This window comes from Oncorhynchus mykiss, chromosome 12 (genome assembly GCF_013265735.2).
Source record: "Oncorhynchus mykiss isolate Arlee chromosome 12, USDA_OmykA_1.1, whole genome shotgun sequence".
NCBI classification, from domain to species: Eukaryota; Metazoa; Chordata; class Actinopteri; order Salmoniformes; family Salmonidae; genus Oncorhynchus; species Oncorhynchus mykiss.
The window spans coordinates 3360267-3504445 of record NC_048576.1 but is presented as its reverse complement, the minus strand read 5'-3'; the positions used below and the strand labels follow the sequence as shown (position 1 = coordinate 3504445).

The 144179-nt window shown below is 46.1% G+C and overlaps 1 protein-coding gene across 1 annotated transcript; it reads left to right on the top strand.

Moving 5' to 3' along the window:
* Nucleotides 1-51947: 51947 nt before the first annotated feature.
* LOC110536854 (lysophosphatidic acid receptor 1) lies at nucleotides 51948-136377 on the top strand. Its single transcript, XM_021622527.2, has 3 exons — nucleotides 51948-52269; nucleotides 96332-97091; nucleotides 135935-136377. Exons 2-3 carry the CDS (start codon nucleotides 96353-96355, stop codon nucleotides 136240-136242), a joined length of 1047 nt encoding a protein of 348 aa, XP_021478202.1. The 5' UTR covers nucleotides 51948-52269; nucleotides 96332-96352; the 3' UTR covers nucleotides 136243-136377.
* Nucleotides 136378-144179: the final 7802 nt, after the last annotated feature.

The following is a 144179-nucleotide window of genomic DNA, read 5'->3' as shown; positions in this document are numbered from 1 at the left end:
TCACTGTAAGGTCTACTACACCTGTTGTATTCAGCATTTCACTGTAAGGTCTACTACACCTGTTGTATTCAGCATTTCACTGTAAGGTCTACTACACCTGTTGTATTCAGCATTTCACTGTAAGGTCTACTACACCTGTTGTATTCAGCATTTCACTGTAAGGTCTACTACACCTGTTGTATTCAGCATTTCACTGTAAGGTCTACTACACCTGTTGTATTCAGCATTTCACTGTAAGGTCTACTACACCTGTTGTATTCAGCATTTCACTGTAAGGTCTACTACACCTGTTGTATTCAGCATTTCACTGTAAGGTCTACTACACCTGTTGTATTCAGCATTTCACTGTGAGGTCTACTACACCTGTTGTATTCAGCATTTCACTGTAAGATCTACTACACCTGTTGTATTCAGCATTTCACTGTAAGGTCTACTACACCTGTTGTATTCAGCATTTCACTGTAAGGTCTACTACACCTGTTGTATTCAGCATTTCACTGTAAGGTCTACTACACCTGTTGTATTCAGCATTTCACTGTAAGGTCTACTACACCTGTTGTATTCAGCATTTCACTGTGAGGTCTACTACACCTGTTGTATTCAGCACGTGACAACTACACTTTGATTTGATGTTGCAAAATTAAGTGTGCTCGCAGGTAGCCTAGTGGTTAGGAGTGTTGGGCTTGTAACCAAAAAATTGCTGGTTCAAATCCCCAAGCTGACTGAGTAAGGCACTTAACCCTAATTGCTCCTCTAAGTGTACTAAATGTGTGCTACTGCAAGTGGCTGTTAATCAGTCCTAAATATTTCCAAAAGTGTTGTATTGTGTAAAGTGTTGTACTTCATCGTATAATGTGTAAATTGGGTTTAGTCAATGTTGAGGTGACTGAAATGCTTGGAGTAACACTAGATTGTCAACTGTCATGGTCAAAACATGTTGATACAACAGTAGCTAAGATGGGGAGAAGTCTGTCCATAATAAAGAGCCGCTCTGCCTTCTTAACAACACTATCAACAAGGCAGGTCCTAGTTTCTACCTTCTTAACAACACTACCAACAAGGCAGGTCGTACAGGTCCTAGTTTCTACCTTCTTAACAACACTATCAACAAGGCAGGTCCTACAGGCCCTAGTTTCTACCTCTTAACAACACTATCAACAAGGCAGGTCCTACAGGCCCTGGTTTCTACCTTCTTAACAACACTACCAACAAGGCAGGTCCTACAGGTCCTAGTTTCTACCTTCTTAACAACACTATCAACAAGGCAGGTCCTACAGGCCCTAGTTTCTACCTTCTAGACAACACTATCAACAAGGCAGGTCCTACAGGCTCTAGTTTCTACCTTCTTAACAACACTATCAACAAGGCAGGTCCTACAGGCCCTAGTTTCTACCTTCTTAACAACACTATCAACAAGGCAGGTCCTACAGGCCCTAGTTTCTACCTTCTTAACAGCACTATCAACAATGCAGGTCCTAGTTTCTACATTCTTATCAACAAGGCAGGTCCTACAGGCTCTAGTTTCTACCTTCTTAACAACACTATCAACAAGGCAGGTCCTACAGGCCCTAGTTTCTACGTTCTTAACAGCAGTATGAACAAGGCAGGTCCTAGTTTCTACATTCTTATCAACAAGGCAGGTCCTACAGGCTCTAGTTTCTACCTTCTTAACAACACTATCAACAAGGCAGGTCCTACAGGCTCTAGTTTCTACCTTCTTAACAACACTACCAACAAGGCAGGACCTAGTTTCTACCTTCTTAACAACACTACTAACAAGGCAGGTCCTACAGGCCCTAGTTTCTACCTTCTTAACAACACTATCAACAAGGCATGACCTAGTTTCTACCTTCTTAACAACACTACCAACAAGGCAGGACCTAGTTTCTACCTTCTTAACAACACTATCAACAAGGCAGGTCCTACAGGCCCTAGTTTCTACCTTCTTAACAACACTATCAACAAGGCAGGTCCTACAGGCCCTAGTTTCTACCTTCTCAACAACACTATCAACAAGGCAGGTCCTACAGGCCCTAGTTTCTACCTTCTTAACAACACTATCAACAAGTCAGGTCCTACAGGCCATAGTTTCTAACTTCTTAACAAGGCAGGTCCTACAGGCCCTAGTTTCTACCTTCTTTGCAACACTATCAACAAGGCAGGTCCTACAGGCCCTAGTTTCTAACTTCTTAACAACACTATCAACAAGGCAGGTCCTACAGGCCCTAGTTTCTACCCTCTTAACAACACTATCAACAAGGCAGGTCCTACAGGCCCTAGTTTTGTCACACCTGGACTACTGTTCAGTTGTGTGGTCAGGTGCCATGAAGAGGGACTTGGGAAAATTGCAGTTGGCTCAGAACAGGGCAGCACGGCTGGCCCTGAAAAGTACACGGAGAGCTAACATTAATTATATGCATGTCAATCTCTCATGGCTCAAAGTGGAGGAGAGATTGACTCATCATTACTTGTTTTTGTAAGAAGTGTTGACAAGCTGAAGGTACCAAACTGTCTGTTTAAAATACTAGCACACAGCTCGGACACCCATGCATACCCCACAACATATGCCATCAGAGGTCTCTTCATAGACCCCAAGTCCAGAACACACTATGGGAGGCACACAGTACTACAAAGAGCCATGACTACATGGAACTCTATTCCACAGTACTACATAGAGCCATGACTACATGGAACTCTATTCCACAGTACTACATAGAGCCATGACTACATGGAACTCTATTCCACAGTACTACATAGAGCCATGACTACATGGAACTCTATTCCACAGTACTACATAGAGCCATGACTACATGGAACTCTATTCCACAGTACTACATAGAGCCACGACTACATGGAACTCTATTCCACAGTACTACATAGAGCCATGACTACATGGAACTCTATTCCACAGTACTACATAGAGCCATGACTACATGGAACTCTATTCCACATCAGGTAACTCATGCAGCAGTAGAATCAGATTTAAAAAGCAGGTAAAAACACACCTTAGGGAACAGCAGGGACTGTGAAGAGACACAAACAAAAACACAGACATATGCATACACACACATGATAACATAGGTACTATACACACACACACACACACACATGGATGTGCATATGTTTGTGTTACTTCACAGTCCTGTTCCTTAAGGTGTATGTTTTACTTAATATTAAAATGCTTTGGCAGCAGCTAATGGGGATCCATTAAAAAACAAATACAAACCTCTTGTGAATGATGTGCAATAAGGCAACTTTTTCAAATCTTTGTCGCACACCTCATGTATCCTAGTCCATAGTCCTATATGTTTCAATAAGGTTAGTATCACACCTCATGTAGCCTAGTCCATAGCCCTATAAGGTTAGTATCACACCTCATGTAGTCTAGTCCATAGCCCTATAAGGTTAGTATCACACCTCATGTAGCCTAGTCCATAGTCCTATAAGGTTAGTATCACACCTCATGTAGTCTAGTCCATAGCCCTATAAGGTTAGTATCACACCTCATGTAGTCTAGTCCATAGTCCTATAAGGTTAGTATCACACCTCATGTAGCCTAGCCCATAGTCCTATAAGGTTAGTATCACACCTCATGTAGCCTAGCCCATAGTCCTATAAGGTTAGTATCACACCTCATGTAGCCTAGTCCATAGTCCTATAAGGTTAGTATCACACCTCATGTAGTCTAGTCCATAGCCCTATAAGGTTAGTATCACACCTCATGTAGTCTAGTCCATAGTCCTATAAGGTTAGTATCACACCTCATGTAGTCTAGTCCATAGTCCTATAAGGTTAGTATCACACCTCATGTAGTCTAGCCCATAGTCCTATATGTTTTAATAGGGTTAGTATCACACCTCATGTAGTCTAGTCCATAGTCCTATAAGGTTAGTATCACACCTCATGTAGTCTAGTCCATAGTCCTATAAGGTTAGTATCACACCTCATGTAGTCTAGTCCATAGTCCTATAAGGTTAGTATCACACCTCATGTAGTCTAGTCCATAGTCCTATAAGGTTAGTATCACACCTCATGTAGTCTAGTCCATAGTCCTATACGGTTAGTATCACACCTCATGTAGTCTAGCCCATAGTCCTATAAGGTTAGTATCACACCTCATGTAGTCTAGTCCATAGTCCTATAAGGTTAGTATCACACCTCATGTAGTCTAGTCCATAGTCCTATAAGGTTAGTATCACACCTCATGTAGTCTAGCCCATAGTCCTATATGTTTTAATAGGGTTAGTATCACACCTCATGTAGTCTAGTCCATAGTCCTATAAGGTTAGTATCACACCTCATGTAGTCTAGTCCATAGTCCTATAAGGTTAGTATCACACCTCATGTAGTCTAGTCCATAGTCCTATAAGGTTAGTATCACACCTCATGTATCCTAGTCCATAGACCTATAAGGTTAGTATCACACCTCATGTAGTCTAGTCCATAGTCCTATAAGGTTAGTATCGCACCTCATGTAGTCTAGTCCATAGACCTATATGTTTTAATAAGGTTTGTATCACAACTAAAGCGGCCAAGTAACTCCAAACAAGCCTATAGGCCTAGAACCCTAGAACACGGTTAGAGAGCACATAGCCTACAGAGCCTAGAAGCCTGGAACACGGTTAGAGAGCACATAGCCTATAGGCCTAGAACCCTGGAACACGGTTAGAGAGCACATAGCCTATAGGCCTAGAACCCTGGAACACGGTTAGAGAGCACATAGCCTATAGGCCTAGAACCCTAGAACACGGTTAGAGAGCACATAGCCTACAGAGCCTAGAAGCCTGGAACACGGTTAGAGAGCACATAGCCTATAGGCCTAGAACCCTGGAACACGGTTAGAGAGCACATAGCCTACAGAGCCTAGAAGCCTGGAACACGGTTAGAGAGCACATAGCCTACAGAGCCCAGAAGCCTGGACCACGGTTAGAGAGCACATAGCCTATAGGCCTAGAACCCTGGAACACGGTTAGAGAGCACATAGCCTATAGGCCTAGAACCCTGGAACACGGTTAGAGAGCACATAGCCTACAGAGCCTAGAAGCCTGGAACACGGTTAGAGAGCACATAGCCTATAGGCCTAGAACCCTGGAACACGGTTAGAGAGCACATAGCCTATAGGCCTAGAAGCCTGGAACACGGTTAGAGAGCACATAGCGTATAGGCCTAGAAGCCTGGAACACGGTTAGAGAGCACATAGCCTATAGGCCTAGAACCCTGGAACACGGTTAGAGAGCACATAGCCTATAGGCCTAGAACCCTGGAACACGGTTAGAGAGCACATAGCCTATAGGCCTAGAAGCCTGGAACACGGTTAGAGAGCACATAGCCTATAGGCCTAGAACCCTGGAACACGGTTAGAGAGCACATAGCCTATAGGCCTAGAACCCTGGAACACGGTTAGAGAGCACATAGCCTATAGGCCTAGAACCCTGGAACACGGTTAGAGAGCACATAGCATACAGAGCCTAGAAGCCTGGAACACGGTTAGAGAGCACATAGCATACAGAGCCTAGAACCCTGGAACATGGTTAGAGAGCACATAGCATACAGAGCTTAGTGAAATATGTCATCGACCAATCGCATTTGAAAACAGAGTTTTGACTGGCCACTTCTGAGCTAGAGGACAAGTACATTAGAGTGTCTAGTTTGAGAAACAGACGCCTCACAAGTCCTCAACTGGCAGCTTTATTAAATAGTTCCCGCAAAACAACAGTGTCAACGTCAACAGTGAAGAGGAGACTGCAAGATGCTGGACTTCTAGGCAGATTTACAAAGAAAAAGTAATATCTCAGACTGGCCAATAAAAAGAAAAGATTAAGATCGGCAAAAGAACACAGACACTGGACAGAGGAAGATTGGAAAAATGTGTTTTGGACAGACGAATGTGTTTGGATCACAAAGAACATTCGTGAGACGCAGAAAAAATGAAAAGATGCTGGAGGAGTGATTGACACCAACTGTCTGGTGGAGGCAATGTGATGGTCTGGGGGTGCTTTGGTGGAGGCAATGTGATGGTCTGGGGATGCTTTGGTGATGGTAAAGTGGGAGATTAGTTCAGGGTAAAAGGGATCAAGAAGAAGGAAGGCTATCACCCCATTTTGCAACGCCATGTCATACCCTGTGGCCGGCACTTAATTGGAGCCAATTTCCTCCTACAACAGGACAATGACCCAAAGCACAGCTCCAAACTATGGAAGAACTATTTAGGGAAGAAGCAGTCAGCTGGTATTCTGTTTATAATGGAGTGACCAGCACAGTCACTGGATCTCAACCCCATTGAGCTGTTGTGGGAGCAACTTGCCCAGAAGTGCCCATCAAGCCAATCCAACTTGTGGGAGGTGCATCAGGAAGCATGGGGTGAAATCTCTTCAGATTACCTCAACAAATTAACAACTAGAATGCCAAAGGTCTGCAAGGCTGTAAAGGCTGCAAATTGAGGATTCTTTGACGAGAGCAAAGTTTGAAGTACGGAATATTATTATTTCAATTAAAAATCATTCTTTCTAACCTTGTCAATGTCTTGACTATATTTCCTATTAATTTTGCAACTCATGGAAAACAAGGACATTTCTAAGTCACCCCAAACCTTTGAATGGTATAGTATATATATTTCTCAGGTGAATACTGTACATAAAAGTGCAATTTTAGTAGCATGTAATATGTTTATGTAAAGTGTATGTTTATTTTTTTACAAAAAGCTGTAAAAGGATTTTCTCAGAGAAAGACTTGAGCTCCTTGATAAGAGAGAAGTTAGAATCTGAGATAGACTTCAGGTACACTGCTGCTACTCGCTGTTTATTATCTATGCATTGTCACTTCACCCCCACCTACATGTACAAATGATCTCAATTAACCTGTAATTAACACTGACTCGGCACCGGTGCCCCCTGTATATAGCCTCGTTATTCTTATTCTTGTTCTGTTACTTTTTATGATGAATTATTATTTTAGCCTAAAAAAACTATTCTTGAACTGCACTGTTGGTTAATGAGGAAGCATTTCACTGTGAAGTCTACACTTGTTGTATTCGGCGCAAGTGACAAATAAAGTTTCATTTGATTTGATAGTGTTTGAGTTTTAGCTTATAGGAAGGGAGGAAGGGATAGGAAGGGAGGAGCGAAATGGAGTCTTGGTCAGATTTGCCGAAAGGAGGGCGGGGGAGGGCCTTGTATGCATCGCGGAAGTTAGAGTAGCAGTGATCCAGTGTTTTTCCAGGTTGAGTGCTACAGTCAATATGCTGATAGAATTTAGGTAGCCTTGTTCTCAAATGCTTGCTTTGATAAAATCCCCAGCTAATGCATCCTCAGGATATATGATTTCCAGTTTGCATAAACTCCAGTGAAGTTCCTTGAGGGCCGTCGTGGTTTCGGCTTGAGGGGGTCAGATGGAGAATTCCCTTGTTTCCAAAGTTTCCTAAGGACTAGAAGATAATACGGTCAGCATTTGATTGATTGTGAGGCATTCTAGGTCAGGTGACCTAGGTCAGGTGACCTAGAATGAAACATACACCCCCACCCTTCTTCTTCCCGGAGAGATGGCTTTTTTAATTTTAATTTTTTTTGGTTGAATTTACCCCCTCTTTCTCCCCAATTTCCAATCGTTTTTTAGTAGCTACTATCTTGTCTCATCGCTACAACTCCCGTACGGGCTCGGGAGAGACGAAGGTTGAAAGTCATGCGTCCTCCAATACACAACCCAACCAAGACACACTGCTTCTTAACACAGGGCGGGGGAGGGCATCCAACCCGGAAGCCAGCCGCACCAATGTGTCAGAGGAAACACCATGCACCTGTCAGCCTTGGTTAGCGCGCACTGTGCCCGGCCCGCCACAGGAGTCGCTGGTGCGCGATGAGACAAGGATATCCCTACCGGCCAAACCCTCCCTAACCCGGACAACGCTAGGCCAATTGTGCATCGCCCCACGGACCTCCCGGTCGCAGCCGGTTACGACAGAGCCTGGGCGCGAACACAGAGTCTCTGGTGGCACAGCTGGCGCTGCAGCACAGTGCCCTTAACCACTGCGCCAGCCGAGATGTTTATTGTTGTCGGAGCGATGCACAAAGAGTCCAGGTGGCTGTATCGACTACGACAGCATATACAGAGAGAGCCATGTTTCCGTGAAACAGAGTATGTTAAAATCCCTGAAGTCTCTCTGGAAAGCAATCCTTTCCCTAATTTAGTCTACCTTGTTATCTAGAGACTGTACATTAGTGAGTAATATACTCGGAAGCGGCGGGTGATGTGAACGCCTCTGAAGTCTGACCAGAAGACTGCTCCATCTACTCCTTCTCCGGCGGTGTTGTTTTGGGTCAGCCTCTGGAATCAGTTCAAATGCCCTGGGTGGTTCAGACAAAGGATCCGTTTCGGGAAAGTCGTATTCCTGGTCATAGTATTGATGATAATTTGGAGTAGTTCTGATATCCAATGGTTCTTTGAGGCTATATGTAATAATACAATATTTTCTGGGCAAAAAATGAAAGAAATACTACATAAAACAACAAAATACTGCAAAGTTTCCTAAGGACTAGAAATGAGGCATCCGTCGCTGTCAGCGCCATCTTACCAAGATGCCTCTTGGCGAACTGCAAGTGGGCTGTCGTGTGCGTTTTCTGAGGAGTGGCTTCTGTTTGGCCACTCTACCATAAAGGCCCGATTGATTGAATGCTGCAGAGATGGTTGTATTTCTGGAAGGTTCAATGTATGACCATATTAGAGACACATATTTCCCTCAGATTACACAGATCCACAAAGAATTCAATTCACAACTCCCATATCTACTGGGTGAAATACCACAGTGTTCCATCACAGCAGCAATATTTGTGACCTGTTGCCACAAGAAAAGGGCAACCAGTGAAGAACAAACACCATTGTAAATACAACCCATATGTATGTATAAATATGTTTTTACAATTTGCACATCGTTACAACACTGTATTTTGACAAAATATGACAATTGAAATGTCTATATTCTTTTTTTAATGTGTAATGTTTACTGTTCATTTTTATTATCTATTTCACTTGCTTTGGCAATGCAAACATGTTTCCCATGCCAATAAAGAGAGAGGGAGACAATCATTAGATCACTCTTTCCAGAGGAAATCAGAGGGAAACAGAGTCTCCAACCCTCCAAATCCTGCTTTTCCACCCGGAACAAACCCGTACTGCCTCCCTATTCTCTATATAGTGCACTACTTTAGACCAGAGCCCTATGGAACCCTATTCCCTATATATAGTGCACTACTTTAGACCAAAGCCCTATAGAACCCTATTCCCTATATATAGTGCACTACTTTAGACCAGAGCCCTATGGAACCCTATTCCCTATATAGTGCACTACTTTAGACCAGAGCCCTATGGAACCCTATTCCCTATGTAGTGCACTACTTTAGACCAGAGCTCTATGGAACCCTATTCCCTATATATAGTGCACTACTTTAGACCAAAGCCCTATAGAACCCTATTCCCTATATAGTGCACTACTTTAGACCAGAGCCCTATGGAACCCTATTCCCTATGTAGTGCACTACTTTAGACCAGAGCCCTATGGAACCCTATTCCCTATATATAGTGCACTACTTTAGACCAAAGCCCTATAGAACCCTATTCCCTATATATAGTGCACTACTTTAGACCAGAGCCCTATGGAACCCTATTCCCTATATAGTGCACTACTTTAGACCAGAGCCCTATGGAACCCTATTCCCTATGTAGTGCACTACTTTAGACCAGAGCTCTATGGAACCCTATTCCCTATATATAGTGCACTACTTTAGACCAAAGCCCTATAGAACCCTATTCCCTATATAGTGCACTACTTTAGACCAGAGCCCTATGGAACCCTATTCCCTATGTAGTGCACTACTTTAGACCAGAGCCCTATGGAACCCTATTCCCTATATATAGTGCACTACTTTAGACCAAAGCCCTATAGAACCCTATTCCCTATATATAGTGCACTACTTTAGACCAGAGCCCTATGGAACCCTATTCCCTATATAGTGCACTACTTTAGACCAGAGCCCTATGGAACCCTATTCCCTATGTAGTGCACTACTTTAGAAATGCAAAATTTGGACCCTTCTCAAAATCAGTGCATATTCAGTAAATGGAAAAGGGCTCCATATGGGATGCAAACATTATCCTTTTAGCGACCACCATACTCTCCCACAGCTCCATTTACTACCTGTTACTGCTGTGTGATTTAAATCAACTGACTGTTACTGCTGTACCTCTCTAGGGTACGTGGGATGCATTTAAATTAACAGGTGTCCCTTGTTAACCTCTCTAGGGTACGTGGGACGCATTTCAATTAACAGGTGTCCCTTGTTAACCTCTCTAGGGTACGTAGGACGCTAGCGTCCATCTGGCCAACATCCAGTGAGGTCGCAGAGCACCAAATTCAATTACAGAAATGCTCATTATAAAAATTCTGAAAACAAAACATATTTTACATAGGTTTAAAGATGAACTTCTTGTTAAACCAACCACAGTGTCATATTTACAAAATGCTTTTCGGCGAAAGAATACCTAGCCCAGACCATTTCTTCAGTAATCCACAGGCTCAAACTCAGTCAAAACAATCAGAAAAAAAATCCAAATTGTATCCGTAAAGTTCATGGAAACATGTCAAACGATGTTTATATTCAATCCTCAGGTTGTTTTTTAGCCTAAATGATCTATAATATTTCAACCAGACAATAACGTCGTCAATATAAAAGGTAAACAAGAAATGCCCATGCGCCTGAAAAAACTCTGCATCATGTTAGGGTCCACTCGTTCAGACTGGTCTTACTCCCTCATTTATAAGAATACAAGCCTGAAACAATTTTAAAGACTGTTAACATCTAGTGGAAGGCATAGGAACTGCAAATGGAGTCCTAAGTCAATGGATACTGTAATGGCATTGAATAGAAAACTACAAAAGCGAGAGAAAAAACTACTTCCGGAATGGATTTTCCTCAGGTTTTCGCCTGCTAAATCAGTTATGTTATACTCACAGACACTATGTTAACAGTTTTGGAAACTTTAGAGTGTTTTCTATCAAAATCTACCAGTTATATGCATATCATATCTTCTGGGCCCGAGTAACAGGCCATTTCATTTGGGCATGCTTTCAATCCAAAATTCCGAATGCTGCCCCCTACCCTAGAGAGGGTAAGCAAACCAGACGGCACAATTTTCATGTTTATTTTTTTAATGGCTAGCCAGGAGCACGCTCCAACACTCAGACATAATTTACATGTAGCCAGGAGCACACATTGGGGAAAGGTTCCCGCGGGGGTTGCCATGGAAGCCAAGAAAGGGAGTGAGGTGTGTGTGTGTGTGTGTGTGTGTGTGTGTGTGTGTGTGTGTGTGTGTGTGTGTGTGTGTGTGTGTGTGTGTGTGTGTGTGTGTGTGTGTGTGTGTGTGTGTGTGTGTGTGTGTGTGTGTGTGTGTGTGTGTGTGTGTGTGTGTGTGTGTGTGTGTGTGCTCAAACAGACATGCATGTGGGGGTCTGGGAGAGGAAGTATGTCCATCTGATGAATAGGAATGTGCCTGAACTCAATTTTATACACTAGTGGTAATCTCACCCATTCATTCATCATGACTGGTCATTTTTGACTGGGAACAACACAGGTGTACAAAAGTTAAATAAAACACCCCACATTTTATGAAAATCATCAAAACATTTTTTTTGTGTGTTCAGATGCCCTGTGTGGATAAAGTCATGTAAATCGGTCCAATTAGATCGGAAGAGGAGGGTTAAAAAGTTGTACCACCGGATGGGCCCCAGCCATCCGTCCGTAAGTCTCTGCTCTTTTAATCTGTGGTGTTGTTTTGTTCTATCTGGTATCCAGTAGTTGCCAACTGTGACTAGGCTAAGAGCTAGTTGGCTAAATAGCAAACGTTAGCTGGCTGACTTAGATAGTATTATATATATATATCCAAAATGTTGGTTTACTTTAATGTAACTGTATCTAGGTGTTGATAGCAATTGGCTGACTCATGCTAACAGTAGCTAATTGGCTAGCAGTAGCTGATTACCAAGTTTTGTCTTCTGCCGAAGTCGGTTCCTCGCGGTCGGCGTCGCCGGTCTTCAAGACATCATCAATCCACTTTTCATTTTCCATTTGTTTTGTCTCGTCTTCTCACACACCTGGTGTCTTTGTGCAGTAGTGTTTATTGTAAGTGCACGTTTTCTCTGGTGCGCGACAGGTTTTGTACCTTTTTGTTTGTGGTTCTGGTTACCGGTGATTTTATGAATAAAACTGCTCCGTTGATTACCAAGTTTTGCTGCGCCTGACTTCCCTGCCGCCAGTTACGCCAGTCCTTCACACAACCGAGGATTTGTAAAAAATACGTTCAGAAAAAATCAGCTTGTAGGTTGGCTGAAGTCAAATGATTTGGTTTAACTTGAAGTTGTACATTTTAAATTATTTTTGGCTGGAGTTATAAGGAACAGGCCCTCTATACTACATCACACCAATCTGATCAGGTTTATGTAACTCAAAGAAAAATACAAATGTGGTGTAACTTTGCGTTGAGACTTTTGATGCGTATACTAATGCAAATCCATATGTTACATGTGGTTAAGGTTATGCTACCTAGCTTTTAAATTTGCTGATGACACGATGATGGTAGGACTGATCACAGAGGACGTTTAGACAGCCTATAGGGAGTGTCAGTGGCCTCAACTTCAACAAGACAAAGTTGCTGATCATGGACCAAAGAAAATGGAGGGCTGAGCACCCCCCCATCCGCATCATTTCGAGAGCTTCAAGTTGCTTCTTCACCGCTTGGTGTGGTAACTGCTTGGCATCCGACCGCATGGCACTATAGAGGGTAAGTGTGTTACTGTGGCCGAACTCCCTGCCGTCCAGGACCTCTATACCAGAGGGAGTCAGTTCTCTTAGCTACAAGCGGTACCGATGCACCAAGTCTGGAACCAACAGAACTCTGAACAGCTCCTCCCCCAAGCTAGAAGACTGCTAAACAAGACTGCTAAATAGTTAAATCAAATCAAATTTATTTATAAAGCCCTTCGTACATCAGCTGATATCTCCAAGTGCTGTACAGAAACCCAGCCTAAAACCCCAAACAGCAAGCAATGCAGGTGTAGAAGCACAGTGGCTAGGAAAAACTCCCTAGAAAGGCCAAAACCTAGGAAGAAACCTAGAGAGGAACCAGGCTATGTGGGGTGGCCAGTCCTCTTCTGGCTGTGCCAGGTGGAGATTATAACAGAACATGGCCAAGATGTTCAAATGTTCATAGATGACCAGCAGGGACCGAATAATAATAATCACAGTAGTTGTCAAGGGTGCAACAGGTCAGCATCTCAGGAGTAAATGTCAGTTGACCTTTCATGGCCGATAATTCAGAGTATCTCTACCGCTCCTGCTGTCTCTAGAGAGTTGAAAACAGCAGGTCTGGGACAAGTAGCACGTCCAGTGAACAGGTCAGGGTTCCATAGCCACAGACAGAACAGTTGAAACTGGAGCAGCAGCACGGCCAGGTGGACTGGGGACAGCAAGGAGTCATCAGGCCAGGTAGTCCTGAGGCATTGTCCTAGGGCTCAGGTCCTCCGAGAGAGAGAGAAAAAAAGAAAGAGAGAAAGAAAGAGAGAAAGAAAGAGAGAAAGAAAGAATTAGAGAGAGCATACTTAAATTCACACAGGACACCGGATAAGACAGGAGAAATACTCCAGATATAACAGACTGACCCTAGCTCCCCGACACATAAACTACTGCAGCATAAATACTGGAGCCTGAGACAAGTGGGGTCTGAAGACACTGTGGCCCCATCCGAGGACACCCCCGGACAGGGCCAAACAGGCAGGATATAACCCCACACACTTTGCCAAAGCACAGCCCCCACACCACTAGAGGGATATCTTCGACCACCAACTTACCATCCTGAGACAAGGCCGAGTATAGCCCACAAAGATCTCTCTGTGATGGTTGCTGATAATGGGCTTCTTACATGAACAAAAAACCTGCCGTTTCCTGCCGTTTGTAAACGTGAAGGTAATATATAATATATAAATCCCTGGCAATAGATTGTTCTTTTTTCTATATGGCGTTTGTGCATCAGCATACATTTCCAGAATTTCCTTGAATGTTGAAGTGAACTAGGCTTCAATCTGACTCTGTTGAGCAACACAAGGGCTGCTTTTACCAACATGGCTGGGCCCACTTTCTTCTCTCCTTCCCCCACACACACTCTATCCCTCCCTCTCGCTCTATCTCCCGCGGTCTTCTCCCTCCCTCTCTCTCTCTATGTCTCTCTCTGCTGTATGAACTAAAGAGAGTGTGCCCAAACCAAAGGTCCTGCAGTTGCTCACAACTTCAAAAGCTGAAACTCGAGTCCCTCTGCAACTTCACAATAAACCAAATAAAGAAGCTGGGAGGCTGGAACAGAAGCGGAGGAAAACATGCCCAACAGAGAGAGAGAGCAGCTTGAACACTGAGAGGGTGGTGGTGGGGGGTGACCATTTGGGGAGCAGCATGACCACTTAGTGAAATAAAAGCAGAAAGAAATAATATACAGATGAAACAACTGCAACAGTGATGAATGTCATTGGGTGGGAGGATTACAAGCAGCAGGAGAAAGAATGTCCTTAGTGGGAGTAGCAGAGTTTTTACCATGATGCTCCTGTACTGCGTCTGAGGGATTGAAGTGGGGAGAACAGGCCTTGGTGGCAGGGGGGTCTTTACTGTATTATTCACTGTAGTGTTTTTTACGGATATAACAGTATAGTATATTAACCTAGGAAGAAACCTAGAGAGGAACTACGCTCTGAGAGGTGGCCAGTGCTCTTTTGGCTGTGCCCAGGGGAGATTATACGAGTACATGGCCATTAAGGCCAGATCTTCCTTCAAGATGTTTAAACGGTCATAGATGACCATCAGGGTCAAATAATAATCGCAGTGGTTGTCGAGGGTGCAACAGGTCAGTACCTCAGGAGTAAATGTCAGTTGGCTTTTCATAGCCAAGAATTCAGAGGTCGAGATAGCAGGTGTGGTTAATAGGGATGGATGGATGGAGAGAGAGAGAGAGAGAGAGAGAGAGAGAGAGAGAGAGAGAGAGAGAGAGAGAGGGAGAGAGAGAGAGAGAGAGAGAGAGAGAGAGAGAGCAAACAAAAAACGATGCATTCCTCAGCCTAATCAGCACCACAGGTAACTTCCACAAAGCTGCAAACAATCTGAGACAAGGCAAGAAGGGCCTTCTATGCCATCAAAAGGAACATAAAATTTGACATACCAATTAGAATCTGTCTAAAATACTTGAATCAGTTATAGAACACATTGCCCTTCATGGTTGTGAGTTCTAGAGTCCGCTCACCAACCAAGAATTCACAAAATGGGGCAAACACCAAATCGAGATTCTGCATGCAGAAGTCTGCAAAAATATGCTCCGTGTACAACGTAAAACACCAAATAATGCAGAGCAGAATTAGGCCAATACCTGCTAATGATCAAAATCTTGAAAAGAGATGTAAAAGGAAACAATTCCCAAACCTTCTATTACATAGCCATCACCTACAGAGAGATGAACCTGGAGAAGAGTCCCCTAAGCAAGCTGGTCCTGGGGCTCTCTTCACAAACACCAGGACAGCAGCACAATTAGACCCAACCAAATCATGAGAAAACAAATAGATAATTACTTGACACATTGGAAAGAATTAACAAAAAAATTTTTGCAAACTAGAATGCTATTTGGCCCTAAACAGAGAGTAAACAGTGGCAGAATACCTGACCACTGTGACTGACCCAAACTTCAGGAAAGCTTTACAGAGCTTCAGAGAGAGAGAGAGCTAATAGAGAGTTAAGAGAGAGATGAGAGAGCTAAGAGAGAGCTAAGAGACCACTAAGAGAGAGTTAAGAGAGAGTTAAGAGAGAGCTTAAAGAGCACTAAGAGAGAGTTAAGAGAGCACTAAGAAAGAGCTAAGAGAGCACTAAGAGAGAGAGCTAAAAGAGCACTAAGAGGGCACTAAGAGACAGCTAAGAGAGAGTTGAGAGAGCTAAGAGACCACTAAGAGAGAGTTAAGAGAGAGTTAAGAGAGCACTAAGAGAGTTAAGAGAGAGCTAAGAGAGCACTAAGAGAGAGAGCTAAGAGAGAGCTAAGAGAGCACTAAGAGAGAGCTAAGAGAGTTAAGAGAGCGCTAAGAGAGCGCTAAGAAAGCACTAAAAGAGCACTAAAAGAGCACTAAGAGAGAGCTAAGAGAGCACTAAGAGAGCACTAAGAGACAGAGAGATGAGACTATCCCTCCATCCCCCACATAACAGAGCTTTGCTCTTGCCCAAGTTTACATTAGCTGACAAAGCTCCCTCGAACACACCCATACGTGTCCTGCAGTCTCCGGCGTAGGAGGCCCAGACAATAATCAATGGCTAGTGTATATGACATCCCCGCTGGGGGGCAACCTTGTCTAATGCCGCGTCTCACCCAGACTGGCCTACTGAGCCCCCCTCCCACCTTGACCATACATGACGCCCCAGCATACAACATCTTCACACAGGCCAAAAAAACTTTCCCCAAACCCAAGCATAGACATTACATTAATCTATAATAAGCCTTCTCTTGGTCTACAGAGACCAGTTCAAAGTTCACATTAGAAACTATTGACAAGTCCAACGTATCCCTGTTGAAGAACAAGTTGTCCATGATTGAGCGTCCTGGTACACAATATGTCTGGTCCTTGAGGACTATAGAGTCCAGACGGAACTTCAGTCTGTTAGCGAGGACCTTGGCAAATGTCTTGTAGTCTGCACAGAGCAATGCCACAGGCCTCCAGTTCTCAAGTTCACACAAGTCCCCTTTTTTGGGAAGGAGAGTCAGAGCCGCCCGACAGCAGCTCATCGGCAACTCTCCAACCCTGACACATTCACGTAACACGCAAAAGAAGTCCTGTCCAATTATTCCCCAGAATTTTTTATAAAACTCCACTGGGAGTCCATCGACCTCCAGTGCACGACCGGGGGACATCTGGGTTACAGCCTCGTTCATGGGACAACAGGGGAATGTCAATTTCATCCCTGTGTGCCATAGAGGGTTTAGGGAGTTCTGCAAACAAAATCTGAGCACACAGGATCACACAGTTCTGCCCTATACAATAAAACTCCACAGTCCGCTCCCGCATCTCCCCCACCACAGAGGTCACCTGACAGCCACAGACCTTGGCTTCACCACTCTGTCTTTCCAAACAAAAGAAGAAAGAACTGGTAGCTTTTACAAGCTTTTACTTTTTGCTCCCTTTGTTTTAACCTGGAAAAAACTCCCCAGTTTGCCCCACAAGCTCTTCCTCCACTTCAATGATATGACGCTCGAGACGCTCTAGCCTCTGAGGATGAGAGCACTGTATACTGTTGACAGAAATGCCGAATTTGGACTTTTCCAACATCCCACAATTGACTCAGAGACTCATACTCCTCTCTTTGCGGCCCCCACCTTTCCCAAAAAGTCTGTAAACCTGAGCAAAAAGAGATATCTTTACATTAAACTTCCAATAGGATGCCTGCCGAGGCCCTGGTGAAATATACAGCCGAGCCATGGTTAAGTGGTGATCTGAAAAACCCACCTGGAGAATGTTAGCACCCAACAGCCTATTTCAATGATTCCTGGAGATGTAAAAACCGATGGGGTCGGGCTGCACTCAAGCCCCAAAGACCTTCACCCATGTCTACTGTCTTGTGTTGGGATATCTAGCTCTGCAAACATCTACTAGGTCAACCTGCTTAATGATGTCTCTTAACACCCCCACCTAGTCTGAATGAGGTTCCTCCCCATTTCCATCTATAACATGACTAGACCCAGCCTCATCTACATCACCATCTATAACCTGACTAGACCCAGCCTCATCTACACCTCCATCTATAACCTGACTAGACCCAGCCTCATCTACACCCCTATCTATAACCTGACTAGACCCAGCCTCATCTACACCCCCATCTATAACCTGACTTGGCCCAGCCTCTGCCTGCATCTCATTGCCCCCTCACGTTGACCTTGATTTCCCCGTCTGGTGCTTGTACCCTCACCTTGTCTGTGGCCGTTATGTGGGCACACAAAACTCTTATGCCCCAAATCCCCAAGCTCAAAACACCACAGACTATCTGTGCTGGCAAACCCTGTGTAGAGCCCCTCCCCAGGCCTTACTTTAAAATGCACATTTAACTGTTGCTCATTGTTATTTAGAAACATAAACTCTTGCCTCCGGAATGAAACAACGTGCTTATTGGCATCTGCCTGAAAACCTGCCGACATTACCCAAAAACTGCAAGCAAAGTTATCAAAACGACTCAGCTTTTTCCTGATTTGATCATCTGTAATAAATGGAGGCAGATTCACAACTACCACCCTGATCGAAGGAGTTGAAAGAGATGAAATCGGCACCAAACATCCCTAACAAATATTCCAGTAGCGATCAGCCAACCAAATTCACTCTTTCATGAACACAACCACAGCTTTGTTCATTCTAGAAGCAGAATGTATAAATTCAGCTCCTACCTGTTCACCGACTGTAAGCAGAACCTCCTCTACTTTAACTCCATTCTCAGGAACACACCTGAATCCATGCCGTAATGACAGCGTCTCCTCCGCGCTAGGCTGCAAAGCCATCACGCACACCACACAAACTCTAACATTGTAAAACAATAACAGTGGGTACTGCTAAATTTACAGTGTGTTAACCCTCCACCATAGAAACGAAAAAGTAAGGAGTTAGCCCTCTACACGGCCTCTCTACTACAAAATACTCCCAGCATGCACAGAGAGAGAGAAAGAGAGAGAGGCAGGGAGAGATATAGAGAGATAGATGCCCACACCCCATTTAGGCCCCCTCAGATAAGACCTATCCCCCTCCTGCCCACCCCATGCCCCCCACTCCCGCAAAGAAGGCCTCAACGTGAAATTCACACACACGCACAGGCCGCGAGCAGGCAAACAGGCCCATCCCCCACTCTTACTCTAGCCCAAGCCAATGGCATGTACCAGATGCTCAGCAGACTCTGCTCACACTAACTTGTCAGTAAACACTAAACAAAAAACAACACAAAGAGTTATCTTTCCAAAACAGAGATATATGGGTAAACCACTTCTCCAATATGTTTGGCTCTACAACAAAGACAAAAATAGCAAAAACATATACGTACACTATACATTATCAAATACAAATCTTAGAATCAACTATTAAAGACGACCAGAAACCACTGGATTCTCCAATTACATTGAATGAACTACAGGACAAAATACAAACCCTCCAACCCAAAAAGGCCTGTGGTATTGATGGTATATCCTTAACGGAATAATAAAATATACAGACCACAAATTCCAATTGGCTATACTTAAACTCTTTAACATCATCCTTAGCTCTGGCATCTTCCCCAATATTTGGAACCAAGGGATGATCACCCCAATCCACAAAACTGGACACAAATTTGACCCCAATAACTACCGTGGAATATGCGTCAACAGCAACCTTAGGGAAATCCTGTGCATTATCATTAACAGCAGACTTGTGAATTTCCTCAGTGAAAACAATGTACTGAGAAAATATCAAATTGGCTTTTTACCAAATTACCGTACGACAGACCACGTATTCACCTTGCACACCCTAATTGACAACCAAACAAACCAAAACAAAGGCAAAGTCTTCTCATGCTTTGTTGATTTCAAAAAAAGCTTTTGACTCAATTTGGGATGAAGGTCTGTTATACAAATTGATGAAAAGTGGTGTTGGGGGAAATACATACAACATTATCAAATCCATGTACACATACAACATGTGTGTGGTTAAAATAGGCAAAAAACACACACATTTCTTCCCACAGGGCTGTGGGGTGAGACAGGGATGCAGCTTAAGCCCCACCCTCTTCGACATATATATCCAAGAATTGGCGAGGGCACTAGAACAGTCTGCAGCACCTGGACTGACCCTACTAGAATCTGAAGTCAAATGTCTACTGTTTGCTGATGGTCTTGTTTCTGTCCCCAACAAAGGAGGGCCAACAGCAGCACCTAGATCTGGGCCCTGGGCCCTGACAGTAAATCTCAGTAAGACAAAAATAATGGTGTTCCAAAAAAGGTCTAGTCGTCAGGACCACAAATACAAATTCCGACTAGACACCATTGCCCTAGAGCACACAAAAAACTATACATACCTTGGCCTAAACATCAGCGCCACAGGTAACTTCCACAAAGCTGTGAACGAGCTGAGAGACTTGGCAAGAAGGGCCTTCTGTGCCATCAAAAGGAACATTCAATTTGACATACCAATTAGGATCTGGCTAAAAATACTTGAATCAGTTATAGAACACATTGCCCTTTCTGGTTGTGAGGTCTGGAGTCCGCTCACCAACCAAGAATTCACAAAATGGGGCAAACACCAAATTGAGACTGCGCAGGCAGAATTCTGCCCCATAATATTTTGTGTACAACGTAAAACACCAAATAATGCATGCAGAGCAGAATTAGGCCGATACCCGCTAATTATCAAAATCTTGAAAAGAGCCGTTAAATTCTACAACCACCTGAAAGGAAACGATTCCAAAACCTTCCATAACAAAGTCATCACCTACAGAGAGATTAACCTGGTCCCCTAAGCAAGCTGGTCCTGGGGCTCTGTTCACAAACACAAACACACCCCACAGAGCCCCAGGACAACAGCACAATTAGACCCAACCAAATCAGGAGAAAAACTGATAATTACTTGACACATTGGAAAGAATTAACAAAAAAATGTAGCAAACTAGAATGCTATTTGGACCTAAACAGAGAGTACACAGTGGCAGAATACCTGACCACTGTGACTGAGTCAACTTTGACTATGTACAGACTCAGTGAGCATAGCCTTGCTATTGACAAAGGCCACCGTAGGCAGACATGGCTCTAAAAAGAAGACAGGCTATGTGCACACTGCCCACAAAATGAGGTTGAAAATGAGCTGCACTTCCTAACCTGCACTTCCTAACCTCCTGCCCAATGTATGACTCAGATTACACAGTTCCACAAAGAATTCGAAAACAAACCCAATTTTGAGAAACCCCCATATATACTGGGTGAAATACCACAGTGTGACATCACAGCAGCAAGATTTGTGACCTGTCGACACAAGAAAAGGGCAACCAGTGAAGAACAAACACCATTGTAAACACAACCCGTATTGATGTTTATTTATTTTTGTACATTTAACTATTTGCACATCGTTACAACACTGTATATGGACATACACATATTATGCCGTTTGAAATGTCTTTATTCTTTTGGAACTTCTGTGAGTGACTATGTACAGACTCAGTGAGCATAGCCTTGCTATTGAGAAAGGCCGCCGTACTGTGAGTGTAACGTTTACTTCTTTCACTTTTGTTTATTATCTTCTTCACTTGCTTTGGCGATGTTAATTTAGGTGTCCAATGCCAAAAAAGCCCTTCAATTGAAATTTTATATATACAGTGCCTTGCGAAAGTATTCGGCCCCCTTGAACTTTGCGACCTTTTGCCACATTTCAGGCTTCAAACATAAAGATATAAAACTGTATTTTTTTTGTGAAGGATCAACAACAAGTGGGACACAATCATGAAGTGGAACGACATTTATTGGATATTTCAAACTTTTTTAACAAATCAAAAACTGAAAAATTGGGCGTGCAAAATTATTCAGCCCCTTTACTTTCAGTGCAGCAAACTCTCTCCAGAAGTTCAGTGAGGATCTCTGAATGATCCAATGTTGACCTAAATGACTAATGATGATGAATTCAATCCACCTGTGTGTAATCCAGTCTCCGTATAAATGCACCTGCACTGTGATAGTCTCAGAGGTCCGTTAAAAGCGCAGAGAGCATCATGAAGAACAAGGAACACACCATGCAGGTCCGAGATACTGTTGTGAAGAAGTTTAAAGCCGGATTTGGATACAAAAAGATTTCCCAAGCTTTAAACATCCCAAGGAGCACTGTGCAAGCGATAATATTGAAATGGAAGGAGTATCAGACCACTGCAAATCTACCAAGACCTGGCCGTCCCTCTAAACTTTCAGCTCATACAAGGAGAAGACTGATCAGAGATGCAGCCAAGAGGCCCATGATCACTCTGGATGAACTGCAGAGATCTACAGCTGAGGTGGGAGACTCTCTCTAAGACAACAATCAGTTGTATATTACACAAATCTGTCCTTTATGGAAGAGTGGCAAGAAGAAAGCCATTTCTTAAAGATATCCATAAAAAGTGTCATTTAAAGTTTGCCACAAGCCACCTGGGAGACACACCAAACATGTGGAAGAAGGTGCTCTGGTCAGATGAAACCAAAATGTAACTTTTTGGCAACAATGCAAAACGTTATGTTTGGCGTAAAAGCAACACAGCTGAACACACCATCCCCACTGTCAAACATGGTGGTGGCAGCATCATGGTTTGGGCCTGCTTTTTTTCAGCAGGGACAGGGAAGATGGTTAAAATTGATGGGAAGATGGATGGAGCCAAATACAGGACCATTCTGGAAGAAAACCTGATGGAGTCTGCAAAAGACCTGAGACTGGGACGGAGATTTGTCTTCCAACAAGACAATGATCCAAAACATAAAGCAAAATCTACAATGGAATGGTTCAAAAATAAACATATCCAGGTGTTAGAAAGGCCAAGTCAAAGTCCAGACCTGAATCCAATCGAGAATCTGTGGAAAGAACTGAAAACTGCTGTTCACAAATGCTCTCCATCCAACCTCACTGAGCTCGAGCTGTTTTGCAAGGAGGAATGAGAAAAAAATTCAGTCTCTCGATGTGCAAAACTGATAGAGACATACCCCAAGCGACTTACAGCTGTAATCGCAGCAAAAGGTGGTGCTACAAAGTATTAACTTAAGGGAGCTGAATAATTTTGCACGCCCAATTTTTCAGTTTTTGATTGTTAAAAAAGTTTGAAATATCCAATAAATGTCGTTGCACTTCATGATTGTGTCCCACTTGTTGTTGATTCTTCACAAAAAAATACAGTTTTATATCTTTATGTTTGAAGCCTGAAATGTGGCAAAAGGTCGCAAAGTTCAAGGGGGCCGAATACTTTCGCAAGGCACTGTATATATATATATATATATATATATATATATATATAGAGAGAGAGAGAGAGAGAGAGAGAGAGAGAAGTGGGTGAGGTAGGGAACAAAAGGAGGCAGAGGTGGGAGGGTGGGAATGGGAGGAAGGAGGAGCAAGAGGGAGGAGGGGTGCAGGAGGAGAGGGAGGAGGAGAGAGAGGGAGAGGTGTGGGAGAGGGTGGAGGGGAAAGAGGGGAGAGGAAGGCAGACTCCTTAAAAGAGAAGTGGGGAATGTTGAAAATGTTCCCTTAGTTTCCACAACTATGCCGAAAGGAGGAGAAAGGAGAAGAGTTGAGGTACATATTCTGACATTGTGTTGCAGAGTGATTTAAGTTATTAACAGGTCTGTATGAGAACACAGAGTGGACCCAGTATAGAGTTACAAACCTATGTGCTTGATAGTGGTGTTTATTTTCAAGAACTTAATAATATTGTAGTCTATAATACTTGTTCGTTGTACTATATAATACATGTTGTACTCTATAATACATGTTGTACTCTATAATACATGTTGTACTGTATAATACATGGTGTACTCTATAATACATGGTGTACTATATAATACATGTTGTACTCTATAATACATGGTGTACGCTATAATACATGGTGTACTCTATAATACATGGTGTACTATATAATACAATGTACTGTATAATACATGTTGTACTCTATAATACATGTTGTACTATATAATATATGTTGTACTGTTGTTGTACTGTATAATACATGTTCGTTGTAATCTATAATACATGTTGTACTGTATAATACATGTTGTACTCTATAATACATGTTGTACTGTATAATATATGTTGTACTCTATAATACATGGTGTACTATATAATACATGTTGTACTCTATAATACATGTTGTACTGTATAATACATGTTCGTTGTACTCTATAATACATGTTGTACTGTATAATACATGTTGTACTGTATAATACATGTTGTACTATATAATATATGTTGTACTGTTGTTGTACTGTATAATACATGTTCGTTGTAATCTATAATACATGTTGTACTGTATAATACATGTTGTACTCTATAATACATGGTGTACTATATAATACATGTTGTACTCTATAATACATGTTGTACTGTATAATACATGTCCGTTGTACTCTATAATACATGTTGTACTGTATAATACATGGTGTACTATATAATACATGTTGTACTCTATAATACATGTTGTACTGTATAATACATGTTCGTTGTACTCTATAATACATGGTATACTCTATAATACATGGTGTACTATATAATACATGTTGTACTGTATAATACATGTTGTACTGTATAATACATGGTGTACTCTATAATACATGTTGTACTGTATAATACATGTTTGTTGTACTCTATAATACATGTTGTGCTCTATAATACTTGGTGTACTCTATAATACATGGTGTACTATATAATACATGGTGTACTCTATAATACATGGTGTACTATATAATACATGTTGTACTGTATAATACATGTTGTACTGTATAATACATGTTGTACTGTATAACACATGTTGTACTGTTGTTGTACTGTATAATACATGTTCGTTGTAATCTATAATACATGTTGTACTGTATAATACATGTTGTACTCTATAATACATGTTGTACTGTATAATACATGTTGTACTCTATAATACATGGTGTACTATATAATACATGTTGTACTCTATAATACATGTTGTACTGTATAATACATGTTCGTTGTACTCTATAATACATGTTGTACTGTATAATACATGTTGTACTGTATAATACATGTTGTACTATATAATATATGTTGTACTGTTGTTGTACTGTATAATACATGTTCGTTGTAATCTATAATACATGTTGTACTCTATAATACATGGTGTACTCTATAATACATGTTCGTTGTACTCTATAATACATATTGTACTCTATAATACATGTTGTACTGTATAATACATGTTCGTTGTACTCTATAATACATGTTGCACTCTACAATACATGTTGTACTGTATAATACATGTTCGTTGTACTCTATAATTGTAACGGTTTTCTATATGAGAAGGAGAGTCGGACCAAAATGCGGCGTGTCTATTGCAATCCATGTTTAATGAAGTAACACACTAAACACAAACACTATCAAAACAATAAACTTAACGAAAAACCGAAACAGCCTATACTTGTGTAACCTAACACAGAACAATGACATCAGGACACTAAGGACACTAAGGACAATCACCCACGACAAACTCAAAGAATATGGCTGCCTAAATATGGTTCCCAATCAGAGACAACGATAAACACCTGCCTCTGATTGAGAACCACTTCAGACAGCCATAGACTTAGCTAGAACACCCCACTAGCTACAATCCCCATACATACACACCACATACAAAAACCCATGCCACACCCTGGCCTGACCAAATAAATAAAGATAAACACAAAATACTTTGACCAGGGTGTGACAGAACCCCCCCCCTAAGGTGCGGACTCCCGAACGCACCTCAAAACAATAGGGAGGGTCCGGGTGGGCGTCTGTCCATGGTGGCGGCTCCGGCGCGGGACGTGGACCCCACTCAATCAATGTCTTAGTCCCTTCTCCTCGCGTCCCTGGATAGTCCACCCTCGCCGCCGACCATGGCCTAGTAGTCCTCACCCAGAACCCCACTGGACTGAGGAGCAGATCGGGACTGAGGGGCAGCTCGGGACTGAGGCAGCTCGGGACTGAGGGGAAGCTCAGGAGTGAGAGGAAGCTCAGGAGTGAGAGGAAGCTCAGGCAGGTTGAAGAATCTACCAGATCCAGGCTGGCTGGCAGATCTGGAAGAGTCTGGTCGACTGGCAGATCTGGAAGAGTCTGGTCGACTGGCAGATCTGGAAGAGTCTGGTCGACTGGCAGATCTGGAAGAGTCTGGTCGACTGGCAGATCTGGAAGAGTCTGGTCGACTGGCAGATCTGGAAGAGTCTGGTCGACTGGCAGATCTGGAAGAGTCTGGTCGACTGGCAGATCTGGAAGAGTCTGGTCGACTGGCAGATCTGGAAGAGTCTGGTCGACTGGCAGATCTGGAAGAGTCTGGTCGACTGGCAGATCTGGAAGAGTCTGGTCGACTGGCAGATCTGGAAGAGTCTGGTCGACTGGCAGATCTGGAAGAGTCTGGTCGACTGGCAGATCTGGAAGAGTCTGGTCGACTGGCAGATCTGGAAGAGTCTGGTCGACTGGCAGATCTGGGAGAGTCTGGTCGACTGGCAGATCTGGGAGAGTCTGGTCGACTGGCAGATCTGGGAGAGTCTGGTCGACTGGCAGATCTGGGAGAGTCTGGTCGACTGGCAGATCCATGCTGACTGGCTGCTCCATGCTGACTGGTGGCCCTGGCTGCTCCATGCTGACTGGCGGCCCTGGCTGCTCCATGCTGACTGGCGGCCCTGGCTGCTCCATGCTGACTGGCGGCCCTGGCTGCTCCATGCTGACTGGCGGCCCTGGCTGCTCCATGCTAACTGGCAGCTCTGGCGGCTCCTTGCAGACTGGCAGCTCTGGCGGCTCCTTGCAGGCTGGCAGCTTTGGCGGCATCCTGCAGACAGGCAGCTCTGGCGGCTCCTTGCAGACTGGCAGCTCCTTGCAGACTGGCAGCTCTATGCAGACTGGCAGCTCTATGCAGACTGGCAGCTCTATGCTAACTGGCAGCTCTATGCTAACTGGCAGCTCTATGCTAACTGGCAGTTCTGAACAGGCGGGAGACTCCGGCAGCGCTGTAGAGAAGGAAGGCTCTAACAGCGCTAAACAGGCGGGAGACTCCGACAGCGCTGGAGAGGAGGAGGGCTCCGACAGCGCTGGACAGGCGAGGCGCACTGTAGGCCTGATGCGTGGTGCTGGCACTGGTGGTACTGGGCCGAGGACACGCACAGGAAGCCTGGTGCGGGGAGCTGCTACCGGAGGGCTGGGGTGTGGAGGTGGCACAGGATGGGTTAGACCGTGAAGGCGTACTGGAGATCTTGAGAGCGGTGCTGGCACAGGACGTGCAAGGCTAGGGAGGTGCACAGGAGGCCTGGTACGTGAGACTGGCACCATCTTCACCAGCCGACTAACACGCACCTCAGGACGAGTATGGAGCGCTGACCCAGGTGCCATCAAATCCCCGACACGCTCCGTCGGGCGAATTCCATGTTTAAAACACCAACACAGCAACTCCCTCATTTCTCTCTCCTCCAATTTCCCCATTAACTCCTTCACAGTCTCTGTTTCGCTCACCTCCAACACCGGCTCTGGTTCTGGTCTCCTCCTTGGCTCCTCACGATAAACAGGGAGAGTTGGCTCAGGTCTGGCTCCTGACTCTGCCACACTCTCCCTGAGCCCCCCCCCAATAAATTTTTGGGGCTGACTATGGGGCCTCCGTCCGCGCCGCCTTGCTTGCTTCGCAAACTCCATTCTCCTATATCCTTCCGCGCACTGCTCCATCGAATCCCAGGCGGGCTCCGGCACTCTCCCTGGGTCGACCGCCCACCTGTCTATCTCCTCCCAAGAAGTATAGTCCATACTGTACTCCACTTTGGGCTGTTCTTGCCTGTTGACACGCTGCTTGGTCCCTTTGTGGTGGGTGATTCTGTAACGGTTTTCTATATGAGAAGGAGAGTCGGACCAAAATGCGGCGTGTCTATTGCAATCCATGTTTAATGAAGTAACACACTAAACACAAACACTATCAAAACAATAAACTTAACGAAAAACCGAAACAGCCTATACTTGTGTAACCTAACACAGAACAATGACATCAGGACACTAAGGACAATCACCCACGACAAACTCAAAGAATATGGCTGCCTAAATATGGTTCCCAATCAGAGACAACGATAAACACCTGCCTCTGATTGAGAACCACTTCAGACAGCCATAGACTTAGCTAGAACACCCCACTAGCTACAATCCCCATACATACACACCACATACAAAAACCCATGCCACACCCTGGCCTGACCAAATAAATAAAGATAAACACAAAATACTTTGACCAGGGTGTGACAATAATACATGTTGTACTCTATAATACATGGTGTACTGTATAATACATGTTGTACTATATAATACATGGTGTAATCTATAATATATGGTGTACTATATAATATATGTTGTACTGTTGTTGTACTGTATAACACATGTTGCCTCAAAGTGAAGGGCAGTAGTACACTAACTCTGGTGGAGAGGAGAGGAGAGGAGAGGAGAGGAGAGGAGAGGAGAGGAGAGGAGAGGAGAGGAGAGGAGAGGAAAAGAGAAGCCTCAGACACCACAGACACCACAGACACCACCAACATCCCAGACACCTCAGACACCACAGACACTTCAGACACCACAGACACCTCAGACACCACATACACCTCAGGCACCACATACACCACATACACCACAGACACCACAGGCACCTCAGGCACCACAGACACTTCAGACACTGCCAACACCACAGACACCTCAGACACCACAGACACCTCACACACCGCAGACACCACAGACACCACTCTGGGTGAGGAGCCCTGACTTGGGTTGCATGGAGTGGTTACTTGGGCTAGTCCAAAATGGCACACTTTTCCCTGTATTGAACACTGTTTCTGACCAGATCCCTCTCTGCCCTAGCTCCCTATATAGATCACTGTTTCTGACCAGATCCCTATCTGCCCTAGTTCCCTATATAGATCACTGTTTCTGACCAGATCCTTATCTGCCCTAGTTCCCTATATAGATCACTGTTTCTGACCAGATCCTTATCTGCCCTAGTTCCCTATATAGATCACTGTTTCTGACCAGATCCCTCTCTGCCCTAGTTCCCTATATAGATCACTGTTTCTGACCAGATCCTTATCTGCCCTAGTTCCCTATATAGATCACTGTTTCTGACCAGATCCCTCTCTGCCCTAGTTCCCTATATAGATCACTGTTTCTGACCAGATTCCTCTCTGCCCTAGTTCCCTATATAGATCACTGTTTCTGACCAGATCCTTATCTGCCCTAGTTCCCTATATAGATCACTGTTTCTGACCAGATTCCTCTCTGCCCTAGTTCCCTATATAGATCACTGTTTCTGACCAGATTCCTCTCTGCCCTAGTTCCCTATATAGATCACTGTTTCTGACCAGATTCCTCTCTGCCCTAGTTCCCTATATAGATCACTGTTTCTGACCAGATTCCTCTCTGCCCTAGTTCCCTATATAGATCACTGTTTCTGACCAGATCCTTATCTGCCCTAGTTCCCTATATAGATCACTGTTTCTGACCAGATCCCTCTCTGCCCTAGTTCCCTATATAGATCACTGTTTCTGACCAGATTCCTCTCTGCCCTAGTTCCCTATATAGATCACTGTTTCTGACCAGATTCCTCTCTGCCCTAGCTCCCTATATAGATCACTGTTTCTGACCAGATCCCTATCTGCCCTAGTTCCCTATATAGATCACTGTTTCTGACCAGATCCCTCTCTGCCCTAGTTCCCTATATAGATCACTGTTTCTGACCAGATCCTTATCTGCCCTAGTCAAGAATGACTGAACAATGTTAAATGTGTCTTGCCGATGTTGTGGCTAGACTACCTCATCAGGAGAGTTTCATTACTGCTTGTTCATCTCTAAATGTGGAAATGTATTAAATTTCCTGAAAAGTTTCTGTTCCAGGAATAAGAGGTGTCAGTCAGACAGCGACATAGTTTCCTACAATCACTTTCACTCATTGACTTCCTGAAAACCATTAACTCAGTGGAAAAAGCTGCCGCTACACTTGGAGGACGTCGCTCCTCTTGGCCTAACAATGTTGGGCTGATTTAAAACTAGTCGCTATTTGTAAAGCAGAATATGTCTGGTAACAGGCACAGTTAAAGAGCCCATAAAGTTATGTTTCAGGGCAGGCCTGCTTTTAAAATCAGGGCATATGTCTGCATGCATGTGTGTGTGTGTGTGTGTGTGTGTGTGTGTGTGTGTGTGTGTGTGTGTGTGTGTGTGTGTGTGTGTGTGTGTGTGTGTGTGTGTGTGTGTGTGTGTGTGTGTGTGTTACTGCATATGTGTGTGTGTGTGTGATAATGTCTGAGAGCATAATCGTATTATGTCAGACATGAGCCAGGGAGGGGTGTGTCCTTTTGGAGTCAGAGAGTGTAGTGTGTCAGCAGTTTGGGGTTGGAAGTCCACAAGACGTACGCACTGGGTGAAACTAGGGGGACATGGAGTTGAAATGAAGTTCAAATCTACTTTCCCACTGTCTTTTCCATGTTGGAGTTGATGCTCATATTTAGAGAGTCGTTTATTCAGGCTGTATGTGTGGAGTTGGGGCTGTGTGTATGGAGTTGGGGCTGTATGGAGTTGGGGCTGTGTGGAGTTGAGGCTGTATGGAGTTGGGGCTGTATGGAGTTGGGGCTGTATGGAGTTGGGGCTGTGTGGAGTTGGGGCTGTATGTATGGAGTTGGGGCTGTGTGGAGTTGGGTCTGTATGTGTAGAGTTGGGGCTGTGTGGAGTTGGGGCTGTGTGGAGTTGGGGCTGTATGGAGTTGGGGCTGTATGTATGGAGTTGGGGCTGTGTGGAGTTGGGGCTGTATGTATGGAGTTGGGGCTGTGTGGAGTTGGGGCTGTATGTGTAGAGTTGGGGCTGTGTGGAGTTGGGGCTGTATGGAGTTGGGGCTGTATGTATGGAGTTGGGGCTGTGTGGAGTTGGGGCTGTATGTGTAGAGTTGGGGCTGTGTGGAGTTGGGGCTGTGTGGAGTTGGGGCTGTATGGAGTTGGGGCTGTATGTATGGAGTTGGGGCTGTATGTATGGAGTTGGGGCTGTATGTATGGAGTTGGGGCTGTGTGGAGTTGGGGCTGTGTGGAGTTGGGGCTGTGTGGAGTTGGGGCTGTGTGGAGTTGGGGCTGTGTGGAGTTGGGGCTGTGTGGAGTTGGGGCTGTTTGGAGTTGTGGCTGTATGGAGTTGGGGCTGTGTGGAGTTGGGGCTGTGTGGAGTTGGGGCTGTGTGGAGTTGGGGCTGTATGTATGGAGTTGGGGCTGTGTGGAGTTGGGGCTGTGTGGAGTTGGGGCTGTATGTATGGAGTTGGGGCTGTGTGGAGTTGGGGCTGTGTGTGTGGAGTTGGGGCTGTGTGGAGTTGGGGCTGTGTGGAGTTGGGGCTGTGTGGAGTTGGGGCTGTGTGGAGTTGGGGCTGTATGGAGTTGGGGCTGTATGTGTGGAGTTGGGGCTGTGTGGAGTTGGGGCTGCATGGAGTTGGGGCTGTGTGGAGTTGTGGCTGTATGGAGTTGGGGATGGATGGAGTTGGGCCTGTATGTTTGGAGTTGGGGCTTTGTGGAGTTGGGGCTGCATGGAGTTGGGGCTGTGTGGAGTTAGGGCTGCATGGAGTTGGGGCTTTGTGGAGTTGGGGCTGTATGGAGTTGGGGCTGTGTGTTTGGAGTTGGGGCTTTGTGGAGTTGGGGCTGTGTGGAATTGGGGCTGTCTGGAGTTGGGGCTGTGTGGAATTGGGGCTGTATGTTTTGAGTTGGGGCTGTATGTGTGGAGTTGGGACTGTGTGTGTGGAGTTGGGGATGTGTGGAGTTGTAGCTGTATGTATGGAGTTGGGGCTGTATGGAGTTGTGGCTGTATGGAGTTGGGGCTGTATGGAGTTGGGGCTGTGTGTGTGGAGTTGGGGCTGTATGGAGTTGAGGTTGTATGTATGGAGTTTGGACTGTATGTTTGGAGTTGGGGCTGTGTGTTTGGAGTTGGGGCTTTGTGGAGTTGGGGCTGTGTGGAATTGGGGCTGTCTGGAGTTGGGGCTGTGTGGAATTGGGGCTGTATGTTTTGAGTTGGGGCTGTATGTTTGGAGTTGGGACTGTGTGTGTGGAGTTGGGGATGTGTGGAGTTGTAGCTGTATGTATGGAGTTGGGGCTGTATGGAGTTGTGGCTGTATGGAGTTGGGGCTGTATGGAGTTGGGGCTGTGTGTGTGGAGTTGGGGCTGGTTGGAGTTGTGGCTGTATGGAGTTGTGGCTGTATGGAGTTGGGGCTGTATGGAGTTGTGGCTGTATGGAGTTGGGGCTGTATGGAGTTGGGGCTGTATGGAGTTGGGGCTGGTTGGAGTTGGGGCTGGTTGGAGTTGGGGCTGTATGGAGATGGGCTGGTTGGAGTTGGGGCTGTATGGAGTTGGGGCTGGTTGGAGTTGGGGCTGTATGGAGTTGGGGCTGGTTGGAGTTGGGGCTGGTTGGAGTTGTGGCTGTATGGAGTTGAGGCTGGTTGGAGTTGGGGCTGTATGGGGTTGGGGCTGGTTGGAGTTGGGGCTGGTTGGAGTTGGGGCTGTTTGGAGTTGGGGCTGTATGGGGTTGGGGCTGGTTGGAGTTGTGTCTGTATGGGGTTGGGGCTGGTTGGAGTTGGGGCTGGTTGGAGTTTGGGCTGTTTGGAGTTGGGGCTGTTTGGAGTTGGGGCTGTATGGGGTTGGGGCTGGTTGGAGTTGTGTCTGTATGGGGTTGGGGCTGGTTGGAGTTGGGGCTGGTTGGAGTTGGGGCTGGTTGGAGTTTGGGCTGTTTGGAGTTGGGGCTGTTTGGAGTTGGGGCTGTATGGGGTTGGGGCTGGTTGGAGTTGTGTCTGTATGGGGTTGGGGCTGGTTGGAGTTGGGGCTGGTTGGAGTTTGGGCTGTTTGGAGTTGGGGCTGTTTTGAGTTGGGGCTGTATGGGTTTGGGGCTGGTTGGAGTTGTGTCTGTATGGGGTTGGGGCTGGTTGGAGTTGGGGCTGGTTGGAGTTGGGGCTGGTTGGAGTTTGGGCTGTTTGGAGTTGGGGCTTTAGCTGGTGTTCCAGACTGGAGACCAGTTCGACCTCTGGATGTGGTTCTGGGAAGTCAGTCTTCTGAATACCTCTCCTATTTCTGCTGCTCAATGCATTGGGGGTATTCTCCCTCTTCCTGGGGTGGCTGGGGATGGTGGGGAGAGGGAGAGAGGTGGGGGTATTCTCCCTCTTCCTGGGGTGGCTGGGGATGGTGGGGAGAGGAAGAGGGAGAGAGGTGGGGATATTCTCCCTCTTCCTGGGGTGGCTGGGGGTGGTGGGGAGAGTGAGAGAGGTGGGGGTACTCTCCCTCTTTCTGGGGTGGCTGGGGGTGGTGGGAGAAGGAGAGAGTTTTAGGGGAGATGGAGAGAGGTGAAGTGGGGGGAGGGAGAGAGGTGGTGGGGAGAGGGAGAGAGTAGTGAGGAGAGGGAGAGAGGTGAAGTGGGGGGAGAGATGGGAGAGAGGTGAAGTGGGGGAGAGAGAGAGGTGGGGGGAGAGATGGGAGAGAGGTGAAGTGGGGGGAGGAAGAGAGGTGGGGGGAGAGATGGGAGAGAGGTGGGGAGAGAGAATGGAGAGAGGTGGGGGGAGAGATGGGAGAGAGGTGGGGGGAGAGATGGGAGAGGGGTGGGGGGAGAGATGGGAGAGAGGTGGGGGGAGAGATGGGAGAGAGGTGGGGAGAGAGATGGGAGAGAGGTGGGGGGAGAGATGGGAGAGAGGTGAAGTGGGGGGAGGGAGAGAGGTGGGGGGAGAGATGGGAGAGAGGTGGGGAGAGAGAATGGAGAGAGGTGGGGGGAGAGATGGGAGAGAGGTGGAGGGAGAGATAGGAGAGAGGTGAAGTGGGGGGAGGGAGAGAGATGGGGGAGAGATGGGAGAGAGGTGAAGTGGGGAGAGGGAGAGAGGTGGTGGGGAGATGCAGAGAGGTGAAGTGGGGGGAGGGAGAGAGGTGGAGGGAGAGATGGGAGAGAGGTGAAGTGGGGGAGGGAGAGAGGTGGGGGGAGAGATGGGAGAGAGGGGAAGTTGGGGAGGGAGATAGGTGGGGGGAGAGAGGTGGAGTGACAGAGGTGGTGGGGAGAGGGAGAGAGGTCAAGTGGGGGAGGGAGAGAGGTGGAGGGAGAGATGGGAGAGAGGTGAAGTAGGGGGAGGGAGAGAGGTGAAGTGGGGAGAGGGAGAAAGGTGAAGTGGGGGAGGGAGAGAGGTGGAGGGAGAGATGGGAGAGAGGTGAAGTGGGGAGAGGGAGAGAGGTGGAGGGAGAGATGGGAGAGAGGTGAAGTGGGGGAGGGAGAGAGGTGGGGGGAGAGATGGGAGAAAGGGGAAGTTGGGGAGGGAGAGAGGTGGGGGGAGAGAGGTGGAGTGACAGAGGTGGAGGGGAGAGGGAGAGAGGTCAAGTGGGGGAGGGAGAGAGGTGGAGGGAGAGATGGGAGAGAGGTGAAGTAGGGGGAGGGAGAGAGGTGAAGTGGGGAGAGGGAGAAAGGTGAAGTGGGGGAGGGAGAGAGGTGGAGGGAGAGATGGGAGAGAGGTAAAGTGGGGAGAGGGAGAGAGGTGGAGGGAGAGATGGGAGAGAGGTGATTGGGGAGAGGGAGAGAGGTGAAGTGGGGAGAGGGAGAAAGGTGAAGTGGGGAGAGGGAGAGAGGTGGAGGGAGAGATGGGAGAGAGGTGAAGTGGGGAGAGGGAGAGGGGTGGAGGGAGAGATGGGAGAGAGGTGAAGTGGGGAGAGGGAGAGGGGTGGAGGGAGAGATGGGAGAGAGGTGAAGTGGGGAGAGGGAGAGGGGTGGAGGGAGAGATGGGAGAGAGGTGAAGTGGGGAGAGGGAGAGGGGTGGAGGGAGAGATGGGAGATAGGTGGAGGGAGAGATGGGAGAGAGGTGGAGGGAGAGATGGGAGAGAGGTGAAGTGGGGAGAGGGAGAGAGGTGGAGGGAGAGATGGGAGAGAGGTGAAGTGGGGAGAGGGAGAGGGGTGGAGGGAGAGATGGGAGAGAGGTGGAGGGAGAGATGGGAGAGAGTTGGAGGGAGAGATGGGAGAGAGGTGAAGTGGGGAGAGGGAGAGAGGTGGAGGGAGAGATGGGAAAGAGGTGAAGTGGGGGGAGGGAGAGGGGTGGAGGGAGAGATGGGAGAGGTGAAGTGGGGAGAGGGAGCGGGGGGGAGGGAGAGATGGGAGAGAGGTGAAGTGGGGGGAGGGAGAGAGATGGGAGAGAGGTGAAGTGGGGGGAGGGAGAGAGATGGGAGAGAGGTGAAGTGGGGGGAGGGAGAGAGATGGGAGAGAGGTGAAGTGGGGGGAGGGAGAGAGATGGGAGAGAGGTGACGTGGGGGGAGGGAGAGAGGTGGGACAGGGAGAGAAGTACAGAAAGGAGAGGCGGGGAGAGAGGAGAGACTTTGGTAGAGGTAGGATATGGGGTGGGGGTTTAAACCCAGTCTGCATGGAAAGCACGGTAATTGTTTCCTGATGTCAAGCTGTTTCGGGTCTGTGCTTCTCTAAATAAAGAGCCCTCCTGTTCCAAATAATGGCTTTCCATTATCCTGCTCTGATCTGTGAGAGGTTGGAATACAGTGTAGCAGTGTGTGTGATCCACCAGATCACAGCCCCACCCACCAGATCACACCCCCACCCACCACATCACACCCCCACCCACCACATCACATCCCCACCCACCACATCACACCCCCACCCACCACATCACACCCCCACCCACCAGATCACACCCCCACCCACCACATCACACCCCCACCCACCACATCAAACCCCCACCCACCAGATCACACCCCCACCCACCACATCACATCCCCACCCACCACATCACACCCCCACCCACCACATCACACCCCCACCCACCAGATCACACCCCCACCCACCACATCACACCCCCACCCACCACATCACACCCCCACCCACCACATCACACCCCCACCCACCAGATCACACCCCCACCCACCACATCACACCCCCACCCACCACATCACACCCCCACCCACCACATCACACCCCCACCCACCAGATCACACCCCCACCCACCACATCACACCCCACCCACCCACCACATCACACCCCCACCCACCACATCACACCCCCACCCACCAGATCACACCCCCACCCACCAGATCGCACCCCCACCCACCACATCACACCCCAACCCAACGTCACACCCCCACCCACCTACCACATCACACAACCTGCCAATGTCACACCCCCACCCACCACATCACATCCCCACCCACCACATCACACACACACCACATCACACCCCCACCCACGAGATCGCACCCCCACCCACCACATCACACCCCAACCCAACATCACACCCCCACCCACCTACCACATCACACCACCAGCAAACGTCACACCCCCACCCACCACATTACACCCATCACCACATCACAACCCCACCCACCACATCACACACCCACCACATCACACACCCACCACCGCATCACACACCCACCACATCACACACCCACCACATCACACACCCACCACATCACACCCCCACCCACCACATCACACCCATCACCACATCACAACCCCACCCACCACATCACACACCCACCACCGCATCACACACCCACCACATCCCACACCCACCACATCACACACCCACCACATCACACACCCACCACATCACACACCTCCCCCCCACAACCCCACCCACCACATCACACACCCACCACCGCATCACACCGACCACCACATCACACACCTCCCCCCCCACAACCCCACCCACCACATCACACACCCACCACCGCATCACACACCCACCACATCACACACCCACCACATCACACCCCCACCCACCACATCCCCACCCACCACATCACCCACCCACCACATCACACCCGCACCCACCACCGCATCACATCCATCACCACATCACACCCACCACATCCCCACCCAACACATCACCCACCCACCACATCACCCACCTACCACATCACCCACACACCACATCACACACCCACCACATCCCCACCCACCACATCACCCACCCACCACATCACACCCCCACCCACCACCACATCACACCCACCACCACATCACACCCCCACCCATCACCACATCACATCCCCACCCACCACATCTCACCCCCACCCAACGTCACACCCCCACACACCACATCACACCCCCACCCACCTACCACATCACACCACCAGCCAATGTCACACCACCACCCACCACATCACACCCCCACCCACCACATCTCACCCCCACCCAACGTCACACCCCCACACACCACATCACACCCCCACCCACCTACCACATCACACCACCAGCCAATGTCACACCACCACCCACCACATCACACCCCCACCCACCACATCACAACCACCACCACATCACATCACACCCACACCCACCACCACATCACACCCACCACATCACACCCACCACCACACCCACCACCAAACCCCCCACCACACCCCCCACCACATCACACACCCACCACATCACACCCACCACCACATCACATCACACCCACCACCACACCCACCACCAAACCCCCCACCACACCCCCCACCACATCACACCCACCACCCACCACCACCACACCCACCACCACATCAAACCCACCACCACATCTCACCCCCACCCAACGTCACAACCCCACACACCACATCACACCCCCACCCACCTACCACATCACACCACCAGCCAACGTCACACCCCCACCCACCACATCACACCCACCACCACATCACACCCATCACCACATCACATCCACCACCACATCACACCCCCACCCATCACCCAACCACAACCCCACCCACCACATCTCACCCCCACTCAACATCACACCCCCAAAAACCACATCACACCCCCACCCACCTACCACATCACACCACCAGCCAATGTCACCCCACCACCCACCACATCACAACCCCACCCGCCACATCACATCACACACCCACCACATCACACCCACCACCCACCACCACACCCACCCACCCCCACCCACCACCACCCACCACCACACCCACCACCACATCACACCCCCACCCACCACATCACACACCCACCACATCACACCCACCACCACATCACATCACACCCACACCCACCACCACATCACACCCACCACCACACCCACCACCAAACCCCCCACCACACCCCCCACCACATCACACACCCACCACATCACACCCACCACCACATCACATCACACCCACCACCACACCCACCACCACACCCACCACCAAACCCCCCACCACACCCCCACCACATCACACCCACCACCCACCACCACCACACCCACCACCACATCAAACCCACCACCACATCACACCCACCACATCACACCCCCACCCACCACATCACACACCCACCACATCACACCCACCACCACATCACACCCCCACCCATCACATCACACACCCACCACATCACACCCCCACCCATCACATCACACACCCACCACATCACACCCACCACCACATCACACCCCCACCCATCACATCACACACCCACCACATCACACCCACCACCACATCACACCCCCACCTATCACATCACACACCCACCATATCACACCCACCACCACATCACACCCACACCCACCACCACACCCACCACCACATCACACCCCCACCCATCACATCACACACCCACCACATCACACCCCCACCCACCACATCACACACCCACCACATCACACCCACCACCACATCACACCCCCACCCATCACATCACACACCCACCACATCACACCACCACCCATCACAACACACACCCACCACATCACACCAACCACCACATCACACCCCCACCCACCACATCACACCCACCACCACATCACACCCCCACCCATCACATCACACACCCACCATATCACACCCACCACCACATCACACCCACACCCACCACCACATCACACCCACCACCACACCCACCACCACACCCACCACCACATCACACCCCCACCCATCACATCACACACCCACCATATCACACCCACCACCACATCACACCCACACCCACCACCACACCCACCACCACACCCACCACCACACCCACCACCACATCACACCCACCACCACATCACATCACACCCACACCCACCACCACATCACACCCACACCCACACCCACCACCACATCACACCCACCACCACACCCACCACCAAACCACCCACCACACCCCCCACCACATCACACACCCACCACATCACACCCACCACCACATCACATCACACCCACCACCACACCCACCACCACACCCACCACCAAACCCCCCACCACACCCCCACCACATCACACCCACCACCCACCACCACCACACCCACCACCACATCAAACCCACCACCACATCACACCCACCACATCACACCCCCACCCACCACATCACACACCCACCACATCACACCCACCACCACATCACACCCACACCCATCACATCACACCCCCACCACATCACACCCCCACCCATCACATCACACACCCACCACATCACACCCACCACCACATCACACCCCCACCCATCACATCACACACCCACCACATCACACCCACCACCACATCACACCCCCACCCATCACATCACACACCCACCATATCACACCCACCACCACATCACACCCACACCCACCACCACATCACACCCACCACCACACCCACCACCACATCACACCCCCACCCATCACATCACACACCCACCACATCACACCCCCACCCACCACATCACACCCCCACCCATCACATCACACACCCACCACATCACACCCCCACCCATCACATCACACACCCACCACATCACACCCACCACCACATCACACCCCCACCCACCACATCACACCCACCACCACATCACACCCCCACCCATCACATCACACACCCACCATATCACACCCACCACCACATCACACCCACACCCACCACCACACCCACCACCACACCCACCACCACATCACACCCACCACCACATCACATCACACCCACACCCACCACCACATCACACCCACCACCACACCCACCACCACACCCACCACCACATCACACCCCCACCCATCACATCACACACCCACCATATCACACCCACCACCACATCACACCCACACCCACCACCACACCCACCACCACACCCACCACCACATCACACCCACCACCACATCACATCACACCCACACCCACCACCACATCACACCCACACCCACCACCACACCCCCCACCACACCCACCACCACATCCCCACCCACCATCACCCTCCACCCACTAACAGTGACAGGCACCTACTGCTAAAGGAGCCCTTTTAATAGAAATGTAGTCAAAAGGTCTGATGCACTGGGTTGAAACACTCCCTTTCATTTCAATGAATACTGGTGGAAAGCTGCAGGGCTGCATGAGAAGCTTCTATTTTCAAGAATTCGATGCACAGCACTCATGCAAATGTAGTCAACCTTCCATATCAGTCAACCTTACACATTTAGTCAACCTTCCATATCAGTCAACCTTACACATTTAGTCAACCTTCCATATCAGTCAACCTTACACATTTAGTCAACCTTGCATATTAGTCAACCTTCCATATCAGTCAACCTTACACATTTAGTCAACCTTCCATATTAGTCAACCTTCCATATCAGTCAACCTTACACATTTAGTCAACCTTCCATATTAGTCAACCTTCCATATCAGTCAACTTTCCATATTAGTCAACCTTCCATATCAGTCAACCTTCCACATTTAGTCAACCTTCCATATCAGTCAATCTTCCATATTAGTCAACCTTCCATATCAGTCAACTTTCCATATTAGTCAACCTTCCATATCAGTCAACCTTCCACATTTAGTCAACCTTCCATATCAGTCAACCCTTTCATATTAGTCAACCTTCAATTTCAGTCAACCTTCCATATTAGTCAACCTTCCATATCAGTCAACCTTCCAGAGAGAGAGAGAAGGGGGAGGGAGGGAGAGAGAGATAGAGAGAGAGAGAGGGGGGGAGGGAGAGAGTGAGAGAGAGAGAGACGGGGGGGGGGGGAGAGAGATAGAGAGAGAGAGAGATAGAGAGAGAGAGAGGCGGGGAGGGAGAGAGAGAGAGAGAGGGGAGAGGGAGGGAGAGAGAGAGAGAGAGAGAGCGAGAGAGAGAGAGAGAGTGGGGGAGGGAGGGAGGGAGAGAGAGAGAGAGAGAGAGAGAGAGAGAGAGAGAGAGAGAGAGAGAGGGGGAGGGAGGGAGGGAGGGGGAGAGAGACAGAGAGAGAGAGAGAGAGAGACAGCGAGACAGAGAGACAGAGAGAGAGAGAGAGAGAGAGAGAGAGAGGGGGGAGGGAGAGAGAGAGAGAGACAGAGAGAGACAGAGAGAGAGAGGGGGGGAGGGAGGGAGAGAGAGAGAGAGATAGAGGAGGGAGAGAGACAGAGAGAGAGAGAGAGAGACAGCGAGACAGAGAGCTGTAAGTGTTTATCAACCGTCTCTGGTCTATGTGGGCAGCAGCTCATTTATATAGTACTTAGTATCAGTTACATGGTATTTTGTATCTGTTGCCAGATGCTGTCAGCTGATAATATACTGGGTGTTATAGTGCCTATCATTCATCAGATGGTCTACCTCTCAACTTCCAGCTCCCAGAGTGACTCCCTCCCCTGAGCCTGGTCAGTCTACTCTCCCTCCCCTGAGCCTGGTCTGTCTACTCTGGACTGTCTAGTCTGGTCTGTCTACTCTGGTCTGTCTGGTCTGGTCTGTCTACTCTGGTCTGTCTACTCTGGTCTGTCTACTCTCCCTCCCCTGAGCCAGGCCTGTCTACTCTGGTCTGTCTAGTCTGGTCTGTCAACTCTGGTCTGTCCACTCTCCCTCCACTGAGCCTGGTCTGTCTACTCTGGTCTGTCTAGTCTGGTCTGTCTACTCTGGTCTGTCCAGTCTGGTCTGTCTACACTGGTCTGTCTACACTGGTCTGTCTACTCTGGTCTGTCCAGTCTGGTCTGTCTACTATGTTCTGTCTACTCTGGTCTGTCCAGTCTGGTCTGTCTACTATGGTCTGTCTACTCTGTTCTGTCTGGTCTGGTCTGTCTACTCTGGTCTGTCTACTCTGGTCTGTCTGGTCTGGTCTGTCTACTCTGGTCTGTCTACTCTGGTCTGTCTGGTCTGGTCTGTCTAATCTGGTCTGTCTACTCTGGTCTGTCTGGTCTGGTCTGTCTACTCTGGACTGTCTACTCTGGTCTGTCTACTCTGGTCTGTCTGGTCTGGTCTGTCTACTCTGGTCTGTCTACTCTGGTCTGTCTACTCTGGTCTGTCCATTCTCCCTCCCCTGAACCTGGTCTGTCTACTATGGTCTGTCTACTCTGGTCTGGTCTGTTCCGTCTGGTCTGTCTACTCTGGTCTGTCTTCTCTGGTCTGTCTTCTCTGGTCTGTCTACTCTGGTCTGTCTACTCTGGTCTGTCTTCTCTGGTCTGTCTTCTCTGGTCGGTCTACTCTGGTCTGTCTACTCTGGTCTGTCTACTCTGCCTCCTCTGAGCCTGGCTTCGTACCTCCCCCAAAGACCTGAGTTCAAATACTTTCTAGAATCATTTCAAATAGTTTATCTGTGCTCGATTGAGCTTGTTTGATTAAAACATGCTTTAATAGTCTCAAAACTGTGCAGACCTGTCACTCTAAACAGGCCAAAGCAAACGATTGGCCCTGAGCTGAGACTGGCTCCCTGAGCTGAGACTGGCTCCCTGAGCTGAGACTGGCCCCGGCAAGTCCCTAGTTCTGCCCCTGAGCTGAGACTGGCTCCCTGAGCTGAGACTGGCCCCAGCAAGTCCCTAGTTCTGCCCCTGAGCTGAGACTGGCTCCCTGAGCTGAGACTGGCCCCAGCAAGTCCCTAGTTCTGCCCCTGAGGTGAGACTGGCTCCCTGAGCTGAGACTGGCCCCAGCAAGTCCCCAGTTCTGCCCCTGAGCTGAGACTGGCTCCCTGAGGTGAGACTGGCTCCCTGAGTTGAGACTGGCCCCAGCAAGTCCCTAGTTCTGCCCCTGAGGTGAGACTGGCTCCCTGAGCTGAGACTGGCTCCCTGAGCTGAGACTGGCTCCCTGAGGTGAGACTGGCCCCAGCAAGTCCCCAGTTCTGCCCCTAAGCTGAGACTGGCCCCAGCAAGTCCCCAGTTCTGCCCCTGAGCTGAGACTGGCTCCCTGAGGTGAGACTGGCCCCAGCAAGTCCCCAGTTCTGCCCCTGAGCTGAGACTGGCCCCAGCAAGTCCCCAGTTCTGCCCCTGAGGTGAGACTGGCTCCCTGAGCTGAGACTGGCTCCCTGAGGTTAGACTGGCCCCAGCAAGTCCCCAGTTCTGCCCCTGAGCTGAGACTGGCCCCAGCAAGTCCCCAGTTCTGCCCCTGAGGTGAGACTGGCTCCCTGAGCTGAGACTGGCTCCCTGAGGTTAGACTGGCCCCAGCAAGTCCCCAGTTCTGCCCCTGAGCTGAGACTGGCCCCAGCAAGTCCCCAGTTCTGCCCCTGAGGTGAGACTGGCTCCCTGAGCTGAGACTTTTTCCAGCCAGTCCATTTAGATACCTATGTTATCAGCATCCACACGGTCTGGTCTGTTCCACTGTAAACAGCAGTAAAACTGAAAGGCGCAACAATATAAGAGATCTGGGTCTGCAGAGAAAAGCAGAGTTCCGTCCCAAATGGCACACTACTCCAATGTAGTGCACTTCTTTTGACAGCAGCCCTTTCAAAAGCAGGGAACAGGCTGCCGTTCAGGACACGGCCTGGGTCTTTAGCAGAGTGAGGCTTGGCGGTGTAGTTCCCAGCACTAGTGTCATTATGGCTGTCTAATGGACCAGGAAGGTTGTAAATGTTCATCTACACTCCATTATGATGCCATTATAGCACTGTTTCACTGCTGTCACACACACGCACGCACGCACACACACACACACACACACACATACACACACACACACACACACACACACACACACACACACACACACACACACACACACACACACACACACACACACACACACACACACACACACACACACACACACACACACACACACACACATTATAAAAAAGTGGTCAGATTAAGCAGATACAGGACTGATTTGCAGCACAGACTGGAATACGTTCTGGGATTCCTCCAATGCCATTGAGGAGTACATCACATCTGTTATTGGCTTCATCAACAAGTGCCTCGATGACGTCATCCCCACAGTGACCGTACGTGCATACCCCAATCAGAAGCCATGGATTACAGGCAGCATCTGCACTGAGCTAAAAGCTAGAGCTGCCACTTTCAAGGAAACTTATAAGAAATCCCGCTATTCCCTCAGACAACCAACAAACAGGCAAAGCGTCAATACAGGACTAAGATCGAGTCGTACTATACCGGCACTGACGCTCTCGGATGTGGCAGGGCCTGCAAACCATTACAGACTACAAAGGGAAGCACAGCCGAGAGCTGCTCAGTGACACGAGCCTACCAGACGAGCTAAACTACTTCTACACTCGCTTTGATGCAAATAACACTAAAACATGCATGAGAGCACTAGCTGTTCCGGACGACTGTGTGATCACGCTCTCTGCAGCCGATGTGATTAAGACCTTTAAACAGGTCAACATTCACAAGGTCGCAGGACCAGATGGAATTCCAGGACGTGTACTGCGAGCATGCTCTGACCAACTGGCAAGTGTTTTCACTGACATTTTCAACCTCTCCCTGTCCGAGTCTGTAATACAAACATGTTTTAGCAGACCACCATAATCCCTGTGCCCAAGAACACTAAGGTAATCTGCCTAAATGACTATCGACCCATAGCACTCACGTCTGTAGCCATGAAGTGCTTTGAATGGCAAATCATAGCTCACATCAACACCATCATCCCAGAAACACTAAGACCCATTCCAATTTGCATACCGCCCCTACAGATCCACAGATGATGCCGTCTATATTGCAATCCACACTGCCCTTTCCCACCTGGACAGATGGAACACCTATGTGAGAATACTATTCAATGACTACAGCTCAGTTTTCAGCACCATAGTGCCTTCAAAGCTCATCAAGAAGCCAAGGACCCTGGGACTAAAAATCTCCCTCTGCAACTGTATCCTGGACTTTCTGACGAGTCGTCCCCAGGTGGTGAGGGTAAGTAACAACACATCCGCCATGCTGATCCTCAACACAGAGGCCCTTCAGGGGTGCGTGTTCAGACCCCTCCTGTATTCATGCTCGGCCAGGCACGACTCCAACACCATCAATACATTTGACGATGACACAACAATGTCTATAGGGAGGAGGAGGTCAGAGACCTGGCCGTGTGGTGCAAGGACAACAACCTCTCCCTCAACAAGATCAAGACAAAGGAAATGATTGTGGACTACAGGAAAAAGAGGACCCGAGCACGCCCCCATTCTCATCGACGGGGCTGCAGTGGAGCATGTTGAGAGCTTCAAGTTCCTTGTTGTCCACATCACCAACAAACTAACATGGTCCAAGCACATCAAGACGGTCATGAAGAGGGCACAACAAAACATGGGTCTTCTGATCCTGGTATGTTCGGCCTCCGACCTCAAGGCACTACAGAGGGTAGTGTGAACGGCACTGTAAGGCTGTAACAACTGTTGTATTCGGTGTATGGGACTAATACAATTTGATTTGATCACTGTTTCACTGCTGTCACACACACACACACACGCACGCACGCGCACGAACGCATGCACACATTATATCATTGTGTCACTGCTGTCCTCCATCCATAGATAGACCATTATGCCAGATCAGTGTGTCACCAAGGGTGCATCCAAAATGGCTCCTTTTGACCCATAGGGTTCTGGTCAAAAGCAGTGCACTAAATAAGGAACTTGGAACACAGGCCAAAGTCCCTGTCCTCAACCTCCCATCGTCATGACAACATCTTCTGGCTGAGAGGAGGGAGAGTGGTTGGACCAGGCCAGAGTGTGAAGAAGAGGCTACCCTATACTACCTAAATAGGCAGGCAGCCAGGCAGGCAGGCAGGCAGGCAGGCAGACAGACAGTCACACAGACAGACAAATAGGCAGGCAGCCAGGCAGGCAGGCAGGCAGGCAGGCAGGCAGACGGACAGACGGACAGACGGACAGACGGACAGACGGACAGACGGACAGACGGACAGACGGACAGACGGACAGACGGACAGACAGACAGGCAGGCAGGCAGTCTGTCTGTCTGTTCCACTGAACTATTGACCAGCAGCTGGAGCAGTACTCTTTTCTCTGAAGTCTTCAACATAAAGCCTCTCTTCAACCTTAGACAGCATGTCGTATAGGTCAGGCTCTCCTCGTCCCCGTAGACACCAAATAAAAGACATCAATGGTGTTTTAATCACTATACCTGTCCTTGTAGACACCAGATTAAACCCATCACTGTGGTTGTCCCTGTAGACACCAGATTAAACACATCACTGTGGTTGTCCCTGTAGACACCAGATTAAACACATCACTGTGGTTGTCCCTGTAGACACCAGATTAAACACACCACTGTGGTTGTCCCTGTAGACACCAGATTAAACACATCACTGTGGTTGTCCCTGTAGACACCAGATTAAACACATCACTGTGGTTGTCCGTCCAGACACCAGATTAAACACATCACTGTGGTTGTCCCTGTAGACACCAGATTAAACCCATCACTGTGTTAAAATATTGGACTCTTTTTTTAAAATGTTTGCCTAAAATGACGTACACAAATCTAACTGCCTGTAGTTTTTTTAGCGTCTTTGAAATGTAAGATAAAGGCCATAATGTAATTTTGCAGTTCAGGTGCAATTTAGATTTTGGCCACTAGATGGCAGCAGTGTGTGTGCAGATTGATCCAATTAAGCATTGCAATACTGGACAATATTTTGGATGAAGTCTGCCCAAATGTGCCGAACTGGTCAACTGATACATTTTCAAGTGCATAACTATAGAGAACATAGAAAAAGTATATGGTAATACAACATTTAAGTTTACATGATACCAGGGAAGTCTTACATGATGGATCATTTGCTTTCACACATCTAGATGGCTAGGCAGGGTGGGTGCGGAGCCAGAGACAGTAGGGGTTCAAACTGTAGAACCCAGTTACTACATTTGAATATAGAAATGGATTTTATCAAACAAAACTATGCTACAGTTTATCTCTGGGACCTTCAGGATGAGAAGTGCATTATTTACCTTCAGAGGTGAATGTATCAAACCAGTTGCCGTGAAGTTTTCTCCTCAAACAATAGCATGGTATTTTTTCACTATAATAGCTACTGTAAATTGGAAATTGCAGTTAGATTAACAATCATTTTATATTTCTGCCCATATAAGACATGTCTATGTCCTGGAAAGTTTGCTGTTACTTACAACGTCATTCTACGTTATGCTAATCACATTAGCGCACGTTAGCTCAACCATCCCATTGTTGGGACAGCAATCCCGTACCTCTACGGGATCAGTGTCCCTCCACCAGGACAGCTGAGCTAATGTGCGCTAATGTGATTAGCATAACGTTGTAAGTAACAAGAACATTTCCCAGGACATAGACAGACAGACACATTATGGGGTATTGCGTGTAGATTGATGAGAAAATGTTTTTCTTTAATCCATTTTAGAATAAATCTAACATGTGGAGAAGGATCTGAATCTGGGGAAGTGTAGCAAAACAGTATTGATGGGAAAGTGTAGCAAAGTAGTATTGAAGGTCCCAAGAATACAGTGGCCTCCGTCATTCTTAAATGGAAGAAGTTTGGAACCACCAAGACTCTTCCTAGAGCTGGTCTCTAGACCAAATTGAGCAATCGGGGAGGAACCTGATGGTCACTCTGAAAGAGCTCCAGAATTCCTCTGTGGAGATGGGAGAACCTTCCAGAAGGACAACCACCTCTGCAGCACTCCACCAATCAGGCCTTTATGGCCAGGCAGAAGCCACTCCTCAGTAAAAGGCGCATGAAAGTCCGCTTGGAGTTTGCCAAAATGCACCTAGGGACTCTCAGACCATGAGAAACAAGATTATCTGGTCTGATGGAACTGAAATTGAACTCTTTGGCCTGAATGCCAAGCGTCATGTTATGAGGAAACTTGTCACCATCCCTAAGGTGAAGCATGATGGTGGCAGCATCACGCAGTGGGGATGTTTTTCAGCGGCAGGGACTGGGAGACTAGTCAGGATCAAGGGAAAGATGAACGGAGCAAAGTACAGCGAGATCCTTGATGAAAACCTGCTCCAGAGTGCTCAGGACTTCAGACTGGGGAGAAGGTTCACCTTCCAACAGGACAAAGACCCTAAGAACACAGCCAAGACAATGAAGTAGAGTGGCTGTGTGGTCCCAAGTCTAAGATTAAGGGTGTCTTTTCCTAGGTTAAAATGATAAACATTTAACATTGGCTGTAAATGAAGCATGATTTGTGCCACTCTCAAAAAAACTGTTAATCACAAAGACAACTACTGTATGTCCAGTATTATTCCTTCTCTTTATAAGAAACTCTGTTATTAGGACACTCTTTTATCATCGTTATGATGTCTCCAGATTGACTTTAGAAGCAGTATAACTTTAGCGAACTAGCTAAGATTGAGGGGAGAGCAACAACATTTTAGCTAGCTAACGTTATTTTAGCAATGTCACCATATGTCATAGTATTTCCAGGTCACTTTAGTGTATATTTTACTAAACAGTCATTAGTTCAGATAAACTTGGCATTAAATGTCAGTCAGACATCGATTTGCTGCAGCATTTGTAAAACCTTGATAACAATGTGTAACGAAGCGATTGACGGAGGTGCTACCCTTGAATTGTTGGTTTTGAATTTACGCCTTCTCTCTCTAGATTGTGTGGCTAATGGTATGCTCCAAGATGACAAACTATAAATACAAAAAAAATAAAAATAAAAATAGCTTAGAGCAGGTATACCTAGTGTTGGGAAACCTTTTCTCAGTTAGATGTTGTATAACAAGATGGCGTAGCAGTCTTTGTCTTGTCCCGTCCTGTCCCATGTATATATCGTTTTCTTCATATATATTTAGAATATATTTAATCTCACTTTCCATCCACGGACTGAATATACTCTCCTACAACCTGCCTCACCCAATGTGGTACGGATCTACTATTTTTATACTTTATTACCGGAACCCCCATCAGAAGCTAGCCAGCTAACTAGCTATAACATTTTCCACCAAGATAGAACTGCCAAAGGGTGCGGTGCTGCAATCTACTGCAGAGATCTGTCTTACTATCCAGGTCTGTACCCACACAATTCGAATTTCTACTTTTAAAAAGTCTCTTACTGTTGCCGCTTGCTATAGACCACCCTTTGCCCCCAGCTGTGCCCTGGACACCATATTTTAATTGATTGCCGCCCAGCTATCTTCAGAGCTCGTGCTGCTAGGTGACCTAAACTGTGAAATGCTTAACAGGATTCAGACACGGCTAGAACATCCGGGTCGGCAGAGTGTGCTAAAGCAGTGAATAAAATAAACTTAGGGAGGAGGCTTCTGATGTTAACATGCATGAAACCAAGGCTATTACGGTTACAGAAGTCATCAAAAGAGAGCGCCTAGGGAATGGGAGTGGAGCTAGGCACTCCAGTGCTTGGATTCACCTCTACATCGCCAGAGGAACAGAGGAGGAGTAGGATGAGGGTACGGCTAAAGGCTATCAGGACTGGTCGCTTAGTGCGTTCAGAGCAGAGAGTGAAAGGAGCAGGTTTCTGGGCGTGAGAATAGATTCAAGGCATAATGTACAGACAAAGGTAAGGTAGGAAGAGAGTCCATTGGAGGTAAACCTAGGCATTGAGTAATGATGAGAGAGATCTTGTCTCTAGAGACGTTTAAACCAGGTGATATCACCACATATGTGGTAGTCAGAACTAAATGGTAGGTTAAGGCATATTGAGCAGGGCTGGAGGCTCTACAGTGAATTAAGACAATAATCACTAACCAGGACAGTAATGGACAAGGCATATTGATATTAGGGAGAGGCATGTGTAGCTGGGTGATCATAGGGGTCCAGTGAGTAATTAAGCTGGCTGGAGACACAGCGATTCAGACAGCTAGCAGGCCGGGGCAAGCAAGCTTGCAGAAGGGCCTTAGAGGGATGTCTCGATGGAGGAATCTCTGTTTTGGCCTCCGCGTGTGGTGACGTCGATAGACCAGTCGTGATGGATTAGTAGGGTTCTGAGTAGCAGAGGGGTCCAAGTCCAATTGGCAAAATAGGTATAGTGGCCCAAGAGATTGGCCGATGGATCTATACAGCTAACAGTCCAATATGCTCTAGCCAGCTAGCAGCTAGAGGGCCGCGTCAAGCAGATGGGCATTCAGGGGACGGCGCGATGTAGAGGCCAGTTGAGTATCCCCTCAAGCAGATTACGTCGTAGTCCAGTCGTGAAGGATCGGCGAGGTTCCGTGTCCCGTACCAGCAGTAGAAGGGGTCCGGGTATTGTAGCCAAGGAGTGGCTGATGGGCCTCTTTAGGTAGCCGGGAGAAAGGGCTTGCTCCGGGACTGTACTGTTAGCCAGTACTCGGATAGCAGCTAGCTAGCTGTGAAGATCCAGGTGAGAATATCCAGAGCTTGCAGTAGGAATCCGGGGATATTGAGAGAAAATAGGTCCGGCATGCTCTGGTTTGAGTCACGTTGTACAAACTGGCGAGAGCTTTCCGAGCTAAAGGTTTGCTGATGACCTCTAGCAGTGGTTAGCTGACTACTAGCTAGTAGCGAGTGAGCTGGCTAGCTTCTGTTGGGGGATTTCAGATTCGATGTGAATAATACTTTAGAAAAAAACAGATCCGCACCACATTGGGTGATGCGGGTTGCAGGAGAGTGTTTTGACGTTTAGAGAAATATAAAAAAGAGATTCGAAGAGATATAAAAAGATATATACACGGGACAGGACAAGACGAGGACAAAAGATGTCTGACTGCTACGTCATCTTGGATAACATAAGCATTATATATTACTGAACTGTTGGAGCTAGAAACACAAGCATTTCGCTGCAGCTGCGATTACATCTGGAAAAGATGTGTACTCCCCCAATAGAAATGTCATTGATTTGATGCACTGATCTCACAAATCAGGCCATTTCGGAAATATTAAACTTTGTGGTAACCTGCTTACTTAAAGGGAAAATATGGCAATGTATTAAATAAAGTGTCCTACATGTACAACAGTTCTGCCAGAGCAAAACAAAAATACACGGAACAAAAATATGAAAGCAACATGCAAAGTGTTGGTCTCATGTTTCAGCTGAAAAAAAACATCCAAGAAATGTTTCATATGCACAAAGAAAAAGTATTTTTCTAAAATGTTTTGCACAAATTTGTTTACATCCCGGAAGATAATCCATCCACCTGACAGGTGTGGCATTGCAAGAAGCTGATTAAACAGCATGATCATTACACAGGTGCACCTTGTGCTGGGGGACAATAAAAGGCCTCTCTAAAATGTGAAATTTTGACTACAGGAATGTCCAGCAGAGCTGTTGCCAGATAATTGAATGTTCATTTTTCTACCTAAAGCCGTCTCCAACGTAGTTTTAGAGAATTTAGCAGTAAGTCCAACCTGCCTCACAACCACAGTGTGTGGGTGAGCAGTTTGCTGATGTCAATGTTGTGAACAGAGTGCCCCATGGCATAAGCTACGGACCATGAACATAAATGCATTTTATCAATGCACAGAGATGCCGTGACGAGATCCTGAGGCCCATTGTCATTCCATTCATCTGCTGCCATCACCTCATGTTTCAGCATGATAATGCATGTCCTCTTGTCGCAAGGATTTGTACCAATTCTTCCATGGCCTGCATACTCACCAGACACGTCACCCATTGAGCATGTTTGGGCTGCTCTGGATCGACGTGTACGGCAACGTGTTCCAGTTCAGGCCAATATCCAGCAACTTCCCACAGCCATTGAAGAGGAGTGGGACAACATTCCACAGGCTACGATCAACAGCCTGATCAACTCTGATACTGACTGGTTTTCTGATCCACAACCCTATCTTTTGTTAAGGTGTCTGTGACCAACAGATGCAGATCTGTATTCCCAGTCATGTGAAATCCATAGATTAGGACCTAATTAATTCACTTCGATTGACTAATTTGAACTCTTTGAAATTGTTGCATGTTGTGTTTATATTTTTGTTCAGTATTATTAAAGTAGAAAACAGGAATCTAACTGTCTCTCTAGCTCTCTCTCTCTCTCTCTCTCTCTTTACAAGTCTCTGAAAAATGTGTTTTCAATTACGCACTCAAGAAAAAAATCGTGTGTGTAGTGTGTGACGTCATGTGCAGACAGTGGTCCCGTTCTGTCGAGTGGCACACAGGGCTCTGTGAGGTACGAGAGAAGGAGGCACGGAAAGAAGAGAGAGAGAGACGGAGCCCTCGGGAACTATTCAATCAGAAATAAACAAAAACACACTTCTCTTCATGGACTGTAAAATTAAAAGATTAATTATCATTTGCTTGGATTGGAAGAATCAACACATGCGATTCTGACGGACGACCTGAATAACGGAGTTCACTTTTTTTGGGGATTTTGGTAGACACTCCGAAATAATATATTTTTGAGGTTCAAGCAACATTTTCGAAATATCGCTGAGAAGGAACAACAGTAAGTATATTTTAGATTTCTGATTAACTTAAATGTAATAGGTATGTTACGCGCAGGACTGGAGACTGTGCGGCTGAATCAGGATAAATTGTTGCGCCAACGCGACTGAGAAGCGGTGCCTCATAAAACCGTTAACTTTGCCATTAGTTTAATTAATTCATCTTAGATTTTCCACTACAAAACATAATGACAGAGCATTGCATAAGATGAAACGTGGGCTTCGGAAAATGGGAATACATGTTAGCTACAGTATGTGTTGCATTGCAACATCGATCGTTTTGGGGAGTTTTTCCCCCTTTTTCTTCGATGACATTCCGCCTCTCTCTCTCTCTCTCTCCGATCTCTCTGTTCTCTCTCTCTTTCTGTTCTCACTTTCTCTGTGTCCATATTGTCCAAAATCCCATTATTCAGAATAAAACACGTAGATGATGTATTCATCCAGGCTCTATGGCTGTCCTGTAGGTTTTACAGATTATTGGAGTCCTTTGTTTAAACATTGGCCGGTACATATCTATATATTCGTCCTGTGTTTTGACCCCCAAGGTATATTATGCCTTGGTATACTTTACTCTACCGCCCCACTGGGCACAAACTGGTTGAATAAACGTTGTTTCAATGTAATTTGTCAACATGGAGTATTCATGAAAAATACATTGGATTTGATAATTGAGGGTCAAATTTCAACCATGGGATTATGTTATCATGGTAACCAAATGTTAACATAGACAAACCTTGTATAAAATATGTTGAATTTGTACCTTATAAAACAATGTTAGATCTTCAATGTTATATCCACAATACAAAAATGGATCTGCCGTTGGTCTCCCATTCAGGGTTTTTAACCAACCCTGATTATGTATACCGTCTATTACCAATGTGCTATTGTGAGAGTGATTGTTGAGCGATCTCCACTTTAAAACTAAATCGATGAACGTTTGCTATTGATGTTGTTCGAAAGGGTATGTTTAAGAGAGCAAATGAAATGTGACTATACTTTATTTATCATATATATTTAAAGATGCTTTTTAGGCCTATAGCGTTTACAAAGTCATCAACAGCTGTTGTTTCAATTCAACCCAGAATTCAACTGTGAAATAGACAATACAATAGGCCTATGGTTTCAAGCTCTAGTTGATTACAAATGTCATGATATTTAGTGACGTTGAATTGTGTTTGGTTGTCAACACAACCACCAGATATCAACATTTAAAGGAGATGTATCTTCTGATTGGATAGTTCCATATGAGCCTGTGACTGAGTTTGGCTTTAATTCCAGTTTGTCTACAAATTAATCATTTATATGTTGAATGCACGTCTCCAGCTCAACCAAACATCGAAGGCAGCCCTTTCCTGCAGTCAACTGTCCTAATGGGTCCTAATGGGTGGAATGCTATTCATACTTTACATGATTAATAACCAACGGAGAAAATCTGCTGTTTCTATGTCAAACAGTTTTGTTCGATTTCACTCTTCTGTGATGTATATAAAGTGTAATATTGGGATGCAAACTCAACATTTTAAACATTTTAACTCTATATCTGACATGGTATAGGTGTCTTCTTTTCGTAAGCCATGTATAACATTTGTTTCAAAGTATATTTGTTTAAAACTACCAAGAATGACTCTTTGTGACCCTGATTTAGCCCATAGAAGTAAACAGTGAAATAATAGAACTCATTCAAATAAAACTGCATTTAAAAAAGCATCTGCCATTTTGATTGGGTTTAGTCCTATTCTTTAATTTACATTATTGGTTGAGATGGAGATGTGAATTCAACATATCAATGATTCATTTGAAGACAAACTGGAATTAAAGCCAGACTCAGTCAGAAATTCAGATGGAACAATCCAATTTATTTTTATTTTTTATTTTTTTTATTTCACCTTTATTTAACCAGGTAGGCTAGTTGAGAACACGTTCTCATTTACAACTGCGACCTGGCCAAGATAAAGCATAGCAGTGTGAACAGACAACACAGAGTTACACATGGAGTAAACAATTAACAAGTCAATAACACAGTAGAAAAAAAAGAGAGTCTTTATACATTGTGTGCCAAAGGCATGAGGAGGTAGGCGAATAATTACAATTTTGCAGATTAACACAGGAGTGATAAATGATCAGATGGTCATGTACAGGTAGAGATATTGGTGTGCAAAAGAGCAGAAAAGTAAATAAATATAAACAGTATGGGGATGAGGTAGGTAAAATTGGGTGGGCTATTTACCGATAGACTATGTACAACTGCAGCGATCAGTTAGCTGCTCAGATAGCAGATGTTTGAAGTTGGTGAGGGAGATAAAAGTCTCCAACTTCAGCGATTTTTGCAATTCGTTCCAGTCACAGGCAGCAGAGAACTGGAACGAAAGGCGGCCAAATGAGGTGTTGGCTTTAGGGATGATCAGTGAGATACACCTGCTGGAGCGCGTGCTACGGGTGGGTGTTGCCATCGTGACCAGTGAACTGAGATAAGGCGGAGCTTTACCTAGTATGGACTTGTAGATGACCTGGAGCCAGTGTGTCTGGCGACGAATATGTAGCGAGGGCCAGCCGACTAGAGCATACAGGTCGCAGTGGTGGGTGTTCTAAGGGGCTTTGGTAACAAAACAGATGGCACTGTGATAGACTGTATCCAGTTTGCTGAGTAGAGTGTTGGAAGCCATTTTGTAGATGACATCGCCGAAGTCAGAAGATCTCCTTTAAATGTTAATATCTGGTTGTGTTGACAACCAAACACAATTCAATATCAATGTTATGATACAGAAATTAGTCTAAAGTTAAGAACATTTTACAAACTAATGTCACGTTCAACCTTAAAATGAGTAACACATCCATGGCCACATTTTGAGGTTCCTGTAACTATAAATATCTTCTTATGTCATCATAGAAAGCGCACATGTTCAAGATGGGATGCGTAGGTCGTAAGAGGTCAAGATGACATGCGTAGGTCGTCCCAGGTCAAGATGACATGCGTAGGTCGTAAGAGGTCAAGATGACATGCGTAGGTCGTCCCAGGTCAAGATGACATGCGTAGGTCGTCACAGGTCAAGATGACATGCGTAGGTCGTCCCAGGTCAAGATGACATGCGTAGGTCGTCACAGGTCAAGATGGCATGCGTAGGTCGTAAGAGGTCAAGATGACATGCGTAGGTCATCCCAGGTCAAGTTGGCATGCGTAGGTCGTAAGAGGTCAAGATGGCATGCGTAGGTCGTCCCAGGTCAACATGGCATGCATAGGTCGTCACAGGTCAAGATGACATGCGTAGGTCGTCACAGGTCAAGATGACATGCGTAGGTCGTCCCAGGTCAAGATGACATGCGTAGGTCATCCCAGGTCAAGATGGCATGCGTAGGTCGTCACAGGTCAAGATGACATGCGTAGGTCGTCACAGGTCAAGATGACATGCGTAGGTCATCCCAGGTCAAGATGACATGCGTAGGTCGTCCCAGGTCAAGATGACATGCGTAGGTCGTCACAGGTCAAGATGACATGCGTAGGTCGTCACAGGTCAAGATGACATGCGTAGGTCGTCAAAGGTCAAGATGACATGCGTAGGTTGTCACAGGTCAAGATGACATGCGTAGGTCGTCACAGGTCAAGATGACATGCGTAGGTCGTCCCAGGTCAAGATGGCATGCGTAGGTCGTCACAGGTCAAGATGACATGCGTAGGTCGTCACAGGTCAAGATGACATGCGTAGGTCGTCCCAGGTCAAGATGGCATGCGTAGGTCGTCACAGGTCAAGATGACATGCGTAGGTCGTCCCAGGTCAAGATGACATGCGTAGGTCGTCACAGGTCAAGATGACATGCGTAGGTCGTCCCAGGTCAAGATGACATGCGTAGGTCGTCACAGGTCAAGATGGCATGCGTAGGTCGTAAGAGGTCAAGATGACATGCGTAGGTCATCCCAGGTCAAGTTGGCATGCGTAGGTCGTAAGAGGTCAAGATGGCATGCGTAGGTCGTCCCAGGTCAACATGGCATGCATAGGTCGTCACAGGTCAAGATGACATGCGTAGGTCGTCACAGGTCAAGATGACATGCGTAGGTCGTCCCAGGTCAAGATGACATGCGTAGGTCATCCCAGGTCAAGATGGCATGCGTAGGTCGTCACAGGTCAAGATGACATGCGTAGGTCGTCACAGGTCAAGATGACATGCGTAGGTCATCCCAGGTCAAGATGACATGCGTAGGTCGTCCCAGGTCAAGATGACATGCGTAGGTCGTCACAGGTCAAGATGACATGCGTAGGTCGTCACAGGTCAAGATGACATGCGTAGGTCGTCAAAGGTCAAGATGACATGCGTAGGTTGTCACAGGTCAAGATGACATGCGTAGGTCGTCACAGGTCAAGATGACATGCGTAGGTCGTCCCAGGTCAAGATGGCATGCGTAGGTCGTCACAGGTCAAGATGACATGCGTAGGTCGTCACAGGTCAAGATGACATGCGTAGGTCGTCCCAGGTCAAGATGGCATGCGTAGGTCGTCACAGGTCAAGATGACATGCGTAGGTCGTCACAGGTCAAGATGACATGCGTAGGTCGTCCCAGGTCAAGATGGCATGCGTAGGTCATCACAGGTCAAGATGACATGCGTAGGTCGTCCCAGGTCAAGATGGCATGCGTAGGTCGTCACAGGTCAAGATGACATGCGTAGGTCGTCACAGGTCAAGATGACATGCGTAGGTCGTCACAGGTCAAGATGACATGCGTAGGTCGTCACAGGTCAAGATGACATGCGTAGGTCGTCACAGGTCAAGATGGCATGCATAGGTCGTCCCAGGTCAAGATGGCATGCGTAGGTCGTAAGAGGTCAAGATGACATGCGTAGGTCGTCACAGGTCAAGATGACATGCGTAGGTCGTCACAGGTCAAGATGGCATGCGTAGGTCGTCACAGGTCAAGATGGCATGCGTAGGTCGTCACAGGTCAAGATGGCATGCCTAGGTCGTAAGAGGTCAAGATGACATGCGTAGGTCGTCCCAGGTCAAGATGACATGCCTAGGTCGTAAGAGGTCAAGATGACATGCGTAGGTCGTAAGAGGTCAAGATGGCATGCCTAGGTCGTAAGAGGTCAAGATGGCATGCATAGGTCGTCACAGGTCAAGATGGCATGCGTAGGTCGTAAGAGATCAAGATGGCATGCCTAGGTCGTAAGAGGTCAAGATGGCATGCGTAGGTCGTAAGAGGTCAAGATGGCATGCGTAGGTCGTAACAGGTCTGTGGAGATCTTCACAATTGCTGTAATAATCTGCACAGAATCTGGGACAGCATTGATCACTTGCACCGTTTACTATTCATCTCAACTGCAATCCAGGTCATTTGGTTCTGCTATTAGATGAAGCACCGTGATAACACACATTGTGTTCCCATTTGACCTTTGAACTTTGCTGTGCTTTTAAATGATTGAAAGAGCAGTGATAACACATTGGAAATTCAACTAACCTTTGGCTGTCTTTTTTGAGTGTGTGAATAGAAGCTGTAATCTCATTGATCAATGTCTTAACCAAATATGACCAAATTATGCACATTGAAATGACGTCGTGTGCCCAGTGGGTCTGAGACTCTGAGGGCTGTGTTCACTGGTTTGACCTGTGCTGAGGACCCAAGTCTCAATAATAACGTTTTGTACTGAACTCACTCCGGTTTAGACACAGTGTTGTGCTCTGTGAGATGTCGTGACACGGGTCAACCAGAGGATTACCTTGGACATGGAGATCATAGTTATCATGTACATTCATACTGTATAAAAGCATGATGTGCCTAATTACACAGATTCCTTTTCTGATCTGACCAAAACAAACTCAGCCAATAAGGCCCTGGTAAGACAGCCCTGGTAAGAAGGCCCTGGTAAGACAGATCTGGTAAGACAGCCCTGGTAAGAAGGCCCTGGTAAGAAGGCCCTGGTAAGACAGCCCTGGTAAGAAGGCCCTGGTAAGACAGCCCTGGTAAGACAGCCCTGGTAAGACAGCCCTGGTAAGAAGGCCCTGGTAAGACAGCCCTGGTAAGACAGCCCTGGTAAGACAGCCCTGGTAAGAAGGCCCTGGTAAGACAGCCCTGGTAAGACAGCCCTGGTAAGACAGCCCTGGTAAGACAGCCCTGGTAAGAAGGCCTTAGGATGACCTTCACCATGTAAACACAATGGGCATCAGCATAACAGGGACGTGAGACATGAGGTGAGAGGTTGATTGAAGTCACCTTGTTGTTTTCCTTTATAGTGCTTTGGTCCAAAACAGTTGGCTGTGTAGGGAAACGGGTGCCATCTGGGACTTAAGGGGTCAAGACAACTGAGAACAAGGTCAAATCATGGCGTCAGGAATCGTCTAGTCGGAAACTCGGAGCTCTGAAAAGATGCCAAAGTTTCCTACTTGGAATTCCAAGTTGGAAGACCTTTCAAAACAATTTTTCCCCGTCTGAACAATTTTTCCCCCAGAGTTCCCAGTTGTCTTGAACGCACTGAAGTTGAAAGCCTAAGATTTCTGAGTTCCCAGATGTTTTGAACGTGGCATATCTAAATGTGACAAACGGTCAGCATTGATACTGATGGCTGCTGGTGTCATTAGTGTTACAACTAATTAGATAAGACGAGCCTGCACCAACCAGCAAGTCAAGTGTGGTGTAGTCCAGACAGGAGAGATCTGAGTGGTAGACCACCCTTCCAATGCCTGTCATGCCCTGCTCCACCCTGTCCTGTACTGTCCTGTCATGCCCTGCACCGCCCTGTCATGCCCTGCACCGCCCTGTCATGCCCTGCTCCGCCCTGTCCTGTACTGTCCTGTCATTCCCTGAACCGCACTGTCATGCCCTGCTCTGCCCTGTCATGCCCTGCTCTGTCCTGTCATGCCCTGCTCTGCCCTGTCATGCCCTGCACCGCCCTGTCATGCCCTGCTCCGCCCTGTCCTGTACTGTCCTGTCATTTCCTGAACCGCACTGTCATGCCCTGCTCCGTCCTGTCCTGTACTGTCCTGTCATTTCCTGAACCGCACTGTCATGCCCTGCTCTGCCCTGTCATGCCCTGCTCTGCCCTGTCATGCCCTGCTCTGCCCTGTCATGCCCTGCAGAACCCTGTCCTGTCATGCCCTGCCCTGTCCTGTCATGCCCTGCTCCGCCCTGTCCTGGCCTGTCCTGTCATTCCCTGAACCGCACTGTCATGCCCTGCTCTGCGCCTGTCATGCCCTGCTCTGCCCTGTCATGCCCTGCTCTGCCCTGTCTTGCACCGCCCTGTCCTGTCATGCACTGCAGAACCCTGTCCTGTCATGCCCTGCCCTGTCCTGTCATGCCCTGCTCCGCCCTGTCCTGGCCTGTCCTGTCCTGCATTCCCATGCCCTGCACCTCTCACAACACCCAGAAATATACATCAGCCCCATCCCTATACCCCATCCCCATCCCTAGACCCCAGCCCTAAACCCTAGCAACATCCCTATACCCCATCCCCTTCCCTATACCCCAGCCCTAAACCCTAGCAACATCCCCTTCCCTATACCCCAGCCCTAAACCCTAGCAACATCCCCTTCCCTATACCACAGTCCCTTCCCTATACCCCATCCCCTTCCCTATACCCCAGCCCTAAACCCTAGCAACATCCCCTTCCCTATACCCCAGCCCTAAACCCTAGCAACATCCCCTTCCCTATACCCGAGCCCCATCCCTATACCCCAGCCCCATCCCTATAACCCAGCCCTAAACCCTAGCAACATCCCCTTCCCTATACCCCAGCCTCAGCCCTATATCCCATCCCCTTCCCTAAACCCCAGCCCTAAACCCTAGCAACATCCCTAGACCTCATCCCCATCCCTATACCCCAGCCCCATCCCTATACCCCAGCCCTAAACCCTAGCAACATCCCTATACCCCAGCCCCATCCCTATACCCCATCCCCTTCCCTATACCCCATCCCCTTCCCTATACCCCAGCCCCATCCCTATACCCCATCCCCTTCCCTATACCCCAGCCCCAGCCCTATACCCCAGCCCCATCCCTATACACCATCCCCTTCCCTATACCCCAGCCCCAGCCCTATACCCCAGCCCCTGCCCTATACCCCAGCCCCATCCCTATACCCCATCCCCTTCCCTATACCCCAGCCCCTTCCCTATACCCCAGCCCCATCCCTATACCCCATCCCCTTCCCTATACCCCAGCCCCATCCCTATACCCCATCCCCTTCCCTATACCCCAGCCCCAGCCCTATACCCCATCCCCTTCCCTATACCCCATCCCCATCCCTATACCCCATCCCCAGCCCTATATCCCATCCCCTTCCCTATACCCCAGCCCCATCCCTATACCCCAGCCCCATACCTATACCCCAGCCCCATCCCTATACCCCAGCCCCAGCCCTAAACCCTAGCAACATCCCTATACCCCAGCCCCATCCCCATACCCCATCCCCTTCCCTATACCCCAGCCCTAAACCCTAGCAACATCCCCTTCCCTATACCCCAGTCCCTTCCCTATACCCCAGCCCTATACCCCATCCCCTTCCCTATACCCCAGCCCTAAACCCTAGCAACATCCCTATACCCCATCCCCTTCCCTATACCCCAGCCCTAAACCCTAGCAACATCCCCTTCCCTATACCCCAGTCCCTTCCCTATACCCCAGCCCTAAACCCTAGCAACATCCCCTTCCCTATACCCCATCCCCTTCCCTATAACCCAGCCCTAAACCCTAGCAACATCCCTATACCCCATCCCCTTCCCTATACCCCAGCCCTAAACCCTAGCAACATCCCCTTCCCTATACCCCATTCCCTTCCCTATACCCGATCCCCTTCCCTATACCCCACCCCCTTCCCTATACCCCAGCCCTAAACCCTAGCAACATCCCTATACCCCATCCCCTTCCCTATACCCCAGCCCCATCCCTATACCCCAGCCCCATCCCTATACCCCAGCCCCTTCCCTATACCCCAGCCCCTTCCCTATACCCCAGCCCCTTCCCTATACCCCAGCCCCTTCCCTATACCCCAGCCCCTTCCCTATACCCCAGCCCTAAACCCTAGCAACATCCCTAGACCTCATCCCCTTCCCTATACCCCAGCCCTAAACCCTAGCAATATCCCTAGACCTCATCCCCTTCCCTATACCCCAGCCCTAAACCCTAGCAACATCCCTAGACCTCATCCCCTTCCCTATACCCCAGCCCTAAACCCTAGCAACATCCCTATACCCCATCCCCTTCCCTATACCCCTGCTCTATGGGGCGGCAGGGTAGCCAAGTGGTTAGCTCCTTCAGGATCGGTGTGCCTTCCACAGGACGGTTGAGCTAACGTAGGCTAATGGGATTAGCATGAGGTTGTAAGTAACAAGAACATTTCCCAGGACATAAACATATCTGATATGGGAAGAAAGCTTGTTAATCTAACTGCCCTGTCCAATTTACAGTAACTATTACAGTGAAATAATACCATGCTATTGTTTGAGGAGAGTGCACAGTTTTTAACATGAAAAGTTATTAATAAACAAATTAGGCACATACAACATAGCTGAATCCAATATGTATAGGAAGTGTAAATGACTTTAACCATTATTATTGGCTATTATTTAATTCATATTAAAAGTCAAGGCAGATATTCTTAACCACATGTTTCTATTTTAGTGTGAATTTCTAATTAGTCTTGTGATGCGTCAGGTTTTAGTCCCTGTATGAAACAGATGACAGGAAATGACAGGCATGTTAATCAGAGTCAGAGTCGCATGTTTCAGACTACCTCAGTTGTTTTCCAGGGTAACCAGGACCTCCTGCTCAGTGCCAGGGATGATGATGCACAGATCAGCATTACACAGCATAATTAAATAGACCTACTTTATTATCTTCAGAGAATGTGCTTTTTCTAGTTCGATTTGAGTCAATGTAGAAAAAGTGTAGGATCTCTGTTGGGGCTGTGGACCTGGAATGACGATCAAAGATCAGCAATGAGCTTTTACAGTAGATAGTTGTGCCAGGATCAATGATTCTTTACTTGGCAACATGTTCATTGTATATCTGAAAATAAAATTGGTGAATACCAGTGGAGGCCGCTGAGGAGAGAACGGCTCATAACAATGTCCGGAACGGAGCAAATGGAATGGCATCAAACACCTGGAAACCATGGAAACCAATGTGTTTGATGTGTTTGATACCATTCCACTGATTCCGCTCCAGTCATTACCACGAGCCCCACCCTCCCCTAATTAAGGTGTCACCAACCTCCTGTGGTGAATACAAAGAAATTGGTTAAAGTTCTGACACACATACGCAGATTGGATCACGTATTAATTACATTTGAATCACTTTATGCAGTCAGAGACTATAAAACACAGTATGCTAATATATTTTTGGTGAATCAGTGAGAAGAATTAAAGAAAAGAGAAGTGTTGTATAAGTGGTCCTCAGATGTTCTCTAGCCTGAAACCCAGACCTATTTTGTGCTAACATTCCACTCCTTGTACCAAACAATTTGGCATGACAAGAAGTGTCAATGAGTGAAATGTTGGCACAAACAGACCTATGCTTACTACCCAGGCTAGCTCTTCTCATTCGATATGCTGTTTGTCTCATGACAGCAGCACATGTTGGGTTATAGTTAGATGGATGGGAGCTGCTGACCAGATGCACTGTGGGTACAACAAAGCCTCACCCAGAGATGATCCTTATTAGACGCCCTCAGAGCCTCAGAGCTCTCGGTGCCGACACCAGAAGACCAGGGCCTGGGCCCTGCAATGTGTTAAAGAGATCTATAGAGGAGAGAAAGGGGGGTGGTGGGGAGGGAGAAAGAAAGGGGGGTGGGGGGAGAGAAAAATGGGGGTGGGGGAGAGAGGGAGAGAGAAAGGGGGGTGAGGGGAGAGAGAAAGGGGGGTGGGGGAGAGAGGAAGAGAGAAAGGGGGGTGGGGGGAGAGAGGAAGAGAGAAAGGGGGGTGGGGGGAGAGAGGAAGACTGATAGAGAGAATAGAGAGCGAGAAGGCTCCCTTGTTAAAAGGTCTTCTCACCACAATGCCACATCCTGTATAAATAAAGGTTAAATTAAAAAAACTGAGAGATTGCGAGAGGGAGACAGAGAAGCTTCCCACTGAGAGAGCCTGGCCGTCCCCCCTGTGTGTCTGTTATTGATCTGCCAGAGGTTCTGAGCCTGCATTCCTCCCTCCCTCCTCTCCCCCAGAGTTCTGAGTAGTAAGGTTCAAGGCAGCTGTGGAGAGAGAAAGAGTGAAACAAGGAGAGAAGGAAGGGGGAGAGAAGAGAGGGAGAGAAAAAGAGGAACCAGAATGCCACATGGAAGCAGTTTTCATCCCTTCAGCAGAATTAACTACACAGAACTAGCTAACTATAAGAAGGAGAGGGAGGGGGAGAGGGAGGAGGAGGAGAGGAGGAGGAGGAGGAGGAGGAGGAGAGGAGGATGAGAGGGAGAGGAGGAGGAGGAGAGAGGAGGAGAGAGGGAGGAGAGGGAGGAGAGAGGGAGGAGAGGGAGGAGAGGAGGAGAGAGGGAGGAGGAGAGAGGGAGGAGGAGGAGAGAGGGAGGAGGAGGAGAGAGGGAGGAGTCAGATGATAGAAAATGGAGACATGATGTGAACAGCTAGGGTAACAAACGCTCACTGTTCTGTTCTCAGACTTTGATGATGGGAACCAACAGGTCTCATCTGCACAAAGGACCAGAACTTGTGAGGTATGATCACTGCTGGTGCTAACTGTTTACGTTTGTTTTATTTATGTTAAGGTCCACTACACATTAACGATTTTCTGGAAACCTGATTTGCCGTGGATCAAAGTAAAGATTTCTGTGCATGTGCAAGATCCATTTTTCCGTAGCTGCTCTTCCTGGGGTCCAGGAATAAGAGTAGCTACTCTTCCTGGGGTCCAGGAGTAGGAGTAGCTACTCTTCCTGGGGTCCAGGAGTAGGAGTAGCTACTCTTCCTGGGGTCCAGGAGTAGGAGTAGCTACTCTTCCTGGGGTCCACACAAAACATGACATAATACAGAACATTACAAGAACAGCTCAAGGACAGAACTATAAATGAAAAAAGGCCCATGAAGCCTACATATCAATACATCCACACCAACTATCAAGCATTTCGCTACACTACAAACATTTCACTACACTCGCAATAACATCTGCTAACCATGTGTATGTGACCAATAGAATTTGATTAGTTTTTAAATGGAGGAGAGGCGTTGTGCCGTGAGGTGTTGCTGTTCATTTCAGCAACATGAGATGGAACGGAGTTCTGTGCAATAACTGCTCTGTAAAATACTGTACATTTTCTTGAATTTGTTCTGGACCTGGGGACTGTGAAAACTGTGTGTGTCAGAGTTGTGTGTAAGTTGACTATGCAAACATAGTGATGCAGTCAGTCTCTCCTCAACTCTGAGACAAGAGAGACCATAGTATTTATATCAGCCCTCTGATTACAATGAAGAGCATAACGTGCCGCTCTGTTCTGGGCCAGATGCAGCTTAACTAGGTCTTTCATTGCAGCAATGGATCACATGACTGGACAATAATCAAGATTAGACAAAACTAGAACCTACAGAACTTGTTTTTTGGAGTTTGGGGTCAAAAAAGTAGAGCATCTTTTTCTTACAGACAGACCTCTCCCCATCTCTTCATTACAGACAGACCTCTCCCCATCTCTTTATTACAGACAGACCTCTCCCCATCTCTTTATTACAGACAGACCTCTCCCCATCTCTATATTACAGACAGACCTCTCCCCATCTCTATATTACAGACAGACCTCTCCCCATCTCTTTATTACAGACAGACCTCTCCCCATCTCTTTATTACAGACAGACCTCTCCCCATCTCTTTATTACGGACAGACCTCTCCCGATCTCTATATTACAGACAGACCTCTCCCCATCTCTTTATTACAGACAGACCTCTCCCCATCTCTTCATTACAGACAGACCTCTCCCCATCTCTATATTACAGACAGACCTCTCCCCATCTCTTTATTACAGACAGACCTCTCCCCATCTCTTTATTACAGACAGACCTCTCCCCATCTCTATATTACAGACATACCTCTCCCCATCTCTTTATTACAGACAGACCTCTCCCCATCTCTTTATTACAGACAGACCTCTCCCCATCTCTTTATTACAGACAGACCCCTCCCCATCTCTATATTACAGACAGACCTCTCCCCATCTCTATATTACAGACAGACCTCTCCCCATCTCTTTATTACAGACAGACCTCTCCCCATCTCTTTATTAGACAGACCTCTACCCATCTCTATATTACAGACAGACCTCTACCCATCTCTATATTACAGACAGACCTCTCCCCATCTCTTTATTACAGACAGACCTCTCCCCATCTCTTTATTACAGACAGACCTCTCCCCATCTCTTTATTACAGACAGACCTCTCCCCATCTCTATATTACAGACGGACCTCTCCCCATCTCTTTATTACAGACAGACCTCTCCCCATCTCTTTATTAGACAGACCTCTACCCATCTCTATATTACAGACAGACCTCTCCCCATCTCTTTATTACAGACAGACCTCTCCCCATCTCTATATTACAGACAGACCTCTCCCCATCTCTTTATTACAGACAGACCTCTCCCCATCTCTTTATTACAGACAGACCTCTCCCCATCTCTATATTACAGACAGACCTCTCCCCATCTCTTTATTAGACAGACCTCTACCCATCTCTATATTACAGACAGACCTCTACCCATCTCTATATTACAGACAGACCTCTACCCATCTCTATATTACAGACAGACCTCTCCCCATCTCTATATTACAGACAGACCTCTACCCATCTCTTTATTACAGACAGACCTCTACCCATCTCTTCATTACAGACAGACCTCTCCCCATCTCTTCATTACAGACAGACCTCTACCCATCTCTTCATTACAGACAGACCTCTCCCCATCTCTTCATTACAGACAGACCTCTCCCCATCTCTTTATTACAGACAGACCTCTCCCCATCTCTTTATTACAGGACAGACCTCTCCCCATCGTTACAACCATTGAATCTATATGTTTTGACCATGACAGTTTACAATCTAAGGTAACACCAAGTAATTTAGTCTCCTCAACTTGTTCAACAGCCACACCATTCATTACCAGATTCAGTTGAGGTCTAGAACTTAAGGAATGATTTGTACCAAATACAATGCTCTTAGTTTTAGAGATGTTCAGGACCAGTTTATTACTGGCCACCCATTCTAAAACAGACTGCAACTCTTTCATGACTTTTGATCTTGTTCCTGTAGTGTTTGTAAACACCTTGGTAGGTCAATTAATGACCTGAATCAGATTACAGGCACTGGTTACAGCGAGGAGCTTCCTCTTGAGAGGACAGCTTGAGGAAAATCGGTCAATATTCAGGTCCCAAGAATGTTGACCTCTATGTTTACATCAATATCAAGCATTTCACACATAATATTTAGATACTGACTGTTAGCACATAGCAACACCCCAAAAGAAAAGGCTTTAGATGTGCCAGGTGAACCTGCAACCACAATAACATTTGACATAAGATCTTCTCTAAGCATTACAGGGATAAGGCTATGAATATATACAGCAACTCCTCCCCCAAAAGCATTTCTGTCTCTTCTATAAATTTTACATTTGCATTGCATTGCATTTACATTTGCATTGCTACTAATATATGAATGTTATCTGACGTCAGCAAGTTATTGACTTCATGAACCTTATTTCTAAGGCTACATATATTAATATGGGCTATTTGCAGACCTTTCCTGGGTAGCTGATCAGAAACATAATACTGAAAAGAGCAAACAAAGCAAGAGTAAGACATATACATTCAGCAGTCCATTAATCAGTTGGTGTGTTTGTGTGTGTGCTGTGGGGTTGAGGCTACGAACCCATAGGCTTGGCTCTCTCATCCCTATCCAGGCTTCTGGGAGGGAGGGTGGACAATGAGCCTGTCATAGCGGATGTAAGCAATGTCCCCATGCGCTCTGGCAGCTTTCATGGCTGGGATCAGTTCTTTCATCTTCTGGTACACAACTTCAGGATAGTCCTCGTTGAGGAACATATACGTTCCTCTCAATTCTTGGCTCTTTCCAGAACAGCTACCTTGTTCTTGAACATCAGGAACTTGACCACTATCGGTCTGGGCCTGTCACCTGGGCCTGTCACCTGGGCCTGTCACCTGGGCCGGTGGTGGGTTTTCCAGTCCTGTGGGCGCGCTCCACCTCAATCTTCTTGTGGTCCATCTTCAATTTCTCAGAGATCATTTCAGTTCCAGACAGGGCAGGTCACAGGGAAGACTGATAACCACAAACAGCAGGGTTCTAGACAGCCACAAACGCGGGATAATCTGTGGTCCCAAACACAATTGTTAACTGGGGTTCCGGGCTGCGATTCAGCCCTCAAAAAACTCTGCTAGCTTGATAGGCAGCTAGCTATAAGCTAGGCTAGCTACTACGCCGAATAACTCCTCAGAACCAGCCTTGGTCGGCCACATCAGAGACTAGCAGTCCCAGCAACTGATGCCAACTGCATCGTTGGATCCAAACTAAAAAGTTAGCTAGCTACTAAGAAACTTTCCCATACACTTTTAAAAACAACAAACTTTCCAAAACAATAAACTGAGCTCTCCCTCGTATGGTGTAACCTACGGTGTAACGTAGCTCAGTGATTACCAGATGAAAACATTTGTCTGGTGTGCCGAGACACTTCATAGTGGGTAATGAAAAAATGATTAAAAAAGTGAATTCACTACGTAGAGTGTGACAACAAATTACTGCAAAGAGAAGCGATGTGAATATACAAATAAATTATGTATCTCCACACGGTTTAAAATAATAATTTGATTTCACCTCCTTCCTATAAGCCACATGTAGACCGTTATACAGTATAAGAACACTGTCCATATCAGATTTTGCATATCGTTTATGAGTTTGCCCCACATGTCTTTGCCTAATGTTCTTTGTGGTGGGCTGTCTCATGAATCGATGTGATGTAATTAAATGAATGGACACCTGGGGCAAATTATTTGTGTGTTGCCTTTCAGGCTCGCTCCCATAACCTATAATTCTGTATCTCTTTGTGACTCATTTGTATACAAGTAGACCAGAGGGGCCACGTCCCTGATTGGCTGATGGGAGTAAACCATGATTAGAACCACCTGCTGCTCATCTGTAGTTCTTTACAAATGCTGTTTTTAGGTCTTTAAAATGGTATCTTGTAGCACTGAAGAAGGCTGTAAAAGCCCAACACGTCTCTGTACGCTATCCCTGATGCAATAAACAATTTTAAAAACATAGAAAAATTAACCCATTACACTTCTTTATTTGTCTGAATTTTAACAGGTTTGACACACAAGCCTAAATTCTTCTGAGTGCCATGGTTCTCTTTTGATTCGTAACCTATGGTGCAGTGGTGAAACCTATGGCGTAATTAATAAAATATATATATATATATTTCACCTTTATTTAACCAGGTAGGCTACTTACAACTGCGACCTGGCCAAGATAAAGCAAAGCAGAGTACCACATGGGATAAGCAAACGTACAGTCAGTAACACAATAGGTTGTTACAATACAGGCTCCACACCATAGGTTGTTACAAATGTAGTAAGATAAGGGAGGTAAGGCAATGAATAGGCCATAGTGGTGAAATAATTACAATTTAGCAATTAAACACTGGAGTGATAGATGTGCAGAAGATGAATGTGCAAGTAGAGATACTGGGGTGCAAAGGAGAAAAAAATCAAATAAAAAACAATATGGGGGATGAGGTAGTTGGGTGGACTATTTACAGATGGGCTGTGTACAGGTGCAGTGTAATGTAAGCTGCTCTGACAGCTGATGCTTAAAGTTAGAGAGTGAAATATAAGACTCCAGCTTCAGTGATTTTTGCAGTTCGTTCCAGTCATTGGCAGCAGAGAACTGGAAGGAAAGGTGATGAGTTGGCTTTGATTGATGACCAGTGAAATATACCTGCTGGAGCGCGTGCTACAGGTGGGTGCTGCTATGGTGACCAGTGAGCTGAGGTAAGGCAGGGCTTTACCTAGCAAAGACTTATAGATGACCTGGAGCCAGTGGGTTTGGCAACAAATATGAAGCGAGGGCCAGCCAACGAGAGCATACAGGTCGAAGAGGTGGGTTGTATATGGGGCTTTGGTGACAAAATGGATGGCACTGTGATAGACTACATCGAATTTGCTGAGTACTATATTATAAATGATTTCACCGAAGTCGAGGATCGGTAGGATAGTCAGCTTTACGAGGGTATCTTTGGCAGCATGAGTGAAGAATGCTTTGTTTTGCGAAATAGGAAGACAATTCTAGATTTAATTTTGAATTGGAGATGTTTAATATGAGAGAAATGGTGTAAACTATGTTGTAACCTATGGTGTAATGGTGTAGCCTATTGTATGGTGTAGCCTATGGTGTAACAACCTATGGTATAACAACCTATGGTGTAGTCTATGGTGTAACAACCTATGGTGTAGTCTATGGTGTAACAACCTATGGTGTAACAACCTATGGTGTAGTCATGGTGTAGTCTATGGTGTAGCAACCTATGGTGTAGTCTATGGTGTAACAACCTATGATGTAGTCTATGGTGTAACAACCTATGGTGTAACAACCTATGGTGTAGTCATGGTGTAGTCTATGGTGTAGCAACCTATGGTGTAGTCATGGTGTAGTCTATGGTGTAGCAACCTATTGTGTAACAACCTATGGTGTAACAACCTATGGTGTAGCAACCTATGGTGTAGCAACCTATGGTGTAGCAACCTATGGTGTAGCAACCTATGGTGTAGTCTATGGTGTAGTCTATGGTGTAGCAACCTATGGTGAAGCAACCTATGGTGAAGCAACCTATGGTGTAGTCTATGGTGTAGTCTATGGTGTAGCAACCTATGGTGAAGCAACCTATGGTGTAACAACCTATGGTGAAGCAACCTATGGTGTAACAACCTATGGTGTAACAACTTATGGGGTATCAATCTATGGTGTAACAATCTATGGTGTAACAACTTATGGGGTAACAATCTATGGTGTAACAACTTATGGGGTAACAATCTATGGTGTAACAATCTATGGTGTAACAATCTATGGTGTAACAATCTATGGTGTAACAATCTATGGTGTAACAACTTATGGGGTAACAATCTATGGTGTAACAATCTATGGTGTAACAATCTATGGTGTAACAATCTATGGTGTAACAACCTATGGTGTAACAACCTATTGGTTAGCAAATCAAATCAAATCTATTTATATAGCCCTTCGTACATCAGCTTATATCTCAAAGTGCTGTACAGAAACCCAGCCTAAAACCCCAAACAGCAAGCAATGCAGGTGTAGAAGCACGGTGGCTAGGAAAAACTCCCTAGAAAGGCCAAAACCGAGGAAGAAACCTAGAGAGGAACCAGGCTAGGTGGGGTGGCCAGTCCTCTTCTGGCTGTGCCGGGTGGAGATTATAACAGAACATGGCCAAGATGTTCAAATAAATGACATAAATGACCAGCATAGTCCAATAATAATAAGGCAGAACAGTTGAAACTGGAGCAGCAGCACGGCCAGGTGGACTGGGGACAGGAAGGAGTCATCATGTCAGGTAGTCCTGAGGCATGGTCCTAGGGCTCAGGTCCTCCGAGAGAGAGAAAGAAAGAGAGAAAGAGAGAATTAGAGAGAGCACACTTAAATTCACACAGGACACCGAATAGGACAGGAGAGGTACTCCAGATATAACAAACTGACCCTAGCCCCCGACACATTAACTACTGCAGCATAAATACTGGAGGCTGAGACAGGAGGGGTCAGGAGACACTGTGGAGTAACAATCTATGGTGTAACAACCTATGGTGTAGTCTATGGTGTAGCAACCTATGGTGTAACAACCTATGGTGTAACAACCTATGGTGTAACAACATATGGTGTAACAACATATGGTGTAACAACATATGGTGTAGCAACCTATGGTGTAGCAACCTATGGTGTAACAACATATGGTGTAACAACCTATGGTGTAACAACATATGGTGTAACAACATATGGTGTAACAACATATGGTGTAGCAACCTATGGTGTAGCAACCTATGGTGTAACAACCTATGGTGTAGCAACCTATGGTGTAGCAACCTATGGTGTAGCAACCTATGGTGTAGCAACCTATGGTGTAACAACCTATGGTGTAACAACCTATGGTGTAGTCTATGGTGTAGCAACCTATGGTGTAGCAACCTATGGTGTAGCAACCTATGGTGTAGTCTATGGTGTAACAACCTATGGTGTAGCAACCTATGGTGTAGTCTATGGTGTAGCAACCTATGGTGTAGCAACCAATGGTGTAGCAACCTATGGTGTAACAACCTATGGTGAAGCAACCTATGGTGTAACAACCTATGGTGTAACAACCTATGGTGTAACAACCTATGGTGTAACAACCTATGGTGTAGTCTATGGTGTAGTCTATGGTGTAACAACCTATGGTGTAGCAACCTATGGTGTAGCAACCTATTGTGTAGCAACCTATGGTTTAGTCTATGGTGTAACAACCTATGGTGTAGTCTATGGTGTAGCAACCTATGGTGTAGCAACCTGTGGTGTAGTCTATGGTGTAGCAACCTATGGTGTAGCAACCTGTGGTGTAGTCTATGGTGTAGTCTATGGTGTAACAACCTATGGTGTAGCAACCTATGGTGTAACAACCTATGGTGTAGCAACCTATGGTGTAGCAACCTATGGTGTAGCAACCTATGGTGTAGTCTATGGTGTAACAATCTATGGTGTAACAACTTATGGGGTAAAAATCTATGGTGTAACAATCTATGGTGTAACAACTTATGGGGTAACAATCTATGGTGTAACAATCTATGGTGTAACAATCTATGGTGTAACAATCTATGGTGTAACAACCTATGGTGTAACAACCTATTGGTTAGCAAATCAAATCAAATCTATTTATATAGCCCTTCGTACATCAGCTTATATCTCAAAGTGCTGTACAGAAACCCAGCCTAAAACCCCAAACAACAAGCAATGCAGGTGTAGAAGCACGGTGGCTAGGAAAAACTCCCTAGAAAGGCCAAAACCGAGGAAGAAACCTAGAGAGGAACCAGGCTAGGTGGGGTGGCCAGTCCTCTTCTGGCTGTGCCGGGTGGAGATTATAACAGAACATGGCCAAGATGTTCAAATAAATGACATAAATGACCAGCATAGTCCAATAATAATAAGGCAGAACAGTTGAAACTGGAGCAGCAGCACGGCCAGGTGGACTGGGGACAGCAAGGAGTCATCATGTCAGGTAGTCCTGAGGCATGGTCCTAGGGCTCAGGTCCTCCGAGAGAGAGAAAGAAAGAGAGAAAGAGAGAATTAGAGAGAGCACACTTAAATTCACACAGGACACCGAATAGGACAGGAGAGGTACTCCAGATATAACAAACTGACCCTAGCCCCCGACACATTAACTACTGCAGCATAAATACTGGAGGCTGAGACAGGAGGGGTCAGGAGACACTGTGGAGTAACAATCTATGGTGTAACAACCTATGGTGTAGTCTATGGTGTAGTCTATGGTGTAGCAACCTATGGTGTAACAACATATGGTGTAACAACCTATGGTGTAACAACATATGGTGTAACAACATATGGTGTAACAACATATGGTGTAACAACATATGGTGTAGCAACCTATGGTGTAGCAACCTATGGTGTAGCAACCTATGGTGTAGTCTATGGTGTAACAACCTATGGTGAAGCAACCTATGGTGTAGCAACCTATGGTGTAGTCTATGGTGTAACAACCTATGGTGTAGTCTATGGTGTAGCAACCTATGGTGTAGCAACCTATGGTGTAGTCTATGGTGTAACAACCTATGGTGTAGCAACCTATGGTGTAGTCTATGGTGTAACAACCTATGGTGAAGCAACCTATGGTGTAGCAACCTATGGTGTAGTCTATGGTGTAACAACCTATGGTGTAGTCTATGGTGTAGCAACCTATGGTGTAGCAACCTATGGTGTAGTCTATGGTGTAACAACCTATGGTGTAGTCTATGGTGTAGCAACCTATGGTGTAGCAACCTATGGTGTAGTCTATGGAGTAACAACCTATGGTGTAGCAACCTATGGTGTAACAACCTATGGTGTAACAACCTATGGTGTAGTCTATGGTGTAGTCTATGGTGTAACAACATATGGTGTAGCAACCTATGGTGTAACAACCTATGGTGTAGCAACCTATGGTGTAGCAACCTATGGTGTAGTCTATGGTGTAGCAACCTATGGTGTAACAACCTATGGTGTAGTCTATGGTGTAGCAACCTATGGTGTAGCAACCTGTGGTGTAGTCTATGGTGTAGCAACCTATGGCGTAACAACCTATGGTGTAGTCTATGGTGTAACAACCTATGGTGTAGCAACCTATGGTGTAACAACCTATGGTGTAACAACCTATGGTGTAGCAACCTATGGTGTAGCAACCTATGGTGTAGCAACCTATGGTGTAGCAACCTATGGTGTAGTCTATGGTGTAACAATCTATGGTCTAACAACCTATGGTGTAGTCTATGGTGTAACAACCTATGATGTAGTCTATGGTGTAGTCTATGGTGTAACAATCTATGGTGTAACAACCTATGGTGTAACAACCTATGGTGTAACAACCTATGGTGTAACAACCTATGGTGTAACAACCTATGGTGTAAAACAACCTATGGTGTAAAACAACCTATGGTGTTAAACAAGATATTTTGTCACGACAAGATGCTCGACTATGCTTATAATTGACAGCTTTGGATAGAAAACACTCTGACGTTTCCATAACTGCAAATATATTGTCTGTGAGTGCAACAGAACTGATGTTACAGGCGAAACCCAGATAAAAATCCAATCAGGAAGTGCCCCATATTTTGAAGGCGCTGCATGCCAATGACTCCTTATATGGCTGTGAATGGGCTATGAATGCGCTTACGTTTTCTACGTATTCCCCAAGGTGTCTACAGCATTGTGACGTCTTTTTGCGCATTTATGTTGAAGAATATCCGTAAGGGACCACATTGAGCAAGTGGTCACATGACGGCTCCCGCAGAAAATCTTGCGTAAAGTACTGAGGTAGCCATTATTCCAATGGCTTCTAATGAGAAACCAATTGTCCCGACGGATATATTATCGAATAGATATTTGAAAAACACCTTGAGGAAACAACATTTGCCGTGTTTCTGTCGATATTATGGGGTTAATTTTGAAAAAAGTTTGGTGTTGTAATGGTAGCATTTTCCGGTCGATTTCTCAGCCAAGCATGATGAACAAACGGGTGCTATTTCGCCTACAAAAATAATATTTTTGGAAAAAAGGAACATTTGCTATCCAACTGGGAGTCTCCTGAGTGAAAGCATCCAAAGTTCTTCGAAGCTAAATTATTTAATTTGGTTGCTTTTCTTATTTTCATGAAAATGTTGCCTGCTGCCAGCAGAGCTAGCATAGCATTATGCCATGATAAACTTACACAAATGCTTGTCTAGCGTTGGCTGTAACGCATATTTTGAAAATCTGAGATGACAGTGTTGTTCACAAAAGGCTAAGCTTGTGTTTGAATATATTTATTTAATTTCATTTGCGATTTTCATGAATAGGAAAAGTTACTAGGGGTATTTATGTCCGCTGCGTTATGCTAATTCGTTTGAGGCTATGATTACGCTCCCGGATCCGGGATTGCTCGTCGCAACAGGTTAACACCCAAGCCATCCTACAATCTAAGCTTGATGCCCTCAATCTCACACAAATTATAAATGAACCTACCAGGTACCACCCCAAAGCCGTAAACACGGGCACCCTCGTAGATATCATCCTAACCAACTTGCGTTCCAAATACACCTCTGCTGTTTTCAACCAAGATCTCAGCGATCACTGCCTCATTGCCTGCATCCGTAATGGGTCAGCGGTCAAACGACCTTCACTCATCACTGTCAAACGCTCCCTAAAACCCTTCAGCAAGCAGGTCTTTCTAATCGACCTGGCCCGGGTATCCTGGAAGGATGTTGATCTCATCCCGTCAGTAGAGGATGCTTGGTAGTTTTCTTTAAATGCCTTCCTCACCATCTTAAATAAGCATGCCCCATTGAAGAAATTTAGAATCAGGAACAGATATAGCCCTTGGTTCTCTCCAGACCTGACTGCCCTTAACTTCTAGCGTCGAGCAAACTCGTATCCGGGAGCGTAATCATAGCCTCAAGCTCATTAGCATAACGCAACGTTAACTATTCATGAAAATCGCAAATGAAATGAAATAAATATATTCACTCACAAGCTTAGCCTTTTGTTAACAACACTGTCATCTCAGATTTTGAAAATATGCTTTTCAACCATAGCTACACAAGCATTTGTGTAAGAGTATTGATAGCCTAGCATAGCATTAAGCCTAGCATTCAGCAGGCAACATTTTCACAAAAACAAGAAAAGCATTAAAATAAAATAATTTTCCTTTGAAGAACTTCGGATGTTTTCAATGAGGAGACTCTCAGATAGCAAATGTTCATTTTTTCCAAAAAGATTATGTGTGTAGGAGAAATCGTTCCGTTTTGTTCATCACATTTGGCAAAGATAAAAAAACGAAAATTCAGTCATTACAACGCCGAACTTGTTTCCAAATTACATCATAATATCGTCAGAAACATGGCAAACGTTGTTTAGAATCAATCCTCAAGGTGTTTTCACATATCTATTCGATGATAAATAATTTGTGGCAGTTGGGTTTCTCCTCGGAAGCAAACAGAAAAATACATGCAGCTGGAGATTACGCAATAATTGCGACGGAGGACACCAAGCGGCCACCTGGTATATGTAGTGTAAAATGGTCAATCTTCCAATGATATGCCTACAAATACGTCACAATGCTGTCGACACTATGGGGAAACGACAGAAAGTGTAAGCTCATTCGTGACCCATACACAGCCATATAAGGACTCATTGAAAGACAGCGCCTTCTGGGTCACTTCCTGTTTGAAATTTCATCTTGGTTTCGCCTGTAGCATCAGTTCTGTGGCACTCACAGACAATATCTTTTCAGATTTGGAAACGTCAGTGTTTTCTTTCCAAAGCTGTCAATTATATGCATAGTCGAGCATCTTTTCGTGACAAAATATCTTGTTTAAAACGGGAAAGTTTTTTTTATCCAAAAATGTAAATAGCGCCCCCTATATCAAAGAAGTTAACCAACACAAAAACATCCTATGGCGTTCTGCATTAGCATCGAACAGCCCCCGTCAAATGCAACTTTTCAGGGAAGCTAGAAACCAATATAGACAGGCAGTTAGAAAAGCCAAGGCTAGCTTTTTAAAGCAGAAATTTACTTCCTGCAACACAAAAAAGTTCTGGGACACTGTAAAGTCAATGGAGAATAAGAACACCTCCTCCCAGCTGCCCACTGCACTGAGGATAGGAAACACTGTCACCACCGATAAATCCACTATAATTGAGAATTTCAAGAAGCATTTTTCTACGGCTGGCCATGCTTTCCACCTGGCTACCCCTACCCCTGTCAACAGCACTGCACCCCCCACAGCAACTCGCCCAAGCCTTCCCCATTTCTCCTTCTCCCAAATTCAGTCAGCTGATAATCTGAAAGAGCTGCAAAATCTGGACCCCTACAAATAAGCCGGGCTAGACAATCTGGACCCTTTCTTTCAAAAATCATCTGCCGAAATTGTTGTAAACCCTATTACTAGCCTGTTCAAACTCACATTAGTGTCGTCTGAGATTCTCAAAGTTTGAAAAGCAGCTGCGGTCATCCCCCTCTTCAAAGGGAGGGGCACTCTTGACCCAAACTGCTACAGACCTATATCTATCCTACCCTGCCTTTCTAAGGTCTTCGAAAGCCAAGTCAACAAACAGATTACCGACCATTTCGAATCCGACCGCACCTTCTCCGCTATGTAATCTGGTTTCAGAGCTGGTCATGGGTGCACCTCAGCCACGCTCAAGGTCCTAAACAATATCTTAACCGCCATCGATAAGAAACAATACTGTGCAGCCGTATTCATTGACCTGGCAAAGGCTTTCGACTCGGTCAATCACTACATCCTCATCGGCAGACTCGATAGCCTTGGTTTCTCAAATGATTGCCAGGCCTGGTTCACTAACTACTTGAACTGATACAGTTCAGTGAGTCAAATCGGAGGGCCTGTTGTCAGTCTCTATGGGCGTGCCACAGGGTTCAATTCTTGGACCGACTCTCTTCTCTGTATACATCAATGATGTCGCTCTTGCTGCTGGTGAGTCTCTGATCCACCTCTACGCAGACGAAACCATTCTGTATACTTCTGGCCCTTCTTTGGACACTGTGTTAACAACCCTCCAGACGAGCTTCAATGCCATACAACTCTCCTTCCGTGGCCTCCAATTGCTCTTAAATACAAGGAAAACTAAATGCATGCTTTTCAACCGATCTCTACCTGCACCTGCCCGCCCATCCAACATCACTACTCTGGACGGTTCTGACTTAGAATATGTGGACAACTACAAATACCTAGGTGTCTGGTTAGACTGTAAACTCTCCTTCCAGACTCACATCAAACCAAAGTTAAATCTAGAATTGGCTTCCTATTTCGCAACAAAGCATCCTTCACTCATGCTGCCAAACATACCCTTATAAAACTGACCATCCTACCGATCCTCGACTTTGGCGATGTCATTTACAAAAAAGCCTCCAATACCCTACTCAATAAATTGGATGCAGTCTATCACAGTGCCATCCGTTTTGTCAACAAAGCCCCATATACTACCCACCACTGCGACCTGTAAGCTCTTGTTGGCTGGTCCTCGCTTCATACTTGTCGCCAAACCCACTGGCTCCATGTCATCTACAAGACCCTGCTAGGTAAAGTCCCGCCTTATCTCAGTGCTCTGGACACGATAACAACACCCACCTGTAGCACGCGCTCCAGCAGGTATATCTCTCTGGTCACCCCCAAAACCAATTCTTCCTTTGGCCGCCTCTCCTTCCAGTTCTCTGCTGCCAATGACTGGGACGAACTACAAAAATCTCTGAAACTGGAAAGACTTATCTCCCTCACTAGCTTTAAGCACCAGCTGTCAGAGCAGCTCAGAGATTACTGCACCTGTACATAGCCCATCTATAATTTAGCCCAACTACCTCTCCCCCTACTGTATTTATTTATTTATTTTGCTCCTTTGCACCCCATTATTTCTATTTCTACCTTGCACATTCTTCCACTGCAAATCTACCATTCCAGTGTTTTACTTTCTATATTGTATTTACTTCTCCACCATGGCCTCAAAGGACGCCATTGAGATTAACCTAAAACAGGGAATTTTTACTTGGATTAAATGTCAGGATTTGTGAAAAACGGAGTTTAACTGTATTTGGCTAAGGTGTATGTAAACTTCCGACTTCAACTGCATATTCCTAATACAGATAACCACTAACTTCTGGTGTAGAAACCAGATTGTGGCACTCCTCATTTCCATAGGATACCAGATGATTAACAATATTTAAAGTTCACAAGTCAGAACCCATCAGAACCCAACTTTCATTCATAGGCTAGATTGTAGCAACCTCATGGGTATAGGGAACATTTGTGACCCGATTCAGGAAAATCTACCCAACTCTGTTTTCCCCTACCTTGCACGATCCTATTCCAGCCTACCCTAGCCTAAACTACACTACTCTACTCTACCTCACCCAACCCATCCTACTCTACACTAATCTACCCCTACCCTACCCTACCCTACTCTACCCTACTCTACTCTACCTTTCTCTTCTCTGCTCTAACCTACTCTACCATATTATCCTGTACCCTACACCACCCTACTCTACCCTACTTTACCCTACACTACTCAGCTTACCCTACTCTACACTACTCAACCATACTCTACACTACCTGACTCTCCTCTAAACTACTCTCCTCTACCCTACCATACTCTACTCTACTAAACTCTACTACACTCTAACCTACCCTACCCTAATATACCCTACTCAACCCTACCCTAATATATCCCACACTACTCTACCCTTCTCAACCGTACTCTACTCTACCCTACCCGACTCTCCTTGATCCTACTCTACCCTACACTACTCACCCTATCCTACTCTACACTACCCTACTCAACTGTACTCTACTCTACCCTACCCAACTCTCCTCTCCCCTACTCTACCCTACCCCACACTACCCTACTCTACACTACTTTACCCTACTCAACCCTACTCTACTCTACCCTACCATACTCTACTCTATACTACCAGACTCTCCTCTAAACTGCTCTCCTCTACCCTACCCTACCATACTCTACTAAACTCTACTCTAACCTACCCTAATATACCCTACCCTACTATATCCCACTCTACTCTGCCCTACTCTGCCTGATTCTACTCGAACCTACTCTACTCTACACTAACTTACTCTACCCTATTCTACTCTACTTCACCTTACTCTGTGTTGTCGTGTCTTTGGCTATGCCAGATTAATTGATAAAACATGTTATTCTATAAAATAATTTATCCATAATTAATATCACCTGATTGAGCTAATCATGTAAATGTAATTAACTAGAGAGTCGGGCACCACAAAATAATATTTATAGAGCTGTTATCTTCCAAATAAACTCTTAAAGACCAAGTAATATTTTACAGCCATAGCAGTCAACATTAATCTTCATCTTACTTCAGTCTCATCTGAAAGTTGTAAATTCTTGGTTATCTGCAAGAACCCTGGCTAACAATTTGAATCAACAATACAGTATTTGGTTTAATCATTTATTTACTAAATACCTAATCATACATACACATAATTAAATCATAACTTGATTACAAATTACGTCATGAAGGAAAACATCCCTAGCGGGCGGAACAGATATGACAGCTATCGTAAATACAGTACCTTATGCATTCTAAATTACTGCCCATTTGGAAAAGGAAAATGCAATAAATATTTACTCTGAGCTGCGCTTCGGTAGGTTGGTGGTAGATGGAAGATCGTGTTGCCAAACCGAGTCCTTTGAAGAATGTCTCTGGTGGTCAATTGGATGCGTTGTAGTAACGTTGTTGTGTGGTAGATGGGATACTATGTCTGTTCCTTCCTAACCCTCGTTTGCAGCTGCGGTCGCTAACTCAACGGCTAAAAGGTATCACTTCTGTCATGAATAAGAGTTAAAAAGTTCATACCATTCGCAACCAAAACTCATGCTGATGTTGGCTTCATTCTGTAGTTATTATGTGAACCATTCTGACATAGGACCGTCATCCTACCTCATCGGAACAGGAAGTTCTATTGTCGTCACGGGCTTATATAGGAAGGGAGAAAGGGGGTGTGTTTCATAGTTTACAACCTCTGTCTCTTCACGTGGGCGGGCCACTGAGTGGGCAGCCCTAACTTATGAAAACCCACATCTCACATTTTAGAAGCTAAAATCATATTTCATCCCATCACAAATAATTTCATATTCAAACATTTAAATTGAACAACAATTCCATGTGAATCCGATAACTCTGATGTGTAGACTTTCCACTGTAGAGTTTATGTCATCTTATCATTGATGAGAATGTCTCAGATGACAACTGAACTGACATCATATTCATTAAGTACCACCGCATATGTTCAATTGTTCGGATTACCAGAATATAGTTAATTTCCCCCCACCTTCTGATGTTCCCAGAATCTCTATGTTAACCAAGGGTTTTTTAAATGTAACCTCAGTAGGTTAGAGAGAGGGAAAAGGGGGGGAGAGGTATTTATGACTGTCATAAACCTATCCCCCAAGCCAACGTCATGACAGTGTGTTGCTGTATGTCTCCATCTGAGATAAAGAGTCGTCCTTCTCTCAGCTATGACACAGTCTCAAAGAGGAAGTGATGTCTTGTTTTTGTACTATATTGATTCAACATGTGCCTGAATACCAAGCATTATACATTGTCACTATGGGGACAAAAACAGATGATCTAATCAGAGCTCACTCATTCTGGTTCAGAGTGGCGCATCTCATGGTTTTTGTCCCAAATGGCAATCTCTATATAGTGTATAAACTTTTCCCTATACAGTGTACATCCTATTCCCTATGTAGTGTACATCCTATTCCCTATATAGTATAGTGTACATCCTATTCCCTATGTAGTGTACATCCTATTCCCTATGTAGTGTACATCCTATTCCCTATGTAGTGTACATCATATTCCCTATGTAGTGTTCATCCTATACCCTATGTAGTGTACATCCTATTCCCTATATAGTATAGTGTACATCCTATTCCCTATGTAGTGTACACCCTATTCCCTATGTAGTGTACATCCTATTATCTATGTAGTGTGTATGTTTGACCAGGCCCACACATGTTGTTCATCAGAGCCTCATAAACTTTTGAAGTTTAAAATGTTCATGTGAATCGAATGATCTTCCAGTAATAAAGTATGTATTAGTCTATCATGGTTATTAATGAACAATTATGTTTAGAATCTTATCTTCCACAGCATTACCTAGAGAGAGTGAATTTGAACAATTACTTCAGGCTGAAACCCAAATAGCACCCTATTCCCTATATAGTGCACTACTTTTGACAATATTCTTCTGGGCCCTGGTCAAAAGTAGAGCACTATTTAGGGAACAGTGTGCGATTTGAGACGTAGCTCCTGTTTCCTAGCTTAGTGAGGCGATGCTGTCTGAACAATACCCTTATTGTGCTGTAGGCTGGCTGGCCTGGAGTTGGCAGGACCAACAGAGAGGCAGAAATCAATCCAGGCTGGTGCTGAAAGCTCACAGACAAAACATACGGAATCGGGCACACACACACAGACACACACCTACACACACACACACCTACACACACACACATACACACACACAAACACACAGACACACACCTACACAGACACACACAAACACACACCTACACACACACACAAACACACACAGACACACACACACACACACACACACACACACACACCTACACAGGCATGGAAAAAACACACAGACACACACACAGACACACACACTTACACACCCACACAGACATGGAAAAACACACAGACACACACACAAACACACACTTCCACAGGCATGGAAAAAACACACAGACACATACACAGACACACACACAGACATACACACAGCACCAACATGTAAAGGACCCATGAGCACCAATATGGTAAAGGACCCATGAGCACCAATATGGTAAAGGACCCATGAGCACCAACAAGGTAAAGGACCCATGAGCACCAACAAGGTAAAGGACCCATGAGCACCAACAAGGTAAAGGACCCATGAGCACCAGCATGTGAAGTTTAATGGTACATGTCAAATTGGGTGTCAAATGAAAGCTAAGAGTCTATATTTTTTAGGAAGTAAGGTAATGTAATTTTTTATGTAATCTTTCAACTATTTCATATCTTAAAAATTAGGAATAAGCAAAAGCTTTGATTTCTGTTACATCTGCCAGAAACAAACAGAGCATACGAAGCCCACAAGCTAATGTTACATCTGCCAGAAACAAACAGAGCATACGAAGCCCACAACCTAACTTATTTGCAGATAAACAGAAACAAGCATCATTCTTTTGATCTGAATTAACTCGACCCCAAAAGAGAAAAATAAGCACGAAAAAAGACTGCTCAGGACCATTAAACAATGGAATAAATTATGAAATATGGAGAATTACACAGTTCTCATGGACTGGTAGGCAAGTGTTGGGTTGCGTTTTTAGCCTGCTAGCTACGTTAACTGCTAACTTCAGTGTGTTCAATGTTCAAGCTAGCTAACACGGCTACTTAGCTAGCTAACATCTTTCTGTAATATGATTTTTTCTGTACTCAAGGAATCTAATAACAGCATCAGGTAGCTACTCTGCATAAACCCTACAATATGCTTAATGCCTTTATTTCAACTAGCTAACGTTAGCTAGCTAAAGCTAGATATGAAGTTTGTTGACATGATATTGTGTCTGGTTTGTAGATGATAATGCTAGCTTGGTGGTCAACAACCTTTCGGCCTAGGAACATCAGTGCGAAGGGCTTGGTAGAAAACTTTTGTTCGAAAAGAATGGCAGACATTACACTTGTTTCAAGTATTTTCCCTTTTCCTGGTGAAACTTCAGAAATTAATATACAATTACACTGAGCTGTAAATCAACACAATGTGTTTCCTCTGAGCGGCTATCCATTGATTTTGATCAAACTCCTCCACATTTTTCATAGAGTTGTATGGTTTGTTAAACTTTGAAATCGATGGTTTTTGTTTGGCAAACATTTTGAGTTAGCCTCAGCGCAGAAACATCATGGCTGTACTATCAGTTAGCCTTGTCTGAGCCAGAACGTCACATAGACTCCTGCTCTATCTCGTGTTTCTCTAGCGTGAGGCAGCTTGATGTACAGTACACCCCTTCGACAGGACGCTTGTCAATCGCAGGGCCTTAACCCCAATCCATCTCTGTAATGATGAGTGTCAAGCAGAGAGTGTTGGCTGTACTGCACTCAAATATAAGTGGAGCAGAGAGTGTTGGCTGTACTGCACTAAAATATAAGTGGAGCAGAGAGTGTTGGCTGTACTGCACTCAAATATAAGTGGAGCAGAGAGTGTTGGCTGTACTGCACTCATATAAGTGGAGCAGAGAGTGTTGGCTGTACTGCACTCATATATAAGTGGAGCAGAGAGTGTTGGCTGTACTGCACTCATATATAAGTGGAGCGGAGCGTGTTGGCTGTACTGCACTCATATCTAAGTGGAGCAGAGAGTGTTGGCTGTACTGCACTCATATATAAGTGGAGCAGAGAGTGTTGGCTGTACTGCACTCATATATAAGTGGAGCAGAGAATGTTGGCTGTACTGCACTCATATATAAGTGGAGCAGAGAGTGTTGGCTGTACTGCACTCATATATAAGTGGAGCAGAGAGTGTTGGCTGTACTGCACTCATATATAAGTGGAGCGGAGCGTGTTGGCTGTACTGCACTCATATCTAAGTGGAGCAGAGAGTGTTGGCTGTACTGCACTCATATATAAGTGGAGCAGAGCGTGTTGGCTGTGCTGCACTCATATATAAGTGGAGCAGAGCAGAGAAGATGCAGGCACTATACTGTTAAAAGTTGAATGCGTTTATTTATCAAATTGCAGATAGCGTACGCTCTCTGAACTACCTGATGTTAACACATTAAAATATCCATTTTAAATTAACTAGACATTTTTGTCACTAATGAATAATGAAAATAAATACACACAACACTATAGCATGGTTGAAAAAACAAACAAACAATCAATACAACACTGATGCCCTATCTATGACAAGACAGACATGCTAACTATTAGCTCCTCTTTTGACTAGCTCCTAAGAGACTGAAGACAGACAAGCTAACCATTAGCTCCTCCATTGACTAGCTCCTAACAGACTGAAGACAGACATGCTAACCATTAGCTCCTCCATTGACTAGCTCCTAACAGACTGAAGACAGACATGCTAACCCTTAGCTCCTCCATTGACTAGCTCCTAACAGACTGAAGACAGACATGCTAACCCTTAGCTCCTCCATTGACTAGCTCCTAACAGACTGAAGACAGACATGCTAACCCTTAGCTCCTCCATTGACTAGCTCCTAACAGACTGAAGACAGACATGCTAACCATTAGCTCTTACATAGCTCCTGCATGGACTAGCTCCACAGGGAAGCTGCCTCAAACAGCTCATTTAGGACATCAAAGGATCAATGAAATAATGATATTCAGATGAAGTGTTTAGTTATCTTTATATAGAAAACTGCTGTCCTCCTCAATTAATTTAATTGTAACTTTAGTCTGTCTTCCTGCTGGGTGGATGGAGGTGCTGTTCAACCTATTCCATGTAACATAGTCTAGAGTTGTGCACTATATAATGAGTAGAGAATCAAGACAAAGGAGATGATTGTGGGCTACATGAAAAAGAGGACTGAGCACGCCCCAATTCTCATTGACGGGGCTGCAGTGGAGCAGGTTGAGAGCTTCAAGTTCCTTGTTGTCCACATCACCAACAAACTAACATGGTCCAAGTACACCAAGAGAGTTGTGAAGAGGGCACAACAAAACCTATTCCCCCTCAGGAGACTGAAAAGATTTGGCATGGGTCCTCAGATCCTCAAAAGGTTCTACAGCTGCACCATCGAGAGCATCTTGACTGGTTGCATCACTGCCTGGTATAGAAACTGCTAGGCCTCCGACTACAAGGCACTACAGAGGGTAGTGCGAACGGCCCGGTACATCACTGGGGCCAAGCTGGTAGCCTAGTGGTTAGAGCGTTGGACTAGTAACCTGAAAGTTTGCAAGATTGAATCCCCGAACTGACAAGGTAAAAATCTGTTGTTCTGTCCCTGAAGAAGGCAGTTAACCAAATGTTCCTAGGCCATCATTGAAAATAGGAATTTGTTCTTAACTGACTTGCCTAGTAAAATAAAGGTTAAAAAAAACCTCCCTGCCATCCAGGATCTCTATACCAGGCGGTGTCAAAGGAAGAACCTAAAATTGTTAAAGACTCCAGCCACCTTAGTCAGACTGTTCTCTCTGCTACCGCACAGCAAGCAGTAGCAGAGCACCAAGTCTAGGTCCAAGAAGCTTCTAAACAGCTTCTAACCCCAAGCCATAAGACTCCTGAACACCTAATCAAATGGCCACCCAGACTATTTGCATCCCCCCCCCCCCCTCTGCCTCTATTTTACACCTTTTCTACTCTGTTGTTATCATCTATGCATAGTCACTTTAATAACTCTACCCACATGTACATATTACCTCAACTAACCGGTGCCCCGCACATTGACTCTGTACCAGTACCCCCCTGCATATAGCCTCCACATTGACTCTGTACCGTAATACCCTGTATATAGCCTCCACATTGACTCTGTACCAGTACCCCCTGCATATAGCCTACACATTGACTCTGTACCGTAATACCCTGTATATAGCCTCCACATTGACTCTGTACCAGTACCCCCTGCATATAGCCTACACATTGACTCTGTACCGTAATACCCTGTATATAGCCTCCACCTTGACTCTGTACTGGTACCCCCCTGTATATAGCCTCCACATTGACTCTGCACTGGTACCCCCCTGTATATAGGCTCCACATTGACTCTGTACCGGTACCCCCTGTATATAGCCTCCACGTTGACTCTGTACCGGTACCCCCTTGTATATAGCCTCCACGTTGACTCTGTACCGTAATACCCTGTAAAAACCTCCACGTTGACTCTGTACCGGTACACCCCTGTATATAGCCTCCACGTTGACTCTGTACCTGTACACCCTGTATATAGCCTCCACATTGACTCTGTACCGGTACCCCCTGTATATAGCCTCCACATTGACTCTGTACTGTAACACCCTGTATATAGCCTCCACATTGACTCTGTATCGTAACACCCTGTATATAGCCTCCACATTGACTCTGTACCGTAACACCCTGTATATAGCCTCCACATTGACTCTGTACCGTAACACCCTGTATATAGCCTCCACATTGACTCTGTACCGTAACACCCTGTATATAGCCTCCACATTGACTCTGTAGGTCTACTACACCTGTTGTATTCAGCATTTCACTGTGAGGTCTACTACAACTGTTGTATTCAGCATTTCACTGTAAGGTCTACTACACCTGTTGTGCCCTGGTCTAAAGTTATATATTGACTAGGGAGGTTGCTGTTTAGACTCACAGAGGTCGCTGTTTAGACTCACAGGGGTCGCTTTTTAGACTCACAGGGGGATGCTGTTTAGACTCACAGGGGTCGCTGTTTAGACTCACAGAGGTCGCTGTTTAGACTCACAGGGGTCGCTGTTTAGACTCACAGGGGTCGCTGTTTAGACTCACAGGGGTTGCTGTTTAGACTCACAGGGGTTGCTGTTTAGACTCACAGAGGGTGCTGTTTAGACTCACAGAGGGTGCTGTTTAGACTCACAGAGGGTGCTGTTTAGACTCACAGGGGTCGCTGTTTAGACTCACAGGGGTCGCTTTTTAGACTCACAGGGGTCGCTTTTTAGACTCACAGGGGTCGCTTTTTAGACTCACAGGGGTCGCTGTTTAGACTCACAGGGGTCGCTGTTTAGACTCACAGGGGTCGCTGTTTAGACTCACAGGGGTCGCTGTTTAGACTCACAGGGGTCGCTGTTTAGACTCACAGGGGTCGCTGTTTAGACTCACAGGGGTCGCTGTTTAGACTCACAGGGGTCGCTGTTTAGACTCACAGGGGTCGCTGTTTAGACTCACAGGGGTCGCTGTTTAGACTCACAGGGGTCGCTGTTTAGACTCACAGGGGTCGCTGTTTAGACTCACAGGGGTCGCTGTTTAGACTCACAGGGGTCGCTGTTTAGACTCACAGGGGTCGCTGTTTAGACTCACAGGGGTCGCTGTTTAGACTCACAGGGGTCGCTGTTTAGACTCACAGGGGTCGCTGTTTAGACTCACAGGGGTCGCTGTTTAGACTCACAGGGGTCGCTGTTTAGACTCACAGGGGTCGCTGTTTAGACTCACAGGGGTCGCTGTTTAGACTCACAGGGGTCGCTGTTTAGACTCACAGGGGTCGCTGTTTAGACTCACAGGGGTCGCTGTTTAGACTCACAGGGGTCGCTGTTTAGACTCACAGGGGTCGCTGTTTAGACTCACAGGGGTCGCTGTTTAGACTCACAGGGGTCGCTGTTTAGACTCACAGGGTTCGCTGTTTAGACTCACAGGGGTCGCTGTTTAGACTCACAGGGGTCGCTGTTTAGACTCACAGGGGTCGCTGTTTAGACTCACAGGGGTCGCTGTTTAGACTCACAGGGGTCGCTGTTTAGACTCACAGGGGTCGCTGTTTAGACTCACAGGGGTCGCTGTTTAGACTCACAGGGGTCGCTGTTTAGACTCACAGGGGTCGCTGTTTAGACTCACAGGGGTCGCTGTTTAGACTCACAGGGGTCGCTGTTTAGACTCACAGGGGTCGCTGTTTAGACTCACAGGGGTCGCTGTTTAGACTCACAGGGGTCGCTGTTTAGACTCACAGGGGTCGCTGTTTAGACTCACAGGGGTCGCTGTTTAGACTCACAGGGGTCGCTGTTTAGACTCACAGGGGTCGCTGTTTAGACTCACAGGGGTCGCTGTTTAGACTCACAGGGGTCGCTGTTTAGACTCACAGGAGTCGCTGTTTAGACTCACAGGGGTCGCTGTTTAGACTCACAGGGGTCGCTGTTTAGACTCACAGGGGTCGCTGTTTAGACTCACAGGGGTCGCTGTTTAGACTCACAGGGGTCGCTGTTTAGACTCACAGGGGTCGCTGTTTAGACTCACAGGGGTCGCTGTTTAGACTCACAGGGGTCGCTGTTTAGACTCTCAGGGGTTGCTGTTTAGACTCAGGGGTTGCTGTTTAGACTCAGGGGTTGCTGTTTAGACTCAGGGGTTGCTGTTTAGACTCAGGGGTTGCTGTTTAGACTCACAGGGGTTGCTGTTTAGACTCACAGAGGTTGATGTTTAGACTCAGGGGTTGCTGTTTAGACTCACAAGGGTCACTGTTTTGACTCACAGGGGTTGCTGTTTAGACTCAGCGGTTGCTGTTTAGACTCACAAGGGTCGCTGTTTTGACTCACAGGGGTTGCTGTTTTGACTCAGAGTTTGCTGTTTAATCTCAGATAAGTTGCGTAAGGCGTCGTTTTCATAAAAGCAGAACAGATGTCGTGTTTTCAAGACTGTCAACAGTAGGTTACGCCAAGTCCCATTATATAGTTGCAACACGTCCACGTATTCCCTTTACAGTGCACTACTTAGGGAATAGGGTGCCATTTCCACAGTTGTTCTATTTAGACAACCCCCCCCCCCCACCCCACCCCCCGCCCACCACCCCATAGCTGAGGACTTGGTTTAATTTTTGCTGTCACACTGCATGCTATAGAGACACTGTAAGGAACGGAATGTAGACATATCTTGAGCATGAGAACCAACCGCACACACACACACACACACACAGATACACACACACACACAGCTCAGACCAGCCCAGCTCAGCACAGCCCAGCGGCCCTCTACTTCCTGCCTGGGTGTTAGCAAGAAGAGAAGAGAATCGTCCAATTCAACTCTAGAGCTGTGACTCACGTTGAACTGAGACAGGCCCGGGACAGCACTGGACACACACCATGTTGTGGAGCCTGTGTGTCTGAGTGTGTGTACAATGTTTGTAATGTACTTGTACAATTGTGTGTGTGTGTGTGTGTGTGTATATGTGTCAGTCAGTGTGTGTATATGTATCAGTCTGTGTTTGTGTGTGTGTGTGTGTGTATGCGCGTGTGTGTGTCAGTCAATGTGTGTATGTGTGTCAGTCAGTGTGTGTGTCAGTCAGTGTGTGTGTGTCAGTCAGTGTGTGTGTGTGTGTGTCAGTCAGTGTGTGTTTGTGTGTTTGTGTGTGTGTGTTTGTCAGTCAGTCAGTCAGTGTGTGTGTGCGTGTGTGTGTCAGTCAATGTGTGTATATGTGTCAGTCAGTGTGTGTGTGTGTGTGTGTGTGTCAGTCAGTGTGTGTGTTTGTTTGGGTTTGTTTGGGTTGTTTTTTGGGGGGTTGGTTTGTTTGGGTTGTTTGAGTTTGTTTGGTTTGGTGTGTTTGGGTTGTTTGGGTTGGTTTGTTTGGGTTGTTTGGGTTGTTTGCGTTGGTTTGTTTGGGTTGTTTGGGTTGGTTTGTTTGGGTTGTTTGGGTTGTTTGGTTTGTTTGGGTTGTTTGGTTTGTTTGGTTTGTTTGGGTTGTTTGGTTTGTTTGGGTTGTTTGGGTTGGTTTGTTTGGGTTGGTTTGTTTGGTTTGTTTGGGTTGTTTGGTTTGTTTGGTTTGTTTGGGTTGTTTGGTTTGTTTGGGTTGTTTGGGTTGGTTTGTTTGGGTTGGTTTGTTTGGTTTGTTTGGGTTGTTTGGTTTGTTTGGTTTGTTTGGGTTGGTTTGTTAGGGTTGTTTGGGTTGGTTTGTTTGGGTTGTTTTGTTTGGGTTGGTTTGTTTGGGTTGGTTTGTTTGGGTTTGGTTTGTATGGGTTGGTTTGTTTGGGTTGGTTTGTTTGGGTTTGGTTTGTTTGGGTTGGTTTTTTTGGTTTGTTTGGGTTGTTTGGTTTGTTTGGTTTGTTTGGGTTTGGTTTGTTTGGGTTGGTTTTTTTGGTTTGTTTGGGTTGGTTGGTTTGGGTTGGTTGGTTTGGTGTGTTTGGTTTGGTTTGGTTTGTTTGGTTGGTTTGGTTTGGTTTGGGTGCTCTGAAGGCTGGTTTCCTCTGCTGGGTTTTTAAAGCAGGGAAATATAAATATAAAATGCCCAGATGTTAAAGTTGTTTTCAAGACTGCTGTATGTTAATAGGACCAGTCAGATATCTGACTGTCACACAAGACTGGGTTGTACTAAAACACCCAAGTCTCTTTGCAGTGTTTTATCATTGTGACACACGTGCAAAATGTCTGTTTTATCAAACATCTCTTGATCCCAATCTCCTGTTTTTCTTTCTTTTTTACTATTTTCTACATTGTAGAATAATAGTTAAGACATCACAACTAGGAAATAACACATATGGAATCATGTAGCAACCAAAAAAGTGTTAAACAAATCAACATATATTTTATATTATATCAACCAGTTTCACCTGGAATGCTTTTTATGACAGTCTTGAAGGAGTTCCCACATATGCTGAGCTCTTGTTTGCTGCTTTTTCTTCACTCTGTGGTCCAACTCATCCCAAACCATCTCAATCTGGTGGAGGTCAGTTGGTTGTGGAGACCAGGTAATCTGATGCAGCACTTCATCACTCTCCTTCTTGGTAAAATAGCCCTTACACAGCCTGGAGGTGTGCTGGGTCATTGTCCTGTTGAAAAACAAATTATTGTCCCACTAAGCTCAAACCAGATGGGATGGCGTATCGCTGCAGAATGCTCGGGTAGCCATGCTGGTTAAGTGTGCCTTGAATTCTAAATACATCTCTGACAGTGTCACCAGCAAAGCACCCCCAAACCATCACACCTCCTCCTCCATGCTTCACAGTGGGAACCACACGTGGAGGTCATCCATTCACCTACTCTGTGTCTCACAAAGATATGGCGGTTAGAACCAAAAATCTCAAATTTGGACTCATCAGACCAAAGCACAGAATAGTCTAATGTCTATTGCTCGTGTTTCTTGGCCCAAGCAAGTCTCTTCTACTTATTGGTGTCCTTTAATAGTGGTGTCTTTGCAGCAATTTGACCCCGAAGGCCTGATTCATGCAGTCTCCTCTGAACAGGTGATGTTGAGATGTGTCTGTTACTTGACCTCCGTGAAGCATTTATTTAGGCTGCAATCTGAGGTACAGTTAATTCTAATGACCTTATCCTCTGCAGCAGAAGTAACTCTGGGTCTTCCTTTCCTGTGGTGGTCCTCATGAGAGCCAGTTTCATCATAGCACTTGATGGTTTTTGCGACTGCACTTGAAGAAACTTTCAAAGTTCTTGAAATGTTCCGTATTGACTGACTTTCATGTTTTAAAAATAATGATGGACTATCGTTTTCTCTTTGCTTATTTGAGCTGTTCTTGCCATAATATGGACTTGGTATTTTGCCAAATAGGGCTGTCTTCTGTATACCACCCCTACCTTGTCACAACACAACTGATTGGCTCAAACGTATTAAGAAGGAAATAAATTCCACAAATTAACTTTTAGCAAGTTACACCTGTTAATTGAAATGCATTCCAGGTGACAACCTCATGAAGCTGGTTGACAGAATGCCAAGAGTGTGCAAAGCTGTCATGAAGGCAAAGGGTGGATACTTTGAAGATTCTAAAATATAGAACACTTTTTTGGTTATTACATGATTCCATATGTGTTATTTCATAGTTTTGAACTCTTCACTATTAGAAAATAGTAAAAGTACAGAATAACCCTGAAATGAGTAGGTGTTCTAAAACTTTTGACTGGTACTGTATTTTCTGACCCAGACTGATTCAGTAATCAACCTACAGTTTGTCCCGAGGCAGTATTCAACCTACAGTTTGTCCTGAGGCAGTATTCAACCTACAGTTTGTCCTGAGGCAGTATTCAACCTACAGTTTGTCCTGAGGCAGTATTCAACCTACAGTTTGTCCTGAGGCAGTATTCAACCAACAGTTTGTCCTGAGAAAGTATTCAGACAGTTTGAACAGTTTGAACCTACAGTTTGAACGGGGAAACACGGCTGGCAATTAAATGTACACAGAGAGCTAACATTAATAATATGCATGTCAATCTCTCATGGGTCAAAGTGGAAGAGAGATTGACTTCATCACTACTTGTTTATGTAAGAAGTGTTGACAAGCTGAATGCACTAGCTGTCAGTTTAAACTACCAGCACACATCTCGGACACCCATTGCATACCCCACAAGACATGCCACCAGAGGTCTGTTTAAACTACTAGCACACATCTCGGATACCCATTGCATACCCCAAAAGACATGCCACCAGAGGTCTCTTCATAGACCCCAAGTCCAGAACAGACTATGGGAGGTGCACAGTACTACATAGAGCCATGACTACATGGAACTCTATTCCACAGTACTACATAGATCCATGACTACATGGAACTCTATTCCACAGTACTGCATAGAGCCATGACTACATGGAACTCTATTCCACAGTACTGCATAGAGCCATGACTACATGGAACTCTATTCCACATCAGGTAACTGATGCAGCAGTAGAATCAGATTTAAAAAACAGGTTAAAATACACCTTATGGAACAGCGGGGACTGTTAAGAGACACACATACATACACAGGCACATACACATGATAAGACATGGACTCTGCAATACATGTAATGGTGCCAGACATGCACACAACACATACAGTTGGCATTGCTGTTAGGATTTCAGTTGTCCTTGATGTCCTTTGTTTTACTTTTCTTTTTTTGTTTTTTTTTTGGTAGTAGACACCCTCACACATAAGGATGGCTCTGTTGCAGAAAGACTGAAACATGTTTGATAGTGTCTTGATGCGCTATTGTTTGATAGTGTCTTGATGTTGTATTGTTTGATAGTGTCTTGATGCTGTAGTGTTTGATAGTGTCTTGATGCTGTAGTGTTTGATAGTGTCTTGATGTTGTATTGTTTGATAGTGTCTTGATGCTGTATTGTTTGATAGTGTCTTGATGCTGTATTGTTTCATAGTGTCTTGATGCTGTATTCTTTGATAGTGTCTTGATGCTGTATTGTTTGATAGTGTCTTGATGCTGTAGTGTTTGATAGTGTCTTGATGTTGTATTGTTTGATAGTGTCTTGATGCTGTATTGTTTGATAGTGTCTTGATGCTGTATTGTTTCATAGTGTCTTGATGCTGTATTCTTTGATAGTGTCTTGATGCTGTATTGTTTGATAGTGTCTTGATGCTGTATTGTTTGATAGTGTCTTGATGCTGTAGTGTTTGATAGTGTCTTGATGCTGTAGTGTTTGATAGTGTCTTGATGTTGTATTGTTTGATAGTGTCTTGATGCTGTATTGTTTGATAGTGTCTTGATGCTGTATTGTTTCATAGTGTCTTGATGCTGTATTCTTTGATAGTGTCTTGATGCTGTATTGTTTGATAGTGTCTTGATGCTGTAGTGTTTGATAGTGTCTTGATGTTGTATTGTTTGATAGTGTCTTGATGCTGTATTGTTTGATAGTGTCTTGATGCTGTATTGTTTCATAGTGTCTTGATGCTGTATTCTTTGATAGTGTCTTGATGCTGTATTGTTTGATAGTGTCTTGATGCTGTATTGTTTGATAGTGTCTTGATGCTGTATTGCTTGATAGTGTCTCGATGCTGTATTGTTTGATAGTGTCTCGATGCTGTATTGTTTGATAGTGTCTTGATGCTGTATTGTTTGATAGTGTCTTGATGCTGTATTGTTTGATAGTGTCTTGATGCTGTATTGTTTGATAGTGTCTTGATGCTGTATTGTTTGATAGTGTCATCATGCTGTATTGTTTGATAGTTTCTTAATGCTGTATTGTTTGATAGTGTCTTGATGCTGTATAGTTTGATAGTGTCTTGATGCTGTATTGTTTGATAGTGTCTTGATGCTGTATAGTTTGATAGTGTCTTGATGCTGTAGTGTTTGATAGTGTCTTGATGCTGTATTGTTTGATAGTGTATTGATGCTGTAGTGTTTGATAGTGTCTTGATGCTGTATTGTTTGATAGTGTCTTGATGCTGTATTGTTTTATAGTGTCTTGATGCTGTATTGTTTGATAGTGTCTTGATGCTGTATTGTTTGATAGTGTCTTGATGCTGTATTGTTTCATAGTGTCTTGATGCTGTATTGTTTGATAGTGTCTTGATGCTGTATTCTTTGATAGTGTCTTGATGCTGTATTCTTTGATAGTGTCTTGATGCTGTATTGTTTGATAGTGTCTTGATGCTGTATTGCTTGATAGTGTCTTGATGCTGTAGTGTTTGATAGTGTCTTGAGGCTGTAGTGTTTGATAGTTCTTGATGCTGTAGTGTACATAGCGTCTTGATGCTGTAGTGTTTGATAGTGTCTTGATGCTGTATTGTTTGATAGTGTCTTGATGCTGTATTGTTTGATAGTGTCTTGATGCTGTATTGTTTGATAGTGTCTTGATGCTGTATTGTTTGATAGTGTCTTGATGCTGTATTGTTTGTCCTTCATGTTCTAATGCTATAATGTTACCCACTCCTTGTGTTTTTTGTAATAAATAATTATAAACATATACAAAATATTTTTTAACAGACACAGACTCAGTACACACATGGATTTTGTATTGTAAATATGTGGTAGTAGAGTAGTGGCCTGAGGGAACACACCCTACTGTGACTCTAACCCCTGTCTCCTCCAGACCCCCTAGCAACCTACTGTGACTCTCTCTAACCCCGGTCTCCTCTCCTCCATACCCCTTAACAACCTACTGTGACTCCCTCTAGCCTACTGTGACTCTCTCTAACCTACTGTGACTCTCTCTAACCTACTGTTACTCCCTTTAACCTACTGTGACTCCCTTTAACCTACTGTGACTCCCTCTAACCTACTGTGACTCCCTCTAACCCCTGTCTCCTCTCCTCCAGATACCCTAACAACCTACTGTGACTCCCTCTAACCTACTGTGACTTCCTCTAACCCCTTGTCTCCTCTCCTCCAGACCCCCTAACAACCTACTGTGACCCTGTTTAACCTACTGTGACTCTCTCTAACCCGTCTCCTCTCCTCCAGATCCCCTAACAACCTTCTGTGACTCTCTCTAACCTGCTGTGACTCTCTCTAACCTACTGTGACTCCCTCTAACCCGTCTCCTCTCCTCCAGACCCTCTAACCCCTGTCTCCTTTCCTCCAGACCCCTTAACAACCTACTGTGACCCTCTTTAACCTACTGTGACTCTCTCTAACCCGTCTCCTCTCCTCCAGATCCCCTAACAACCTTCTGTGACTCTCTCTAACCTACTGTGACTCTCTCTAACCTACTGTGACTCCCTCTAACCCTTCTCCTCTCCTCCAGACCCTCTAACCCCTGTCTCGTCTCCTCCAGACCCTCTAACCCCTGTCTCCTCTCCTCCAGACCCTCTAATCCCTGTCTCCTCTCCTCCAGACCCTCTAATCCCTGTCTCCTCTCCTCCAGATCCCCTAACCCCAGTCTCCTCTCCTCCAGACCCTCTAACCCCTGTCTCGTCTCCTCCAGACCCTCTAACCCTTGTCTCCTCTCCTCCAGACCCTCTAACCCCTGTCTCCTCTCCTCCAGACCCTCTAACCCCTGTCTCCTCTCCTCCAGACCCTCTAACCCCTGTCTCCTCTCCTCCAGACCCTCTAACCCCTGTCTCCTCTCCTCCAGACCCTCTAACCCCTGTCTCGTCTCCTCCAGACCCTCTAACCCCTGTCTCATCTCCTCCAGACCCTCTAACCCCTGTCTCCTCTCCTCCAGACCCTCTAACCCCTGTCTCTTCTCCTCCAGACCCTCTAACCCCTGTCTCCTCTCCTCCAGACCCTCTAACCCCTGTCTCGTCTCCTCCAGACCCTCTAACCCCTGTCTCCTCTCCTCCAGACCCTCTAACCCCTGTCTCTTCTCCTCCAGACCCTCTAACCCCTGTCTCCTCTCCTCCAGACCCTATAACCCCTGTCTCCTCTCCTCCAGACCCTCTAACCCCTGTCTCCTCTCCTCCAGACCCTCTAACCCCTGTCTCCTCTCCTCCAGATCCCCTAGCCAGTCTTCAAGATGGAGGAGGAACAGTGCTTCTACAATGAGTCCATTGCCTTCTTCTACAACCACAGTGGAAAGTACCTGGCTACAGAGTGGAATACCGTCAGTAAGCTGGTGATGGGGCTGGGTATCACAGTATGTATCTTCATCATGCTGGCTAACTTGCTGGTCATGGTGGCTATATACGTCAACCGCCGCTTCCACTTCCCTATTTACTACCTGATGGCCAACCTGGCGGCCGCGGACTTCTTTGCCGGTCTGGCGTACTTCTACCTGATGTTCAACACGGGCCCGAACACGCGGCGCCTCACGGTCTCCACGTGGCTGCTCCGACAGGGTCTCATCGACACGTCCCTCACGGCGTCCGTGTGTAACCTCCTCGCCATCGCCATCGAGCGCCACATCACCGTTTTCCGCATGCAGCTACACACGCGCATGTCCAACCGGCGTGTGGTGGTGGTGATTGTAGTCATCTGGACATTGTCTATCGTCATGGGAGCCATCCCGTCGGTAGGGTGGAACTGTATCTGTGACATCGGCACGTGTTCTAGCATGGCTCCGCTGTACTGTAACTCCTACCTGGTGTTCTGGGCCGTATTCAACCTGGTCACCTTCCTGGTCATGGTGGTGCTGTACGCTCACATCTTTATGTACGTGAGACAGAGGACCATGAGGATGAGCAGACACAGCTCTGGGCCACGCAGGAACAGAGACACCATGATGAGTCTGCTGAAGACTGTCGTCATCGTATTGGGTAAGAACCTCCACTACCTTCACAACAGACACTATATGTTAGATACTGGTACTGGGTAGGTTAGAGTTAGGACCAGGTAGGAACAGACACTATCTGTTAGATGCTGGCACTGGGTAGGTTAGAGTTAGGAACAGACACTATATGTTAGATTCAAGTACTGGGTAGGTTAGAGTTAGGACAACGTAGGAACAGACACTATATGTTAGATTCTAGTACTGGGTAGGTTAGAGTTAGGACAACGTAGGAACAGACACTATATGTTAGATTCTAGTACTGGGTAGGTTAGAGTTAGGACAACGTAGGAACAGACACTAAATGTTAGATTCTAGTACTGGGTAGGTTAGAGTTAGGACAACGTAGGAACAGACACTATACGTTAGATACTGGTACTGGGTAGGTTAGAGTTAGGACCAGGTAGGAACAGACACTATCTGTTAGATGCTGGCACTGGGTAGGTTAGAGTTAGGACCACGTAGGAACAGACAGTGTTAGATTCTAGTACTGGGTAGGTTAGAGTTAGGACAACGTAGGAACAGACACTATATGTTAGATACTGGTACTGGGTAGGTTAGAGTTAGGACCAGGTAGGAACAGACACTATCTGTTAGATGCTGGCACTGGGTAGGTTAGAGTTAGGACCACGTAGGAACAGACAGTGTTAGATTCTAGTACTGGGTAGGTTAGAGTTAGGACAACGTAGGAACAGACACTATATGTTAGATTCTAGTACTGGGTAGGTTAGAGTTAGGACAACGTAGGAACAGACAGTGTTAGATTCTAGTACTGGGTAGGTTAGAGTTAGGAACAGACACTATATGTTAGATTCTAGTACTGGGTAGGTTAGAGTTAGGACCACGTAGGAACAGACAGTGTTAGATTCTAGTACTGGGTAGGTTAGAGTTAGGACCACGTAGGAACAGACAGTGTTAGATTCTAGTACTGGGTAGGTTAGAGTTAGGACCAGGTAGGAACAGACACTATCTGTTAGATTCTAGTACTGGGTAGGTTAGAGTTAGGACCACGTAGGAACAGACAGTGTTAGATTCTAGTACTGGGTAGGTTAGAGTTAGGACCACGTAGGAACAGACAGTGTTAGATTCTAGTACTGGGTAGGTTAGAGTTAGGACCACGTAGGAACAGACAGTATGATCAGTCTGCTGAAGACTGTAAGAACCACTGATTGAAAAGGGTCCATACCAGGGGATATCTTTAAATGACATGTTTGTGATATTCTACAGAATACAGACCATGTCCAATGTATACTTGTAATTTTGTGGATTTGCTCCATATCCTGACTTTCTGAATCCAGATGTCTTTTAGACATATATGACATTGTATCACACATGAACATTTCCTATGGCCGGATATGGACTCGTTCAATACCCTGAGATATGTGGCACTCTGTGTTCTCTCTTCATGTTGACGAATACTGACTGAATACATCGCATATCTGTGTTTTCTCAGCACATTCAAGATATGAAGCTATATTGATTCCAGACACGCTTCTCTTGGCTGAGGTCCATTTCCTAATCTTGATTTGCTTTATGATATTCTGAAAATAAGGACAATTTCTCATGCATTTCTGAGTTTTCAGCACATGTTCAATCATTTGACAAATAGGAAATCCATATAATTATTTCAGACATTATAACGTTTTGTATTCCCTGTGCATGAAGGCTCGCCAACCTGCTAGCTAAAAAAGCACTGTACCTGGTAGCTTAGCAACAACAAACACGCATTTTCGGCTGTGGCGTTCCAACTGTCATTTGTTGAATTTCTGGAGAAACAAAGTAGTGAGAAGCTGTTCAGAAAATACCTGAAAGAAGTGAGAAGCTGTTCAGAAAATACCTGGAAAAAGTGAGAAGCTGTTCAGAAAATACCTGGAAAAAGTGAGAAGCTGTTCAGAAAATACCTGGAAAAAGTGAGAAGCTGTTCAGAAAATACCTGGAAAAAGTGAGAAGCTGTTCAGAAAATACCTGGAAAAAGTGAGAAGCTGTTCAGAAAATACCTGGAAAAAGTGAGAAGCTGTTCAGAAAATACCTGAAAAAAGTGAGAAGCTGTTCAGAAAATACCTGAAAAAAGTGAGAAGCTGTTCAGAAAATACCTGAAAAAAGTGAGAAGCTGTTCAGAAAATACCTGGAAAAAGTGAGAAGCTGTTCAGAAAATACCTGGAAAAAGTGAGAAGCTGTTCAGAAAATACCTGAAAAAAAGTGAGAAGCTGTTCAGAAATACCTGAAAGAAGTGAGAAGCAGTTCAGAAAATACCTGGAAAAAGTGAGAAGCTGTTCAGAAAATACCTGAAAAAAAGTGAGAAGCTGTTCAGAAAATACCTGGAAAAAGTGAGAAGCTGTTCAGAAAATACCTGAAAAAAGTGAGAAGCTGTTCAGAAAATACCTGAAAAAAGTGAGAAGCTGTTCAGAAAATACCTGGAAAAAGTGAGAAGCTGTTCAGAAAATACCTGGAAAAAGTGAGAAGCTGTTCAGAAAATACCTGGAAAAAGTGAGAAGCTGTTCAGAAAATACCTGGAAAAAGTGAGAAGCTGTTCAGAAAATACCTGGAAAAAGTGAGAAGCTGTTCAGAAAATACCTTGAAAAAGTGAGAAGCTGTTCAGAAAATACCTGGAAAAAGTGAGAAGCTGTTCAGAAAATACCTGGAAAAAGTGAGAAGCTGTTCAGAAAATACCTGGAAAAAGTGAGAAGCTGTTCAGAAAATACCTGGAAAAAGTGAGAAGCTGTTCAGAAAATACCTGGAAAAAGTGAGAAGCTGTTCAGAAAATACCTGGAAAAAGTGAGAAGCTGTTCAGAAAATACCTGGAAAAAGTGAGAAGCTGTTCAGAAAATACCTGAAAAAAGTGAGAAGCTGTTCAGAAAATACCTGAAAAAAGTGAGAAGCTGTTCAGAAAATACCTGGAAAAAGTGAGAAGCTGTTCAGAAAATACCTGGAAAAAGTGAGAAGCTGTTCAGAAAATACCTGGAAAAAGTGAGAAGCTGTTCAGAAAATACCTGAAAAAAAGTGAGAAGCTGTTCAGAAATACCTGAAAGAAGTGAGAAGCAGTTCAGAAAATACCTGGAAAAAGTGAGAAGCTGTTCAGAAAATACCTGGAAAAAGTGAGAAGCTGTTCAGAAAATATCTGAAAAAAGTGAGAAGCTGTTCTGAAAATACCTGGAAAAAGTGAGAAGCTGTTCTGAAAATACCTGAAAAAAGTGAGAAGCTGTTCAGAAAATAACTGGAAAAAGTGAGAAGCTGTTCAGAAAATACCTGGAAAAAGTGAGAAGCTGTTCTGAAAATACCTGAAAAAAGTGAGAATCTGTTCAGAAAATATCTGAAGAAAGTTAACGCTGGGAGGAAGGTGAAAAGGGAGAAGGTACAGTGGTTGCTCCACAAAACAAATTGGGATTATGCTACTGAATTTAGAGGTAATTTGTGATTTAGTACGGTACCCTGCGTCACCACTTCATTGCTCCAGACCACCACAAGGGGGAGTTAGAGCACTGATTTTGCTTTTGGGTCCTACTGTGTCTCTAACTGACAATGAATGGGCGACATAAGCCTAAGTAGAAACTGATAATTGTGCATGACTTCAGTATTACTTACTAAAACTGTTGTTACACTAAGGTTTTTATGATTGTATTTTGTTATGATTATTTTGCTCTTACTGTAGTATTGTAGCCCTCTCCCAACCGGTCACATTGTACGGCACCTGAGTGGTGCCATGGTCTAAGACACTGCATAGCAGTGTAAGTTGGGTTGTAACAGATGCTGGTTCAATACCTGTGCTGGCCTTGATTGGGAGACCCATGAGATGACTGTCGTTTTTTGATTTCTCTCCCTCTAAAAACAGAAATAAATCATTGTAAATAACAAACTTTATTTACAAATTAGTAGCAATGGTCTCACACCATGCTCAAGAATGGCCTTTTTCCTCGCTCATTTTACGTTATTTGAAGACAAAATCATCTCCAAAGTATTGTTATTTTTTAAACAAAGTGATTATTATTATTATTATTATTCATTTAGAATGATTTAAAAACCCATTGGATATTCTCACAGATATATTATTATCCCTGTTATTATCAGGACAATATATATTGGTCATATTGGTCTGTATCCACTGAAAGAGTGCAAGGCTCAAAGCACGAGGGCAGGGGACACGGGATGGGACACGGGATGGGCCGCGGGATGGGTCGACGGACCATGGGGAAGGGAGGAGGAGGAAGGGGGAGGGCAGGGGACACGGGATGGGCTGCAGAGCCGTGCACAGAAGACGACCATGGGGAAGGGAGGAGGAGGAAGGGGGAGGGCAGGGGACACGGGATGGGCCGCGGGATGGGCCACAGAGCCGTGCACAGAAGACGACCATTGGGAAGGGAGGAGGAGGAAGGGGGAGGGCAGGGGGTGGACCCCCACCCCGCCAAACTGGCAACACTTTAAGGGGCATATCACTAATAACGGCGCTGACTAGGGAAACGTTCCTGCTGTTCTTAGTGTCTGCACGTTCAAACTAAAACAAACAAATTGCCCCTTCGATATGAATTCAGAGGGCAGATATTATTAAATATTAAAAGGTGTCACTCAACAGTTATACTTAAATCCGAACTGGATTTAACGAAAAATTACATGAAAAGCACACATTTGTAAATCCCAAACTCTTAAAGTAATTGGAAAGGTAGATACAAATAATTAGTGACATTGTGGTTACAATAAAGAATGTAAACAAGATGTAAACAAGATGTTGTGTTTTTAATTAGAGTGGTGATGGACAGCTAGCTGGTGGCATTTTGAAAACAAGTTTTCAAACACTTGTCGCACGATTAACAGGACAATCGCTGCTTACTGGAAAATATTATTTTACACACACTCGGTCAAGTGCCATTGTGGATATTAGCAGGGCTATATTTTGGCATTCATGGGCGGCGCACAATTGTCTCAGCATTTCTCTCCCTCTAAAAACAGAAACAAATGTTTTGGCCTTTATTCAGATTACAATTGCTCACTTTCATTTTTTTTTCATACAAAAAAAACCTCCAAAATATCGTTAATTATTAACAATATATTGTTAATAATTGCAAACTATAGTCTAGCTTTTTTATAGCAGTTTTGGAGTAGTGGCTTCTTCCTTGCTGTGCAAGGATATAGATATAGGATAGCAAGGATATAGATACTTTTGTACCTGTTTCCTCCAGCATCTTCACAAGGTCCTTTGCTGTTGTTCTGGGATTGATTTGCACTTTTCACACTAAAGTACATTCATCTCTAGGAGACAGAATGCGTATGACGGGCTGCTTGGTCCCATGGTGTTTATAATCACGTACTATTGTTTGTACAGATGAACGTGGTACCTTCAGGCGTTTGGAAATTGCTCCCAAGATTGAACCAGACTTGTGTAGGTCAAAAAACTATTTCTGGAGGTCTTGGCTGATTTCTTTTGATTTTCCCAAGCAAAGAGGCACCGAGTTTGAAGGTAGGCCTTGAAATATATCCACAGGTACACCTACAATTGACTCAAATTATGTCAATTAGCCTATCAGAAGTTTCTAAAGCCATGATATCATTTTCTGGAATTTTCCGAGCTGTTTAAAGGCACAGTCAACTTAGTGTATCTGACGCACTGGAATTGTGATAGATTATTTCACTTATAATTTAATGTGTCTGTAAACAATTGTTGGAAAAATTACTTGTGTCATATACAAAGTAGAAGTCCTAACCAACTTGCTAAAACTATAGTTTGTTAACAATACATTTGTGGAGTGGTTGAAAAACAAGTTTTATTGACTTCAACCTAAGTGCATGTAAACTTACGACTTCAACTGTATAATTTAGTCAGTATAAATGCCATTTGGACATTTCTTATGCCATATGGCCGTGGTTCACTGACTTTTGACTTCCTATGATCATATATTTCAAATGGACAAAACATAGGCATCATGGACAAACTCAATAAAATAATACAAATGTATATTCATACATATGGTCAGTACACCAGACAGTTTTTAGGTCCATTGTTTGAGTAATTAGATGTCAGTATTTTTAAATGAAAATGCTCTGTTTCCAAATTACCTAAAATGCATTAAAAAAAAGTGTATTTATTGTTACATAAACAACGATTGGTGTCTGATCATTTTCATTGTCAAATATGTGTTTTTTTATTTAAAAGTATAAAGAACTAAATACCTGCTTTGTGCTAGCGCATACGTCTTTCAAATAATCTACCGGATTAAAGACTATCTTCTTCGTGATTCTAAAATTAAGAATTATAGCAGGCGGGAAGATGTAGTGTCTTACTATTGGTATTCAATTAAGGAAATCAGAATGAAAGGAAGTAAACAAAGAGATGGGTAGCTAAAGTAATTTAATGTCTGGCTAAGTGAATAATGTTAGTAGTTGAGTAATTGAGTGATGTTGGCCAAAGAGATGGTAGCTAGCTCGGCTAGCGGTTAGTAATCTCTGAAGTAAAGTAAATGAAGGCGAATAACGTTAGTAGTTAATCTACATGAGCGGCATGGGTGTCAGTAAAGACAAATCCTGGATGAGCCCCCACTTATGTTACGAATCCCTTTTGGCCCGCCAGTCTAGGGGGGGATGGTAATGGGACCCGTAACATAACTCACGCAATTTATAATAGTGACAAAGTAAAAGTGTGAATGAAATAACTACGACAACTGAAATCTACCGTCAAACTTTTATTTATTAAAAAACACACGGTAATGGGGGGAGCAGGAAAAGGGGTTGAGCTGGACCCAAGGAAAGAAACAATAAGTATTCAAAAACACCCCTAAGCTAGACTAGCCTACTTTAACAACAGCTAACTAACTAACCAACAATACAGTGTGTGGTCCTCCCAGTTCTAACTAGTGTTTTTAACAAAGTTTACCTACGGGTAGTGTATGCCCATGGGCGACTTGACTTGGTTCTCCCTTTTCCCACCAGCAAACAAACACCATAACCAAAAACAATACTCACAGGTGATGACAAAGTGCTATAGAGGTGCTCAACCAAAAGAGAGGTCAATACACAAAGAGAGAGTGAAACAGCGAGGTCTACAGACATGGCATTTACAGATAGATTGAGCTCTAGAGCAAACAACTGATGGGGTTTTTAAACCAAGGGAAAGGAACTGTGACTGGGTAGGAAACAGGAGGAGGTGTGTCTTCTGATTGATGATTCGTGACTGATTGGGAAGTGATGATTTTCACCTGTGAGGGGAGAAGGAGAGAAAAGAAACACACACACTGGATACACACACAGGATACTTGTATCCGTAACATCGAGTAACTCAGTGAAGTTGGCCAAAATGAAGTGCATTGTACCCGGGTGCAATAATGTTCCAGTTAGATACAAATACACTTCACATTTCCACTATTTTCCGCGATGGAGCAGTCAGGCTGCAGGCCATCCCACATCCTGCTTATGGTGTCGAAACGATGCCTGAAGTCATTCACCAGCTGTGGTTGCCCGTGTCCAGTGATCACTTTGTGGCCACTGACTTCAATGGGGACTGATTTAAACAGGGTTTTGTTCACACCATCTTTCCACCATGGACAGGAAAGCTCCAACAATTCAAAGCAGTTGCTAGCTAGCTAAGTCATTTCTAATGTATTTTTTTTTGCTCTTCCCTAAACTAGTCAATCACATCAGCTCAGCCGTCCCACGGGGGACCCACCGATCCTGAAGAGTATTATAACCTCACCCTTCACCACCCTTCTCAACCCTTCCCCACATTTCTCAACCCCTCAACACCCTTCTCAACCCCTCAATACCCTTCTCAACCCCTCAACACCCTTCTCAACCCCTCACCACACTTCTAAACCCCTGACCACTCTTCTCAACCCCTCAACACCCTTCTCAACCACTCAACACCCTTCTCAACCACTAACCACCCTTCTAAACCCTTCACCACCCCTCTCAACCCCTCCCCACCCTTCTCAACCGCTCAACACCCTTCTCAACCCCTCAACACCCTTCTCAACCCCTCAACACCCTTCTCAACCCCTCAACAGCCTTCTCAACCCCTCAACAGCCTTCTCAACCCCTCAACAGCCTTCTCAACCCCTCACCACCCGTCTCAACCCCTCAACACCCTTCTCAACCCCTCAACACCCTTCTCAACCCCTCACCACACTTCTAAACCCCTGACCACCCTTCTCAACCCCTCAACACCCTTCTCAACCCCTCAACACCCTTCTCAACCCCTCAACACCCTTCTCAACCCCTCACCACCCTTCTCAACCCCTCACCACCCTTCTCAACCCCTCACCACCATTCTCAACCAATCAACACCCTTCTCAACCCCTCAACACCCTTCTCAACCCCTCACCACCCTTCTCAACCCCGCACCACCCTTCTCAACCCCTGCTACCCTTCTCAACCCCTCACCACAATTCTCAACCCCTCAACACCCTTCTCGACCACTCACCACCCTTCTCAACCCCTCCTCAACCCCCTTCTCAACCCCTCACCACCCTTCTCAACCCCTCAACACCCTTCTCAACCCCTCAGCATCCTTCTCAACCCCTCAACACCCTTCTCAAACCCTCACCACCCTTCTCAAACCCTCACCACCCTTCTCAACCCCTCACCACCCTTCTCAACCCCTCAACACCCTTCTCAACCCCTCAACACCCTTCTCAACCCCTCAACTCCCTTCTCAACACCCTTCTCAACCCCTCACCACCCTTCTCAACCCCTCAACACCCTTCTCAACCCCTCAACACCCTTCTCAACCCCTCAACTCCCTTCTCAACCCCTTAACACCCTTCTCAACCCCTCACCACCCTTCTCAACACCTCACCACCCTTCTCAAACCCTCACCACCCTTCTCAACCACTAACCACCCTTCTCAACCCCTCAGCACCCTTCTCAACCCCTCAACACCCTTCTCAACCCCTCAACACCCTTCTCAACACCCTTCTCAACCCTTCACCACCCTTCTCAACCCCTCAACACCCTTCTCAACCCCTCAACACCCTTCTCAACACCCTTCTCAACCCCCCAACACCCTTCTCAACCCTTCACCACCCTTCTCAACCCATCAACACCCTTCTCAACCGCTCAACACCCTTCTCAACCCCTCAACACCCTTCTCAACCCCTCAACACCCTTCTCAACCCCTCAACAGCCTTCTCAACCCCTCAACAGCCTTCTCAACCCCTCAACAGCCTTCTCAACCCCTCACCACCCGTCTCAACCCCTCAACACCCTTCTCAACCCCTCAACACCCTTCTCAACCCCTCACCACACTTCTAAACCCCTGACCACCCTTCTCAACCCCTCAACACCCTTCTCAACCCCTCAACACCCTTCTCAACCCCTCAACACCCTTCTCAACCCCTCACCACCCTTCTCAACCCCTCACCACCCTTCTCAACCCCTCACCACCATTCTCAACCAATCAACACCCTTCTCAACCCCTCAACACCCTTCTCAACCCCTCACCACCCTTCTCAACCCCGCACCACCCTTCTCAACCCCTGCTACCCTTCTCAACCCCTCACCACAATTCTCAACCCCTCAACACCCTTCTCGACCACTCACCACCCTTCTCAACCCCTCCTCAACCCCCTTCTCAACCCCTCACCACCCTTCTCAACCCCTCAACACCCTTCTCAACCCCTCAGCATCCTTCTCAACCCCTCAACACCCTTCTCAAACCCTCACCACCCTTCTCAAACCCTCACCACCCTTCTCAACCCCTCACCACCCTTCTCAACCCCTCAACACCCTTCTCAACCCCTCAACACCCTTCTCAACCCCTCAACTCCCTTCTCAACACCCTTCTCAACCCCTCACCACCCTTCTCAACCCCTCAACACCCTTCTCAACCCCTCAACACCCTTCTCAACCCCTCAACTCCCTTCTCAACCCCTTAACACCCTTCTCAACCCCTCACCACCCTTCTCAACACCTCACCACCCTTCTCAAACCCTCACCACCCTTCTCAACCACTAACCACCCTTCTCAACCCCTCAGCACCCTTCTCAACCCCTCAACACCCTTCTCAACCCCTCAACACCCTTCTCAACACCCTTCTCAACCCTTCACCACCCTTCTCAACCCCTCAACACCCTTCTCAACCCCTCAACACCCTTCTCAACACCCTTCTCAACCCCCCAACACCCTTCTCAACCCTTCACCACCCTTCTCAACCCATCAACACCCTTCTCAACCCCTCAACACCCTTCTCAACCCCCTTCTCAACCCCTCACCACCCTTCTCAACCCCTCACCACCCTTCTCAACCTCTCAACACCCTTCTCAACCCCTCAACACCCTTCTCAACCCCTACTACCCTTCTCAACCCCTCAACACCCTTCTCAACCCCTCAACACCCTTCTCAACCACTAACCACCCTTCTAAACCCTCAACACCCTTCTCAACCCCTCACCACCCTTCTCAACCCCTCACCACCCTTCTCAACCCCTCACCACCCTTCTCAACCCCTCAACACCCTTCTCAACCCCCTTCTCAACCCCTCACCACCCTTCTCAACCCCTCACCACCCTTCTCAACCCCTCACCACCCTTCTCAACCCCTCACCACCCTTCTCAACCCCTCAGCATCCTTCTCAACCCCTCACCACCCTTCTCAACCCCTCACCACCCTTCTCAACCACTAACCACCCTTCTAAACCCTCAACACCCTTCTCAACCCCTCACCACCCTTCTCAACCCCTCACCACCCTTCTCAACCCCTCACCACCCTTCTCAACCCCTCAACACCCTTCTCAACCCCCTTCTCAACCCCTCACCACCCTTCTCAACCCCTCACCACCCTTCTCAACCCCTCACCACCCTTCTCAACCCCTCACCACCCTTCTCAACCCCTCAGCATCCTTCTCAACCCCTCACCACCCTTCTCAACCCCTCACCACCCTTCTCAACCCCTCACCACCCTTCTCAACCCCTCACCACCCTTCTGCCTAATCCCTCCTTTCTCATGTTTTTATCACAGCACTGAAGGGAATTTTTAGCCAGACACAGGTGCAAGAATGATATATATATATATATATATATATATATATATATATATATATATATATATATATATATATATATATATATATATATATATATATAATTCTTTAGAAGGAGCAGTGAGATTCTATTTCACAATACTTCATTTCCTGAAAGCTATTGTTTGCTTCAGCTACTGTTACTAATGGTGTGTATATTTCTGAGAAAGCGCAGCGGGTGGATTTAAGGCTCTTTTTCTCTAGCTGAAGTGAGTTTTAGTTTAATAGTTGGAGGGAAACGAAATGTCTTTCCAAGTACCACATCTGGACAGCAGATGAGGATGACAGATTCCAGCTTTCGGAATGCTGTAAAATAATGTATTCCTGATTTCTCCTGGGAAACTTGTATCAGAGAAAAGAGCAGGATCCCTTGCTATCTCATCTGACCATCTGTGTCCAAAATGTCACCCTATTCCATATATACCCATAGTTTTCTAGTTAAAAGTAGTGCACTACAAAGGGACTAGGATGCCATTTGAGGTGAACACATAATACCTAGGCTCATCCACATTCACATGTCACTTCTCATTGACTAAGGAAGGCCAGTGTTCCTGTGATGAAGACCCACCATGGGAAATAATAATGTCTATTAGTAGTGTGTGTGTGTGTGTGTGTGTGTGTGTGTGTGTGTGTGTGTACTGTAATGTGAATCTGACATATCTCTGTAATTATATTATGATATGGCATGATGTATTGCTCTGTGAACAGCATGTCTAACAAGTGTGAATCAGACCAAATGGAATGTCTCATGACAGTTTCAGAATACTAAATAACCCTGTCTAATTCACCATTACCGTATTCTGACACAATCCTGTCTAATCCACCATTACCGTATTCTGACACAATCCTGTCTAGTTCACCATTACCGCACTCTGTCACAATCATGTCTAATTCACCATTACCACAGTCAGTCTGTCACAATCCTGTCTAATTCACCATTACCACACTCTGTCACAATCCCGTCTAGTTCACCATTACCTCACTCGGTCACAATCCTGTCTAATTCACCATTACCGTATTCTGACACAATCCTGTCTAATTCACCATTACCTCACTCTGTCACAATCCTGTCTAGTTCACCATTACCTCAATCTGACACAATCCTGTCTAATTCACCATTACCACAGTCTGTCTGACACAATCCTGTCTAATTCACCATTACCACAGTCTGTCTGTCACAATCCTGTCTTATTCACCATTACCCCACTCTGTCATAGCCCTGTCGAATTCACCATTACCCCAGTCTGTCACAATCCTGTCTAATCCACCATTACCTCAGTCTGACACAATCCTGTCTAATTCACCATTACCACACACTGTCAAAATCCTGTCTAATTCAGCACTACCGCACTCTGTCGCAAGCATGTCTAATTCACCATTACCGTACTCTGTCACAATCATGTCTTATAACACCATTACCACACTCTGTCACAATCCCATCTAGTTCACCATTACCTCACTCTGTCACAATCCTGTCCAATTCACCATTACCCCAGTCTGTCTGTCACAATCCTGTCTAATTCACCATTACTGCACTCTGTCATAGTCCTGTCTAATTCACCATTACAACACTGTCACAATACTGTCTAGTTCTCCATTACCTCAGTCTGTCACAATCCTGTCTAGTTCTCCATTACCTCAGTCTGACACAATCCTGTCTAGTTCTCCATTACCTGAGTGTGTCACAATCCTGTCTAATTCACCATTACCTCAGTATGTCACAATCCTGTCTCATTCCCCATTACCTCAGTATGTCACAATCCTGTCTAATTCACCATTACCTCACTCTGTCACAATCCTGTCTAATTCACAATTTCCTCACTCTGTCACAATCCTGGCGCTTTGGATTCAAACAATGTGTTGTATGTCTGAAACAATGTCTTATATATATTTTTAAAAATTTTTATTTCACCTTTATTTAACCAGGTAGGCTAGTTGAGAACAAGTTCTCATTTACAACTGCGACCTGGCCAAGATAAAGCATAGCAGTGTGAACAGACAACACAGAGTTACACATGGAGTAAACAATAAACAAGTCAATAATACAGTAGAAAAAAAGAAAACAAGAGAGTCTATATACATTGTGTGCAAAAGGCATGAGGAGGTAGGCGAATAATTACAATTTAGCAGATTAACACTGGAGTGATAAATGATCAGATGGTCATGTGCAGGTAGAGATACTGGTGTGCAAAAGAGCAGAAAAGTAAATAAATAAAAACAGTATGGGGATGAGGTAGGTAAATTGGGTGGGCTATTTACCGATGGACTATGTATAGCTGCAGCGATCGGTTAGCTGCTCAGATAGCAGATGTTTAAAGTTGGTGAGGTAGATAAAAGTCTCCAACTTCAGCGATTTTTGCAATTCGTTCCAGTCACAGGCAGCAGAGAACTGGAAGGAAAGGCGGCCAAATGAGGTGTTGGCTTTAGGGATGATCAGTGAGATACACCTGCTGGAGCGCCTGCTACGGGTGGGTGTTGCCATCGTGACCAGTGAACTGTGATAATGCGAAGCTTTACCTAGCATGGACTTGTAGATGACCTGGAGCCAGTGGGTCTGGCGATGAATATGTAGCAAGGACCAGCCGACTAGCGCATAAGGGTCGCAGTGGTGGGTGGTATAAGGTGCTTTAGTAACAAAACGGGTGGCACTGTGATAAACTGCATCCAGTTTGCTAAGTAGGGTATTGGAAGCTATTTTGTAGATGACATCGCCGAAGTCGAGGATCGGTAGGATAGTCAGTTTTACTAGGGTAAGTTTGGCAGCGTGAGTGAAGGAGGCTTTGTTGCGGAATAGAAAGCCGACTCTAGATTTGATTTTAGATTGGAGATGTTTGATATAAGTCTGGAAGGAGAGTTTACAGTCTAGCCAGACGCCTAGGTACTTATAGATGTCCACATATTCTAGGTTGGAACCATCCAGGGTGGTGATGCTAGTCGGGCGTGCGGGTGCAGGCAGTGAACGGTTGAAAAGCATGCATGTGGTTTTACTAGCGTTTAAGAGCAGTTGGAGGCCATGCAAGGAGTGTTGCATGGCATTGAAGCTTGTTTGGAGGTTAGATAACACAGTGTCCAAGGAAGGGCCAGAAGTATACAGAATGGTGTCGTCTGCATAGAGGTGGATCAGGAAATCGCCCGCAGCAAGAGCAACATCATTGATATATACAGAGAAAAGAGTCGCCCCGAGAATTGTGGCACCCCCATAGAGACTGCCAGAGGACCGGACAACATGCCCTCCGATTTGACACACTGAACTCTGTCTGCAAAGTAGTTGGTGAACCAGGCAAGGCAGTCATTAGAAAAACTGAGGCTACTGAGTAGTTGAGGCTACCTAGGCTACTGAATATGGTGATTGACAGAGTCGAAAGCCTTGGCCAGGTCGATGAAGAGGGCCGCACAGTACTGTCTTTTATCGATAGTGGTTATGATATCGTTTAGTACCTTGAGCATGGCTGAGGTGCACCAGTTACCGGCTCGGAAACCAGATTGCACAGCGGAGAAGGTACGGTGGGATTCGAGATGGTCAGTGATCTGTTTGTTGACTAGGCTTTTGAAGACCTTAGGCAGGGTAGGATGGATATAGGTCTGTAACAGTTTGGGTCCAGGGTGTCACCCCCTTTGAAGAGGGGGATGACTGCGGCAACTTTCCAATCCTTGGGGATCTCAGACGATATGAAAGAGAGGTTGAACAGGCTGATAATAGGGGTTGCGACAATGGCGGCGGAAAGTTTCAGAAATAGAGGGTCCAGATTGTCAAGACCAGCTGATTTGTACGGGTCCAGGTTTTGCAGCTCTTTCAGAACATCTGCTATCTGGATTTGGGTAAAGGAGAAGCTGGGGAGGCTTGGGCGGGTAGCTGTGGGGGGGGGGCGGAGCTGTTGGCCGAGGTTGGAGTAGCCAGGAGGAAGGCATGGCCAGCCGTTGAGAAATGCTTGTTGAAGTTATACAGTGGCTTGCAAAAGTGTTTTCCCCACTTGGCATTTTTCCTATTTTGTTGCATTACAACTAGGAAGTAAAATTGATTTTTTGGGGGGTTTGTATCATTTACACAACATGCCCACCACTTTGAAGATAGATTGTTTTTTAAATTGTGAAACAAACAAGAAATAAGACAAAAAAAACTGAACTTGAGCGTGCATAACTATTCACCCCCCCAAAGTCAACACTTTGTAGAGCCACCTTTTGCAGCAGTCACAGCTGCAAGTCTCTTGGGGTATGTCTCTATAAACTTGGCACATCTAGCCACTGGGATTTTTGCCAATTCTTCAAGGCAAAACTGCTCCAGCTCCTTCAAGTTGGATGGGTTCTGCTGGTGTACAGCAATCTTTAAGTCATAACCCAGATTCTCAATTTGATTGAGGTCTGGACTTTGACTAGGCCATTCCAATACATTTAAATGTTTCCCCTTAAACCACTCGAGTGTTGTTTTAACAGTATGCTTAGGGTCATTGTCCTGCTGGAAGGTGAACCAGTCTCAAATCTCCCAATCTCAAATCTCTAGAAGACTGAAACAGGTTTCCCTCAAGAATTTCCCTGTATTTAGTGCCCTCCGTCAGTCCTTCAATTCTGACCAGTTTCCCAGTCCCTGTCATTGAAAAACATCCCCACAGGATGATGCTGCCAACACCATGCTTCCCTGTGGGGATGGTACTCTCGGGGTGATGAGAGGTGTTTGCGTCAGACATAGCATTTTCCTTTATGGCCAAAAAGCTCTATTTTAATCTAATCTGACCAGAGTACCTTCTTCCAATTGTTTGGGGAGTCTCCCACATGCCTTTTGGTGAACACCAAATGTTTATTTAAATGTATTCCTGAAGATATGTCTTTTTTCTGGCCACTATTCCATAAAGCCCAGCTCTGTGGCATGTATGGCTTAAGTGGTCCTTGCATCACCGCAGATGCAAAAATGTGACATAGATGAGGTGGATTGAAAAAAGGGAAATCTCTAGCTTAAATTGACCGATTTTGGGGGATAGTTTTATTATGCTAAATAGAGTTTAAGACGGGAGGGCTTGGCCCTTGGTTTAAGATGGGAGGGCTTGGCCCAGAGTTTAAGATGTGAGGGCTTGGCCCATGGTTCAAGGTGTGAGGGCTTGGCCCATGGTTCAAGATGTGAGGGCTTGGCCCAGGGTTTAAGATGTGAGGGCTTGGCCCAGGGTTTAAGATGTGAGGGCTTGGCCCAGGGATTAAGATGTGAGGGCTTGGCCCGTGGTTTAAGATGTGAGGGCTTGGCCCAGAGTTTAAGATGTGAGGGCTTGGCCCATGGTTTAAGATGGTTTAAGATGTGAGGGCTTGGCCCAGGGTTTAAGATGTGAGGGCTTGGCCCAGGGTTTAAGATGTGAGGGCTTGGCCCAGGGATTAAGATGTGAGGGCTTGGCCCGTGGTTTAAGATGTGAGCGCTTGGCCCAGGGTTTAAGATGTGAGGGCTTGGCCCAGGGTTTAAGATGTGAGGGCTTGGCCCAGGGTTTAAGATGTGAGGGCTTGGCCCAGGGATTAAGATGTGAGGGCTTGGCCCAGGGTTTGAGGCAAGCAGAGGATGGGAGGGCTTGTTTGCATCCGAAATGGGACCCTATTTCCTACATAGTGCACTATGGGCCCTGGATAACAGTGGTGGACTGTTTAGGCAATAGGGTGCCATTTGGGATGCAGAGGTCATTTGTTCTGTATTCACAGAATAGACATACAACATGATTTCAGATAAATAAGACATTGTTTCAGATACAGTTGAAGTCGGAAGTTTACATACACTTATGTTGTTGTCATTAAAATTAGTTTTTCAACCACTCCACAAATTTCTTGATAACAAACTATGGTTTTGGCAAGTCAGTTAGGACATCTATTTTGTGCATGACAAAAGTAATTTTTTCCAATAATTGTTTACAGACAGATTATTTCACTTATAATTCACTGTATCACAATTCCAGTGGGTCAGAAGTTTACATACACTAAGTTGACTGTGCCTTTAAACATCTTGGAAAATTCCAGAAAATGATGTCATGGCTTTAGAAGATTCTGATAGGCTGATTGACATAATTTGAGATGTACCTGTGGATGTATTTCAAGACCTACCTTCAAACTCAGTGCCTCTTTGCTTGACATCATGGGAAAATCAAAACAAATCAGCCAAGACCTCAGAAAACTTTTTTTAGACCTCCACAAGTCTGGTTTGTCCTTGGGAGCAATTTCCAAACGCCTGAAGGTACCACGTTCATCTGTAAAAACAATGGGACCACACAGCCGTCATACCGCTCAGGAAGGAGTATCCTAAAGATGAACGTACTTTGGTGCGAAAAGTGCAAATCAATAGGAGAACAACAGCAAAGGACCTTGCTCGCACACGCTTTTTCAGCTCTGGACACAAGTTTTCTATAGGATTGAGGTCAGGGCTTTGTGATGGCCACTCCAATACCTTGACTTTGTTGTCTTTTAGCCATTTTGCCACAACTTTGAAAGTATGCTTGGGGTCATTGTAAATAGTCCAAATTGGTGAAGTGAAATGAAAAAAATTACATGTCTCAAAAAATGCAATAAAAAACAATTATCCGAAAAGTGGTGCGAGCATATGTATTCACCCCCTTTGCCCCTAGATCAATGTAGAAAATAGTCAATAAAAAAAAACCTTGAATGAGTAGGTGTGCCCAAACTTTTGACCAGTACTGTCCATTGTAATATTGTTGCATGGTGGTATTATACATGTTGTATTGTAGATATGTAGTGGTGTAGTAATGTTATATGATGCTGTTTTATTGTTTGTTTTATATGTAAAGTAAGTGCTTTAATGTGTTTGGACCCCAGGAAAAGTAGCTGCTGCCTTGACATGAACTAATGGGGATCCATAATAAACCCCAGGAAGGGAAGCTGCTGCCTTGGCAGGAACTAATGGGGATCCATAATAAACCCCTGGAAGAGTAGCTGCTGCCTTGGCAGGAACTAATGGGGATCCATAATAAACCCCAGGGAGAGTAGCTGCTGCCTTGGCAGGAACTAATGGGGATCCATAATAAACCCCAGGGAGAGTAGCTGCTGCCTTGACAGGAACTAATGGGGATCCATAATAAACCCCAGGAAGGGAAGCTGCTGCCTTGGCAGGAACTAATGGGGATCCATAATAAACCCCAGGAAGAGTAGCTGCTGCCTTGGCAGGAACTAATGGGGATCCATAATAAACCCCAGGGAGAGTAGCTGCTGACTTGACAGGAACTAATGGGGATCCATAATAAACCCCAGGAAGGGAAGCTGCTGCCTTGGCAGGAACTAATGGGGATCCATAATAAACCCCAGGGAGAGTAGCTGCTGCCTTGACAGGAACTAATGGGTATCCATAATCAACCCCTGGAAGAGTAGCTGCTGCTGTGGCAGGAACTAATGGGGTTCCATAATAAACTCCATGAAGAGTAGCTGCTGCCTTGGCAGGAACTAATGGGGTTCCATAATAAACCCCATGAAGAGTAGCTGCTGCCTTGGCAGGAACTAGTGGGGATCCATAATAAACTCCAGGAGGAGTAGCTGCTGCCTTGGCAGGAACTAATGGGGATCCATAATAAACCCCAGGAGGAGTAACTGCTGCCTTGGCAGGAACTAATGGGGATCCATAATAAACCCCAGGAAGAGTAGCTGCTGCCTTGGCAGGAACTAATGGGGATCCATAATAAACCCCAGGAAGAGAAGCTGCTGACTTGGCAGGAACTAATGGGGATCCATAATAAACCCCAGGAAGAGTAGCTGCTGCCTTGGCAGGAACTAATGGGGTTCCATAATAAACCCCAGGAAGAGTAGCTGCTGCCTTGGCAGGAACTAATGTAGATCCACAATAAACCCCAGGAAGAGAAGCTGCTGCCTTGGCAGGAACTAATGGGGATCCATAATAAACCCCAGGAAGAGTAGCTGCTGCCTTGGCAGGAACTAATGGGGATCCATAATAAACCCCAGGAAGAGTAGCTGCTGCCTTGGCAGGAACTAATGAGGTTCCATAATAAACCCCAGGAAGAGAAGCTGCTGCCTTGGCAGGAACTAATGGGGTTCCATAATAAACCCGAGGAAGAGTAGCTGCTGCCTTGGCAGGAACTAATGGGGATCCATAATAAACCCCAGGAAGAGTAGCTGCTACCTTTGCAGGAACCTATGGGGTACCATAATAAACCCCAGGAAGAGTATCTGCTGCCTTGGCAGGAACTAATAGGGATCCATAATAAACCCCAGGAAGAGTAGCTGCTGCCTTGGCAGGAACTAATGGGGTTCCATAATAAACCACAGGAAGAGTAGCTGCTGCCTTGGCAGGAACTAATGGGGTTCCATAATAAACCCCAGGAAGAGTTGCTGCTGCCCTGGCAGGAACTAATGGGGATCCACAATTAACCCCAGGGAGAGTAGCTGCTGCCTTGGCAGGAACTAATGGGGATCCATAATAAACCCCAGGAAGAGTAGCTGCTACCTTTGCAGGAACCTATGGGGTACCATAATAAACCCCAGGAAGAGTATCTGCTGCCTTGGCAGGAACTAATAGGGATCCATAATAAACCCCAGGAAGAGTAGCTGCTGCCTTGGCAGGAACTAATGGGGTTCCATAATAAACCACAGGAAGAGTAGCTGCTGCCTTGGCAGGAACTAATGGGGTTCCATAATAAACCCCAGGAAGAGTTGCTGCTGCCCTGGCAGGAACTAATGGGGATCCACAATTAACCCCAGGGAGAGTAGCTGCTGCCTTGACAGGACCTAATGGGTATCCATAATAAACACCAGGAAGAGTAGCTGCTGCCTTGGCAGGAACAATATTTGAATAGAAGTGAAGAGCTTTGGTTTGTCTAACTGAAAAAGCCACAGGCTGGTTGATAAACATATACTTGGTCACAGTGGAGTCTTTTTCACTTGTCAAAGTGACATGGTGGCTTTCACCACAAAGACAGCATGCTGAACAAGCTCAGTGTGGTGTGGTGGTCCGTTAGCTACAGGGCAAAGTCTCCATTACTGAAACCTCACTGAGACAAGCATTCTTCACAAATAGCATCTTATTCCTTATCTGTCCTGGTCAACAGTACTACACTACCCTATGGGTCCTAGCAATGGGACCTGGTCAACAGTAGTGCACTACCCTATGGGTCCTGGTCAACAGTAATACACTACCCTATGGGTCCTGGTCAACAGTAGTACACTACCCTATGGGTCCTAGCTATGGGTCCTGGTCAACAGTACTACACTACCATATAGGTCCTGGTCAACTGTAGAACATTACCCTATGGGTCCTGGTCAACAGTAGTACACTAACCTATGGGTCCTAGCTATGGGTTCTGGTCAACAGTAGTTCACTACCCTATGGGTCCTGGTCAACAGTAGTACACTACCCTATGGGTCCTAGCTACGGGTCCTGGTAAACAGAAGTTCAATACCCTATGGGTCCTGGTCAACAGTAATACACTACCCTATGGGTCCTGGTCAACAGTAGTACACTACCATATGGGTCCTAGCTACGGGTCCTGGTAAACAGAAGTTCAATACCCTACGGGTCCTGGTCAACAGTAGTACACTACCCTATGGGTCCTGGTCAACAGTAGTACACTACCATATGGGTCCTAGCTATGGGTCCTGGTTAAAAGTAGTACACTACACTATGGGTCCTGGTCAACAGCAGTACACTACCCTATGGGTCCTGGTCAACAGTAGTACACTACCCTATAGGTCCTGGTCAACAGTAGTACACTACCCTATGGGTCCTGGTCAACAGTAGTTCACTACCCTATGGGTCCTGGTCAACAGTAGTACACTACCCTATGGGTCCTGGTCAACTGTAGAACACTACACTATGGGTCCTGGTCAATGGTAGTACACTACCCTATGGGTCCTGGTCAACAGTAGTTCACTACCCTATGGGTCCTGGTCAACAGTTGTACACTACCCTATGGGTCCTGGCTATTGGTCCTGGTCAACAGTAGAACACTACCCAATGGGTTCTGGTCAACAGTAGTTCACTACCCTATGGGTCCTGGTCAACAGTAGTACACTACCCTATGGGTCCTGGTCAACAGTAGTACACTACCCTATGGGTCCTAGCTATGGGTCCTGGTCAACAGTAGTTCACTACCCTATGGGCCCTGGTCAACAGTAGTACACTACCCTATGGGTCCTGGGCAACAGTAATACACTACCCTATGGGTCCTGGTCAACAGTAGTACACTACCCTATGGGCCCTGGTCAAGAGTAGTACACTACCCTATGGGTCCTGTTCAACAGTAGTACACAATCCTATGGGTCATGGTCAACAGTAGTTCACTAACCTATGGGTCATGGTCAACAGTAGTACACTACCCTATGGGTCATGGTCAACAGTACTACACTACCCTATGGGTCCTGGTCAACAGTAGAACACTACCCTAAGGGTCCTCGCTCTGGGTCCTGGTAAACAGTAGTACACTAACCTATGGGTCCTAGCTATGGGTCCTGGTCAACAGGACCTGGTCAACAGTAGCTATGGGTCCTGGTCAACAGTAGTACACTACCCTATGGGTCCTGGTCAACTGTAGAACACTACACTATGGGTACTGGTCAACAGTAGTACACTACCCTATGGGTCCTAGCTATGGGTCCTGGTCAACAGTAGTTCACTACCCTATGGGTCCTGGTCAACAGTAGTACACTAACCTATGGGTCCTGGTCAACAGTAGTACACTACTCTATGGGTCCTGGTCAACAGTAGTACACTACTCTATGGGTCCTGGTCAACAGTTGTACACTACCCTATGGGTCCTGGTCAACAGTAGCGCACTACCCTATTGGTCCTGGTCAACAGTAGTACACTACCCTATTGGTCCTGGTCAACAGTAGTAAACTATCCTATGGGTCCTGGTCTACAGTAGTACACTACCCTATGGGTCCTAGCTATGGGCTTGGTCAACATTAGTACACTACCCTATTGGGCCTGGTCAACAGTAGTACACTACCCAATGGGTCCTGGTCAACAGTAGTTCACTACCCTATCGGTCCTGGTCAACAGTAGTACACTACCCTATGGGCCTGGTCAACAGTAGTACACTACCCTATGGGACCTGGTCAACAGTAGAACATTACCCTATGGGGCCTGGTCAACAGTAGTACACTACCCTATGTGTCCTGGCTATGGATCCTGGTCAACAGTAGAATACTACCCTATGGGCCTGGTCAACAGTAGTACACTACCCTATGGTTACTAGCTAAGGGTCCTGGTCAACTGTAGTACACTACCCTATGTGTCCTGGCTATGGACCCTGGTCAACAGTAGAATACTACCCTATGGATCCTGGTCAACTGTAGAACACTACCCTATGGGTACTCTCAACAGTAGTGCACTACCCTATGGCTCCTGGTCAACAGTAGTTCACTACCCTATGGGTCCTGGCAACAGTAGTACACTACCCTGTGGGTCCTGGTCAACAGTAGTACACTACCCTATGGCTCCTGGTCAACAGTAGTTCACTACCCTATGGGTCCTGGTCAACAGTAGTACACTACCCTATTGGTCCTGGTCAACAGTAGTACACTACCCTATGGGCCCTGGTCAACAGTAGTACACTACCCTATGGGCCTGTTCAATAGTAGTACACAATCCTATGGGTCGTGGTCAACAGTAGGTCACTAACCTATGGGTCATGGTCAACAGTACTACACTACCCTATGGGTCCTGGTCAACAGTAGAACACTACCGTAAGGGTCCTCGCTCTGGGTCCTGGTCAACAGTAGTACACTACCCTATGGGTCCTGGTCAACAGTAGTACACTAACCTATGGGCCCTGGTCAACAGTAGTACACTACCCTATGGGTCCTGGTCAACAGTAATACACTACCCTATGGGTCCTGGTCAACAGTAGTACACTACCCTATGGGTCCTGGTCAACAGTAGTTCACTACCCTATGGGTCCTGGTCAACAGAAGTTCACTACCCTATGGGTCCTGGGCAACAGTAATACACTACCCTATGGGTCCTGGTCAACAGTAGTACACTACCCTATGGGTCCTGGTCAACAGTAGTTCACTACCCTATGGGTCCTGGTCAACAGAAGTTCACTACCCTATGGGTCCTGGGCAACAGTAATACACTACCCTATGGGTCCTGGTCAACAGTACTACACTACCCTATGGGTCCTGGTCAACAGTAATACACTACCCTATGGGTCCTAGCTATGGGTCATAGCTACCATAGCTACCCTATGGGTCCTAGCTATGGGTCCTGGTCAACAGTAGTCACAACAGTAGTTCATCAGTAGTACACTACCCTATGGGTCCTAGCTATGGGTCCTGGTTTTAAACACTATCTTCCTCTAGGGTGTGTTAGGGTTGTGTTGTGTTTAAAATAGTCTCTGTTCATCCCTGTCGTCTGTTATAAATTAGCTCCCATCCTTTTCCCACGACATCCCCGGAACCAGTATTTTTGAAGGGAGAGGAGATCTCCCTCTCTCTCTTTCTCTCTCCCTCTCTCTCTTTCTCTCTCTCTCTCTCTCTTTCTGTCCCTCTCTCTCTCTCTCAATTTACAACCCACAGCTCAGAGGCTGTCAAGAACATCAGCCTTTCTGCCCTTAAAGTCTATATTTATTTACAGGGCAGAATCACCCCTGGGGGGTTACAGTATAGAACTCCAGCTTTCCAGGAGGAAATTAAACCTTCTTTTCTAAAGCACAGAGATGACGTTCTGTTTCAAACACATTGCTTTTCTATTTCCCCGCTCTAAGTTGCTGTACGCTGTGGGAGAACCCTTTGAAGAACCCTATTTGGGTTCCATGTAGAACCCTTTCCACAGATCCCGTTTGCAACACTGGACTCTCTCTCTCTGTCTGTGGGTCTGTCTGTCTGTCTGTCTGTCTGTCTGTCTGTCTGTCGGTGGGTCTGTCTGTCTGTCTGTCTGTCTGTCTGTCTGTCTGTCTGTCTGTCTGTCTGTCTGTCTGTCTGTCTGTCTGTCTGTCTGTGGGTCTGTCTGTCTGTCTGTCTGTCTGTCTGTCTGTCTGTCTGTCTGTCTGTCTGTCTGTCTGTCTGTCTGTCTGTGGGTCTGTCTGTCTGTCTGTCTGTCTGTCTGTCTGTCTGTCTGTCTGTCTGTGGGTCTGTCTGTCTGTCTGTCTGTCTGTCTGTCTGTCTGTCTGTCTGTCTGTCTGTCTGTCTGTCTGTCTGTGGGTCTGTCTGTCTGTCTGTCTGTCTGTCTGTCTGTCTGTGGGTCTGTCTGTCTGTCTGTCTGTCTGTCTGTCTGTCTGTCTGTCTGTCTGTCTGTGGGTCTGTCTGTCTGTGGGTCTGTGGGTCTGTCTGTCTGTCTGTCTGTCTGTCTGTCTGTCTGTCTGTCTGTGGGTCTGTCTGTCTGTCTGTCTGTCTGTCTGTCTGTCTGTCTGTCTGTCTGTCTGTCTGTCTGTCTGTCTGTCTGTCTGACTGCATAACTGAGGCATGAGATAGAGCCAGGCCCGTTGAGCAGCTGCACACAGAATAGAAAACAGCAGAGAAAAGCACAAATCTGCTCTTTTACAAAATCCCATCTGGAGTCTGAATATTGTTTTGTTTTTTTAACAGAGATTTTCAGCAGCAAAACATGGATAGCGTAAATCATAGACTGTCTTTGTCTTGGTAATTATGGATATAATCAGAACGTCATATTGATCAAAGTACCACTCTGTGAAGCCCTGTGAAGGAAGGTCGGGGGCGTGTTGTTGCTGTGTTTCACACTCTGGCACCCACTCTGTGAAGCCCTGTGAAGGAAGGTCGGGGCGTGTTGTTGCTGTGTTTCACACTCTGGCACCCACTCTGTGAAGCCCTGTGAAGGAAGGTCGGGGCGTGTTGTTGCTGTGTTTCACACTCTGGCACCCACTCTGTGAAGCCCTGTGAAGGAAGGTCGGGGGCGTGTTGCTGTGTTTCACACTCTGACACCCACTCTGTGAAGCCCTGTGAAGGAAGGTCGGGGGCGTGTTGTTGCTGTGTTTCACACTCTGGCACCCACTCTGTGAAGCCCCGTGAAGGAAGGTCGGGGCGTGTTGCTGTGTTTCACACTCTGGCACCCACTCTGTGAAGCCCTGTGAAGGAAGTTCGGGGACATGTTTTTGTCTTCAGACAGAGATAAGAGGAAGATAATATTGAGTTAGAGACACCAAGGAGATGACTTAGCAGAAAGCTACTAACTATCTTTGAGTCTCCTAAATGGCTCCCTATTCCCTTTATAGTGCACTACCTTAGACAAGGGACCTATGGGGAATGGTACCCTATTCCCATTATAGTGCACTACTTTTGACTAGAGCCCGATGAGTCTAGAGGGTGCCATTTGGGACGAATACTATGTTAGTGAAAACACAGACATGTAGATACCCTGGCTCCTCATGACAAGTTCTGGAAGGTTGTTTATCAAGCCTGCCATTACTGCACTTGGAATACAAGGTTGTAAACTACAAGGTTTAGTCTGTGGATGAAGAGTGGTCAGATAAAGTAGTGTTTTGTATGTTAGGTTAATCACATATCTACACAGTAGTATAGACATACTGTATGTTTCCAGTTTGCAAAGAATAAAGTCCCTTAGAAAGGAGATTTGAAACTCAGACACAGTATGCATTATATTTACTGAGTCATTCATATAGTTGTATTATACTTACTGAGTCATTCATATAGTTGTATTATCCTTACTGAGTCATTCATATAGTTGTATTATACTTACTGAGTCATTCATATAGTTGTATTGTACTTACTGAGTCATTCATATAGTTGTATTGTACTTACTGAGTCATTCATATAGTTGTATTATACTTACTGAGTCATTCATATAGTTGTATTATACTTACTGTGTCATTCATATAGTTGTATTATACTTACTGTGTCATTCATATAGTTGTATTACACGTACTGAGTCATTCAATTAATACTTGTTTTGAGGGTGAGTCGGGTGAGATTTCTGGCCTTAGTGAGCAGTCCCATTCTCTAACCAACCAATCCTAACTGAACAGTCCCATTCTCTAACCAACCAAACTCACTGAGCAGTCCCATTCTCTGACCAACCATTCATCACTGAGCAGTCCCATTCTCTGACCAATCCTCACTGAGCAGTCCCATTCTCTGACCAATCCTCAGTGAGCAGTCCCTTTCTCTGACCAATCCTCACTGAGCAGTCCCTTTCTCTAACCAACCAATCCTCACTGAGCAGTCACATTCTCTTACCAATCCTCACTGAGCAGTCCCATTCTCTAACCAACCAAACCTCACTGAGCAGTCCCGTTCTCTAACCAATCCTCACTGAGCAGCCCCATTCTCTAACCAACCAAACCTCACTGAGCAGTCCCGTTCTCTAACCAATCCTCACTGAGCAGTCCCTTTCTCTAACCAACCAATCCTCACTGAGCAGTCACATTCTCTTACCAATCCTCACTGAGCAGTCCCATTCTCTAACCAACCAAACCTCACTGAGCAGTCCCGTTCTCTAACCAATCCTCACTGAGCAGTCCCTTTCTCTAACCAACCAATCCTCACTGAGCAGTCACATTCTCTTACCAATCCTCACTGAGCAGTCCCATTCTCTAACCAACCAAACCTCACTGAGCAGTCCCGTTCTCTAACCAATCCTCACTGAGCAGCCCCATTCTCTAACCAACCATTCCTCACTGAGCAGTGCCATTCTCTAACCAACCAATCCTCACTGAGCAGTCCCATTCTCTGACCAATCCTCACTGAGCAGTCCCATTCTCTAACCAACCAATCCTCACTGAGCAGTCCCATTCTCTAACCAACCATTCATCACTGAGCAGTCCCATTCTCTGACCAATCCTCACTGAGCAGTCCCATTCTCTGACCAATCCTCAGTGAGCAGTCCCTTTCTCTCACCAATCCTCACTGAGCAGCCCCGTTCTCTAACCAATCCTCACTGAGCAGCCCCATTCTCTAACCAACCAATCCTCACTGAGCAGTCCCATTCTCTGACCAATCCTCACTGAGCAGTCCCATTCTCTAACCAACCAATCCTCACTGAGCAGTCCCATTCTCTAACCAACCATTCATCACTGAGCAGTCCCATTCTCTGACCAATCCTCACTGAGCAGTCCCATTCTCTAACCAATCCTCACTGAGCAGCCCCATTCTCTAACCAACCATTCCTCACTGAGCAGTGCCATTCTCTAACCAACCAATCCTCACTGAGCAGTCCCATTCTCTGACCAATCCTCACTGAGCAGTCCCATTCTCTAACCAACCAATCCTCACTGAGCAGTCCCATTCTCTAACCAACCATTCATCACTGAGCAGTCCCATTCTCTGACCAATCCTCACTGAGCAGTCCCATTCTCTAACCAATCCTCAGTGAGCAGTCCCTTTCTCTGACCAATCCTCACTGAGCAGTCCCATTCTCTAACCAACCAAACCTCACTGAGCAGTCCCGTTCTCTAACCAATCCTCACTGAGCAGCCCCATTCTCTAACCAACCATTCCTCACTGAGCAGTGCCATTCTCTAACCAACCAATCCTCACTGAGCAGTCCCATTCTCTGACAAATCCTCACTGAGCAGTCCCATTCTCTAACCAACCAAACCTCACTGAGCAGTCCCATTCTCTAACCAACCATTCATCACTGAGCAGTCCCATTCTCTGACCAATCCTCAGTGAGCAGTCCCTTTCTCTGACCAATCCTCACTGAGCAGTCCCATTCTCTGACCAATCCTCACTGAGCAGTCCCGTTCTCTGACCAACCAATCCTCACTGAGCAGTCCCATTCTCTAACCAACCAATCCTCACTGAGCAGTGCCATTCTCTAACCAACCAATCCTCACTGAGCAGTCCCGTTCTCTGACCAATCCTCACTGAGCAGTCCCATTCTCTGACCAACCATCCTCACTGAGCAGTCCCGTTCTCTAACCAATCCTCACTGAGCAGTCCCTTTCTCTAACCAACCAATCCTCACTGAGCAGTCACATTCTCTTACCAATCCTCACTGAGCAGTCCCATTCTCTAACCAACCAAACCTCACTGAGCAGTCCCGTTCTCTAACCAATCCTCACTGAGCAGTCCCTTTCTCTAACCAACCAATCCCCACTGAGCAGTCACATTCTCTTACCAATCCTCACTGAGCAGTCCCATTCTCTAACCAACCAAACCTCACTGAGCAGTCCCGTTCTCTAACCAATCCTCACTGAGCAGCCCCATTCTCTAACCAACCATTCCTCACTGAGCAGTGCCATTCTCTAACCAACCAATCCTCACTGAGCAGTCCCATTCTCTGACCAATCCTCACTGAGCAGTCCCATTCTCTAACCAACCAATCCTCACTGAGCAGTCCCATTCTCTAACCAACCATTCATCACTGAGCAGTCCCATTCTCTGACCAATCCTCATTGAGCAGTCCCATTCTCTGACCAATCCTCAGTGAGCAGTCCCTTTCTCTGACCAATCCTCACTGAGCAGTCCCATTCTCTAACCAACCAAACCTCACTGAGCAGTCCCGTTCTCTAACCAATCTTCACTGAGCAGCCCCATTCTCTAACCAACCATTCCTCACTGAGCAGTGCCATTCTCTAACCAACCAATCCTCACTGAGCAGTCCCATTCTCTGACAAATCCTCACTGAGCAGGCCCATTCTCTAACCAACCAAACCTCACTGAGCAGTCCCATTCTCTAACCAACCATTCATCACTGAGCAGTCCCATTCTCTGACCAATCCTCAGTGAGCAGTCCCTTTCTCTGACCAATCCTCACTGAGCAGTCCCATTCTCTGACCAATCCTCACTGAGCAGTCCCGTTCTCTGACCAACCAATCCTCACTGAGCAGTCCCATTCTCTAACCAACCAATCCTCACTGAGCAGTGCCATTCTCTAACCAACCAATCCTCACTGAGCAGTCCCGTTCTCTGACCAATCCTCACTGAGCAGTCCCATTCTCTGACCAACCATCCTCACTGAGCAGTCCCATTCTCTAACCAACCAATCCTCACTGAGCAGTCCCGTTCTCTGACCAACCAATCCTCACTGAGCAGTCCCATTCTCTAACCAACCATTCCTCACTGAGCAGTCCCATTCTCTAACCAACCAAACCTCACTGAGCAGTCCCGTTCTCTAACCAATCCTCACTGAGCAGCCCCATTCTCTAACCAACCATTCCTCACTGAGCAGTGCCATTCTCTAACCAACCAAACCTCACTGAGCAGTCACATTCTCTTACCAATCCTCACTGAGCAGTCCCATTCTCTAACCAACCAAACCTCACTGAGCAGTCCCGTTCTCTAACCAATCCTCACTGAGCAGTCCCTTTCTCTAACCAACCAATCCTCACTGAGCAGTCACATTCTCTTACCAATCCTCACTGAGCAGTCCCATTCTCTAACCAACCAAACCTCACTGAGCAGTCCCGTTCTCTAACCAATCCTCACTGAGCAGTCCCATTCTCTGACCAATCCTCACTGAGCAGTCCCATTCTCTAACCAACCATTCATCACTGAGCAGTCCCATTCTCTGACCAATCCTCACTGAGCAGTCCCATTCTCTGACCAATCCTCAGTGAGCAGTCCCTTTCTCTGACCAATCCTCACTGAGCAGTCCCTTTCTCTAACCAACCAATCCTCACTGAGCAGTCACATTCTCTTACCAATCCTCACTGAGCAGTCCCATTCTCTAACCAACCAAACCTCACTGAGCAGTCCCGTTCTCTAACCAATCCTCACTGAGCAGCCCCATTCTCTAACCAACCATTCCTCACTGAGCAGTGCCATTCTCTAACCAACCAAACCACACTGAGCAGTCCCGTTCTCTAACCAATCCTCACTGAGCAGTCCCTTTCTCTAACCAACCAATCCTCACTGAGCAGTCACATTCTCTTACCAATCCTCACTGAGCAGTCCCATTCTCTAACCAACCAAACCTCACTGAGCAGTCCCGTTCTCTAACCAATCCTCACTGAGCATTCCCTTTCTCTAACCAACCAATCCTCACTGAGCAGTCACATTATCTTACCAATCCTCACTGAGCAGTCCCATTCTCTAACCAACCAAACCTCACTGAGCAGTCCCGTTCTCTAACCAATCCTCACTGAGCAGTGCCATTCTCTAACCAACCAATCCTCACTGAGCAGTCCCATTCTCTGACCAATCCTCACTGAGCAGTCCCATTCTCTAACCAACAAATCCTCACTGAGCAGTCCCATTCTCTAACCAACCATTCATCACTGAGCAGTCCCATTCTCTGACCAATCCTCACTGAGCAGTCCCATTCTCTGACCAATCCTCAGTGAGCAGTCCCTTTCTCTGACCAATCCTCACTGAGCAGTCCCATTCTCTAACCAACCAAACCTCACTGAGCAGTCCCGTTCTCTAACCAATCCTCACTGAGCAGCCCCATTCTCTAACCAACCATTCCTCACTGAGCAGTGCCATTCTCTAACCAACCAATCCTCACTGAGCAGTCCCATTCTCTGACAAATCCTCACTGAGCAGTCCCATTCTCTAACCAACCAATCCTCACTGAGCAGTCCCATTCTCTAACCAACCATTCATCACTGAGCAGTCCCATTCTCTGACCAATCCTCACTGAGCAGTCCCATTCTCTGACCAATCCTCAGTGAGCAGTCCCTTTCTCTGACCAATCCTCACTGAGCAGTCCCATTCTCTGACCAATACTCACTGAGCAGTCCCATTCTCTGACCAATCCTCAGTGAGCAGTCCTATTCTCTGACCAATCCTCACTGAGCAGTCCCATTCTCTAACCAACCATTCCTCACTGAGCAGTCCCATTCTCTGATCAATCCTCACTGAGCAGTCCCGTTCTCTGACCAACCAATCCTCACTGAGCAGTCCCATTCTCTAACCAACCAATCCTCACTGAGCAGTGCCATTCTCTAACCAACCAATCCTCACTGAGCAGTCCCGTTCTCTGACCAATCCTCACTGAGCAGTCCCATTCTCTGACCAACCATCCTCACTGAGCAGTCCCATTCTCTGACCAACCATTCCTCACTGAGCAGTCCCATTCTCTAACCAACCAATCCTCACTGAGCAGTCCCATTCTCTAACCAACCATTCCTCACTGAGCAGTCCCGTTCTCTGACCAACCATTCCTCACTGAGCAGTCCCATTCTCTAACCAACCAATCCTCACTGAGCAGTCCCATTCTCTAACCAACCAATCCTCACTGAGCAGTCCCATTCTCTAACCAACCATTCCTCACTGAGCAGTCCCATTCTCTAACCAACCAAACCTCACTGAGCAGTCCCGTTCTCTAACCAATCCTCACTGAGCAGCCCTATTCTCTAACCAACCATTCCTCACTGAGCAGTGCCATTCTCTAACCAACCAAACCTCACTGAGCAGTCCCGTTCTCTAACCAATCCTCACTGAGCAGTCCCTTTCTCTAACCAACCAATCCTCACTGAGCAGTCCCATTCTCTAACCAACCATTCATCACTGAGCAGTCCCTTTCTCTGACCAATCCTCACTGAGCAGTCCCATTCTCTGACCAATCCTCAGTGAGCAGTCCCTTTCTCTGACCAATCCTCACTGAGCAGTCCCATTCTCTAACCAACCAAACCTCACTGAGCAGTCCCGTTCTCTAACCAATCCTCACTGAGCAGCCCCATTCTCTAACCAACCATTCCTCACTGAGCAGTGCCATTCTCTAACCAACCAATCCTCACTGAGCAGTCCCATTCTCTGACAAATCCTCACTGAGCAGTCCCATTCTCTAACCAATCCTCAGTGAGCAGTCCCTTTCTCTGACCAATCCTCACTGAGCAGTCCCATTCTCTAACCAACCAAACCTCACTGAGCAGTCCCGTTCTCTAACCAATCCTCACTGAGCAGCCCCATTCTCTAACCAACCATTCCTCACTGAGCAGTGCCATTCTCTAACCAACCAATCCTCACTGAGCAGTCCCATTCTCTGACAAATCCTCACTGAGCAGTCCCATTCTCTAACCAACCAAACCTCACTGAGCAGTCCCATTCTCTAACCAACCATTCATCACTGAGCAGTCCCATTCTCTGACCAATCCTCAGTGAGCAGTCCCTTTCTCTGACCAATCCTCACTGAGCAGTCCCGTTCTCTGACCAACCAATCCTCACTGAGCAGTCCCATTCTCTAACCAACCAATCCTCACTGAGCAGTGCCATTCTCTAACCAACCAATCCTCACTGAGCAGTCCCGTTCTCTGACCAATCCTCACTGAGCAGTCCCATTCTCTGACCAACCATCCTCACTGAGCAGTCCCATTCTCTAACCAACCAATCCTCACTGAGCAGTCCCGTTCTCTGACCAACCAATCCTCACTGAGCAGTCCCATTCTCTAACCAACCAATCCTCACTGAGCAGTCCCGTTCTCTAACCAACCATTCCTCACTGAGCAGTCCCATTCTCTAACCAACCAAACCTCACTGAGCAGTCCCGTTCTCTAACCAATCCTCACTGAGCAGCCCCATTCTCTAACCAACCATTCCTCACTGAGCAGTGCCATTCTCTAACCAACCAAACCTCACTGAGCAGTCCCGTTCTCTAACCAATCCTCACTGAGCAGTCCCTTTCTCTAACCAACCAATCCTCACTGAGCAGTCACATTCTCTTACCAATCCTCACTGAGCAGTCCCATTCTCTAACCAACCAAACCTCACTGAGCAGTCCCGTTCTCTAACCAATCCTCACTGAGCAGTCCCATTCTCTGACCAATCCTCACTGAGCAGTCCCATTCTCTAACCAACCATTCATCACTGAGCAGTCCCATTCTCTGACCAATCCTCACTGAGCAGCCCCATTCTCTGACCAATCCTCAGTGAGCAGTCCCTTTCTCTGACCAATCCTCACTGAGCAGTCCCGTTCTCTAACCAACCAATCCTCACTGAGCAGTCACATTCTCTTACCAATCCTCACTGAGCAGTCCCATTCTCTAACCAACCAAACCTCACTGAGCAGTCCCGTTCTCTAACCAATCCTCACTGAGCAGCCCCATTCTCTAACCAACCATTCCTCACTGAGCAGTGCCATTCTCTAACCAACCAAACCTCACTGAGCAGTCCCGTTCTCTAACCAATCCTCACTGAGCAGTCCCTTTCTCTAACCAACCAATCCTCACTGAGCAGTCACATTCTCTTACCAATCCTCACTGAGCAGTCCCATTCTCTAACCAACCAAACCTCACTGAGCAGTCCCGTTCTCTAACCAATCCTCACTGAGCAGTCCCTTTCTCTAACCAACCAATCCTCACTGAGCAGTCACATTATCTTACCAATCCTCACTGAGCAGTCCCATTCTCTAACCAACCAAACCTCACTGAGCAGTCCCGTTCTCTAACCAATCCTCACTGAGCAGCCCCATTCTCTAACCAACCATTCCTCACTGAGCAGTGCCATTCTCTAACCAACCAATCCTCACTGAGCAGTCCCATTCTCTGACAAATCCTCACTGAGCAGTCCCATTCTCTAACCAACCAATCCTCACTGAGCAGTCCCATTCTCTAACCAACCATTCATCACTGAGCAGTCCCATTCTCTGACCAATCCTCACTGAGCAGTCCCATTCTCTGACCAATCCTCAGTGAGCAGTCCCTTTCTCTGACCAATCCTCACTGAGCAGTCCCATTCTCTGACCAATCCTCAGTGAGCAGTCCTATTCTCTGACCAATCCTCACTGAGCAGTCCCATTCTCTAACCAACCATTCCTCACTGAGCAGTCCCATTCTCTGACCGATCCTCACTGAGCAGTCCCGTTCTCTGACCAACCAATCCTCACTGAGCAGTCCCATTCTCTAACCAACCAATCCTCACTGAGCAGTGCCATTCTCTAACCAACCAATCCTCACTGAGCAGTCCCATTCTCTAACCAACCATTCATCACTGAGCAGTCCCATTCTCTGACCAATCCTCACTGAGCAGTCCCATTCTCTGACCAATCCTCAGTGAGCAGTCCCTTTCTCTGACCAATCCTCACTGAGCAGTCCCATTCTCTGACCAATCCTCAGTGAGCAGTCCCTTTCTCTGACCAATCCTCACTGAGCAGTCCCATTCTCTGACCAATCCTCAGTGAGCAGTCCTATTCTCTGACCAATCCTCACTGAGCAGTCCCATTCTCTAACCAACCATTCCTCACTGAGCAGTCCCATTCTCTGACCGATCCTCACTGAGCAGTCCCGTTCTCTGACCAACCAATCCTCACTGAGCAGTCCCATTCTCTAACCAACCAATCCTCACTGAGCAGTGCCATTCTCTAACCAACCAATCCTCACTGAGCAGTCCCGTTCTCTGACCAATCCTCACTGAGCAGTCCCATTCTCTGACCAACCATCCTCACTGAGCAGTCCCATTCTCTAACCAACCAATCCTCACTGAGCAGTCCCGTTCTCTGACCAACCATTCCTCACTGAGCAGTCCCATTCTCTAACCAACCAATCCTCACTGAGCAGTCCCATTCTCTAACCAACCAATCCTCACTGAGCAGTCCCATTCTCTAACCAACCATTCCTCACTGAGCAGTCCCATTCTCTAACCAACCAAACCTCACTGAGCTGTCCCGTTCTCTAACCAATCCTCACTGAGCAGCCCCATTCTCTAACCAACCATTCCTCACTGAGCAGTGCCATTCTCTAACCAACCAAACCTCACTGAGCAGTCCCGTTCTCTAACCAATCCTAACTGAGCAGTCCCTTTCTCTAACCAACCAATCCTCACTGAGCAGTCCCATTCTCTAACCAACCATTCATCACTGAGCAGTCCCATTCTCTGACCAATCCTCACTGAGCAGTCCCATTCTCTGACCAATCCTCAGTGAGCAGTCCCTTTCTCTGACCAATCCTCACTGAGCAGTCCCATTCTCTAACCAACCAAACCTCACTGAGCAGTCCCGTTCTCTAACCAATCCTCACTGAGCAGCCCCATTCTCTAACCAACCATTCCTCAATGAGCAGTGCCATTCTCTAACCAACCAATCCTCACTGAGCAGTCCCATTCTCTAACCAACCATTCATCACTGAGCAGTCCCATTCTCTGACCAATCCTCACTGAGCAGTCCCATTCTCTGACCAATCCTAAGTGAGCAGTCCCTTTCTCTGACCAATCCTCACTGAGCAGTCCCATTCTCTGACCAATCCTCAGTGAGCTGTCCTATTCTCTGACCAATCCTCACTGAGCAGTCCCATTCTCTAACCAACCATTCCTCACTGAGCAGTCCCATTCTCTGACCAATCCTCACTGAGCAGTCCCGTTCTCTGACCAACCAATCCTCACTGAGCAGTCCCATTCTCTAACCAACCAATCCTCACTGAGCAGTGCCATTCTCTAACCAACCAATCCTCACTGAGCAGTCCCGTTCTCTGACCAATCCTCACTGAGCAGTCCCATTCTCTGACCAACCATCCTCACTGAGCAGTCCCATTCTCTAACCAACCAATCCTCACTGAGCAGTCCCGTTCTCTGACCAACCATTCCTCACTGAGCAGTCCCATTCTCTAACCAACCAATCCTCACTGAGCAGTCCCATTCTCTAACCAACCAATCCTCACTGAGCAGTCCCATTCTCTAACCAACCATTCCTCACTGAGCAGTCCCATTCTCTAACCAACCAAACCTCACTGAGCAGTCCCGTTCTCTAACCAATCCTCACTGAGCAGCCCCATTCTCTAACCAACCATTCCTCATTGAGCAGTGCCATTCTCTAACCAACCAAACCTCACTGAGCAGTCCCGTTCTCTAACCAATCCTCACTGAGCAGTCCCTTTCTCTAACCAACCAATCCTCACTGAGCAGTCACATTCTCTTACCAATCCTCACTGAGCAGTCCCATTCTCTAACCAACCAAACCTCACTGAGCAGTCCCGTTCTCTAACCAATCCTCACTGAGCAGTCCCTTTCTCTAACCAACCAATCCTCACTGAGCAGTCACATTCTCTTACCAATCCTCACTGAGCAGTCCCATTCTCTAACCAACCAAACCTCACTGAGCAGCCCCGTTCTCTAACCAATCCTCACTGAGCAGCCCCATTCTCTAACCAACCATTCCTCACTGAGCAGTGCCATTCTCTAACCAACCAATCCTCACTGAGCAGTCCCATTCTCTGACCAATCCTCACTGAGCAGTCCCATTCTCTAACCAACCAATCCTCACTGAGCAGTCCCATTCTCTAACCAACCATTCATCACTGAGCAGTCCCATTCTCTGACCAATCCTCACTGAGCAGTCCCATTCTCTGACCAATCCTCAGTGAGCAGTCCCTTTCTCTGACCAACCAATCCTCACTGAGCAGTCCCATTCTCTAACCAACCAAACCTCACTGAGCAGTCCCGTTCTCTAACCAACCAATCCTCACTGAGCAGTCCCATTCTCTAACCAACCATTCCTCACTGAGCAGTCCCATTCTCTAACCAACCAATCCTCACTGAGCAGTCCCATTCTCTAACCAACCATTCATCACTGAGCAGTCCCATTCTCTGACCAATCCTCACTGAGCAGTCCCATTCTCTAACCAACCAAACCTCACTGAGCAGTCCCGTTCTCTAACCAACCAAACCTCACTGAGCAGTCCCGTTCTCTAACCAATCCTCACTGAGCAGTCCCTTTCTCTAACCAACCAATCCTCACTGAGCAGTCACATTCTCTTACCAATCCTCACTGAGCAGTCCCATTCTCTAACCAACCAAACCTCACTGAGCAGTCCCGTTCTCTAACCAATCCTCACTGAGCAGTCCCTTTCTCTAACCAACCAATCCTCACTGAGCAGTCACATTCTCTTACCAATCCTCACTGAGCAGTCCCATTCTCTAACCAACCAAACCTCACTGAGCAGTCCCGTTCTCTAACCAATCCTCACTGAGCAGTCCCATTCTCTGACCAATCCTCACTGAGCAGTCCCATTCTCTAACCAACCATTCATCACTGAGCAGTCCCATTCTCTGACCAATCCTCACTGAGCAGTCCCATTCTCTGACCAATCCTCAGTGAGCAGTCCCTTTCTCTGACCAATCCTCACTGAGCAGTCCCGTTCTCTAACCAACCAATCCTCACTGAGCAGTCCCATTCTCTGACCAATCCTCAGTGAGCAGTCCCTTTCTCTGACCAATCCTCACTGAGCAGTCCCGTTCTCTAACCAATCCTCACTGAGCAGCCCCATTCTCTAACCAACCATTCCTCATTGAGCAGTGCCATTCTCTAACCAACCAAACCTCACTGAGCAGTCCCGTTCTCTAACCAATCCTCACTGAGCAGTCCCTTTCTCTAACCAACCAATCCTCACTGAGCAGTCACATTCTCTTACCAATCCTCACTGAGCAGTCCCATTCTCTAACCAACCAAACCTCACTGAGCAGTCCCGTTCTCTAACCAATCCTCACTGAGCAGTCCCTTTCTCTAACCAACCAATCCTCACTGAGCAGTCACATTCTCTTACCAATCCTCACTGAGCAGTCCCATTCTCTAACCAACCAAACCTCACTGAGCAGCCCCGTTCTCTAACCAATCCTCACTGAGCAGCCCCCTTCTCTAACCAACCATTCCTCACTGAGCAGTGCCATTCTCTAACCAACCAATCCTCACTGAGCAGTCCCATTCTCTGACCAATCCTCACTGAGCAGTCCCATTCTCTAACCAACCAATCCTCACTGAGCAGTCCCATTCTCTAACCAACCATTCATCACTGAGCAGTCCCATTCTCTGACCAATCCTCACTGAGCAGTCCCATTCTCTGACCAATCCTCAGTGAGCAGTCCCTTTCTCTGACCAACCAATCCTCACTGAGCAGTCCCATTCTCTAACCAACCAAACCTCACTGAGCAGTCCCGTTCTCTAACCAACCAATCCTCACTGAGCAGTCCCATTCTCTAACCAACCATTCCTCACTGAGCAGTCCCATTCTCTAACCAACCAATCCTCACTGAGCAGTCCCATTCTCTAACCAACCATTCATCACTGAGCAGTCCCATTCTCTGACCAATCCTCACTGAGCAGTCCCATTCTCTGACCAATCCTCAGTGAGCAGTCCCTTTCTCTGACCAACCAATCCTCACTGAGCAGTCCCATTCTCTAACCAACCAAACCTCACTGAGCAGTCCCGTTCTCTAACCAACCAATCCTCACTGAGCAGTCCCATTCTCTAACCAACCATTCCTCACTGAGCAGTCCCATTCTCTAACCAACCAATCCTCACTGAGCAGTCCCATTCTCTAACCAACCATTCATCACTGAGCAGTCCCATTCTCTGACCAATCCTCACTGAGCAGTCCCATTCTCTGACCAATCCTCAGTGAGCAGTCCCTTTCTCTGACCAACCAATCCTCACTGAGCAGTCCCATTCTCTAACCAACCAAACCTCACTGAGCAGTCCCGTTCTCTAACCAACCAATCCTCACTGAGCAGTCCCATTCTCTAACCAACCATTCCTCACTGAGCAGTCCCATTCTCTAACCAACCAATCCTCACTGAGCAGTCCCATTCTCTAACCAGCCAATCCTCGCAGAGCAGTCATTAATTAATTAAGGAGACCCCTAACCAGCAAGCCAAACTAGTAGAGATATACTATTTCTGTGCTAACTAATATGGGCTTGTAGCTCAGTTGAATGCTGTTGCTTTAAGAACTGTTAATGTGAAGTGTATGTGCACAGGTGTGTCAGTGGTGCACAGGTGTGTCAGTGGTACACAGGTGTGTCAGTGGTGCACGGTGTGTCAGTGGTGCACAGGTGTGTCAGTGATGCACAGGTGTGTCAGTGGTGCACAGGAGTGTCAGTGTTACACAAGTTGTCGACAAGCTGCTAACATGTTGATGTGTCTCTAAAAACAGTTATGATGCCCAGAACATATCCTGTTTCTATTGAATCCGTTCTCAATATATGGAAAACAACATTAAAACTCTACTACATATATTTATGTCCTTATTTGATCTTTCAGGCTTAAATTGAACCTTTTCTTTTCTCCTCCAGGTGCGTTCATCGTGTGCTGGACTCCAGGCCTCGTTCTCCTCCTCCTCGATGTGTTCTGTGCCAACTGTAACGTCCTGGACTTTGAGAAGTTCTTCCTGCTTCTGGCTGAGTTTAACTCTGCTATGAACCCCATCATCTACAGCTACCGGGACAAGGAGATGAGCGCCACCTTCAAGCAGATCCTGTGCTGTCAGCGCCAGGAGAACGTTAACGGGACGGCAGCCGAGGGCTCCGACCGCTCAGCCTCCTCTATCAATCACACCGTGCTGAGTGGGGGGAAACAAAACAATGATCACTCAGTGGTGTGAGAGGAGGAGAGGAGGACAGGAGAGGGACTGGGGCTGGAGACAGGAGGAGAGGGACTGGGGCTGGAGGTGGAGATAGGAGAGGGGCAGGAGAGGAGAGGACAGGGGAGGAACTGGGACTGGAAACAGGAGAGGATAGGGATTGGGACTGGTGCTGGAGATGGAGAGGGGGAGAGGAGAGGGACTTGGGATGTAGCTGGAGAGGGAGAGAGGAGAGGGACTTGGGATGGAGCTGGAGACAGGAGAGGAGAGGGACTGGGGCTGGAGCTGAAGACAGGAGGAGAGGGCAGGGACTGGGGCTGGAGCTGGAGAAAGGAGACAGGAGGAGAGGAGAGGGACTGGGACTGGAGCTAAGTGGGGCTGCAGCCAGGATAGGCTGCAGTGTAGAGCCCATCCCCGGGGTGGCCAGGAGATGGGTGGGAGGAGGAGGGCAGGCTTACTGTCAAGGAGGTGGGTGGGATATGGACTATAGGTCTAACATTACTATAAAGACCTGGGTGATGGATTATAGATCTAATGTTACTATAAAGACCAGGGTGATGGACTATATATCTAATGTTACTATAAAGACCAGGGTGATGGACTATAGGTCTAACATTCCTATAAAGACCAGGGTGATGGACTATAGGTCTAACATTACTGTAAAGACCAGGGTGATGGACTATAGGTCTAACATTACTGTAAAGACCAGGGTGATGGACTATAGTTCTAACATTACTATGAAGACCAGGGTGATGGACTATAGGTCTAACATTACTATGAAGACCAGGGTGATGGACTATAGGTCTAACATTACTATAAAGACCAGGGTGATGGACTATAGGTCTAACATTACTATAAAGACCAGGGTGATGGACTATAGGTCTAACATTACTATAAAGACCAGGGTGACAGAATGCAGAAAAAGAAGAAGCTAATGCCGTCTTGCTCTGAGGGTTGGAAACCGAGGGTAGAGGCATCGCAAGACTCTGATAGGCTATTAGTTATTTGTTTTCTATTTTGTAAAAATGGTTGTTGTTGTTGATACCACATGAACTATTTAAAGACTAATCTATGAATATGTAAAGAACTGGCTAATGTATAACCACTTCTCCAATATATAACCTGCTCTCTATTTTCCCTCTCTTTCTTACTGAACTTCTTGCCTTACTTTGGTTAGTCTCAAATGGCACCCTATTCCATACACAGTGCACTACTTTTTGACCAGTGCCCAGGGCCACCTAGTCCACTATATAGGGAATAGAAAGCCATTTGGGACGTATACAAACAGAAGCTTGTAAACCTGGAAGATGAAGAGTCTGTCCAGTCAATATTTCTGCTAATCTCATCCTCACAGTGCCACGGAAACAAACCACCCTGATGTCTAACAGCTTTCACTACAGTACTTATCGTTCTAAACACATTACCACGTCATCATACGGTATGAAGACGTGTCTTTCTCAATGGCTGAATAGCTTTTTACCCAAGTATTTTAGTCCTTAGTGTGATCACAACACTTAGAATACACTAACAAGAATCTGTTGTTTGAGCCAGACCACAATGGAGCACTCTCTCTTTCAAAGGTTTTAACATCACCAAGTAGGTTGTCTGATAAGATCTGGGCTGTGTCCTAAATGGGCCCTGGTCAAACTAGTGCCCTAAACAGGGAATAGGGATTCCATTTTAACTTTCTGTTCCCAAGTATGTTGATCTATTGACAGAAAGCTCGGGACCTATTTTACCTAACTCAACCTGAAGCTTTGGCTGGATTCCACCCTTAGGATTACAGGCTAAAAGCCTATGAACATTTTCTTCTTGAAAGTCCAATATCTTCACTTGACTGGTGACACGCAACACATTTTGAAACTGGAACTGTGGACTAATGAAAAAAAATTATACAAAAATATATTGTTTTTACAAAATGTTGTCTTTGTTCAGATAGCACGTTTTTGACCAATCAGAAAGCATAAACATTCCAGACTTCAGGTACATACACTCTTGTCCTTGACGATGACCAAAGGAAATGCTTCTCAGTTTATCTACAGTTAAGGTCCCCTATAGAGTGGCTATAGATGGCTTTATGTGCCTATAGGTTTATTTATGCTATTGATCTGAATAGGAAACTATAATTCAGCTAAATAACAAACATCTAGTCAAGCAGCATGATGACCTAATAGTGTTACATCTAACGATGTAAGAAAATAGTTGATAATGTCACATCATGGCTCTAATGGGTGGCTGTCCTATAAGCATCTACAATATGGACACGTCCCTGTCTTCATAACCCATACCTTCATCCTGAGTGTGTACGAGACGGTCCCTGTCTTCATAATCCCATACCTTCATCCTGAGTGTGTACGAGACCGTCCCTGTCTTCAAAACCCACACCTTCATCCTGAGTGTGTACGAGACGGTCCCTGTCTTCATATCCCATACCTTCATCCTGAGTGTGTACGAGACGGTCTCTGTCTTCATATCCCATACCTTCATCCTGAGTGTGTACGAGACCGTCCCTGTCTTCATAACCCATACTTTCATCCTGAGTGTGTACGAGACCATCCCTGTCTTCATAACCCATACCTTCATCCTGAGTGTGTACGAGACGGTCTCTGTCTTCATAAACCAACCTTCATCCTGAGTGTGTACGAGACAGTCTCTGTCTTCATAACCCATACCTTCATCCTGAGTGTGTACGAGACCATCCCTGTCTTCATAACCCATACCTTCATCCTGAGTGTGTACGAGACGGTCTCTGTCTTCATAAACCAACCTTCATCCTGAGTGTGTACGAGACGGTCTCTGTCTTCATAAACTAACCTTCATCCTGAGTGTGTACGAGACATACACCGTTGAAAAGTTTGGGGTCACTTAGAAATGTCCTTGTTTTTGAAAGAAAAGTCAATTTTTTGTCCATTAAAATAACATCAAATTGATCAGAAATACAGTGTAGACATTGTTAATGTTGTAAATGACTATTGTAGCTGGAAACGACTGATTTTTAATGGAATATCTACATAGGCGTACAGAGGCCCATTATAAGCAACCATCACTCCTGTGTTCCAATGACACGTTGTGTTAGCTAATCCAAGTTCATCATTTTAAAAGGCTAATTGATCATTAGAAAACACTTTTGCAATTATGTTAGCCCGGCTAAAAACTGTTGTACTGACTAAAGAAGCTATAAAACTGGCGTTCTTTAGACTAGTTGAGTACCTGAAGCATCAGCATTTGTGGGTTTGATTACAAGCTTAAAATGTCCAGAAACAAAGCACTTTCTTCTGAAACTCATCAGTCTATTCTTGTTCAGAGAAATGAAGGCTATTCCATGTGTGGAATTGGCAAGAAACTGAAGATCTCATACAACGCTGTGTAATAATCCCTTCACAGAACAGCACAAACTGGCTCTAACCAGAAGAGAAAGAGGAGTGGGAGGCCCCGGTGCACAACTGAGCAAGAGAACAAGTACATTAGAGTGTCTAGTTTGAGACACAGACACCTCACAAGTCCTCAACTGGCAGCTTCATTAAATAGTGCCCGCAAAACACCAGTCTCAACGTCAACAGTGAAGAGGCGACTCCGGGATGTTGACCTTCTAGGCAGAGTTCCTCTGTCCAGTCTCAACGTTAACAGTGAAGAGGCGACTCCGGGATGTTGACCTTCTAGGCAGAGTTCCTCTGTCCAGTCTCAACGTCAACAGTGAAGAGGCGACTCTGGGATGTTGACTTCTAGGCAGAGTTCCTCTGTCCAGTCTCAACGTCAACAGTGAAGAGGCGACTCTGGGATGTTGACCTTCTAGGCAGAGTTCCTCTGTCCAGTCTCAACGTCAACAGTGAAGAGGCGACTCCGGGATGTTGACCTTCTAGGCAGAGGTCCTCTGTCCAGTCTCAACGTCAACAGTGAAGAGGCGACTCCGGGATGTTGACCTTCTAGGCAGAGTTTCTCTGTCCAGTCTCAACGTCAACAGTGAAGAGGCGACTCCGGGATGTTGACCTTCTAGGCAGAGTTTCTCTGTCCAGTCTCAACGTCAACAGTGAAGAGGCGACTCCGGGATGTTGACCTTCTAGGCAGAGTTCCTCTGTCCAGTCTCAACGTCAACAGTGAAGAGGCGACTCCGGGATGTTGACCTTCTAGGCAGAGTTTCTCTGTCCAGTCTCAACGTCAACAGTGAAGAGGCGACTCTGGGATGTTGACCTTCTAGGCAGAGTTCCTCTGTCCAGTCTCAACGTCAACAGTGAAGAGGCGACTCTGGGATGTTGACCTTCTAGGCAGAGTTCCTCTGTCCAGTCTCAACGTCAACAGTGAAGAGGCGACTCCGGGATGTTGACTTCTAAGCAAAGTGGCATTGGAATACAGGAGTGATGGTTTCTGATAATGGGCCTCTGTACTCCTATGTAGATATTCCATAATAAAATCTGACGTTTCTAGATACAATAGTCATTTACAACATTAACAATGTCCACACTGTATTTCTGATCAATTTGATGTTATTTTAATGGACAAAAAATGTGCTTTTCTTTTAAAAATATGGACATTTCTAAGTGACCCCAAACTTCTGAACAGCAGTGTACATACCCCAGAACCACCATTGACTGTAGCCATTCTCAAAACAAGTGTTAGATATTAAACAAACTAAAATATGAAGAACCTTTGTATGTCTTTTCCTATATATATATATATACCATTGTACATACGTGTGTACGTATGAATGTTTGTATGTAAAATATATATTCAATGTTAATGAAGAAAGGGAATGTTTGTTGTTGGAAATTCTAACAGAACCATGTAATAACCAACACTGTTAAATCTGGGTTTTGTCTTCTTTTTGCGTTACGTTGATGACATTAAATTTGGGACCACAACAATTTTCTTTCTTCTAAAATCATCTCCAGAAACGTCTGGGAATCTGAAATCAAATGTCTATTCCATTACTAATAATCATCGTGTATGGTTAAGATCTTCAAATAAATGACAGTTGGTATGGGGCATGTACCAAATGGCACCATATTCCCTGTATAGTGCACTACTTTTAAACAAGGCCCATAGAACTCTGCTCAAAAGTAGTGCACTATAAAAGGAATAAGGTGTCAATTCGGACACACACATACTTAATCATTAGAAGTGGACTCATGCAGACAAGTGTTTCTATTCAGTCATACTATAACTATAGGAGTCATATAGTAACTGTAGGAGTCACAGTATAACTGTAGGAGTCACACTCTAACTGTAGGAGTCAGACTATAACTATAGGAGTCAGACTATAACTATAGGAGTCAGACTATAACTATAGGAGTCAGACTATAACTATAGGAGTCAGACTATAACTATAGGAGTCAGACTATAACTAACTATAGGAGTCATACTATAACTATAGGAGTCATACTATAACTATAGGAGTCAGACTATAACTATAGGAGTCAGACTATAACTGTAGGAGGCAGACTATAACTTTAGGAGTCAGACTATAACTTTAGGAGTCAGACTATAACTATAGGAGTCAGACTATAACTATAGGAGTCAGACTATAACTATAGGAGTCAGACTATAACTATAGGAGTCAGACTATAACTATAGGAGTCAGACTATAACTAACTATAGGAGTCAGACTATAACTATAGGAGTCAGACTATAACTGTAGGAGGCAGACTATAACTTTAGGAGTCAGACTATAACTTTAGGAGTCAGACTATAACTATAGGAGTCAGACTATAACTATAGGAGTCAGACTATAACTATAGGAGTCAGACTATAACTATAGGAGTCAGACTATAACTATAGGAGTCATACTATAACTATAGGAGTCAGACTATAACTATAGGAGTCAGACTATAACTGTAGGAGGCAGACTATAACTTTAGGAGTCAGACTATAACTTTAGGAGTCAGACTATAACTATAGGAGTCAGACTATAACTATAGGAGTCAGACTATAACTATAGGAGTCAGACTATAACAATAGGAGTCAGACTATAACTATAGGAGTCATACTATAAATGTTGGATTCTTAATATGAATGTAGGAGACATGATATAACTGCAGGAGCTATACTGTAACTGAAGGAGTCATAATCCATTCAATCAACATAGCTGTATGAGTTATAATATATCTGTTGAATTCAGCCTATAACTATAGGAGTCATAGTATAACTGTAGGAGTCAAAGTACAGAATCCACAGAATCCCTTGTTGGATGCAGAAACTGGCAGAGAACTTTTCCGTGCAACAATGTCTCTGGAAAACTTCCACATTATTTCCACGTTTATCTGCTTCGATAACCGAGAAACCAGACCAGCTCAGCGGCAGAGAGACCAGCTAGCTGCAATCATGTCAGTGCAGAGAGACAAGCTAGCTGCAATTAGGTCAGTGCAGAGAGACAAGCTAGCTGCTATCAGGTCAGTGCAGAGGGACGAGCTAGCTGCTATCAAGTCAGTGCAGAGAGACATGCTAGCTGCAATCAAATCAAATCAAAGGTATTTATATAGCCCTTCGTACATCAGCTGATATCTCAAAGTGCAGTACAGAAACCCAGCCTAAAACCCCAAACAGCAAGCAATGCAGGTGTAGAAGCACGGTGGCTAGGGAAATCTCACTAGAAAGGCCTAAACCTAGAAAGAAACCTAGAGCGGAACCAGGCTATGTGGGGTGGCCAGTCCTCTTCTGGCTGTGCCGGGTGGAGATTATAACAGAACATGGCCAAGATGTTCAAATGTTCATAAATGACCAGCATGGTCCAATAATAATAAGGCAGAACAGTTGAAACTGGAGCAGCAGCACGGCCAGGTGGACTGGGGACAGCAAGGAGTCATCATGCCAGGTAGTCCTGAGGCATGGTCCTAGGGCTCAGGTCCTCCTCCGAGAGAGAAAGAAAGACAATTAGAGAGAGCACACTTAAATTCACACAGGACACCGAATAGGACAGGAGAGGTACTCCAGATATAACAAACTGACCCTGGCCCCCCGACACATAAACTACTGCAGCATAAATACTGGAGGCTGAGACACGTCAGATCAGTGCAGAGAGACAGGCTAGCTGCTATTAGATCAGTGCAGAGAGACAAGCTAGCTGCTATCAGGTCAGTGCAGAGAGACAAGCTAGCTGCAATCAGATCAGTGCAGAGAGACAGGCTAGCTGTAATCAGATCAGTGCAGAGAGACGAGGTAGCTGCTATCAGATCGGTGCAGAGAGACAAGCTAGCTGCAATCAGATCAGTGCAGAGAGACAGGCTAGCTGTAATCAGATCAGTGCAGAGAGACGAGGTAGCTGCTATCAGGTCGGTGCAGAGAGACAAGCTAGCTGCAATCAGGTCAGTGTGGGACAAGTGGGTGGACCGCCTTCCCCTGTTTTACAACCCTTGGCCCAACGTTACTGTTGATGATCAGCTTATTCTTGACGCTTTAGAAACGCACACCTATTTAGGAGAGGTGCTGGATAGTGGAGTAGAACACCTGTTTAGGAGAGGTGCGGGCTAACAGAGTAGAACACCTGTTTAGGAGAGGTGCGGGCTAACAGAGTAGAACACCTATTTAGGAGAGGTGCGGGCTAACAGAGTAGAACACCTATTTAGGAGAGGTGCGGGCTAACAGAGTAGAACACCTGTTTAGGAGAGGTGCTGGCTAGCAGAGTAGAACACCTGTTTAGGAGAGGTGCTGGCTAGCAGAGTAGAACACCTGTTTAGGAGAGGTGCTGGCTAGCAGAGTAGAACACCTATTCAGGCGAGGTGCTGGCTATCAGAGTAGAACACCTATTCAGGAGAGGTGCTGGCTAGCAGAGTAGAACACCTGTTTAGGAGAGGTGCTGGCTAGTGGAGTAGAACACCTATTCAGGAGAGGTGCTGGCTATCAGAGTAGAACACCTGTTTAGGAGAGGTGCGGGCTAACAGAGTAGAACACCTGTTTAGGAGAGGTGCTGGCTATCAGAGTAGAACACCTATTCAGGAGAGGTGCTGGCTAGCAGAGTAGAACACCTG

Excerpts from the sequence above, each read along its gene's own strand:
- LOC110536854 (XM_021622527.2), top strand. The coding sequence starts at position 96,353 with ATGGAGGAGGAACAGTGCTTCTACAATGAGTCCATTGCCTTCTTCTAC. Across the intron at positions 97,092-135,934 it reads GACTGTCGTCATCGTATTGG|GTGCGTTCATCGTGTGCTGG; the intron begins GTAAGAACCTCC and ends TTTCTCCTCCAG.